Source organism: Panulirus ornatus, chromosome 37 (genome assembly GCF_036320965.1).
Source record: "Panulirus ornatus isolate Po-2019 chromosome 37, ASM3632096v1, whole genome shotgun sequence".
NCBI lineage: Eukaryota > Metazoa > Arthropoda > Malacostraca > Decapoda > Palinuridae > Panulirus > Panulirus ornatus.
The window spans coordinates 22,282,866-22,404,761 of record NC_092260.1 but is presented as its reverse complement, the minus strand read 5'-3'; the positions used below and the strand labels follow the sequence as shown (position 1 = coordinate 22,404,761).

Below are 121,896 nucleotides of genomic sequence, written 5' to 3'. Positions count from 1 at the left end.
TCAAACTGAACTAACGTCATTTTTGGAGGGGCCAGATAATGCATATAAAATGCTGGTGTGCACTGAACACCATACAACACAACTATAGAATCAAAAATGGACACCAAAGGACCCAAAATGGATTTTGTGACTTTTTAAAAGATTTTGATGCATATTGTATCCAGCATATGTGTTCCCAAAAACCCGCACTGAGACATCCATTCACCAGTGTCAAGTCGATTCTTTATTAAAATGAAGGTAATTAATACTACAGACATATTACTTTAGTTTATTTGGCCTTTTCCTGACAGCATTACAAAACTAGAAAGCTGGATGTTGTCTATCCAAATATGCATTTGAGTCATGAATAAAGGCTCGCCTCCTTTATGTACTGTATCAGCAATTCACTCCATCTTAATAAAAATGCAAAATTCAGACAGTAGGAAAATTCAAGACAGTCCAATAGGAAGTGCTGCCTTTGGACTCTGCAACATAAAAGAAGATGGTACTAAATAGTGTGTGTAACACTCACTTGTACAGACAATTACATGGAGAACATTGTGTAATACTACATAAGAATTTTTTTTAAGATTTTTTCAGTAATGCTTGTATCACAGAAAATTTTAACAAAACACTTTTGACAAACAACTTTCAAAGAGAGTGCCAGCAGGACCTATTTCAATCATGTGCACATCCAATTAGAGAGAGTCTGGAAGTGTCCTTTAAGTTTTATTCCTTTCTACAGTTAGATCTATACCATACAGCTTACTGATATCTTTTACACAACTGAGTGGCATACAATCCAGTGTCTTGGGAATGGATGCTGAATCAGATAGCCACATCATCACCTGAATGACAATCAGGTAAGAAAATGCAAATCCAGCAGGCAATTTATAATCTACAAATAATCATGATGTCCTAAACTGGATGAAGTCGCACTATCATTTGTGGGTCTGACATGTAGCCCAGACCATAACAGATTCATCTAAATGCTCTTGTATTTCCTATATATAGAAAGAATTAAGAGAATTGATAAAGAAGCTATTATAGCTTCCTATTACCTTATAAAATACAGTATAACAAAAACTGTCACAGAAAACCTGAAGATGCTTCTGCTTCTACCAAGTGGGTGTCACATGGTACTGATGTCACAGGTTTCACATGCCAGCCTTCCTCACATGTGACTAAGAGCCAAGACTTCTTGGTGAACCATTTAGTGTTTACCACGAAAAATGTGTTGAAACTGAGATTACTTTTCATACTGTCCATAATGTGTTTTTAAACACTACAAAAGATTATTTAACATATCCAAAGAATTGTATCATCTTACAACCACAGTACATCCATTATGATATGGACAACCAAGGAGCAAAGTCTGTGGCTCTCAGGCAGATATATCAAGAACATGGTGTGAGTTTGGCCAGACTACGTGAATAATGACCAATTATTAATGTGATGTCAAGCTCTACCTCTCCACATGACCTTTGACAAGCCAATGCAATAAATACAGAAGTTTGCTTCAGCCTAAGTTATATTCTGGACTGAGATATCAGCAGTACATTGGAAGGTTACAGTGTTTCAAGCATAAAACAATGGAAAATTTAAATAATGTATCCTGGAGGCATTCCAAGTCATAACATGCACTTCAAATTCATCATAACCAACCATATACCAAAAGCAGGCCTTGATGTTACTCAATTTCTTGACATTTGTAGCAAACATAGGAAAATTCTATAAATATTCACCTATTTGAAAAACATTGGAAAAAGAGTGGAATATCTAAAATATCCCAAAGTATTATGAATGGGATTCCTTTACTTTACGTACATGAACTAGTAATTAATGGCATGGGATGCTTGACCACACTATCTTGTGAATACAAGCCTCAACACAAAAATTTTAAGAAAAGCTATTAGTACAACTGTGCAGCCACTGGAGCAGATTTTCCTCACTTACTGTCATCATGTGACTAGATAACTGTCCAGCCTTACCAAATCTTTTTGTACAGTTTTTGCTGATGTGTTGTTTCCACACACTACATATACTGATCTCATTAGAGATCACAGCAATGGTATGTATAAAAAAAGTTTATGCATACAAACTATTTTGGACAGCTGGAGATAGTTAACAATGAAAGACAGACAAAGTTCTAGTAAGGAAAAATTCCTTGTAAAGTTGAATGACGCTCAACTTAACCATAACTGTTCCTTTATCGTTCCTATAAAACACAAACACTGGAATCAATATGCTTTTATACCTCTCAGGATCACTGATGTGTCTTTGTGAAAGGAAATACGAATCACATTATAAAATTTGATTGAAAACTCATAAAACAATCAGTCTTATTAATGTGTATATTATGTATTTACCTGCCACTACCAGACACTGAGTTTCTAAATTTATGAGTATGCTCGCCTAACCAGGCCGGGTCATTCTGGGTCAACCAGAGTAATGTTCAGTCATCTGAACAGAGGTTAACTGCAATTTCAAGAAAAAAGTTATTCAAAATTATGAGCCTTTATAACTCAACACATTACGAAAAAAAAGAAAAAAAATATTAAACTTCATAATTGCATATACTAAATAATATTCAAAGCCTCCCAGAGTGTGTTAAGTAATGTTGAATGAACAAATTCCAATGGTTCCCACAGAGCATCCGACGAGACGAGTTGTTGGTGGATACCAACAGGAATTAGTTGATGGATAAAGTAGTCACAACTTCGCTGCCTGAGCGTTTCGACAACCAGATCCTAGAAAAGAATGCTCAGATTAGTAGAACTACTAAGCACTGGCGGTAATGTTAGGTTCCATGACTGATATATCCTGGGATACAAAAAGATAGCACTTCTTTTTTTTGATGCATAATGTTTGGAGATAGGGTTAATGAAATCATGCATGACTGTACTTTCACATCAAAATAAAGTGTTCTCAAACTGGAACATCATCCCTTTAAGCTAATATGCCCATTAAGAACTCCTTATGCAAAGCTATCTTAAAGACTACTTATTGTTTTTACTTTTGTGTAAAGATTGCTGGGTATCAGGACTGACCCAAGGACCTGGAATGTCCTGCCCTGTGCCAGGATGTGTGCCTGAGACTAGAAACTCTAGTTCTGCAAACTTAATTCCAAAAACATTTTAATAGAGGGCCTGGGACATAAAAGGGATGCCTGCATCCCTCTAAAATATAAGTGGAGTGTTATAGTTGAAAGGAATGTGAGAGATATAAAAGAACAACCAAATGAAAATGATAGAGTTTTGGAATGGGCAGTACAGATAGGAGTTTGGAAAAAGATAAAAAGTGGGTGATTATGGAAGCTCTATGTTGTCCAATTCATAAATCATGATAAATTGAATAAGACAGTAAAAGCAGCTTTGAGATTTATGTCAAGGTTTAAAATAGGTTCCAAAAATTTTCTGGATAAAATTTCAAAGAGTACTTGAGGAATTTGAGCCCACGGGCAAAACTCATGACAGTTTCAAAAGCAATTTCCACAAAGTCAGTGTTCCCACAAAGGCATTCAAATAACACTATACTACTGAGTGTTTAATAATATATTCCCTGTGGTTTTCAACTTACCCAATGCCGGTGCCAATGAGGAGAGATAAAACATTAGTGATGAGGAGGGTGTACAGGACATCCCGAGAAAAGAGTGAAGAGTTGCCAACCATCACTCGGCGGATGCTGGCACCACGACTCACACCCTTCCGTGGATGACTAAATCGCCACTCCCTAAAAATGTAACGAACCAAATAAAACAAAACAGACAATCAATAAAGCAAATATAGTGATTTGCCACTCTACAAACTTTCATGTTACATGTATCTAAGCAATTGCTCAGCTTCATCATTTGTGTTTTCAAGGGGATCAATGTACACAACTGAACTGTACCTAATGACCCCATGCCTTTCCAGTAGTTACACATTTCAGACCAAAAATTAAATGAATAATGCTCCACTTGAATTACTTCTGTTACTGTATGGAAATTGTTGTATAATGTCACTGATGTGCAATCAATGTGCAGTTCATAGTGAGACAATGTAGAGTTCAATACAAACATATGTCTCTTCATCACTGAGGTGGTAAACTACTATCAGGTACCATTACATAGACTGATGAAAGACAAGGAATTCAAACCCTGGGTTCCTGTATTATTTTACTTTCTTGACCAAAAAACTATAAAAAACAACCTACGCTGTGGACCAGGTATGACGTACTAGACACACATGTATGAATACGACAAACAAAAAAGGGAAATTAACAATAATTTGAAGGGAACCTATTAGCAGAATAAAAAAGAATTTCAGGTAAATACTAACTTGGGTGGAGTCTGATCTGGCCGACTACTCCAGTCCCATATCCAATCTGTCTCTGTGTTCTTCTCAACCCTGATGAAATCTCCCTCCTGCAATATAAAATTTTTCTTTAATACATTCTAGGCTTGCATCATCAGCTATATGGAGTGGCACCCACATAAAGACCAAGACTGTGGGAGGCATGCTAGCACAGAGATTAGTGAAGACTCTTCTATTACTATGGCCATCCCTTTGATGGAAGTTCCCGGAGGGGAAAGGGCATCAGAGATATAGATAGACAGGTCTGTGAATGATATTCATGTATCTATCTTGTGATTACTTTAACATTTTCACTTGAGCTATGTAAGTTACTTCTGAAGAGAACTATAAAAATAATAAAATAATAAAATAAAATGTACCATATGTTGTCTTTATATTTCATATCTACTCATTTTCACCATTCAGAACATTATCTATTCATTCTCACCATTCAGAACATCTTATCACCTGTTAACAAGATGTAGGTTTACATGTGAACAAAACATTCCATCTCTAAAAATGCTTTGTGTTACTGGACTCCACTTGCTCATGGTTACACTGAGTGAAAAAGTTGCCTTTAACGAGACTGTATCATCATCACTTGATGAAAAAGGTTACAGTTTTGTTAAGGAAATTCTCTCTCCAAAGAAGTACATTCATTTCCCTGCTTCTTATAATAGTGCAGCCTCAGTACTGCAAAGGCCCTATAAAAGATGCCCTAGGTTAAATACAATAATAAAAATAAACAATATTTTGTGTCATGATTTTGTAAGCATCTTAATTAACATTTTCATACACTAAAACTACTGAAATCACCCCCATTATCTCAAGGACCATATGCAAGTCTCAAATTCATGTAGAATGTTGGGCGGATGCACTCAAATCTGGTGATTTCATCCTGAGGGAATTGAAAGCATTTGGGTACTACCAATCCAACATCAAGGCAGGTAGTAATGATAATATACCAAGGAGGTATATTACCTGAACTACCAGCCTCAGTCTTAGAAGAACTATGTTCTAGCGGAAAATCTAAACAAATGAAAAAATTAAAGCTCTCCAAATATAGCTACAGTAACAACAATAGCTCTATACAATATAGAGACTGTATCTACAAACCTTATTATAGTAATTAATATAAACGCCTTTTAAAACGGCCTCCTCTGGGTCTGTAGCCATCTCAGTGTTGGGGCTGTTTGGTGGGGACTTCGGCCTGAAAAAAGTATGGCATAAAAAAAGTACATAAAAATCTCCCCATTATGAGTATTTGCAACTGATAAGCTGAGAAATACCAGGATTAAAACATGTATATTGTAAACAACTTATAAATGAATACCATGTTTTCATATAAAATTCTTTGTAGTCTGATCTGTTAACCTGAACTTTTTTTGTAGTCTGGCTGTATCTGTCATCTTACAGCACTATGGCTAGGGACATAACCAATGTAAAAGTTCATTCCTATTAATGCAGTTTATAAAATATACTACTTAGAACAATATTTGCATGAATAAATGAAAAAATAACCATTTTCATATATATATATATATATATATATATATATATATATATATATATACATGCGACAGCAAAAAAAAAAAAAAAATATATATATATATATATATATATATATATATATATTTTTTTTGCTTTGTCGCTGTCTCCCGCGTTTGCGAGGTAGCGCAAGGAAACAGACGAAAGAAATGGCCCAACCCACCCAGATACACATGTATATACATACGTCCACACACGCAAATATACATACCAACACAGCTTTCCATGGTTTACCCCAGACGCTTCACATGCCCTGATTCAATCCACTGACAGCATGTCAACCTCGGTATACCACATCGATCCAATTCACTCTATTCCTTGCCCTCCTTTCACCCTCCTGCATGTTCAGGCCCCGATGACACAAAATCTTTTTCACTCCATCTTTCCACCTCCAATTTGGTCTCCCACTTCTCCTCGTTCCCTCCACCTCAGACACATATATCCTCTTGGTCAATCTTTCCTCACTCATTCTCTCCATGTGCCCAAACCATTTCAAAACACCCTCTTCTGCTCTCTCAACCACGCTCTTTTTATTTCCACACATCTCTCTTACCCTTACGTTACTTACTCGATCAAACCACCTCACACCACACATTGTCCTCAAACATCTCATTTCCAGCACATCCATCCTCCTGCGCACAACTCTATCCATAGCCCACGCCTCGCAACCATACAACATTGTTGGAACCACCATTCCCTCAAACATACCCATTTCTGCTGTCTGAGATAATGTTCTCGACTTCCACACATTCTTCAAGGCTCCCAGGATTTTCGCCCCCTCCCCCACCCTATGATCCACTTCCACTTCCATGGTTCCATCCGCTGCCAGATCCACTCCCAGATATCTAAAACACTTTACTTCCTCCAGTTTTTCTCCATTCAAACTTACCTCCCAATTGACTTGACCCTCAACCCTACTGTACCTAATAACCTTGCTCTAATTCACATTTACTCTTAACTTTCTTCCTTCACACACTTTACCAAACTCAGTCACCAGCTTCTGCAGTTTCTCACATGAATCAGCCACCAGCGCTGTATCATCAGAGAACAACAACTGACTCACTTCCCAAGCTCTCTCATCCCCAACAGACTTCATACTTGCCCCTCTTTCCAAAACTCTTGCATTTACCTCCCTAACAACCACATCCATAAACAAATTAAACACACATGGAGACATCACACACCCCTGCCGCAAACCTACATTCACTGAGAACCAATCACTTTCTTCCTACACGTACACATGCCTTACATCCTCGATAAAAACTTTTCACTGCTTCTAACAACTTGCCTCCCACACCATTTATTCTTACCACCATATATATATATATATATATATATATATATATATATATATATATATATATATATATATATATATACTCATTTTCACTTTAAAATAATTTACAAGAATTTCTGAGTAAATAGCCCTTCTCACAATGATGTGGTATATTAACATATATTCATTGGGAATTCAAAATGAGATGGGAAACATCAAAAACATGGTCGTAGCATAGAACACTGCAATATAGCACCACAATCATCGCTCAGAGCAGTAACAGGGTTAAATAAAACATCTGAAGAATAAATGGCCAAGTATTGGACAGAACTCACGAGTCATGTGGGGACTCTTTGGGAGTGTCACGGCGAGAGGAAGCGAGGGAAACCCTTGCTGAGGACTGATTACTCTCTCGCTGGGCCTCCCTCAGAAGCCGTAGGTACTCCTCACCGTTCCCAAAAGACAGTGGAGTAACTCGGTCTGGACTTCCTGGCTGGTTGGACAGGTCCACCCATGACTCTGATGGATAAAGCCAGTATTAGTATGGAAGAAAACATAAAATACAACATACAAGAGGAAAATAAGTATAGGCAGGAAATCAGACGAAAACAAATGCATAAAAAATCAACGCCATCACTGACGGTCCCACCACAACTTACTATGTACTTTAAGAGCAACACAAAATATCTTTGTAAACAAAATGTCTTCAAAAGTTCTAGTGACATATGTGAAACATGGACCTTGTGTAATGAAATACGTCATGAAGTGACCTAATGCTCATTCTTGAAAAGGGGCTAATGGTAAGCTCTAACAACTGAAGATTCAAGGGATCTAAAGTTCCTAAGACCAAAAAAATATCATGTAATGAACCCATTTAAATGTATGACACAATGCAGTAAACTGTCAGTTGGCATTTAATATTCGTAAAACTAAGATCCCAGCAGCAGCACATAACCTGGTGGAGACACCAAATTTGTAAAATAGTCTGTAAGGTGCATCCGTACAGGGAGCGTCGTGAAAGTCAGGTGGATTGCTCCATATCATAAAAGTCTAGTATCAAGTACCATTTGCACAACCTATCATTGTCATCCCTCCGCTGGAGCTGAAGTTGTTGAGCACACGTGTGAAACAAGACCCCGGCCGTGACCTTGGTGTTAAAGGTGTGCATCCTAGCATACTTGGGCTAAGGTGTGTGTGTCTGTGTGTGTGGGTAAAGACATGGTGTGTATGTATATCAAATCAATGCGTCATGCATACATACAGGCAATACATGCACAACAATACACCAACAATAATGCATATGAGCAAAAGAATACCTAACAAATAGATAACAATCAACAAATGCACACGCTCATTTTGTAAATCTATTCATTTTAACTGGTCTTTGGGCTAATTCACCAACTTCATGACATGGTTAAGAGACGGCCATCCAGCCATAAAAGTTGATCAGACCCCTTTACAAGACCAAGGCCACCCTAAGAGGTGTTATCGCAGTTAGTCCAACCCAATCCTGTAGAGATGAGTCCAAAGAGACTAAACCTTTACAAATCCTCACCAGTCCTAGAAAATATAACTTTAAAAGTCGAGTAACAAATGTCAATCCTAACCCAATGTAGTTAAAGCCATGCTAAAATATTCAACATGATTGACCCTGAAATCTCCTTCCTACGCTTATAAAACAAGAAATTCATCTATTTCCAACAACTGCACCTCTCCTTTATCATGTGTTTCGCTGTTACAGCCAATCATTGCTTGAAGAGTTCTTAGGCTGGTGTAAGCCGTGGTGAGAAATATGTTTATCACAGAGTGGCCAGTTAGCTGACTTAAATCATGTTTTAAGGCAACGATGAAGTACTTCCCGTCTTTTCTCTCGTTCTGTTCGTTATTCAATCTTGCCATCTCGTCCTCTGAAGTCTAGCAAGGCCCTATGACCAACATACAATCGGGAAAACTAAACCGTCAACAAACACAAAGGATAAGGGGGAAGCTTAAACATCAACGTCCCGCCCATCCTACATCAAGAAACTCCAACAATCGGAGACTAACAAAGCCTTCAACGACCTCTAATACAGCTGAGAGAAGGGCTTGGGCGCAAAATTCCAGCACGGGTCTTTAAAGGCTGGCTGTTTACATAAACTTGAGTCGTTGGTGGATGATATACAGTGGAATGAAACTCAAGCCGCAGCCAAGGTAGTGTTCAGCACTGGTGACGTCATTCTCCATTGATTGAGAAGGGGGAGGAAAGAGAAGGGGAGGGAGGGCAACCCTCTCCGTCCTTTCTATGCACACTATCATCTATCAAAACGACTCTACCCCTACTCATGCTGTACATGACTTTTCTAACCTTTGTGAACATCTGAAAATACCGCCAGTCTTACTGCACTGCTAAATAAGTCCCCTTATCGTAATTAGAGATTCGGAAATCAAAACTAAGGGCTACAAGTCATCTTTTATTACATGGTCAACAGCACTCGAGGTTGGTTTAATATCTAAAAATGAATTTCTAAAAGGAAATACTTTGGCATTACATGATTTTGGATCTACTAAGTTCAAAATATCTCAGTGACTTTAGCATTCTTGAGTACAACAGTCCAACCACTACGCATGATCTTTCCTGAAAGCGCACAGCAGGACCCTTGACCTTTGCATAACCCGACCAATAAGGGTCAGGTCAAAAGTTAGATCATCATGCCCAAGACCAAAAACTCTTTGCTCTGTCTGATAACCTACAGAAATTACCTCATGAATATTACGCTTAATTGTTGTCAAGATGCAATGCAATGGATCTTTTAATGGCAAAACGGAATCTATGGTCGCCATCAAAGGCTAATAACTCTGAAATCTGTGCAATGCATACGGTGTACATGTATGTGCATAGTGCGTAGTAAGACTGATATGACTCGATAATATCTTCTACAACAAAGGGTAACTGTTTGCAATGATGCCGCTGTGCCGCCACTGTGAGCCGCGACATGTGGCTGCTATCATCAACGCTGCCCGATATCGCAGCAGCCTAGCCTAGCCACACCCCCCCCCCCCCCTTAACCTCCCTCCACCCACCATATCCAAGCTACAACTTTATAGAGTTTTGTTCTTGCTAGGTACGCTGTATTGAGTGGTTCGTCAACTTGTGGGTATTCAAGATTCCCATTGCGACCGACAAGAAACTAGTCAACTACAAACATCCAACACAGCTACCCTCGATATCTACGACTTGGGTCTCACTTACCTTACTAGGCTTCCACTTCGACTATGCAGGCTCACGTCCACCCACAGATCAGAAGCACACATTTATGTTCTTATCCCCTTCTTCCCCCAGGCCCGACACACTCACCCACTCCCTCTACACCCCTTCTTTCCAGCCCAGGCCGGGATGACGCAGGTTGTGTTGGCCTACGCAGTTGGCAGCCTCTGACCTGTACCCTGACCCTAGTCGCAGAATATCGCCAGCAAGACGCAGGCCGATATCTCTTGCTTCAGGTGCTCACACTAAAACCTTCAGAAAAACAAAGAAAAAAAATAGGCCTAAAGAAACTCCGATGAAGTAGGCTGAAGGTCAAGGTCAATGTCTACTTGAGTCTTTCAATGGCTTCGAAGGCTGACTCTTTCTCACGTTAAACCGGGCGGGAAAGCAACAGATGTGTTCCGGCTTGGTATCTTCATATTCTATTTTCGTTTAACCACAAATAAAACGGCGCGTCGGATATACACCCGCTGAAGAAAATGGTGGTGAAGGAACGTGAGAACTGAAAACTAGACTGAACCAGATAACAGTAAAAAGACACACAAACATCTCTGTTCAAACGAGCGACACAAACATCATACGAGCGACGCGCTACCGGACATTTCCAGGAAAACTGATTATCATTTTCACTTAAATTCTCGTACGGTGAATTACGCTATCATCACTGAACGTCCCACCTCCCACTATCAACACTGGAGACACGATAAACACCACTACAAGTAAAATATATAACGATAATATCCACCACTCCCGAGTAAAAGTTAAACACTATGACTACCAAAATTATCCAAACTCGGAGCGGTGATGCAGTTTGACAGCTGAAACACAAGCCCCTCTCATCCCCTACACCCATGCTCCTCTCCCACACGTTAAGAACAGCTGACCTGTGACCTTCGCTTCCGTGTTTTAGCTATCTGACAACGACGTGATCCCAAGACAGAGAGCCCTTGCGTATGATAGCCCGTCATTTGACCTTAAAGATCATGTCAAATACCTTACGGTCGTAATGTTAAATACCCTAATGTTGGTCGCGATACTTGCAGTGCTGGTAATAAAAGGTGATAAATGACGAAAATGGTGGCGACAGCTACAGGTGATGATAATGACGTAAAAACAATGATCATTGCGTCAGAGTTGAGGGAAAAAATACAAGACTGGAATAAACTATAAGAAAAATTGTTTGTAATAACAGCGGCAAGAGTGGTGGTGGATGAGATGATAGATAATGACAAAATGTGGTGATGCAACCGAGAAAAAAGGAAGTCTTGAAACAACTAGAAAAAAAAAAAAAAAAACGATTAGAACGAGGCGTAAAACGTGACGAGAATTACAACCAAGCCTTTGGGAAATGGAGCTTCCTTCCCGGGGGAGGTTATTCCCACCTCCCATACTCCAGGGGGAAGGGGCGGCGAGGGAGGAGGGGGGGGGGGGTCCTGGGCGTCGCAGAGGTCAATAACCCCCACATGTTGCCACTGGCATCCACCTCCAGCCAACCTAATCACACCTCTCTATACCTGCACATTGGTCGATTATGCCGCTGGTGCCGGCCCCCAAAACCATAACACCCAGGGCTTGGATTCCAAGTCTATCGACGCTCACGTCAGGTTTAATAGCATTACGTAAGCTCTCTATAATGCTATTGGGCAGCGACGCGACCCCACTGTGAAGTTCCGGCCCGACATGGCAATGTCATACGTAAATATCTAATTCCCGGAGCACGAGGATATTTTCCTTTAAACACGAGGAGGGTACGACCCTTGAGTAAAACGGCACGACCCCTGGGTATGATGGCGCGATCACTGACTTGACATCTTAAGGTTAGGCTGAAGGCAACATTATCATATCCAAGGCTCATTCCACAGTGCTCAAAGGGGTTGACTTGAGTCTCTACAGTTTCCGCCACCACAAGCGATTGGCGCTCAGGACTAAGAAGGGGACCACAAGACCAAATGCCCTTACTTGAATCTTCCTCTATCGTCATCGCAACACACTGGACGATTTATTGTACATGAGGCGGAAGAATACTAACATCAGTCATGACGGTGGAAAGAGGAAGCAGAAAAATTGTGCCAATTGGTCCACCACTACTTGCCTAGGCCCGGCCTGGTTTAGATTACTTCCAGACTTTATCCTCCGAGCAACAACAGACATCACGGTTAAAAATTACTTTATAAAAAAACACTTATCTTATTTTCCTCTATTACATCTTAAGCCTTTTTTTCCCCGTATACTGAAGCTCCAAAGGGTGTTTCCCTTGTCTGTCTATTTCGAACATCCCATAACATATTACTTTTTACATCTCAATTATATCTCTAAGTTCACAAACATTTACTTTAACTTCCATCTACCATTATTTGCCTTCCTTATCAACCTACCGTCTACACCTTCCCGTCACCTCTACTCTTGATCTCAACATATTTCAGTCCTCCTGCCATGTCCTGTTACCACATGTACTGTGCTTAACTTGGTTTAGACACCAGGATGCTCACTCCTTAGTGTGGCTCCACACACCATCTTCACTCTCCTCTACCCGCATCCATACCCCCCTAACTCCTCCTCTGCCTTCCCAAGTACAATTACCATCCTTGTTACCCAAAGTCTGATGGGGGTGTTGGGTAAGAGCTAGAAACGAATTTCAAAAGGTTTGGTAAGTAAAGCAATTTCATATGAGAGGCACTAGGGAGAATAATACCCAGCGACAGACCCATAAGGGGAAACTGGTTAACGCATCCGAAAACCCGCAAATTCCAGTGCCACGAACAACGAACACTAGGCCTGATAGTGGCATATATTAACCAAAGACCCACACAAGGTATAGTAGCCCTGGCAAGCCTGTATAGACTCTGGCACCTTCCTTCCGGATTGACATGATAACATTTGATGAAGACAACGAGCCTCCCAATCCTCAACTACTCCCCAATGCCCACACACCTCGCTTCCAAATCAACACACGACAAAGCCAAAAAAGGTATAAGGCCCTACGATTCGCCACAAAGAAAAATACTCCTAATTCGAAAATAGTTAAAAACAGCAGCGACTTTAAAATAGAAGTAACTGGCATGTTCCTAAAAGAAGCAGAAAGTGAGGCAGAAACTAGAGGCTGGCGGAGACAGACTAAAGACACCCAGGGCCTAGAAACTCCACAGTAGGTGATGTATGAAACACAATTGGTTCCCAATGAGAATAACAGGTCCCAGACAAGCTCTCCCCTATCCATCGATGCACTAAATAAACAATCCTTGGCTTTACTAATTTTCCTCCAAATCCAAGAGGCAACATCATCATACTAGGGAAGTACTTATATAGCATAAGAAATGGGGATGAACGGCATAAAACTGTGAGTCATGCAGAGCAAACAAACGGTTAAGAAGTTTACGACAGGTGGGAGAGAGCGAGAGGCGAGCAGCGATGAAGCGGCCATTTCAAACCGTCAGGCAAAGAACAGGAAGCCCCAAGCTAGCCAGAGCAAAGCTCCTGTTATACAAGAACGATCCACCCAGTACCCAAACCCTCGAACAATAGCAACTGAGTGGATCAATCTGGCAAATAAGTGGATCATCCTCTACGCGGCTGAGTCAAGTGGTTCATCCTTTTCGGTGATACTTGGAGTGATCATCCATTAACCTCGTTGAACCCTACGGTATTAACCATTAGTATTGATGGCCTGCCCTTTCACTTCTTCATGAACTTTAGGGTCAGGTCAAAGGCTAGACTTGGCGTACCCAGTGATCGCGCTGTCGTGTTGGAGGGGGGGGGGGGGGTTACATCAACAGGAGCTCACAGCTGGGCTCTTCTGCCCAAACCAGTGCATCAGCACTAACCCAAGCGCTCTGCCCTTCAGCACTCATCAGACACGTCGGTAAATACCGCATAAATGTCAACAAAAGCAGTTTAAAAGTTTCTCGGAGAGCGAGATCAATGAACTCTGCAGAGAAGTTTAGTTCCTTGTAGATTAGATTGCTGTACACGGCTGACTATCGCTTAATTTACTTTCGCTTCTTTCAAAGATTCCCTATCTTAGATTAGTAAATACACACTAACCTAAACTGGTCCATTTTCATTTACACTGTGTACCGAAGCTTAGTTTAGGCAGAAACACGCAGTGCCTCGGTTGGGGGACGTGAGGCTACATAAGAGAGTAGGAGGTAGTGAGGACATCCTCTCACGTCCAACACCAGCAGTAAGTGTGATCAGGGACATCCTATCTCTCCCCCCACCCTCCATGCCTGACTGCCTGTCTGCCTGCTCCCCCCCCCCCCCTCTTCCCCCGTTGTGCTGCTGCCTCCAGCTTATCTAACCTCCTCCCTCACCACCAACTGTCCACCATCGGGACACCAAAGATCATAACTTATTCCAGCAAAAGTGATCCAGCGATGGATGGAAACTAGGCGCGGCCTGCATAGCTGGTCCAGTAACCGTCAAGATCATAGTCATCCAGAAAATATATATGGTACATTAACTGCCAAGTTCTGAGTCTCTCGTTCTGCATATATGGTCCATTAACAGCCAACATCAGAGCCATTCCTATGAATCAATAGGGTGACTGGGATCACCTCGTCTCACATGACCAAATGCTCATCACAAGGCTGAGCATCACAGGGCCTCAGTCCTATCTTGGCAACACTGCTTCGCTACCGCAGATACCTATCGACAACCCCAGAAGCTCACGATCTCCAGCTTCAGCCAAAAATAAGCTGCCCAAATAGCAGGGTGGCCCTTGGCTGAACATACGTTACCGGTCACGTCCTCCACTCTACATCCATGACAAAAATGTACAAGCAAATATTAGAAGTATCCAACACAGCACAGAGAATCCACCATACGTACAGCTATGTTCTGAATACATTGAGTCTTTGCCAATCTCCATGACCTTCATATATTTTCCCCGTGGACTCATATGAATATATATATATATATATATATATATATATATATATATATATATATATATATATATATTTTGTTTTTGTTTTGTCGCTGTCTCCCGCGTTTGCGAGGTAGCGCAAGGAAACAGACGAAAGAAATGGCCCAACCCACCCCCATACAACATGCATATACATACGTCCACACACGCAAATATACATACCTACACAGCTTTCCATGGTTTACCCCAGACGCTTCACATGCCCTGATTCAATCCACTGACAGCACGTCAACCCCGGTATACCACATCGATCCAATTCACTCTATTCCTTGCCCTCCTTTCACCCTCCTGCATGTTCAGGCCCCGATCACACAAAATCTTTTTCACTCCATCTTTCCACCTCCAATTTGGTCTCCCACTTCTCCTCGTTCCCTCCACCTCCGACACATATATCCTCTTGGTCAATCTTTCCTCACTCATTCTCTCCATGTGCCCAAACCATTTCAAAACACCCTCTTCTGCTCTCTCAACCACGCTCTTTTTATTTCCACACATCTCTCTTACCCTCACGTTACTTACTCGATCAAACCACCTCACACCACACATTGTCCTCAAGCATCTTATTTCCAGCACATCCATCCTCCTGCGCACACCTCTATCCATAGCCCAAGCCTCGCAACCATACAACATTGTTGGAACCACTATTCCTTCAAACATACCCATTTTTGCTTTCCGAGATAATGTTCTCGACTTCCACACATTCTTCAAGGCTCCCAGGATTTTCACCCCTTCCCCCACCCTATGATCCACTTCCGCTTCCATGGTTCCATCCGCTGCCAGATCCACTCCCAGATATCTAAAACACTTTACTTCCTCCAGTTTTTCTCCATTCAAACTTACCTCCCAATTGACTTGACCCTCAACCCTACTGTACCTAATTACCTTGCTCTTATTCACATTTACTCTTAACTTTCTTCTTTCACACACTTTACCAAACTCAGTCACCAGCTTCTGCAGTTTCTCACATGAATCAGCCACCAGCGCTGTATCATCAGCGAACAACAACTGACTCACTTCCCAAGCTCTCTCATCCCCAACAGACTTCATACTTGCCCCTCTTTCCAAAACTCTTGCATTCACCTCCCTAACAACTCCATCCATAAACAAATTAAACAACCATGGAGACATCACACACCCCTGCCGCAAACCTACATTCACTGAGAACCAATCACTTTCCTCTCTTCCTACACGTACACATGCCTTACATCCTCGATAAAAACTTTTCACTGCTTCTAACAACTTGCCTCCCACACCATATATTCTTAATACCTTCCACAGAGCATCTCTATCAACTCTATCATATGCCTTCTCCAGATCCATAAATGCTACATACAAATCCATTTGCTTTTCTAAGTATTTCTCACATACATTCTTCAAAGCAAACACCTGAGGGTTAGGGAAAATGATTTGGTAAACAGAGAAGAGGTAGTAAAAGCTTTGCGGAAGATGAAAGCCGGCAAGGCAGCAGGTTTGGATGGTACTGCAGTGGAATTTAGTAAAAAAAGGGGGTGACTGTATTATTGACTGGTTAGTAAGGTTATTTAATGTATGTATGACTCATGGCGAGGTGCCTGAGGATTGGCGGAATGCGTGCATAGTGCCATTGTACAAAGGCAAAGGGGATAAGAATGAGTGCTCAAATTACAGAGGTATAAGTCTGTTGAGTATTCCTGGTAAATTATATGGGAGGGTATTGATTGAGAGGGTGAAGGCATGTACAGAGCATCAGATTGGGGAAGAGCAGTGTGGTTTCAGAAGTGGTAGAGTACATATATATATATATATATATATATATAATCTTTTCTTTCTTTTAAACTATTCGCCATTTCCCGCGTTAGCGAGGTAGCGTTAAGAACAGAGAACTGGGCCTTCGTGGAATATTCTCACCTGGCCCCCCTCCGTTCCTTCTTTTGGAAAATTAAAAAAAAAAAAAAAAACGAGAGGGGAGGATTTCCAGCCTCCCGCTCCCTCCTCCTTTAGTCGCCTTCTACGACACGCAGGGAATACGTGGGAAGTATTCTAAATCCCCTATCCCCAGGGATATATATATATATATATATATATATATATATATATATATATATATATATATATATATATATATATATATATATATAAACGGGGCCCTCAGTCCATTTCTATAACTAATTTTTCAATCTATATCAACGAACTTTTAGCAATATTTCTGTCGAGTGTCTATAAATGTCTTGCCCACACTACACTGCATGAGGGCTGGCAAACAAAACGACTACACACTCATCGACCCGAGTCCTACAGGAAGCATCTTTTTTCCAAAACACGTAAACTAAAAACATCTCGTACGAAGTATGACGTCCAAACACGAACATTTAAAGATAAGCGGTTTGTCTTCCAGGTTTGAGCGGTGGCTACTTTTGACTTGCGTTCAAGTTAAGCCATATGAACCCTAAGGGTTTTACGTAAAAACAGCTTCAACAAACTCATGACAGCAAAATGGCAAATGCAAATATAAAATGTACAGCTATGTTGAAAGAAACTGACGCTCTTCCATCACGATGATGTTGCGGAGTTCAAGCCACGCCCGCGCTCAAGAATAACCGTTCTACTGTCCAGTTCCGAGAACCGATCAGCTCACTAAACCCTATTTAAATGTAAAATTAACCAGTACAGTTCGTGATAGACCACTAAAGTTCGCGACTTACTGACAGGTGTGTAGCACTTTATGCAACTCATCTGGACTACATGTTAATTCTGAACTTGTAATCTGAGACATCAAAAGCGCTTTCATGAGACTTAAGGAGAGGAGTATATCTTCTAAACAGCTCTGTGGATTACATGTTAACTTTCAGCTTGAGAGCTATTAAAGCGCATGTATATATATATATATATATATATATATATATATATATATATATATATATATATATATATATATAAATGGGTATGTTTGAAGGAATAGTGGTTCCAACAATGTTGTATGGTTGCGAGGCGTGGGCTATGGATAGAGTTGTGCGCAGGAGGATGGATGTGCTGGAAATGAGATGTTTGAGGACAATGTGTGGTGTGAGGTGGTTTGATCGAGTAAGTAACGTAAGGGTAAGAGAGATGTGTGGAAATAAAAAGAGCGTGGTTGAGAGAGCAGAAGAGGGTGTTTTGAAATGGTTTGGGCACATGGAGAGAATGAGTGAGGAAAGATTGACCAAGAGGATATATGTGTCGGAGGTGGAGGGAACGAGGAGAAGAGGGAGACCAAATTGGAGGTGGAAAGATGGAGTGAAAAAGATTTTGTGTGATCGGGGCCTGAACATGCAGGAGGGTGTAAGGAGGGCAAGGAATAGAGTGAATTGGAGCGATGTGGTATACAGGGGTTGACGTGCTGTCAGTGGAGTGAATCAAGGCATGTGAGGCGTCTGGGGTGGACCATGGAAAGCTGTGTAGGTATGTATACACGTGTGTGGACATGTGTATGTACATGTGTATGGGGGGGGGGGGGTTGGGCCATTTCTTTCGTCTGTTTCCTTGCGCTACCTCGCAGACGCGGGAGACAGCGACAAAGTATAAAAAAAAAAAAAAAAAAAAAAAAAAAAAAAAAAAAATATATATATAAAGGCTACAGAAGCATATTGGATGAGAACCTCATCTCCAATGACGTCCATAACCCTGCTGGTCAGTCGCATCGATGGCAGTCCCCCATACTCCCTGCCAAGATCGCAGGCCTCCCGGTATGTTCATGCTGCGTGGTGTACGTGGCGCCATCATCCACGTCACCACCTAAAGGAACCACGCTGCCACAACCTCCATTACGCTAAGATTATAACACTCCCGGCAGGCCTAGCTAGCATTACCGCACTCTGCAGGCCAAACAATACCACACCTTGCTGGCCAAACATTACTAGCACCCTACAGGCTTAACAAGGATCGGTTTGCTTCAGACAGCATGATGTGCAAACGCGTCGCGATTGCGTCACAAGCAGGAAGCTCATTTCTTCCCACCACTGGAGACACGCTGTGTTACTCACCCCTCCCCCTCTCCCTTCCCAAAATCCATACTCCCACTCGCGTTGCATTGGTCCCCTTCTGGTGACCTAGAGCTGGATTTCCAGCCATCTTGTATATATATTCGTTTACGTTTTCATGTCAAAAGAAATGAAGAAGAGCGACTTTAAGGTCAACGTGGCATTGCGGCCTTACCCGACTCGATGCGCTGGTATTTGCCGCATCTTCCGAGCACTGGCGACGAAAACTGGGGAGTGGGGGGTTCAGCCCCACATTATGAAAGAATCAACAGAGACGAATACTACCGTTGTTTCTTCTGAGAATGGAGAAATAGAGTAGCGACATCGCGGCGTATATATAAAAATGTTTGAAGACAAGAGATACACAGGGGATTCAAGAGACGGTAGTCTTTTGATCCCACTCATTAATGTAATGGAGCACTACACACAAACTAGGGCGGATACAACCCGTAGATATGCAATAGCTGCCCACGTGAAAAATAATTACGGAACCTCACCATCAACCCCAGCTTTTGAGAAGCAGAATTTGAAATAACTTCATTACGTGGGGTTTCCAAGATTATACAGGATTATATGGTTATAACGTTATCCTCCAGCATGTCTATTATCAAAGACTAGAACTGTGGTGTTTTGAAATTGAAATGAGAGAAACGCATGGCTGTATACGGATATATTGCGTTTTAGCGTTATCAAACTTTGGCACTGCTCCCCTTTTCTGATATGTTGCACAGGCCCGAAATGAGGGAGGAAATATGTTCAGCGCGGGAGAAAATGAGTATTTGGAGGAGGGAGGGAGATTGAGTTTCTTAAAAGCTAGATTAATCAGTAATCAGGAAGGGTGTTCGAACAGGGTTCTAAGTTGAGGAGGGGTCATCTATCGAAAAATGAAAGACAAGGCGATAGGATAGTCTTGAGGTATACTTCTTTTTTTTTTAGGTACATCAAGTCGATTTATCAACGATTTCTCACATGGAACGGTCAGAGAGAAAGTTGTGCTTAGGGAATTGTCATAATCAGAAAAACCACCAAATAGGAGTTCATAATGCAGAGATGTCGAGGGCAACAACTAAAGTGTCACCAATTTCCTTGCTACTGCTATCATAATACATCTTATCATAATTACTAACATATCTCCAAAGCTAGGAAGGGATTATATAACTTGTCAACCGCTTAATTTTAGATACCACCCAGTCAAAATGTTCTGCTCCCGCTGTGGCCGTGACCACGCCCGCTTCGTGGGGCTGACGTCAACTAGTGCGTGTATCCCTTGGAGTTGCCCTTATCAGTGTACTAAGTACAGTCTCCCATCGATCCTCTTTTGGCTCACCTGACTAGCACTCGTGTGCAATGTATCCTAGTTTTATCCTGGTAAAGCCAATGGAAACTATCACCGAAGCAACAAGACCACATCTTTATTCCCCTTTTTTACATAACCCCGAGCCGGATCTGGGCACAGCGGCCGAGGAGCGCGTTAAGGGAACGCCAGCTTTAAGTCCCGGGCGTCCTCGGTCGCTCACATGTGAATGGTCTGCCACGTGATCAACGAGACACGTGATCCAGACACCTGCCCAAAATGCTCAAACTCACACCTAACACGACATACAACATGAGCTGCGTATACCGCAGGGGAATAAAGGAAGTGTTGATGAGACAACCTAAGGTGGTCATCAATGTTGTATGAGCTGAGGAACGCTGGGGAGGCGGATGGGCGTGGGTCGCTGGGAGCTCGAGGTTGGCGGGCAACATGGCTGACTTCTAGGCGCTGTTGCCGGCAGCTCGCCAGTCACCAAATCTCTCCTCCGCCAACCTACACCGCAAACCCACATATAGCCTTCGAGGAGATACTATATTGGCGGCATGGGTCGCGTGTACTGCTCTCTCTCTCTCTCGTCTCAAAACAAATTATACCAAGACTTGGTTTCTAGCTCAGCAACAGGGACGTGACGTAATTTCCTTTTGTCTTCCTGCCGCGCGACGACCTACAGCCGCCACAACAGCCAAGATTATGGTGGCCCAACGTGCAGACACCAGGAAGGATCTTCACAAGTCCGCACGGAAGCAGAGGATAAACTACTGTGCATGGAGCGAGCACGATATGGTGACGCCCGATGTTTTCGTAAACTACAATCAATACATCGAGTTTCCACGATGATCTAACTCTCATGTCTAAACTGTAAACAGTAATTGTAATATCGCCCTTTTACCTTACCAGCAGCTACAGTGGCATAAGCTATTCTGGGGTTGGCAACAATGACGGTACCAGTAGCTAGGCAACAAGCTACCACTCTCCCCAGCGCCGTGCCGTCCCTACCAATGCAAATGCCAACCTCCATACGTGCTCACTTGACCAGACAACCTCATTGTTAATGTCAGGTGTTACCTACCAACAAAGCACGACCTTGCTACCTCGTCCTTGAGCTGGGACAAGGTCGAGGAACAGCGGACGAAGGAAATAAAGACAGCAGAGAAGTTAACGAAACGAGATATAAAAAACTGACAATGAGGGGAGGAGGAAGAAGCCTAACTATTCAAGCAGCACCTCCTAAATACAGGGGTTTCTTCACCAGCGTTTGACAGAAAAATCTATGAGGCACAGTTGTGGAGAGGGAGCTGCCATTTTTGTGCACTTCACTTGACAGCGAGAGAATATGAGTTAATGTGGTCTTTCTTCGTGTTTCTGGCGATACCTAATTACCGCGGGAAATGGCGATCTCGTGTGTGTATGTATGTATGTATGTATGTATATGCGTGTGTGTGTGTGTGTGTGTTCCTAGGTGCATTTTCGCGTAATGAACACATCGTCAGGGGAGACAGAGGACGTAGAACAGTCAGACGCACCCACGGGCAACCTAAATTCACTTGATATACTATAATCTAATCTCGAAGCCCATTTCGTCACAAGAAAGTACGTACTTTATAAACGTTAAATGCAGAGGTTTTGATAAGAAACTGAAATCATTGTAAGTACCGGAATAATAGATTTAATCTAGTGGCCCTGCTGCCAGTTAGACTACATCTCGCAGGTAGCCCAAGGCAATAAGATAAAAATGTAAAATAATTTCGTCAGTTCGAGTTGCCAAAATCGTCAAAACTAGTGATGGGTTGTCCGATCTAGCTCCAACTGCGCTGCCTCTCTTTTAAAGCTGCCATGGGGTAGTAAGGCGTGTGGAAGAACATACGAGCCAGCTATACTACGAGTTTCCATTAAAGTTATATGGGTGTATTTACATCCACATTGGTCACTTTAGAGGGAAACGTTTCAACAAGAAACACCAATAATGGCATCAGGTGTTGGGCTGGATAAAATGTTGTCAAATCTTAGCAATTCTTACAGTGGTCCGAAAGCTAAACACACGGGTGGAGAGAGTAATCACAGTCTTCATGAGGACTTCACAATAACAAGACATACATAGGAAAACGTCAGGTACACGAAAGCAAATATTTCCAACAAGGACAACCCAAGAAAACAATTAAGTCTTGCCCAACTGAAGTCCAGTAAATGTCGCGAATACAGAAGTTAACCCCTTGAGCACGACATCCTGAACGTATACACACAACAGTGCGACCCTTAACCACAAAGTTACGATTCTTGAGTGTAATATGCTGGTCTTGGGTCGGTCGTCATGCCCAGAGGTCGCAACGATACTCAAGGTTTGCAATGTTATGCACAAGAGGCTGAGAAAATACTAGAGCATATGATGAGCGGAGCGTAATCTGCAAGTACAGCAAAACAAGATAACAACCAGATTATATATATATATATATATATATATATATATATATATATATATATATATATATATATATATATATATATATATTGGAAAGGATCACAACTTCGCACGTGATCAAGTATATTCCTATGAGTCCACGGGGAAAATGAAACACGATAAGTTCCCCACTGCACTTTCGTGTAATAATCACATCATCAGGGGAGACACAAGAGAGGAATATAAGTCAGTTGATATACAAAGAAGAGACGTAGCAAGGTCGCCATTTGGTAAACATGTGATTGTCCAAGATAATCGCATGTTTACCAAATGGCGTTAGCGAGGAAGCGTTACGAACAGAGGACTGAGCCTTTGACGAAATATCCTCACTTGGCGCCCTTCTCTGTTCCTTCTTTTGGATAATCAAAAATGAGAGGGGACGATTTCCAGTTCCCCGCTCCCTCCCGATACGCAGGGAATACGTGGGAAGTATTCTTTCTCCCCAATCTCCTATCATTATATATATATACATATATATATATATATATATATATATATATATATATATATATATATATATATATATATTTGACTGAACAGTACGTACCAACTGCATAGGTTCGATATACGCTAGGAACAGCAGGCATCAGCATGCTCGTCCTCCTCAACGCGGGCAGCTTACTGTGAGACGCCAGAGGCCACACAGACTTAATAACAGGTGTCTAAACTCCCCCTACCCCTCCCCTCGTCTTAAATCCTGCTAGTGAACGTGTACGTACCCAGGTCTCAGGGATGGTGCATGGCACGCTAAAAGGGGTACAGGAAATAACCGCACAGAGGGCGGAGCGGGGTTGAAGGTGCTGCTGCAGTGGAGTGTGTGTGTGTGTGTGTGCGCGCGCGAGTGCTAGACTAAGCGGGGAGGGCGCGGCGCCTAAATTAGTATTTGGGTCGCGTTCCCGCATCGCTCCAAGTGAGGGTCTGCGTGTGGGTCTTTATCACATATCTTTCTCCCACACGCACCCACACTTACACAAAACAACGACATCCATCCACACACAGCAACACTTGGCCAAACTGAGACACACTGGTGATCTAAAATCAAACCTCAAAAGCACTATCACCAGTACAATTTCACACCACACACACATAAAGACACGCAAACGGATCCACTTACCCCCCCCCCCCCACACACACACACATATACAAGAACAAAATTGAAAATACCAAAACTCCCAGAACATGGCAGCACACTCCTTGCGCGAGTCTTGCAGTAGTACATAAAAACAGGTCCACGTGAGGCCGGGCAGCGGAACGAGCATGTGAGTGCAACACCAAGGATATATGTTCCTTATCATAAAAACCTGCTCAGCCGATATCAGCTTTATTCAAAAACTACTACAAAATGCTGGAGACCAGGCGCCACAGAATACAAAAAATTAGTTCTTTTGGTAATGATCACAAGACATATCAACTAAAAATTACCTAACACTTGACCTTGAAAGTCAGAGAAATACATTACACACATTAAAAAGTTATACAACAATAATAATAATTACTGTTATTTCTATAAAAAGTTTGGTACATAAGCATCACCGAGGCAGTAACGTTATTTTCACACAAGGCCACCGGATAATCTACACCCAGAAAGATATTATCTGCGAGCGAAATCTTAGGATGCCACTGTGAAGACTCCTCAAAACTATATTGCGTCGGTTTTGGAAAACTATACATCACACCGGCTGTGCCTTGACATCTGGATGAAAATCAAGTCATTAACCACAAGAGCAACATGGGAAGACAACGCTTGAGCATGATGGCCACAGTCACTGCATCATAACAAAGGGTTAGTTTCTCCTTCCAGTCTAAAAATCAAGAAATGTTCCGTTTTCTCCTTCCCCCACCCAAGATCAATTCGGGATATCCAAAGCTCATCAACACGATCCTGATCCAGTTACCTAACGCCTTTATCCGTCATGAATACCGGGCGAAAATACCGGTGCATGCAAAACAGCAGGTACAAATGTTGCAACAAATGGCACAAAACTTCAAATTTCAGTTCCCTGAGCTCATGTCTGTATATGCTGTAAAGTTAAAAAAAAAAACATAAGTTCGATATCTACGTTATATGGATATTGTGCCAAATTATACATACGTACATACACACACACACACACACACACACACACACACACATATATATATATATATATATATATATATATATATATATATATATATATATATATATTGACAGCACGTCAACCCCGGTATACCACATCGCTCCAATTCACTCTATTCCTTGCCCTCCTTTCACGTGAACCTCCTGCATGTTCAGGCCCCGATCACACAAAATCTTTTTCACTCCATCTTTCCACCTCCAATTTGGTCTCCCTCTTCTCCTCGTTCCCTCCACCTCCGACACATATATCCTCTTGGTCAATCTTTCCTCACTCATTCTCTCCATGTGCCCAAACCATTTCAAAACACCCTCTTCTGCTCTCTCAACCACGCTCTTTTTATTTCCACACATCTCTCTTACCCTTACGTTACTTACTCGATCAAACCACCTCACACCACACATTGTCCTCAAACATCTCATTTCCAGCACATCCATCCTCCTGCGCACAACTCTATCCATAGCCCACGCCTCGCAACCATACAACATTGTTGGAACCACTATTCCTTCAAACATACCCATTTTTGCTTTCCGAGATAATGTTCTCGACTTCCACACATTCTTCAAGGCTCCCAGAATTTTCGCCCCCTCTCCCACCCTATGATCCACTTCTGCTTCCATGGTTCCATCCGCTGCCAGATCCACTCCCAGATATCTAAAACACTTCACTTCCTCCAGTTTTTCTCCATTCAAACTCACCTCCCAATTGACTTGACCCTCAACCCTACTGTACCTAATAACCTTGCTCTTATTCACATTTACTCTTAACTTTCTTCTTTCACACACTTTACCAAACTCAGTCACCAGCTTCTGCAGTTTCTCACATGAATCAGCCACCAGCGCTGTATATATATATATATATATATATATATATATATATATATATATATATATATATATGAAGTCTGTTGGGGATGAGAGAGCTTGGGAAGTGAGTCAGTTGTTGTTCGCTGATGATACAGCGCTGGTGGCTGATTCATGTGAGAAACTGCAGAAGCTGGTGACTGAGTTTGGTAAAGTGTGTGGAAGAAGAAAGTTAAGAGTAAATGTGAATAAGAGCAAGGTTATTAGGTACAGTAGGGTTGAGGGTCAAGTCAATTGGGAGGTGAGTTTGAATGGAGAAAAACTGGAGGAAGTGAAGTGTTTTAGATATCTGGGAGTGGATCTGTCAGCGGATGGAACCATGGAAGCGGAAGTAGATCATAGGGTGGGGGAGGGGGCGAAAATTTTGGGAGCCTTGAAAAATGTGTGGAAGTCGAGAACATTATCTCGGAAAGCAAAAATGGGTATGTTTGAAGGAATAGTGGTTCCAACAATGTTGTATGGTTGCGAGGCGTGGGCTATGGATAGAGTTGTGCGCAGGAGGATGGATGTGCTGGAAATGAGATGTTTGAGGACAATGTGTGGTGTGAGGTGGTTTGATCGAGTAAGTAACGTAAGGGTAAGAGAGATGTGTGGAAATAAAAAGAGCGTGGTTGAGAGAGCAGAAGAGGGTGTTTTGAAATGGTTTGGGCACATGGAGAGAATGAGTGAGGAAAGATTGACCAAGAGGATATATGTGTCGGAGGTGGAGGGAACGAGGAGAAGAGGGAGACCAAATTGGAGGTGGAAAGATGGAGTGAAAAAGATTTTGTGTGATCGGGGCCTGAACATGCAGGAGGGTGAAAGGAGGGCAAGGAATAGAGTGAATTGGAGCGATGTGGTATACAGGGGTTGACGTGCTGTCAGTGGATTGAATCAAGGCATGTGAAGCGTCTGGGGTAAACCATGGAAAGCTGTGTAGGTACGTATATTTGCGTGTGTGGACGTGTGTATGTACATGTGTATGGGGGGGGGGGGTTGGGCCATTTCTTTCGTCTGTTTCCTTGCGCTACCTCGCAAACGCGGGAGACAGCGACAAAGTATAAAAAAAAAAAAAAAAAAAAAAATATATATATATATATATATATATATATATTTTTTTTTTCCAAAAGAAGGAACAGAGGGGGCCAGGTGAGGATATTCCAAAAAAGGCCCAGTCCTCTGTTCCTAACGCTACCTCGCTAACGCGGGAAATGGCGAATAGTTTAAAAAAAAAAAAAAAAATATATATATATATATATATATATATATATATGCACAGTCATGCAGTCCCCGGTGAAGCATATAAACACAGCACATGCTTCTCCATTTGTCCAGGAATTTATCTAGCACTGCAAACCTCCTCAACCGCAGGAAAAGCAGAATACGAAATACAGTTTAGTAGGGTGAAGGTCGTCACTCTGCTTGTTAGTAGAGTTAAAAATAATTGAACGATATTATCTCCCTTCTTGTTGGGCAAGAATGTAGTAACACCACATTTTGTTTATTCGCTAAGTACTGCGGTACCAGCTGCCCTTGGCTCACCGATATACCTACGCATACCATCGACGAAAATTCATCCGGTAATATAAAAGCGTTATGAGTGAGTTAACATAGCCAACTGCTGACAATGTATGTAAGAGTACTGACACTTGCATGTACACGTTCAAGCCCAATCTTGTCCACAGAATAGATACATGACGTCAAATACTTCCGCCACACCACGAACCATTACAGTATCCGGATACGACTACTACGAGGTGTTATGCAAGACGCCTAGCCTCCGTTATGGGGAATCCGACATGCTTGGTCATCCTTACGTCACTGCCTCAGTATGTAGATTGTAGAGTTTGACCATCTGGTCCAGATAACTAGACGGTTATTAGTACGTTATATGGGAGTTTTATGCAGTACAAGTAAATCTAGTTTATTTCCTCAAATATACAGCAAACCTGTGCTGCCGATGGATCTTATTATATAAGGCTTCCGCTCCGCCTCGCTCTCTGCTACCCTAGCAACCATTCACACTGCATTAAATCATCCAGATTGCCAAGGAAAGTTACCCCGGCTCCTTACATCACCAACAACCGCAGCAGCAACCCTCCGTCAGTGGAGGCACAGGGTTCGGGGTTGAAGAGGTGTGGTGGAGTCTGCCACCTATGGCTGTTATGACGTCAGCAATACAAGTTACCAACTGATATTTATTCATCTACAAGCAGCTGTGGTACAAGTGTGTTATCAGTGTTTATCAAGCACCGTCGTAATTCTACGAGCACGATTAACCAGTGGAAGGAAGGACATCATCCTAACCTGCGTCTTGTCAACGTGCTTATTTATTCCCTTGGACAAAGCGGCACCAGAGCTCTGATCTCACTATCAAGGGACTGCCATACCCAGGTGCCGTAAAGTCGTGCTTAAGGGTCGTATGACGTCGTTCGCAAGGGATAAAACACTCGACATAACTCAAGGCCTCAACAACAACAGCTTTAAAAGGAAAAGAGCATCAGCGGTACGTCAATAATGAAAATAACGTTAACTGAACACTCTTGACCAGAGAACGGGCGATCACTTTTCCAATATTTACAATCAATACTATATTTGTAAGTTTAGCTCTTCCGTTGTGAAACAAATGTAACCATTTCTGTGGTAGTGTTAAGGAATATGACGCAATGTAAACGTCAGTAAAAACAAATGACATGCATGGGTAAGCATAGCATAAAACACACTGCCCCAGTTGCTTAACAAAGCAAGGCAACATCCATGAAAATGCGGCCAGTTTCTGATTCACTGAACAATCGCACAACAGCTCTCTATCATCCGACTTTTCTAACCTGAGGTATACCATAAAAAAAACTGGTTTATCTTCCATGCACAAGATGCTGCAACTCTTTTAATTATCTGCACTACGCTGTACATTAAATGGAAGCTTCTAGGCAACTACTAGGGCCAATTAACTCGGAGACTCACAACGCGGCTCTAAAGATCCCCCCCCCCCCACATCATACAATGCATTGGGTGCAAAAATATTGTCATATAAAAAAAAACGAGAATCGGCGAGATAAAGGCCAAGGTCACACTGCAGACACCAACCGCTTTAATCAATAATCAAGACAAACGAATATAAATATTTGTGCAATGTGGAGTATTGTTGTGGTAAGGCCTTACGTAGGGTTTACTATACATCCCTAAAGTGTGTGGTTCTTATACGTCTATCTCTCTCTCTCTTCTCTCTCTCCCTTCAAACCCTAGTCAAACTACTCACAGGGAAGCAACAACATAGAAACCCAGCCGGTTTTAATTTAATAATTCAATAATCTGAATAATTTCTTCACTCACAGATTTAGTTCGTGCGAGTTTATTCCGTTATGGTTTTCCGTGGCAGCAAGGAACGAATGTAAACAGGGTGCGCGGAGGAAGAAGAGGTAGGTGGTGGCGGTGGCGGCTGCATGAGAGAGTAAGTTCATACGTAGGGCGGGGTGGGCGTGCTGTGACAGTGCGCCATAAGTGGCGCTGCTGCTCATGGCGGCGGGAGCAGCGGACGGCCTTGACGCACGTCGGGAGCCCGGCTCCTTCAAGGTCCTCCGGATGTCACCTCTCGCCACACACCTGCTCCTGCTTCGGCTGGTCTCACCTGCCGTTTCGGAGCCTAGATGTGGCACAGCCGGAAGTATTTCTGCTGTTACTGCTGTTATAATCCTTGTTAGTCTCAAGGAAAGAATCTCAGCATTTTACGGGATTTATGCTCATGCCTGCCACATTACAGCTTACCTGGCTTTCAAAGACTACGATCAGTGCTAAACTGACTGCTATGGTCAGTAATACCTTAGTCTGAAAGACTGCTACGAACGGAAATGCCAAACAATAACTGTTGATAGCTACTACGGACACAAATAGCCTACAGTCAATGTAACATAATGACTGTCAAGGACAGCACAGGTCTACAGTAAATATCAATGATTCCCCAGGACAGTACTAGCATACTCAAGGACTGTCAAGGACCGTGAGCAACACATTAGCATGAAGACCTACTGACCCTGACCACGCCGACTTGTGACCAACGTGCTGTAGATTATCACCAATACTTTTACGTATGTCCTCAACCAAGACCAGTGAATTAAGGGCACGGCAGCGACATCTATGTCCCTACGGGCATTGTTCCTCTAGTCGTTTCAAGACGCTCTTTGATGGACTTTAACCTTCGAGCTGGTTACTGATGCAAGAGAAGACGCTTAGTACTAAACGGAGACACGGCAGCAATAATGATTGGGTGCCGTGGCCACCTGGGCCACCACCTCAGCACCCACACGACGACAGCCGTATGTAGCGGACACTGGCGGACTGGGATATGGACGGACAAAGTCACATATAAAAATCATGGCACATAAATAATGACACATGCACATGAAAGGCACAAAAGGCTTGCGGACATATAGTGAAACATACATACATGCATGCATACATACATACATACAAGGGAAGGAAATAGAAGGCACCAGCCAAAAGTGCCTTTTCAAACTAGGCTAAATCCTTAGTGGTGTCCCACAGGGTTCAGTCTTGATGCCGCTGCCATATCTGGCGTAAATAAAGGCCGGGAATCACTTCCCAATGTGCCAATGAAAATACCAAACTTATGAGAGACGTGACGAATATTCAGGAATGCAACAACGTACCGAAAAAGGCACTAGCACATACCAGACATACTATGCGAAATTTAACATAAAACAAACTGGATGGGATACGATGAAACGGGGCCAGGCTCTGACTTCCAACACGCGAGAAACATGTTACAGGGGTTTACGTGTGAGAATCTGTCACTAGAAACTCAAACTACAAGATCTGCATTAAGAAGGCAAACAGTATACTGGTCCAGCGTAAGTCAACCAAACAAGCACATAGGATACGATGGTCAAAAATTTATTTACGCGTGTCCGACCTAAATCTCATCGTGCACCACATGAAGAAAGCTACATAAAGATTATTCAAGATTCGGTTTCAAGGGCATGCAAAAAATATCACACCTGAAGTAAAACAAAGCAGTAGGTGAGAGGGCAGCAACCATAGAGCTGCCCGCGTTGAAAGACAAAGGGAAGGGGGGATGGGTACACATGATACCCTCCAAGTTTCCGAGTCTATTTGACTGACGGAGACGATATTCTGTAGTTCTTTATAACCGATCAACTAGAGGTCACAAGAGCTTCAGATGAGATGGCAAGAACATCTACCATAAAAGCGTTAGAGACGAGTGATACAAATTAAGCGAAGCAAAGAAAAAAAAAAAAGAAAATGGACGACAATAAAGAGTGACAAAGATACTGCCCTACGGATGTAAATATCCCTTATCATATGAAAACCCAAATGTTCAGAATCACTGACAAGCATAAAAACAGAGAATCAAGCACAAGCAGCACATACGTAACTCTATCTACCACCACACTAGCTCACCGCAGCACACTAAACCAGTATGTGAGCCTCCCTCCCTCCTGCTCACGTTGGCCCCAACACATCCACCTCCGCCCACACCGTATGGCGTCCAACTACACACACACACACACACACACACACACACACACATATCCTGAGTGGGAAAAGCTGAATGGGGTCTATAGGTTCAGGGTAATGAGGTTTAAAATGTGTGGCAGCGTATGGGTGCTACTGCAGTGGTGGTGGAGTAAACCGATGGTGGAAGGGAGTGGAGGGCAGCTCTTGTAAATTGTAACAAGAAGGGAAGGAAGAGGACCGGGACGCAGGAGGAGGAGGAGGAGGAGGAGGAAGGGTATACAAGAGATGAGAGGACGATATGGAAAAAGGTTGGGGCATAGGGGAAACAATGAAAGTAAATGTAGTCCAGGAAACACGACAATGACGATGATGATTAGGGCTATCAACTATAAGTTCAAGGGCAATCCTTCCCAATGTCACTTGAGTCTGGGGGCGGGGAGTGGAATGTAATCCCCAGTCTCCCTTGGTTTGGCACGCTCCCCCTCCTCCCTACACCACACGCTGGTGGAAGCGGGTGGCCGGGGACAGGCAAGTGGTGCGGTGGGGAGGGCGGACTGTGTGGGAGAGGGAGGGTTATGGGAGGCATGGAACGAGTTGCGGCTCATGGTCAGGAAGATCCGCAAAAAAAAAAAAAAAAAAACAGGCTGAGGTTTTCATGTGATACAATCCAAGAAGTGGAATGTCTCGGTGTAAATGAATAGATGATGTAAATAAAAAATGATTTATTGAATTTCGTTTTCTTCTTTGAGTGTGTGTGTGTGTGTGTGTGTGTGTGTGTGTGTGTGTGTGTGTGTGTGTACGGAAGAGGGATGGAGCAGGTGGTGTGGAAAGGATGAGGTTCCTGTGGTTATGGCTACGACCACTAACCAGCGTCTTTTTTTCACCACCTAATCTCCCCACCACTGCCGCCACCATCGTCATCACCGCTTCCTGTCAGTCTAACTACCTGGGAGGATGTGGGCTCAAGCAACGGCTCACCCACTCTGCAGTATCACACTGGGAGAATATCAAAGTTACAGAGAAGTGTCCATAGACACGACCACTGGGTATGATGGCCTAGTCAAAAGCCATGTATGTCATCATACCCAAGGGTCGTACCGCCGTGCTCCTGGGTTTAAACTTCCTCCCACACACCCACGTTCTATTTTGGACTCGCCCACTAAGACGCACGCATACAATACAGTCCGTGGGTTCTCCGTCCTAAAGACCCTCCCACTCTCTCAGACTATTCTTCGCCACCACCATTCTCTCTCTCTCTCTCTCTCTCTCTCTCTCTCTCTCTCTCTCTCTCTCTCTCTCTACAACGTACCCAAGCGGCTCTGAGGCCAATGGTGCTGGTGCACACGCACACACAAAAAAGTGGCATTGAAGTACGACCGCCTGACAGCTCTGGACCCGAATAGCGCCTGGGGACACTGTCCACAGCTCTGAACCCCTGTCCCCCTTACAGGCAATCAGGGTCATTCCCCGTCCAGGATCGATGTTGGTAATAACTTAACTTCCTGTGAACTATAATCCAAACCCTGGAGACGGTGGCGTTGCCCATGTATAAGATTCCTAACTGGGTTTCCTGCCAGTGAGTTCCTGGGGTCTTCCCAAAACCAGTGCCAGTCCCTGTCTTTGTCCAACACTGTTCACGTTACTTGTAACATACCATATTTGCTAACTTTGTGAAAATACGACAGTCTCTTCAGCACGATGTGCCACCCTTGGGATCATCAAGGCCTGGCCTTTGACCTCTGCCTTAAAGGTTCAGTTCAGATAAGAGGCAACTATACCCACGGCTCGCACCGTTGTGTTTTACAAGGCTGATGTACACAACGGTTTCGGGTTTCATCTCTCTTCTAAATGATGCGGGAAAGAAGAGGAGACACCTGTTTACTCCAAACGGCTGCACTTGTACACAAAACAATCCCACAGCCTACCATCACGTTTACCCAGCCACACACACACACACACACACACACACACACACACATGCTGCAGGTCTTTACAAGCAGAATATACAACTATTTCCTGCATTCTAAACTCCTGCGGGGTGCAGGGCAAGTTTTGCTTCTATGTATAGCACAAGGTGAGTGCGTCAACACGAATCTGTGGCACCTGTCAAATCCATCACCCCTCCCTGTTTTCTTCCGACAAAATACCATCAACACCCACCGCTGTCAGCAATCACCAACTTCCATCAGCAATCCCACACCCTTCATCTTCTTAACGACCACCATTACGATCACCAATTTCTGTACCACTCTCGCCATTAAAGGTTTCACAGTCATCACCACAAGTACCGTCACCCATCAAACCACCACCACAAATATTACCTCCCGCAATTCTAATACAAATGCCCATCACCAACGGGGCTCTAACAGTGCTACCCCCTACCCGCCAACACCAGTGTCGTCACGACAGCAATACCTTCGCAACATCTGCGACGCTGTGCTCAATACAGGAGTCTTTCCCAGGGTGCTCAATGGGGCCAAAATAACGGTGATATCAAAATCAGGGATGTAAGATGCAGACCCAAAGACTTACCGACTCACTCCTTTCTTAAAAGTTCCAAGAAAAAGCTTTGAGAGAATAATCGAGATCCAAAAAGTACTTCACAAAACAAGAACCTCTATTATTAACATCATCACGGCTTCCGAAGGGGTAGCAGCAGCACATCTGTAACAGCAATCGCAATAGAAAAAAATCTATTTCCAGTGATTATGGAATACTGCACAGTCATACAAAGAGATTACAGCCCAGGCATTATAACCCCCCAGCGCGGTGCCTCCGATGCTGTGAACTCCAGACGTACCTTGACGCCATGGTTTGTACCAGCCAGCCAGTCGGGAGGACGCAACGCGTCACCACGCCAGCAGCACCAACCCGCCTGGAGAACCCCCGATCCCTCTCCCCTCCCCAACCATTCCACACTTGACCTATGTCACCCGCATCCACTAGACCAACCTATACTCTCCCAAAACACCCACTGTCGACCCATAAAAATTATTGCTGTCGTTCTCGTACAAAAGAAGACATTAATAGGTCGTATACATTCTTCGCCAGTGCCACTTGGCGAGTGTTGGAAGGTACCTTGGCAGGAAATGTTTCTAACCTAGCATTCACACAAAACAAAATAGAACTAAGCCCATAACCTAGCCTCACAAACCCTGACAAAGCTTAGGCTTCGGCACCAGGAAGCAAGGTGCTATGTATGCATATCGGAACTCAAATGCCAGAGAAGTAACTGACCAGAAACAAACACTAGTTAGAAAATCTGCAAAAGTAAAGACGAGGACTTATGTGCGAAAGTTTGGGACCCAACTTATGCGTTTGTACATTCAGGAACTTTAAGGATAATACCATCCTATTCATAAACTGGTGTAGCACTGGATGACCATGCTGACTGCACGGAAATGAAGAATATCATACCGATTAAACGAAAAACGAAACACAAGCATAGCAGCTACACTGGAGTGGAGCACGGCACAGCAAGCGGTGGGGGGTAAAACGGGAACCCGAGCAGCGAGTGTGGGGGAGGATGTAAGACTTCCCCTCGCCAGCAAACGCAGAGGATGAAAAAAAAATCCCAACAACAGCAACAGCTGAAACAACAATGGAAGAATAATGGTAACACTCCCAACACATTCGTAACAGAAACAGCATCGGGGAGATAACAGTAATCATGTCGTCGTCAAACTCCCATCAGGATACAGGAACTACGGTACACACTTCAGAAAAAAATAAAAACGCAGCCGAGCCAGCAATGTGCAAGACCACCCTGGCCCCCCCGCAGATCGTCACTAACGCTGGGGAGTTGACTGTATCAAGCACCGCCCCCTTCCCCTTCCTCTACTACGTCAACATTGTTTTACTCGCCACAAGATTTTTTTTTTCTCCATAATTACATACAACCATCATTCCAGCAAGAGGCTGCAAGCACTCCGCTAAATTTTCTTTTGTAGTTATGTCTGGCAAATGATACCTCAAACCAGCCTTATATAAAACCTTCATATCTGAGCTATGTTTAGCAAATATTGACCCGTCGCGGCTTGTCGTTATCCCAGGCCAAGAGTCAGACTCTGCGACCACGTCCGTAAATACACCGCATTCTTATCCCCCCCAACCCCAAAACATCCGCCGAACAATGTACAGCAGATTCCTGGCGAGCTGGGCTGGCCGCCGCACCTGGCCACTGGGAGAGCCAAAAATTCCTTCCATAATCCCAAACAGCGATAGGCACGCCCTTCCAACTTGCCCCCACCCCCTCTCCCAGTAAGAGACAAACCACCACAAACGCCCAACATGCAGAATGGCTGCCAGTAGGCCAGGAATTACCCTCCAAACATGCAAGTCAAACTACCACCATGGCAGGCATGACTATCCCTTTACGCAGTTAGGCCATCACCAAACATGCCTCCCAACCCATGGCAGTCAGGCCACCAATGAAAGAACAAAACCTCAGCCAACAGGTAGTCATCCTCTCAAACCAAGGCCAGAGCCAGGAAAGCAAGGCACTATGAAGTATTCTCCAAAACAAAAGGACAAGAACCATGTCGAAGGACGGAATGAACGCTATCTACCTATACAGTACATCTGTTTATATCGTGTCATCACTTTTTAGTTCCTACTATCATTAGTATAAAAGATACAATTATCAATTATAGTGGAACTTGTGCTATTTTACACAAACCCTGCATAACGTGGGGTGCGTGTTGGAGTAACTAACAAAATTTTTTTTGGCAACAATTGCTGCAAGACAAGGCAACATAAGTGTAAAACTCCCTCCCCGGAAACATACCGTATATACTCGTCAATAAATAAGCCTACCTAGTGTATTTTTGGCCAATAAAGACTATTCTATATGCCTCGTGTATAGGTCGACCCAAGCTTTTGATGGTAATGGACAACAAAGTTAATAAAGCACCATATTCTATGGCATGTAAAACTCATATCAGGAAAGCCTTACTAAAAAAAAAAAAAAAAGTCCTACAAACGGAGGTTCGCCGTGCCTGTTTACCATTTATCATCACGGTCCTTTACGCTAAAACGCGGGTAGTTTCAGCAAAAATAGTGTACATTTCCATTTAAGTATTCATTCAGGTCAATTAAGATAAAATATTATTGTAATACATGTTTTTTTTTAACTGAACATCAATAGAAAAGTGATTACGGTAACATCTTTTGAACAACGAAAGCGAAAGTCGACCGTTTTAGTCAAGATTCTATCTCAGTTTCCACGGTAATACTTACGTCATTTCAGCAAAAATATTACATTTCTTTGAGTGTATTATATCAAATACATTATGAACAGAATATCATATCAGTAATCTAACAGAAAACTTAAAAAACGAGTAACATATCTTGAGCATCGGAAGGTTAGTCTTTTTCTTTATGCATTTTATCCTATTTCACATAAAAATACATAGTTTCAGTAAAACTACTATTCGTTTCTGAGAATATATTTATTCAGGCACAGTTAAGGTAAATCATACTTGCGATGTAACAGTTTTTCTTTTAACTAAAAACGATTCGAAAAACACGTATCGTCCAGCTTTACGGAAGAGGCCTGGTCGCGGAGGCTTTGCCTTTGCATCGGCCCTTCCTAAGCAGCCTTTAATATTACGTTGAAACTGTGTTTTACACTTTTATTGTCTTGCTTCTCATTTTCCAGAAATAAGACAAGTTTTTATAAAATACAATACTTTAAATTACTAATTGGTACATACTTTACGATTCCAATGTTCACTAGTGACGTAACTATTTTCCATGTCTGAAGCAAAAAGTTGCTCCTAGCCCCCCTTATCATGCATGGATTTCAACCTAACGAAACTATTTCTCATGTATGGGTCGACTCCCTAATTTTTTGCCTAAAAATTTGGCTTCAAAAACTCGAATCTACATGACAATCCTCTCACATACGTACATGGATCGGGTCCTACAAGAGCAGAACTCCCTCCCCGTAATACAAATCTCTACCCCTGTCACGCAGACACAACCAATGTAGGCAAAACGTCCAGCAGAATCATAAAATAATGAACTGCAAAAATCTAAACATACATGCAAATACAGACCGCATAAAACATGTACACTGGTGCTTATAACTCTTTAAAACATGCATGCAAATAAACAGACATGCTTACGTGCTCGCTGTCAAAATGACATTATATAACCTAATGTTACTGAGCTATAGTACGTAGTATCATGGCAGTAAATAAATATCAGCTCCTAAGATGTACAGTTTTCCACATGCCTACTTCTCTTCCAACACATGACCATCCTTTAAACCTCAAACACAGGATGATGAGAAGCATCCCGTCCACATCCTGTGCAACCAAAGGACCAACAAAGAAAAGCAGCAGAAAATTCCACAAAACGTAGAAGGGCTGAGCTAAAAATACTATGCTAAAGCAAGGTACTACATACAAAGCGAGCTACGACAGCCACGAAGAAAGGGTAAACAAGCCTAACACGAAATCGACTGATGACACGAGGACCCCAGAGCGCTTGAGTCGCCACCTACGACGCACTAGTCACTGCTCGACCCTGGCACTGCCAGCTATACGACGTAATCACACCGTCTCGAGGTAGCCAGGTGGATCAATACTGCCGGCAGGCGAGGACAATTACTGTAAGCATAAAGTACGATCCCGACAGAACACTACCAATTACTGGTTGTCCAGCTTTTATCAAAGAACTTTTCCTTGCACTTCTTGGGTCAACTATTTACTCTGGGAAAGAGTTTTCCTTGTATATAATAATCTATCACCCATCCCCTAATGGCAGAGACAAGAGCGATCAAATAATTTGGCAGAGAAATAACAGCTACAAGCTTACCTTAGGTGGGCGTCTTCCAAGCGAGGGTGTGCTGATGTCACTTGATGTAGAGATCAGATGTAGGTAGTTACGTGATATAAATACCAAGTGGGTGTAGGATGGTGGCAAATGTCACCTAGTACAAAGTATAAGTGTAGGTTGAGTGGTGACAACTGCCTCGTAATCCTGAGACCAGGTGTAGGAACAGTGGTGAAAATTGTCACATGATATAGTAACCAGGTATGGCTGGTGCGACGAAAACTGTCACGTGACAAATATTAGGGGTGGGTGGCGTCGTGAATATGTCTCGTGATAAAAAAAAAAAATCAGGTGTGGGCGACATGGTGGCAACTGTAACGTGACATCAAATGCGAGTAGCGTAGTTACAACTGTCACGACAGAACAAATGCTGGGGGGTAGCAACTTGAGACGTGATTGAATAAGTTGACGGGCGCCTGGTAACAAAACCGCGATTGAACAAGTGAAGGGAGCGTGGTAACACCTGTCACGTGATAGAAGTGTAGGGATATGGCAACAACTGTTCCGTAATGGAAAGTATGTGTGTAGGAGGGGGGGGGGGGTAGTAACACCTGTCACGCGATAGAGACCAGAGTAGGAAGCGTGGTGCGATTAGCCCAGCTGTGTTGGGATATAAGTAATTTTCACATGTTACAAATACCTGTGGTGAGTGGCATGATGGCCTCCTGTTACTGATTGTAGGCGTGGTAACAGATCTCGCAGGATACAGCGGATATAGAAGGTAACTGGCGGTCCAGTATGATGTACCATTTGTCGATGGGTTCGACTTGATCTTCCAGCTCCATGGGACGGCACGCACCGATCACGTACGGAAATGAAGGCCGGGAAAACCACTTGCAGTGAAGCCATTTAGCTATTATCATAATACCTATGTCAACAAGTTAACGAGACGCATAAAAGTACAGATAGAACCGGTGCGTGAACAAATGATACAAAGAGGTACAGCAGAAAACCAAGGAATGGATAAATACTGGGAAAAGCTCTCATATGGAAGTTATTTGGCTATAGCAGCTACGTCCCCCGCTTTACTTAAAAAATAAAAATCAAAGCTGATGGTTATATCCAAACATTTCTAGGTGATCAAGAAATTGCACTGAGAAAAGACAATCTTCTACGCATACCAGCTACAGCCAGTGAGCTTGACACATGTAACATTGTGTCACAAACACAAAACTGCAATGACTGTTACTAGGCAGATACACATGTCCAGAGCCTAAAATATCATGACCTAAAATACACGATGTGGACTTTAAACAAACCAAGGCTACAGCGTCACTTCTAGACATAAAATACATATTTATGGTAAAAACAATCCATTACTGCAAGCTTTGTGCATATTTGAACAGTTGCTACTCCGGCTGAAGCATCAGGAAACTTTACTGTGCATAGGGCGAAAATACTACTAGAACTAGTAAATAATACAGAGAGAAACAAGATTACGAACTAACAATTTTGATTAGAAATGATAATGTAGAACAAACTACTACTACTGTTACAACAAAAATAATAATAATAATAATAATAATAATAATAATAATAATAATAACAATAATAATCCATGAGAAAATGGAAGCAGGCTATGGTGGGGTAACTTCCCTCTTCTGGGCATATTTAGTGGGTTATACACACTAAACATAGATGAAAGGTCTAGCTCTAGCTCTGCTGAACATGGATAAAATTATCCACGATGTAGTAGTAGTAGTAGTGGTAATAATAATAACAATAATAATAATAATAATAATAATAATAATAATAACGGACGTCGGTAATTTTCGGAGGGAGACAAGGGCATTAGGTTATAATACTTTACTTCAAAATTACTAAGATCTTTGCTTTTTAAAGATAATGGTAAAGACCTTCGTTTTCAATCAGGGTAAAACCATAGAGTATGCGCATATTTTCGTTTACGTGTTGGTTTACAAGAACGTAGGAAGAGTACATGCATTAAGTCGGAGGACCTATATATCCTTGATAAACTTTGTGTATACTGAGTTGCGGCAGAGGTCACAACCTACATAAAATAAAGCAAAAACATGGAGTATGATGGCCTGACCTCTGACAAAGTGTAAGGCTTGACCGACCAGACCATCGTGTTAATGGCCCTCGTTTTGATGAGGCTGTCTACACAAGCCTTCACGGAAGCGTGAACGCCCCATGAACCGCTATCAAACGTTCTACTAATCACCATTTTCATGTATATGGCAAGTGTAGCCATGTTTGTGCAGAGGGAAGGCTCTGATTATGTAACGGCACTCAGTATGCATCGTAGCTGTATATATGAGTGCGCACTGGCTGTATTTTCATGCTGGTGGTGTCTGAGGCTGATATAGTCAGATGTCATGTGCATATACAAATAGAGGTCCGATTAATTCTTCGTATGTATTTACGTAGCCCTGCTTTGGTAATGGCTGATACAAATCGGCGCGATCCTGTATAACCAACAGCCTAGTATTTTTTGCGACTGTTTCTCTAAGTTGTCTTCAGCCGAATCTGATCTCAAGTAGCACGACTCGGATTTTTTCTGGATTCGCTTAAATGCGCCATTTAAACCTCGCGGATATACTAAAGGTAATCTCACATGGTGATATGCAGTGCATACATATGTGTATCCAGGGACGAGGTCTCTGTAACTTATCATCAGTGAGCCCCTCTAGTGGACACTCACAGAACTATTCATTCCAAAAACCGTTATACTGTTGAGTTCAAAATGTACTACACCTAATTCCGTGACGATGTATTTACAGTCTGAGAAAACAAATTCATATATCAGTAGCAGATACGAACGGAGGTGGAAAATAGCCAGACACAACGTGACTTTCTATGGGAAAGTGATGGTTGTAATGAGGGAGTTAGTACAATGTGTCTGGTGAGAAGGCTCTCGAACACCATGTGATGTGAAAAGGGATGGGAGGAGTTTACGATTACAAAATGAAACCCGATCATCGAAGGGGCGGACGAGTCAATGCCTCTAACGTCTCTGGACTGACATCACCAGCAGGATAGCAGAAAAGTCGCAGATTTAGGCTGAGGGCCCCATTAATTCAATACAAGCTGAGAACAAGATGTGTCAATATCCACTAATATGGACAAAAAAAAAAAAAAAAAAAAGGGCAGCGGCAGGCTGTGGGTTCCATGTGTTCAGTACACAGACACCAGCAGAGGAGAAAATGGAACAAGACACTAGGCTGTGGGTTCCATGTGTTCATTACACAGACACCAGCAGAGGAGAAAATGGAACAAGACACTTGTTTATGAAGGCCGGCCTCTGACCTGACTCTTGATGGTTTGGTCAACAATCAGGTCTAGTCATCATACTCACTACTAACGTTTTGCTCAGAGTTCGTGACCTGAACCCGATGACCGTGGTTCGAAAAGCCATCCGGCGCCGTTGCCGTATATGTTTGATAGCTTTTCTTCTTTCATAGACATTCGCTACCGGCACTATTCTGAATAACTCTAAACTGCAAGGCTTTACGCTTAGTTTAACCTCTGAGGATTTTTCTTCGGATCACTATAAGATTGGTCCCCAACGTCCGATTATCAAGTTAGGTTTGTACCCTTGCCTTATCTAACCGTCTAACTTACAGTCTCGGAAAAACGTGGGGACAAACCATCTCTTGAACCTTCTTTAACGTCAATCTACCATAAAAACAACACAGTTCAAGAACAGTGGTTAGTCTGTAATGATGCATATAAGCATCAGGTATGATGGACAGTAAAACTATACAAGGGAGAATTTTCGGTGACATCGACAAAATTTGTCTGCTGATGTCTTCTTCCCAAAGTCTTCCCCTCATGGTGTTATTACACAGAGTAGTCTAGTCCATACGAAGTTACTCCGCCTTAGCTGTACAAAACACTTCCGGCATGCCTTAGTTTTCGTATAACTGACAGACTATGACTGTGCACTACTTACGAGGAAAAAACATCCATTCTTTCTCTATACTATGGCCTCACCAAGTGTGATAAAGTATCTAATCTGCGTAAACACCCAATCAAGAAAACGTGTATATGTAACTTCGAGGACCTGACCGGCAGTTTTCTTTGATGACGCGCGTGGATGGGTTTTTAAGGCGAACAAAACACAGGTCCCATATAGTCCGTAACAGGTGTCTCTGAAATATATGTACTTTTCTACTCTTTACCACACTAATATGAGTTTCTGACCTCTGCCGCAATCACATAAAAACTTGTCAGGACCCATTGGTTTGATGTTTCTTAAATACCTCATTTTTTGTATCATCACTAATGTCTTGTCGGGACTCAGAACCAAGTGGTACGTACGGTAAGAAGTCCGTCACAAATTGGGGCACCCTTACGTGGCAATGGTGGACCCAAGAGGTCGAAGAGCACAGCCCACACAAAGACTCCATAACAGTAGAACAATTGCTTTATACTGCTTTATAAGGTTTGGTCGCACCATGAAAGTGTCAATATTCAACTGGTAAGCAGCTGTCAGGGTTACAGCAAAACACAGTAAGATGTGACGTCTGCAATGATAATATAATCTAACTAGGATACCACTTCCATACCTGTTACCCCGCTAATCGACGCTCAGGTGCTTCTTCATCGCCGAATTTTCACGACGTATGTACTCTCTTCCTCTAGGGAAAAATAATTCAATATAAGTTGCTCACCATGTAGCATCATGTGTCAAACTACAGCCTGCCGCAGTAATTCCATGACCAAACATATCTCCATGATGGCTGCAGACAACACAGCTTAAGTGTGAAACTTAACCATGCTTGTCTCATCGGAACCCTACAACTATAATTTCAACTTCAAAACCACAATACAATCACAAGGCGCAATTATATTAAACAAATGGTTATCTTCCAACAGTTAATGAACTAGGTACAGCAGGATCCAGCAGGCCTTCGCTTCTGGGTGTCACTTGCTCATATGGCTGTTAAGGTAAATGGTACCAGGTGTGTTTCTTGATACATTAAGATACTGGAAGAAAAAAGCCTACAAAGCGCAACTTTTCAAAAACAAAAATTTGAATAAGAAATAGACATTACTACATTTCATTTTGTTCACCTATCTATATCCGATACCTTAGAACCAACAACCAAAAACGAACCTTATTTATTTTGTGGTTAAAGTCACGTTTATATTTCCTTACCTTGGAGAACATGTATAAAATTACGACAAAAATATTGCAAATTTTAATTTGAGGACGTCGAACAACCTACAGTTATTGTGGAAACAATAAAAACACCCACACAGTGTTGAAAGTCGCAGCCAAAACTAGGGAGGGCTTAGAAATACTGTGTAGACAAGGACCCGGAGCAGGAACCCACGAACCCTCGACTAACCAGGTTTAAGGGAAAAGCCCACCCACCTACTACCTTGGACTGCTATTATGGAGGAACCAAGGAAAAAAAAAAAGTCTACCTATTTTGGTGAAGTATCACTCACGCCAACCAATGCTTCTAAGAATTTTCTGCTTCACCTGCTTCACTATTTGAGACGGAAAATTCTGAGCAACGCTCTCGATAAGCTACCATTGAAGATAAAGCACGGTATGATTTTGTTAGGCGTTTTCTAAGAGTTAAAAGTTTGAAATTATCAAGTCAGCACGCGCAATGTAAAACTCGTCAGAGCATAAATCTTTGCACGCTTTTTTGCAAATCTTAATTTGAGGACGTCGAATAACCTACAATTATTGTGGAAACAATAACAAAATGATAAAAATTACTTAATTTAGAGAGATCTATCGTCTCATGTATAACTAAAACAAACCATGGAAATAGATAAGATATCCCCATGATTCAAGCTAGTCAATTTCTTTTATTTTCATCGAACTTAAAATTAAAAGTAAATAATGCTAAAAATCTTTTCTTCAACAAATAACGTGGCACTACCAACCACAAGGTACTCTGTACCAAAGTTGTAAAAAATCGTCTCACCAAATAATTTATGGTAAAATTGCCGTTTAGGACATCCACAAGTCTGCTTGAAAGTACCAAAATAAGTTTCCCGATGGGTTTTGATGTTTTGCACGATTCTGACCTTCACTTCTACCACAATTCACTATCTTTTCTGATATCCCTCCGTTAATCCAATAATAATGGGGAACCCCCAGCTGGAAGGAGTTTTGGGTTGGAGAATTCATAAAAAGTGGAGATCTGCGATAGAAATGAAGGTCTGCATCGCTCATAAGACATGAGAAGGCCCATTGGAAAAACATTATCAAATACATCAAACATATGCTAACCAAACCTGACCAGGCCAGGATGTCACAGGGGTTATAATAATATCTTATTTATACAAACAAACAAATGTCAACACCATCGATCACTCACGGCTTGCTAATGACAACGTAATGTTTCCCAGGTGTGCGCCAAGAGCTTGACGTCAACTGAATGGGAACTTCCTATCAGACCAGTACTCACTTATATTTGGCGGTGTATTCATTTCAGCGATGCTGGCTCCCTGCTACCTGAAGATCTTCCTGACTCCAACCACCAGATGATGGCGCGAACTGTCAAACAAAGGCACAGCCTGTACCAACACAGCGTATGTCCCTCTCGGCTTGTCCAGCTATCTCTCTCCCTCCTTCATATAGATACCACGGCAATCGTCCTCTGTCACAGACGCACTAACGATGACACAATAATAAACGCAATAACTACGAGAAGGGCGAACGGTATCTCCCTTCTGCGCGACCTGGTGAGACACTGACAGTTAAGCGAGCCGCGAGCGCCGTGGACCCATGGCCTCACTCCACTGCCACCTATCGTATCGCCATGGCAACTCCCACCTGCGTAAACATCAGGTTAATTGAGGCCTTGTCAGATGATAGTCTCCTCTCATTTATCATTAAAATCTAAATATAATAAATTCGTCAACATGTGAAAAATCGTTCAGTTATCTAACCTGGAATTAAGGGCGCTATATGTACTGAGAGTTGTTATTTTGCAACATCTAGCATCTCGTTCGTCCTGCTCAGCTGGCAGACACCCTGTGTCCGATTCCTTGCACGGGTATACTCAACATTTTGTTGACGTAGCATCCAGATTCCATGACTATCCTCACGTCCACCAATAAGAACAAAGAATGTATTTTCATACGCCCGTGATGTTTGTCAAAATCATGATGGTTACCAACATTAATTCGAAATACAGTGCAGCGACATTCTCACTTCTACCCACATAGTAATAATATGTAATGTTACCTCTAAACCCGATAAATATGCAAAGTTATCACCACAGTGATGAATGTATATGCATATAATAAACAGCTTAAAGATTAACTGAAATTAAATTAAGATTATTCTTTCATGTAAGGTACAGTCTTATTACAACAATTTCTGGTCCAGGATTGTGGAATGTCGATAAACATTTTGGTATTTTGAGAACGCTAAAGCGATATCTGAGACTCATGCTCAAAGGTCGTATCTTCGTGCTCATGAGGCTAATGCAGCACAGGACATAGAGGACGGTCGTCCCAGATTTCTATAACGTACACCTACAGTCTGACTGCAAGGTCGTCTGGGTAATAATGTGTCGTACTAAACAAATAGAAGAGAGGAAAAGACAGAGAAAAGTGTGAGACTTCTCCGCAGCCTTGTCCCTATCTTGAGCTCTTACATATTCTTTACACAAAGACACGGTCGATCAGTACATCAAGTCACAGTAGTGAATAAAGAAAGAATATAAAACCGCCTAGCAACCACATGCGAACCATAGCCCTCCGACACCTTTTGGACCCCACACTTGGCAACTTCCACCTATATCTAATCTGAGTCCTCGGTGCCCCATAGAAGACCACACTATTAAGGAGCAAGACCCAATGTCTCGTATCAGTAGAGGATCTGATAGCCTCACAGTTGTCTCTAAGGAAGTTTCGCACGTATATTGGGGACTTTGATACAGCGTACTTAACAAAGGTGATATTATCTACGTTTAAGACTTTTCCTACTGCATTAGCCTCAGCAGATAAGACAAGAATGGCCAGAACAAGGGATATAATACTCAGTGGCGTCGTAGATACAAGACACACTGGCTTTAAGTCTAGGTGGTGTTGCTGTCAGCCCCTGTGACAGGTTACACGTGCAGATTCTTTTGAGTTGATCAACCTTGTCATTCTGAACTGATTTTCTTTTTCATTTGTGGGGCCAACAAAGCTTGCGACGCCATCCTTCTTTGTGCCCGCTGTCGTTCTCATTGGGGGAAGGGGGAGCAATCCATTATTCATACCATATAACCTTGATGATCTGAAAATAACTAGAGACAAACCAACATGTTGCAAGACCATTGTTATCAACCTCCTTGACATTATTTGCTTCGGTCGTCCACAGTAATTCTCCAACCCTTTCACCAAGGTATTCTCGACCTAAGGACACCTAGTGGAGCTGCCATCTGCAAGGCGACGCAGGCTCGTCATATAACCAAATACTTTTCACCGGCATGAGCAACTAGTTAATTCAACCTGTTTAACCAGCGCCACAGACCGTGGCGTCGCCAGAACATGACCGGTACTCAGTAACCTAGAGAGTAGGGTTTACAAATATGGGTCAGTATGAAGCAAGCCACATACGTAGGCCTGACAGCCTCTTTGAATGCAGCAAATTACAAGGTAGGTCATTACTCATGTATATGGACAGTTGAATATTACAGTATATGTCACGTTACACAGGTGGAATCAGGGTCTTATGTCTAAGGCCATAGATATAAAAACAGTTCAAACAATACTTGTACCTCCCACTTCAACAACTCTATCAACTGTTCATCTCCTTAGAATCTTTTCATTCTTCACTTTACGATAACTTTCTTAGTAGTTACCTCCCGATTTTTACTTCAACCCACTAAATGTGTTTCGTACCGTTTCTCTCTCTCTCTCTCTCTCTCTCTCTCTCTCTCTCTCTCTCTCTCTCTCTCTCTCTCTCTCTCTCTCTCTACCCGTCTTCTCCCTAAGAAAGCCTCTTTGGAGCCTCCACTATCAGCAATACCACTCCCTCTCCTGGCCACGCCACCCTCCCACCTCCACCTTTAATTAGAGTTGATATCTGTGTAAAGTGGAGTTCTCTGCCCTCCGCACCAGCCTAACACTACTTAAATTAAGTCACGGTACATTATCACCTCAGTCGACGCTCAGACAGCATCAGTCACATAAAACTCTCATGGATGTTTGAGTTCCAACAACTACCTCCTACACCTCCTCAAGATCCATGGGTTACAAAATTCCCCTAAAACCTAAAAGATAAGATGGTTTCAGCAGCCAATCTCCAAAACCCTCTAAGATAACTGGGCTAAAAGAATATCCTTCTAGAAATATAACTAGGCTACAACAATCACTTTCTAAAGCTCTTCAAGATAACTGGGTAACAACAATCACTTAAAACTCCCCAAGGCAATTGGACAACAACAATCACCAAAGACTCTCCAAGGTAACTGGGCAATAACAATCACCTAAAACTCTCCGAGGTAACTGGGTGTACAATCCTCTTCCCCATAAGCAAAACTCAAGGTAAAGTTTATGGCCTCGCAAGCCTGTTGGAGTTAGTTCAACAACAGTGCACAGCTGAGTTCGTCGACCCCAGACACTATCATTTTACGAATATTTACGTCGCCTCCTTCGCGACACTAACACTAAACTCCTTTACATATGCTTTTAGTTCCACACAAAAACTGCATCATCTGCTTAGAATAATCTACCTTCTCCCTATTGACTTTGTCTCCTCGTGTGACCCCGACTGGACACCCATCCAAAACGATACGAAGAAGAATTACGACTGTACAGTGACAATATAACGTTCCTGCTTGAACTACCCTTAAAGGATTAACGAATGACGTAGTTGTCTGCCGTTAGTGTTAGCTTTGTGGCTTTCTGAACTGGACACGGAACCCACAAACATCCCCCAACATTCCTCAGTTTAACGTGTGACTTCACTTGGCCAGCACCCTACGAGAACCATGGGCAACACCTCTCCCAACCTGACAAGAGAAAACCATGGAGACCCCCCTCCCCATCATGGTAGGGGAACTATGAAGATCCTCCTACCATAGGAGGGAACCATGGAGACCCCTCCCAACATGGGAAGGAAACATGGAGCCTCTAATGCCCTAGGAGAAACACAAGGAGACCTTTCCACCCAAAGATAAATATACCCTGTATTATGGTAATCCTATGCTTCAAATGTGTTCAGTTCCCCTAATGCCAGTCCAGCCCCACCCACACCTTTCCTATTCGCAGATGTCCAAACACACCAACGTGAATATATCAAGTCTAAGAAAGAATCTACAAATGCATGTTGACTTTTGCAGCTTCAAGGATATTTCGTACATTCCTTCTCTGTGAAGAAGAATCTTTAAAATGTCCGGGGATTTACATACACACCCACTGAATGCACAGAATGTTTAAGGATTTGCATGCACACATGCCCAGGTCGGGGTTTGCAGTCACGTATGGAAAACAGTGAACTAAACCAGGTTAGTGTAAGTCAAGCTACTTTTAGGCACATAAATCTTGAACTACGAAATTCTTAACGTAATGTATACCATGGCCCCTGAGACCTATATGTGAATGAATGAGTCTCCTGAGTCGGTACATCAAGTCAGGTGTGAATCTGACAAGTGGAGCCAGCATAACAAACCTAGAGCAACCTATGAGTCAGGTGAGTAATTTGGGCGGGACAAGTTGGCCCAGAAGACTTTAACTACCTCGGGTCAAGCCATGAATCAGGAGTGACACACACACACAAACACACACACACACACAAAGGAGGTGGAGGGAGGAAGTGAGTCGAAGCTCTAGCCAGCCAGGTATAAATACAAGGTGGACTAAGTTGGGCCAGATCCTCCTACTGTGACGAATGTGTCAGGGCCTAAGTCAGGCCATCACCTTAAGAGAGGCGGACACCCTGACCCGACAGTACAATCCTTGACCATGACGGTACCACACTTAAGTGTGATGGCTTGGCCTTGAAACTAATCCTTTAGGATCAAGCCAAAGGGCAGGCCATATATACCCAGGAGTCGTACCGTCGTCCACCTCTGTGCTCTAGGGTCGCACCGCTGTGCCAACCCTTGAAGTCACGAAATAAACTACAAAAACAACAACAACACCGCCTGTCGAGAGACTAAGCTGGACGCGACGCTTACGTCGCTCCTCGCTAGGGACATGTCACTGGATATGTGGTAAACAATGATGGGGATGAAACACGAGACCCTTAGTAATTCGACTGGCATGCGCTCTTCGTCATCCAATCACAAAGGACTCTCCCAAACTTAGAAGCCGTTAAAAACAAAGCACCTTAGCTGAGCGCGAGGGCCCCTGTAAAGCTGTTTCCTTTCTTCTGGTTTCCTAATCTACACTTGACCACTCCACTCCAAAGAACCGGTTGTCAAGGAAACCCCTCCCAATTTCTCCAATTCCTAAAACCTTCGTCAACATCCTCAAGAACCCTCCATCATGCCCCACCCCAAAAATTCCCTAAAGCTAGTCCGCTACGAAAAGAAACCACCGAAGATATTCCTATCCTAGTCAAAATGGAAAACGCCATTAGATGGTTGATCTAGGTCTGAGGCACAAGAGGGGAACACCATGGATGGCTTCACCTCAAGGTTGGAGGTGTACAAGGGGATGGGACCAATATGAGTGGTACAAACATCCGGCTAGAGGGTGCGCTGTGAGACAAGCACGGTGCGACTGCATAGAGACGAGGTGGAGGTGGGGGGAAGCTTATTGTTCCCAGGTGGTGCTGCTGCGCCGCCGTCTGTCTCTCCCCAAGGGGCGGCGGGAGTAGGAGGAGGTAGGTCATTCACAGTCTAGTGACCTGGTTCAGTGCAAATGGAGGAAAAATAACTGTCTTTTGTGACTATTTATGGTAGTTGTGGGGACAGACTGATGGAACAATGACTGGTCAGAGGTGGAGAAGAGTCATGTTGGGGAAAGGAGTGATGATGGCTGGTTGTGTGTAGTAGGTGCAGACCAGTTACGAAACAGAAACTGTCATGGTTGATTTGGAGTGTCGTTCGGACTCTTGGGAGTAGATGCGAGAGAAGGGCTGATCATGGCCTGTGTTTCGGGGTGGGATGGGCGCTATGGAAGTAGGGCTGGTTATCGCTGATGTGTGGAAGGAGAATGCGAGTTGTAGTGGGGGGTAGGAATGGTCACAGCAGTGTGTGAGTAAAAAAGGTAGGGGAGTTGAAGTGGAAGTGGGACATAAGGTACACCTACCCCAACACCACCTTTGTAAGTACAGAAATAGAATAACAGAAAACACATAATTTCCTTCCTTCACGATTCTGATATTTCTTGGTTTAATTTGGACTCCTTTAAGGTGATGCTGTCTTAGATGTATGGCGTTCCTACCTCAACCGTGACCCCAAGAGGAGCCTGATCATCCTGATCCCCCGGTCACAGAAGGTTCCCCAAATATCCTGATTCCCCCGCGAAAATATATGTGCTCTTGATACACAAGCTCCAGTGATCGTCACTTAAACTCTGGCTTAGTTAAGTAGCAGCTCCGTCACGGGAATTCAACGTTAACTTTTAACACTTACGACCTAATTCGTTTAGATGAGGGAATCAGTGAATGTAAAGTCATGTTCTTGTTTGTCTGCAAAGTAAGCGTACGTGCCTAAATGTACGGAACAGCATGTGTATTTGATGAGTAAGCACTTATGGTTGCAGGTAGAGAGAAAGAAGCACAAATGTGGGTGTGGATGCAGTAAGCTGGGACAGAAATAGAAGCGGCAGGAAAACACTCAGCAGTGAGGGAATAAAATGATCATGGAAGGACAAGTGTAACGTCAGAATCTTCATACACATTATTCGATTTTATAACACGGACCTCACACTCCGGTCCCATTTACCAAGAAAATCTAGTCTTGTTTAACAACATTCTCAAAAGCCATTCATCTTAAATTCTTAAACTAAACTGTACACAGAAGAAAAATAAATACTAGAGATACAAAACGGTAAGGAAAATGAATACGGCAGAGGTAAGGAGCGTCGGTTGGCCTTAGACTACGGTACTAATATGCTCAACACAAAAATGGTGTATGTCATTCGTCTCATATATATATATATATATATATATATATATATATATATATATATATATATATATATATATATACACACAGACTTAACACACATTACACATGATTCCACAGATCCGGGACTTTTATTTCAATATAAGTACACCCAGAATATTCTGCCTACAGCCATAATCTGGTCGAGATTAACACGCACTTATCAAAAACAAAGAGGATTCCGGGACTTGGGGTTTGCACACGACGCGCTTGTTCATAAAATTCCACACAGACCCATGGACAGTGGGCGGCCTCCACCAATGTCGCTCCCAAAGCTCGTGCCAATATACATATATATATATATATATATATATATATATATATATATATATATATATATATATATATATATATATATGAAAATGTCGAGCTAAATATATTTGTAAACTGAAAACTAACAATGCATTATACTTAATACAATAATAAAGCGTGGTAGCGGTGAAGCAGTCGCAAAGAAAAGAAACAAACGAACACGTGGATATGTTTACATTCGTGACGTCATGGAGATGAGGTGGTACGATGCAGCGTTGCCACATCTTCATCATTATTCAGGGCAAAAGAATAAAACTTCCCTCCTTTCTAATACGCCTTAAGTTTCATTCAAATGCTTGGAAGCTGCGTGATAAAATGTCAAACACCCATACTATTAAGAACATAAACGATTACACCCATGTGTTACGTAAGTGTTGTTCTAGAGTCCCCCCCCCAACCAAACCTCTCCCTTCACCGCGTCTGAACGTGTGAAAAGCTGCTCACAGGAAACACCAAAAATTCATTGAAAGAAATTGCTGAAAACATGCTGCGCACACCAATTTTACTGTACAATATAGAACTACGAAAATCGTCATCAATTTATTCCAGGAATGGACAGAGGACATGATGAGTGTAATTACCTAATATCATGTAATATTGAATATAGACACGCTTCGCTTCTCCAGAGGTTCTCACTGTTCTTGGCACTTTTGGTATACCTTGAGTGTGCCTTTATAGCAATCAGTAAACAACGCCACAACTTGGAGCATTACCGTTCAGAATATATATATATATATATATATATATATATATATATATATATATATATATATATATATATATATATGGCGAATAGTATGAAATATATATATATATATATATATATATATATATATATATATATATATATATATATATATACATAGCGTTAATGGGATGGCCTTGATTAGGGCCTTAGTTGCCCATGCCGTCTCGGCTAACATAAAAAATCCAACTTACAGGCGTCATTTCACACTAAATATCGGATTTATGTATTCTATCTATAAGCAATATTCATGAGCACCCTGTAAAATATATGGTTTACCGTGGGTTTCGCATATTCATATTTTCTGCCAAATGCATAACACACACATACATACACACACACACACACACACACATCCAATATTTTCACTTCTGAGAGAACTCTTGATGGGCTCAATCCATCTCATTCTGAAGCGTCCTGATGGTCGTCCACCTTAAAAGGTCCAGTTCGCCATGACACACCTCGTGCCTTCCATTCTTTGCACATACCCAGAACACCTTCGCTTGCAAGTGTATATATGTATGTATGCATGTGTGTGTGTGTGTGTGTGTGTGTGTGTGTGTGTGTGTGTGTGTGTGTGACGGCTATTTGTACACTTTGTGTATTGCGGGGAGAGTTATGTTGCCCCGTCTCTTAACACACCTATGCCAGGTACCTGCGTGCGCGTGTGTGTACTTATATGCGTGTGACTGGGTAGAGTTCGCCAGGTGTGGGCTACTATAGCGGGGTCCCCCCACCCGTGCTGAGGACAAAGAGCCTCCAGCATATAGTACCGCTGACCCTCGCGAGGGGGCAGCACTCAAATTTCACCCAACTGACGCACCGCAAGTGCAGGGGTCACGCAGCATTTGTCCTGACAGTGTCGTGCTTCGAGCATGTCGTACTTCAAGCGGAAGTTGTGCTCCACGTACCTGTCTTGGTGCATATGAAACATGTCGTGCTTGTGACAGGTGAACATGCGTAGTATAGGTATGATGCATTATAAGAAAAAAAATTACCACGTGACTTGCTACATACGATTCACGCACCGTCCGTCACACACACACACACACACACGAACTGTGTCGCCCTGCACGTGTTCAAGCTAGAGACAAGAATCTGCTGAGCGCTGCAAGACTACACAATCCCCATAGAGACACCGGCACTCTGGGAGTCGGGTAGCTGACGAGGATAGTCGCACACCATCCTAGCAACTGCGGCTCTTAAAAGCCCTGGACGGGAGCCCACGGCAGCCACCGGGGACCTGACTTAACCTGATCCAACTGCACCTCATGCATTCGCGTAACCCAACCTGATCCAGCCACACCTGCATTCGTATGATCTAACCTGATCCAGCCCCACCTGCATTCGTATGGTCTAACCTTACCCACCCGCATTTGCTGCATTCGTTTAATCTAATCTGATCCAGCTATACCTGTTACATTCATACGGCAATGTGATCCAGCCACACCTAATGCATTCGTAAAAACCCAACCTGAATCTCTAACCTCACCTAATGCATTAGTTTGACAACCTGATCCAGCCGCACACATATGCACATATAACCTGCCCTGATCCATACTTACCTAATACATTAGTAAGAAGATCCGACCTAAACTGAGCCATCAGCTGTCTAAACTAAAAAAAAAAAAAAAGTGGGGGTTTGACAAATGTAAGGTACACAGCCTCTATAAGCAATATTCTACTTACTTCGGCTAATACTACGGGTGTTACCGAACTCAGCCTGCAAGAGGTTAAACCGTGAGTGCAAAGTCACCTTTGTCGAGGCAAAATCATTGTCAGTACAGTCTTGTCAAAGAACTTCGCACTCTAAAGGAGTCCACATTCCCTGATAATGGAAGTAGTCAGCCTTAGGCTACAAGAGCCTCTAGAATGAGATGCTGAATAACACCAGGACCTTTTGACCTTCCTTGTCCCAGTTCTCTCTTCAGGCTCCAAGATATACACTCTTAATTTACTCCATGTATCCTCCACATCGAAAACCAACATTAAATCCTTCACCTACACTACCAGGACCTTCCTCCTCCTACCACCACTGACGTAAACAAAGATAACATCAAAACTTACCGGATTGGATCAAGACTTCGATGTCGGAGTCCGTGTCGTCGCCGAAATCCTCAGGGACGACCGTGGAGGCCTCGTCGTCGTCTTCGTTTTCGTCACTCATCGTGTCGTCACTAGCCACGTCCTCCACCTCCTCCCTCTTCTCCCCTTCGCTTCTGGAGACGGAGGAGGCGGTGGTGGCGGCGGCAGAGGGAATGGGGCGAGTGCTCGCCTCGCCCATGTTGGAGGAGGAGGATGCTTGTGATACCGTTCTATTGGGTCTCACTGTGATGGTATTGAAGTTTTGGTGGAGTTCTATTGCTGAAGGAAGGAGCAGAGTGGTAGCTTCCAAGGCCATCATCACGTCTTCCTCCTCCTCTTCCTCTCTGTACCTTTTTCTTTCCCCAGCGTCTCGCCTTTCGACTTTCCTTCGTTTCCTTTTTCTAAGGCCTTTGTATCTATTCGCCTCCTCGTCTGTATCAGAGTCAGACTGTGCAGGAAGGGCGGGCAGACGCGGATACTGTCCCTCACCTACCGGTGGGGTTATCTTGTATATGTCGAAGTCTCGGATATCTTCTCTGTAGCCCACGATGTCCCTCAAACGCCCGCCTTCCATCATGCCCAGGCCAGAGCTCTCAGCGGGTGTCGCACCACAACTGTCAACGTCACGGACAGGAGGAGGAGGCTCGGGCGGAAGCGGACGGTCGTCTTGAGGCGCAAGTGAATCTGTCGCGCGCACGTCAGTTGTGCTGGTGTGCGCGTTGGAGTTCATAGTGTACGCAGACCGAGATGCTGCACAAGGACGGCGCAGGTTAGTGTAGCTGTCCTCAGAGCGGGAGCGGCGAACACACTGACGCCGCCACCTCTGTCCACCGGACCCGCTGCCCGAGCTGCCAGGCGTCGCTACTTCCCGGGACCCCAGAACCGACCTGCCACGGAGACTGGTAGATAAGTCGGGACAGGTCACCTGAGTTGTCTCCAGACCCGATAGCTTCTGGTCAAAATCTGATGTCATATTCTGAGTTATGTGCGGAAGATTTATCTTCTGATCCACGTGGGAACACTTATCTTGGTCTAGCTGAGCACAGGTCAACTCATGGTCCACTTGACATGTCAGTTCCTCGACGTCGCTATGACTGGTCAACTCCTGACCTGACTCCCTAGATACAGCCAGGCTGTCAACATCAGGACGGGCTGCTTCTTCAGCCACGTCAGCAGTGCAAGACTCATGGGGCACCTCAGGATACCTGCCAACCTGGCTCAACCCAGGAGAGCTCAGCCCCTGGTATGTGGAGGCACAGACATCAAGCAGTGAGGACGAGGATGACTGGGCAGCTACGTGACCTTGGTCGAGGGGCGCCTGGGGCGGCGGTAGACAGCCGTCCCACCACTCGCGGGCGGCTGGAGGCGTCTCTGACGGGGATGGGGCCGAGGGCAGTGTACCTCCCAAAGGAAAAGTGACAGAGCAGGTCCTAGCATTCCACGATGCAGTGCAGCTGGATGACATCAACGGTGATGACTGTGAGGACTTGGGGGTGTCGAGCACCATCCACACTCCATCGGCATCAGGCACGCCCGCGACAGCATCAACGGGGAACTGATGAACACGTGAGCGTCGGTCCTGTGTGTCCGCATCGCTCCCACGGTTTACCTTCCGCCCATCCTCCTCGTTAAGCCTCCAACAACTGGTCTGGTCACAGCGGCGGCCAGGGGGATCATGGGAGATGTTCCCTTCAGCGTGACGACAAACACTCCCTTCCTGGGCGTGGCTGAGGGCGCTGGTGCTGGCATGGGTAAGGTCCCTGTTGACCATCAGGTCGGAGTGGCTATGACGGTGATGGGGGTCAACGCCCACCGCCCGCCAAAGCGAATGGGACAGTAGGCTGCCCATCACGCTCACCATGTACACCTGACCTATCGCTACACGCGACGCTGCTTCAGCCACACCACATCAAGAAAACACACTTCTCTATACTTCTGGCCGTCTGTAAATATCTGAAGTCCTCCTTTGTGCAGGGAAAAAAAAAGTAGTTCGGGGAAATTCCCTTTCCACATCAGAGTCACGTTGTTATCAGATGTTCTCAATCGTAGCGAGTCACTTGTTGCTCACGACGAGGGAGACCTGGAGACTGTCTGGGGGGAATCATGCCACCACGTAAGGGAGAGACGACACCATACTTAATTATTCATATACATATACGTACAGTTTATTCAGTTTTCAGTAACAAATACCACCACCATAAAGCACAACACACATTCAATGTCTGTTGAGGCTTTATTGTGTAAAGTTCAATCATATGTGTCCTTGTGGAATTACCTATATGTACGGGGAAGGAGTTCTACACATCCGTATCCATAAACTGGGTACCTTGCTTAAGTTGGGATATATATATATATATATATATATATATATATATATATATATATATATATATATATATATATAGATAGATAGATAGATAGATACATAGATACATAGATACATAGATAGATAGAGAGATAGTTGAGAGAGAGAGAGAGAGAGAGAGAGAGAGAGAGAGAGAGAGAGAGAGAGAGAGAGAGAGAGAGAGAGAGAGAGCTGTGGTTTCGGTGCAACACACATAACAGAGAATGAGGTGAACGGCCTACATTCGTCTGTTCCTGACGCTACCTCACTAAAGCGGGAAACGGCTGCTTGTCGTTCCACTGCGAGTCACAAGTCATTTCCATGAGTCTCTCAAGGGGAGTCCATCAATTACCTCTAATCTTGCTAGGAGTTCAGCATCAAAGTCCCAGACGCCATATATATATATATATATATATATATATATATATATATATATATATATATATATATATATATATATGTATCCTTGGAACATATTACACGCGATTTCGTTTATAAGGATCAGTCGGAATTATAGCCTTAAATATTCCAAAACTACCATCCCAAACGGAGCGACCAGCCTCAACCAATCCGACATCACACGAGGGGAAGCCAGATGACCGACGCCAAGGTAAGACCACAGACAGAAGTCAGGCCCTCTAACGATCTTATCACTGGGCTCATTTTAGGTCGGCAAACAAGCCCCTCCAGTCAAGTTGGCCGCTTATGTGAAGGTAATGACGGGACACCGACGATTGGTAAAAAAAAAAAAAAAAAAAACCACTGTGGTCGCTGAGGTAAGGTTGACGATACAAGTGGTGAGGGATCAGGTATCGAACTCTCTCTCTCTCTCTCTCTCTCTCTCTCTCTCTCTCTCTCTCTCTCTCTCTCTCTCTCTCAAAAGTAAGGGTTCCTTGGGTAATTCAGATATGGAAGATGACGCTTGATAAGGAATGAGGCAGCAGAACTGTTGCTAGGCACGCTGTCTTCACAAGTGAGGCTGTGGAATCGTAGCTAGGAATGCTGTATAGACAAGTGAGACACAAGAGCGGATGTTTTCCTGACGAATGAGGCAGTGGAGTGGTTGCTAGGAATGTTGTACTGACCGAGACGAAAGAAAACGCAGCTAGGAATGTTGTATTGACGACAGAGGCTGTGGCACGGTTGCTAGGAACGCCGTAGCGACAAGTGAGGCAGCGGTACAGTTGCCTAGGAATGCTGTATTGACGAGTGAGACAGCAGAATGGTTCCTGGGATCGCCGCACCGAGTGAGGCAGCGGCACTGTTGCTAGGAATGCTATACTGACGAATGAGACAGAGGTAAGGCTGTTAGGCCGTATCGACCAGTGAGGCGGTAGTACGGCTACTAGGCTCGTTGCCTTAGCAAATGAGACAGCAGAACGGTTGCTTAGGAACACCGTGAAGACGAGAGACGAGACATCTATACAGTACAACGATTTGATTGGATCTTACTAAAGAATGAACTAGACAGCAAAACCGCTGCTAGGAACACCGTCTAGACCAGCTGAATGGAAGAAAAGGGGGCCAGGTCGAAGTACGCAAGATGCCGTACAAGTTGGGTGAGAAAAAAGATCGGCTAAAGTTGCCATTGTGAAGATCCGATGGTATATATATAAAAAAAAAATCGCATTACTAAGTCATTCAGGTAGAGCAGTTGGCAATGACACTGCAGCAGATGTTGCTCAATCAGCTGAACGGTTGCTAAGGACGCCATGTGGGTGATTTAAATAGCATGAACGGTTGCTAAGGAAGCCGTAGTAGAGTGATGGTAGAATACCACACCGGAGGGTCAGGCTAGTCCTTACTCAAGAGTAATTAAGGCGAGGTTCTGTCCAAAGGCAAGGCTAGCACGTAGCGCTCACGGAAGGAAAATCTAGTGTTACGAAGAACGAGTTGTTTGAATTACGTGTTGTCAAACGATAAGTAAAAGATGGAGAGACTGCATACTTGTGGATTGAAGGCCAACACCTCACGTGCTGAAACGAAAAAAAAAAAACAACAGATACCTGGACCAAAGGAGTGCTACATGACAGCCACTGAAGTGTTGGTTCACTGTGCAGCTGTCACTTACCCTCCCGATACACAGATGAATAGTTACAACAATATACTCATCTTCCCGGTCGGTGGCTGCCTTCCCCTTACTCCCTACCACGGGATGATTAACATGGGAGACGACCATAGGGGAACCCAACGTGGGAGCTCAATGATTAGTATTTGTAGTTATAAATGACACCTTGTGGTAACCACAATTTATAATCATTATGATTTCGGTTGTTGTGACTATTTGGTTGAGCCCTATGATCCTCCCCCTCCTCCTCCTCCTCCTCCTATTCTGTTCCACTCCTAATATTCTCTCGCTCACCGCACACAGAAGAATCCTCCAACAATCCCCTTCCCAAAGTCATCAATTTCCAAAACCAGTCCCACAGTCAACTCTCCGAGAAAGTTCTTCACAGCTTCATCCGGGCAGCTGGTGCGAACCTGCGGGCGGGTAGGCAGCAAAGGGAGACCCTGTAGCAGTGTGTGGGGGTACACCATCCCACACATGACTACCCAGGACTAGGTCAAGGTAACTCGGGATAAGTGCAAACACCTCACTAACGTCACCACGAGCCTTGTCGTGCCCACCCTACAAGCCAGGTGCCAAGGATCAGCTTCACCTACCCACACCGGCACACACCCTACCTACTGCTGGTTACGGTTACCACACCCCCATACATCGCTGTTACAGTGCATCTGATTCAAAGACGCTGACACACTTTAGAAAAAGGAATGACCGTGTTACGACACTGCTTCGGAAAGTCTTCCGATCGCGCCGAGAAATTCGATAAGACGTTACCTAGTTACCTATCGAACTGTGGCTTGAGGCCACAGTTGTGTACATGTGAGTGTATGTGTGTGTGGGGTGTAAAGAGATGTCAATAATTTACAAACCCCACAGTAAACTGGTAAGGTCCTGCCTGACAAGCGAAGAACACTGGACAAACTGTGAAGAGCATGAGCTTTGGAATGATGAGAACGTGAAGAGTACACAGGAGATGCGTATGGCATTAAGAATCAAAGGAAAGCAAAGCCTCAATACGATACAGCTGGGGGTTCTGAATGCCGCTTGCATGGGGAACGGATCTGGGGTGGAATGCTCGCTGGAGTATAAATAAACAACCACGGCAGGTGTGGTGTACAAGGGTTCAAGACGCTGAGGTGCTGACACTTAAATGTGAAATGCACATCACTTGAAATATGTGGAATACCTTTATGACCAAACATACTTCGTGAAAAATAGGATACGACAAAGGCAAATAAATGAAAACAATACCAATTTATACGACGAATCTGATGTGTGTGTGTGTGTGTGTGTGTGTGTGTGGGAGCCAACATCCATCACAGCGGGGATGTGAATGGCAGCTCGATCGCTCGACGAGTCCTCCTCTTACCCTTCCCGACCGACACCACGGGAACCCGTCCGCTGCCAGGAAGAAGCCGCTGGGCAACCCCACGCGAACCCTCCATGACCTGCCAGAAACGTGACGGTATGCTCGGTCTCGGGGGGGAAGGGGGGGGGGGCAACATGGCAGTATGCTCAGTCTGGCGCCAAACACTAGGGATGTGTGCTCGCTCTCGGGGCACGGCAACACAACCGAGTACAACAACGTGACTAGACTCGACCTAGAGGAAAAGCAACGTTGGAAGAAAAGGGACCACGTGGCAATAAAGCCTGGTAAGAAAAAAAAAAATAAAATAAAACGCGGTGGGGAAGAATTTGAGAGATTCCATTTTTCTGATTAAAAGGACAAAAAGTATAGGAGACAAGGACCAAACCTTGAGGAACATCGCTGTTGATGTTGACAAAGGGGGGGAAGACTGATCCGCCAACAAGGATAGATCGGCCAGAGAGGAAGCTAAATATGAGGGAGCGATGCGAGGGAGGGAAGCTAAAATAGGGGAGCTTAGAGATGAGATCCCGATGCCACACCCTGTCAAAAGCTTTGGATATATCGAGGGCACCTGGAGATGTCACAAAACGAGTCTACTGTCCAAAACGAGTCTACTTGGGTCAAAAACTAAGCTGACCCATGACATGAAAACAAACACTTTCACTGATTTCTTTGAACAGTACCTTTAGAGTTAGCCACCAACCTCACCGACAGTTGGTTGATTCTATGGGTCTATCGCCTGCCACGGTATCGCCTGCCACGGTCATTGTGACCGCCACCGTCAACTTATAACCACTACTTGAAAAAATCTTCTTCAACAGAATGACGTTGATAGCCTTCATGAACTGACCCAAGCATAAAACCCAAACTAACATAGAGGCGCTTACGACGGAATCGTGTACCAAGCGAGAGCATACACGGTCTTACGATCATACTGAAACATATGAAGGAAAGTCGAGTGTTCACGGTTATTCATAAGGTAGCCATCAATTGACTTCACGATCGTAATGACCTTGGCAGTCGACAGGCCTAAAGTCCGGACAACCTACCAACGAGGCACAGAATGTGTGATATATTACACTCAATCTGGGGTACACAATGGCGCTGATACGCTCAATACAGGGCACAACACTTTAACAGCTTACTCAATCCAGGACACATTAAACGGATGGAACGCTTCGTCAGCAGCGCACCAAAGAGATGAATTTAATGTTCAGTCACAGGCACATGAAAACAACCACACACACACACACACACACACACACACACACACACACACACACACACGATATTACGATGGTAAAAAGAAAAATACAGCAAACGTGCTTGTTTTTTGCTACTCAGCATTTCAAAAATATACATCTTTGGTTCTGAAGCAATGCGGAGCACATTCGTAAACTCCGAAATTCGAATTCATCATATCAAAATTTTACCATCAAAAGTGACCCATAAAGCGGTGCCCCGCCATATACGATTGAGAAATGGTGATGGATGGGACTGGCCACACTTCGTTATTACTCACACCGTACCCTTGCTATTAGGATGCGTCTGATGATCTCCCCCCCCCCCCCATCCTTTAATAAGGGTCCTATTTCATTAACGCCTAGAGTACGACGTTCTGACTCTTGGGTATGATGGACTGACCTCTGACCTCACGCTTACGGGCCAAGTCAAAGACCAGCTCAGGCCTTCCAGAAGCCAAGGGTAGTTAATGGTCTTTATCATGGGCTTGGGATGAACTGAAATTAATATCAATTTTGCGGGGGTGTTTGTTCCTGGATGAAGCCCAAGTTAGTCGTAATTCACAAAAAGTTCTTCCTAATACTTGATATGAATTATGTTTTTCACCTATCTTCAAGTGTTTGCTTGAAGCTATTTCCAAAAATATTACATATTTGAGCAATAATCCTCAAAGCATCACTGTGTTCGTACGTACATAAAGTATCCAATAACAAACCACATTCATAAGCAGGTTGTATTCACCCAAACTCCTCCACGGAACTAAAGGCTTAAAGCCAACAATTTCACAAGGCGAGAGAGAGAGAGAGAGAGAGAGAGAGAGAGAGAGAGAGAGAGAGAGAGAGAGAGAGAGAGAAGAGGACACACTGCACAAACTTCCGTCACGGCACGGGAGCATGATAGTTCCCTGAGGCCGAGGCTTCGCTATCAAGCTCGCTACGGGGCACGACCACCAAGCCAGAATACTCTCTCGGCTGAACCAGCGCAAATACCTATCGTGACATTGTGCTCCGGGGCGGGCCTCGCTAGGCGAGAGAGAACGCTCAGTAACGGGTACTCCATGATGACGTCATCTGTCGAAATAGCATCAAAGGGAAAGGAGAGGAATTAATCATACGTCAGGGACCATATATGTAATGATAGTATTTTTGGCCTTAAAATCAACATGAACACTTGAGGGTATTTAAGTTTCTTTGATTGTCAGTTATGAAGTTATGACTTGACGCTCGCTGACGAACCTCATGACCCTTGCAATGGATTAGGCTTAAAAGTCCCCAGCGAGCAACCAACCAATTTACACGTTTGAAATATACGCGAGACATGAAACCAAACCACGGGCTAAAGACGAGTCTATGTGTGTCTCTGTCTCAGTCAGTAAAAGTGTGTTTGTCTCGGCGTTGGTGACTGTCGTTGTCTGTCTCTTTGTTGACAAGTTGGGAGCAGGGGGGGGGGGGATAGCCTCGCCAGTGGCGGGAAAAAACCCAAAACACTAACCCCCTCCCTCACCACCACATTAAATCCCCCTCTCTCCCCTCCACACTAGCCCCTTCCCATCCCACCACAATAAGCCCCTCCCTCCCAACCACACCATCTATCGCAACTGGTCAATGCCGCCAGTCCACGCCACGCCCAGCGATTCTTGCCTCCTCCCCAGCACTTCCTCACACATCTCATATCAGCTACCTTGTCCTAATAAAAACACGACGTCAACTAAATTCCCTGCACATCCAGTCAGTTCCACCACTGTTACGCTCTGCGACACCTGCAACCGTGTATCTAAACCTGCACCCGTGCACCTACATCAGCGAAGCTTCATTTCAAACCTTAATCCCTATGCACTCTCACTCGTCTGACCTACCCTACACCCACACAGCCCCTCTCTCCCTAATCACGTAGCTCTAGAAAAGAAAAGAAACGAAAAAAAAAAAAACTTCCCCATCCCATGACGTCAAAGGCCTCAAGCCTTGACGAAAGATCGGTGATGTATGGCTGAGGGCCATACGTGGGCAGACAGGTGGTAAGCTTAGGGTAGGACGCAGGAGGGAAAGTATGCGAGGAAGGCGCAGAGGAACGGAGAAGTATATGGGAGGTGGGTAACCTGTGGGCGTGAGGAACATAAACGGGGATATTTCCCCGGCGAGTGTTCCCGCCACAGGAGCCAAAACCAGTCCCCTCCAACACCAGGAGAGCCTACATACCGACCCCTGAAGCGACTATACGACCCGGTCCAAGACGGTATAGTAGCACACACGTGCACGACTGTCTAGCTCAGAGCTCAAGATGCAGTAGGAGGTACAAGGTGTCTGTTCTGCCACTGCTCCACTCCTTTGCCCTCTCCCATCACCGGCACCGTGCACTGCTACTCGCTCCACCTCCACTAAATTCCCGTGCCTGTGGCCCACCATCTACCACACTCACCATCATCACCACCATAACTAGAGCGACGATCGATGCCGTATCATCACTACCAACCATCACTCCACCATAACTACCATCGCACTTTACCCCTACCCCTATAGACCCATGACAAACACATCCGCTATCACTCCTAGCAACCTTAATAAGTATGATTACCAATATATCTCATCACCAACACCAGGTCTGGACGTGGGGGGGAGGGGAAGGTGCTGGAGAACACGTTCTCCAGCAGCAACAGCAGCAGCAGCCCACCGCCGCCACCGCCACCTGCCTCACCCCACCACCTAGGCAACAAGGTAGCCCGGCCACCATCCTAGCAACAGTGACATCCGCACCCAGACCATAGTCCCAGACCCAGTTATCAGCACCACTCTCAACCCTACACATACAGACACAAAAACACACACACATATAAGCAGTCCCAGCGGTCTGACCGGCTGCTGCACAGCTGCACTAGTGCGACCACCCTCGGCTGAGCTAAACCAAGAAGCAGCAGGGGTAGATGTACGTGACAAGACTCAGGCACATCCTGGAAGGTATTCCCCAAACTTTACACCGTCATGTCACGTGTGTGGTTCCCAACATACGGGACTCGGGGACTGGAGGGAGGGAGGGAGACGCAGCCATGCTATCTTCACCATCATCATTACCACATCCTCATGCCCACCCACCACCACCGCCGCCATCACCCTCCGCACCACCACACTTCAGTCCATCCTCCCACACTGCCCGTCAACCGAGGCCTCTCACCTCCCCGTTCATGAGGTCACCACCACCACCACCACCTCCACCTCCACTGCCGTAAGCTGCATCATCAACACATCTGTCGTCTGCACACCTGTTCCCACTTGAAAAGACGTAGCCATTCCATAACCACACTGTGATGTGATTATCAATGACACCATAAACCAACGCCATAATTATCACCATCAGATCATCAGTCACCATCAATTCATCATCACCATCTCCATTTCACCACCACTATCATGGACAAAATCCCCAGCAGACACTCCCACTACACCATCCCATCACTACAATCATCCTCAGAGTCCCCCATCACCATCACCACCATCCCCAAAAATCCCAACCAAACACTCCTGCTGCACTGTACCATCACCATCCCGACTCGCTCCCACCATCACCATCGCATCATCAACGTATTCACCCACCGCTCCGGCTTCCTGCTACTTCTTGCCCTCTCGAGTATTTATACCTGCGGCACTTACGTCACAACACACACACACACACACACACACACTTCCCGTCTACCCACACACGTCTAACCCCCCCTCCCCCCACTTCCTCTGGCTGGGGTATCCCCACTCCCCCACTCTCTAGCCTGTGGACTTTCCTCCCTAACATACTCTCTCTCTCTCTCTCTCTCTCTCTCTCTCTCTCTCTCTCTCTCTCTCTCTCTCTCTTCCATCTTTGTCCTAACAAAGACCTCAAACTTCCCCGTCCGATTCTCATAAAGACGGAAGGTAAAAGTTATATCCAGATCCACACCTCAACTATCTTTCTATGAACGTCTCACGGACATACGCGAAGGCTGTTTTTACTCGACCAAGCTCTAACTCACACTCCTACAAACTACCACTCGACCGAGACACACACACACACACACACACACACACACACACACACACACACACCTGGCACGTTACAAGAGAATCTTACCACTTCAGCCCGTGCCAAACTTGAATCACTTCTCAAAACAATTTAACCTGCAGTATCAAGATGCCAAGATGCAGCAGACGTCTGATGTGGTACTATCGCATTACCTACTGCACGACACCACTGGCCACTTCACCGTGCTATTCGCCACCCGGCAGTCCTCGAAGGTCTACCAGACCTGAGCTTTCAGATCCCCTCCACAACACCGCCCACACTCCTAAAGATACAGGAGAGAAAGCGGACGGTCCTAATCCAGTCAGGTCCGTCTTATACCCATCTCTCTCACTACCCAGGATAAGGGATAGAGAAGCTCTGCTGGCTTCCAAGTCCTCCTAGGCCCTAAATCTTTAATATAGCAATACCCACCCCCAACCCGAGTTCCATGCTTCCCACTAAATGCATGGGGAGGGTCAGCCGATATACCCTTAAATGCCACATTCATTTCCGCTGTCTGTTCCCAATCATTGCACCGGCTTAAAACATTACAAAATTTCAATAAAGTTGCCGAAACTTAAATGTAATGAAATCCTACCCGAGGCTACGAATGAGTATGGTTCGCTTGGTCATGAATAATAAGATAGCCCTCTTAACCATTTTCTGTACTCCATGCTTTCCTTTACATTTATCTTCCGTTTTCTCTGACCTCACCCTCCATTGAAAACCAAGGAAAGACGTCTGTGCGACAGAGATAAGACTGAAGCTTGATGAAGACATCAGCAATACTCTGAGTTCGTTCACCAATAAATACAAGTTTGCTAAAAATTATCAGGACACATTTTACCTCCGTGTGGCAAGGCATCACCTCAGAGCCAGGTGTGTGTGGCGGTGTTGGTGGCAGCGGCGGTTAAGGAGCGGTGACTCATCAAGCGTTTGTGTGGTGGTCACGGTTCCTCGCTCGTTGCCCACCTGGCAATCGCTATATCTCAAGATTTGCCACTACGCGACGTACTCCACAGCGCCTGAAACTTTTTCACCATTTTATCGTCGAAAATGATTGTGAGCAGGTGTTTTATAGCTTTGAGAGCAAGAGCACAATCCTTGCGCACGACGGCACGATCCTTTGGGTACGATAGCTTAGTGCTGAAGCGTCAGGTCAAAAGTCAGACCGTTATACTCAAGAGTCGTATGGTCGTCGAACTGAAGGTTCGCGCCATTTGAACTCGAGAAGTTAATATTACTCAAGACTCGCAGCTGAACGTCGTTAACAGAAGAACCATATTTCAGAGAGCCAAACACCTCGCTTCACCTTGTTTGCTACAGACAAACAGCCATACGTTTATCTATGAGTCAACGAAATTACTGTCAACAGCAACGAACTCTTTTCTGCCATCTGGTGTTTTGCCTCACGTCCCCTAAACAGAACATCCTGGTTCGCCTGTGTCCTCTTCCTTCCTACCCCCCCCCCCCCCCCACCCCCTTGCAACAGGAACAACTCTCGCCCGTACCCTTAGCCTTCCCCCAGTCTCTCTCTCTCTCTCTCTCTCTCTCTCTCTCTCTCTCTCTCTCTCTCTCTCTCTCTCTCTCTCTCTCTCTCTCTCTCTCTCAAATGCACAACCGCAACATTTCTTCCTCGTCTTGGTGACTGACGTTCATATTAAGGTCACATTGACCTTCAGGTGACACACACACACACACACACACACACACATACACACACACACACACACACACACACACATACACACACACACGCACACACCTACGGATTAATTCACACTATTCATTTCACCCAAAATGGCATTTGACATGTGTTTCCCATGCCAAGTTGATCCTGATAAAAGGCTCAACATGAGTATACAACACCTCCCCGTAGCACACAAAATTGTAGGGGCACACACAAACACCCGCATTCTTCGCCTTACCTCAATTCTAACCTTCCCAACTAATCAGTCAGACAAACTACGCCGCTACAACTGATAACATTTTATTCATATTTTGTCTCGCTTATTATGGCACTCTAGGCAATGGGACACAGCGCGACGGTCCATCACGCCTGAATATCAAAACCCTTTCTCACGTGACCACATATACCAAGTTTGAATATATTTCTAATCAACACTTAGGATCATCTGTTCATACATCTACGAATACACTTATCTGAATTCTATAGCATCAATATAAATATATATATATATATATATATATATATATATATATATATATATATATATATATATATATATATATATATATATATAACTCTCCAAGTGACGAATCGCTGGTCGTTAGTAAGCGCCCAATTCCAACACCTGATAACGAAGACGTCACAGTACCACAGGTTCCCCAAGCACGCACCTATACCACCACACTCCCTCACAAGTAGGCGACGACTGAACTAGCCCAGCGAAAGCACAACCAAACTTATATAGCTGTGTGGATGGTGGTCACGTGCCCCATGACATACGTCAAGGGAAAGAGGGTTGGGTGGCAGGAGAGTTTACTGCTGCTGCTGCTGCTGCTGCGGTCTCATGATAATGTACACCACACTTCTGGAGAACTGTGCTGGACAGGAAAGACTAAAACCCGACTGGAACTCTCCTCCAAATGTTCAGCTCTCAAGCAGCTGCACCAGGAGCAAGAATAAATACCCAAAGCTCTGATTGGCTCCCGGATAGAGGATAGAAGGGTGCTTGGGATGGGGGGGGGGGATTGAGAGGAAATGGGGGAGGGGAAGGTGGGTGAAGAAATCGCCGACGCGCCACCAAACACGAATTGGTAATTTCCCCGGTTCCGAGAGCCTGACGTCTCCACACTAAAAAACTTGACCTTCATAACATACATACACACACGCAAAGGGGCAAAAAGTTAGATACTCGTGAATGACGTTAGACACGTACAAACATAATATCAATCTACCCTTGAAACAACTACAAAGATTTAGAAAGGAAAAAAAAAAGTATCTACAGAAAACGATAACCAAACACTTTCTTCTGTTAGCATATACTTCTAACTTGTTTCTTATAAATTCTGGATTAACGACCACTCGAACCTAACAACGTACGTACTAACATAGTCAACATATCTTGGACAATGTCTGTAAACATTTCTGTTGAAGCGAGGCAAGGGGGAGAAGAACAAAGCTACGTGGGCAGCAAACTCTGTGGAGGTGCTCCAGGAAGACCGGCAGTGCCAGTAACACGTGGCTGGCACATGGTAATAATGACATACCTACACCACCATCACCCTCTCTCTCTCTCTCTCTCTCTCTCTCTCTCTCTCTCTCTCTCTCTACTGGGTGAAAATAGCCTCCGCTAAAACTGGCAGGTTCAGCACGTCAGCTGTTTACCGTGGCACTACCACTATGTAGCGTGAGGAACTTAGCAACACTGCTAGGCTACTGCACCAGCTTGTTGAAACGATGAAAATCATATCTGAAAAACAACAGTTGTCTAAAGTTTGACCGAGAATTCAAAATTCAGAATATAATTTCAATGAAAATATCCCCGCAAGCCATCTTCCATATATATATATATATATATATATATATATATATATATATATATATATATATATATATATATATATATATATATACATATATGGCCTTTTATAATTATAAACAGAATGGTGTCCCATGCTTTTAACACGACACCAGTCGGTAAAAAAGGATATTCTTTGGCTGACAACACCTAACCTCACCTAAAATCAAACGTTTAAGGTAGAAAATCCCGATCGCGTTTTACGGTAAATTTATCATTTACCCCTTCGTCATCCATAACATTCATCTTTGTTGCCTGTTCCTGTGAAACTTGTAGTTTGCTTTCGTTTTACTTATACAATACAAACACGTAAAAGGTTTCAAGTATAATCCCACTTATATTTCTTTAACTCAATCCTAATACGGATGAAAGGAGCATGAATCACAAAAGTGAGAATAGCATAAAAATAAAATAATTAACATGTACGACAGATAAAGAAATGACAATACAAAAAAAAAATCGATTTAGGTATATACTGGTAACCGCGAGAAAAAAATGAACATGATATGATAACGCGTTTCCTTGTGGTTATCAGAAAATACATATATACATATATGGAAATACAAAAAATAATTGAAAAGATTCTTATAAAAAATCAATAAGTGCATATCTGCAAATACGTAAGTGAACCAGGCAAGGTTAAATGCAAACGAGATTATTCATTATTCTCAACCGCTAAGTTAATATACCCCAGGGCTAACTGGAGATAGGGTTATCAAATACATATGTCGAGGCTAAGTGGTTACTCATACACTGCATGAGGTTATCCAATACAGCACGACAACAGCAGCGAGAGTTCCCTAAACAACAAATACTAGTTCATACCACCATCCACATAATATTGCATCTGTCATGATACAAGTCCACATAAGAATACTGCATACCTTCCACATACGAATACTGCATCTGTCATGATTAGCAGCATGGATAAGTATAACTGTGCGATGAATTCGCAACATGAGTGGTCGGCTGACGAACCCTAAGATAAGCGGTGCTTATCAGAGTACTGTGAAAAAAAAAAAAAATCTGAAAGTGGTTTCTAGAATGCTTTGTTGCCCCTTATAGATCTGGCGGACTCCTCTTGGCGGTTCAAATGAGTTGTCCACGTACATCGCATCTTATATAATTACAAATCTGACTATTAGACTAATCTAAAACATAATCTTTCTCCTCAGTCAAGCACAGAGATATTGTCTGCACGCATAATTTGTTCCATCGCTGTTCCTTTCAGCATCCACTGTTTTTTTTTTTTTTTTCTTTTTGGAGGGGAAGAGTGCTTACCCAGGACGAGGAAAAAAATAGGGATCAGGTGTAACAGAAAGCGGGAAGGCTAAGAAGCAATCAACCAGAAGTACCTGATTCTGCCAAATTAATCATGCTGTTGCCCTAACCATGTAAACACTTTCCTCACTGTGTAACCTACAATGTATTTCAATCACTGAAGCCCAGTCCCTCGACCTTTTGTGCGCTCTGAATCTCCTTTTTTCGCCACTGCCCACAGGATGGATAGATAGGAAGTGCACCATAAAATGACCGCTCTTGCGGCAATAAGAAGCTGAGAACGAACGAGGGGGTGGGGGGGGGGGGTAAACGGGCTTATATCACCGTGATAAAATAAACTCAAACCTGCGCACCATCTGGAGGTCGACCACACCACCACCACAGGCCCCTCCCAAGGACCACTCCCCCACCCCACCCCTACCCCCACCCAAAGGGAACGGGGGGAGAGAGTAAGGGGCCCAGGGCTTGGCTGCCTAGGCGCACGTACACACCACCCACAAGCATACCTCAAAACTACGTCATCCCACGCCCGTTTACATACCCATAACACTCCTTACCACACTAAGCCTAAATATACTAACCTCGTCACACGACACGTAAATACATATATATTTTTTTCTTTAGCCCACACTACGCGCACACACGAGACAAACAAGTCACACATGCATGGCGTCTACATTTAGCTCAGGCATGCATTTTCACAAGCACTAGGCCAACGGCATTGTGCGCACGATGCAAGCATGCCACATGTAAATTCTTTTTTAATTCACATAGGCTACGCTACCTTCCTTTGTACCAGTCTACGTGACGCGGCGACGACGCAGACCCGTCAGAGGAACTCGTTGGCTCCACAAGATCTTGGTTGTGGTGTACCTCAAGGCGTCTCATTCCAAAGGGATTAGGTGTTGAGCCAAGACTGACTCTCTCTCTCTCTCTCCTCCACGATGCTGGGATGGTTCGTGAAAGCATTACTGTCTGCTCATGCGTGAATTCTATTCTCTGCAACATTCTTTTTTTGTAATCATCAGGGTCACGTCAACAGATAGACAAGAAAGTGCAGTACATTAAGGTAACTTTCAACAATTCAACGTCTCGTTTTCTAGATAAAACGAGTTATTTTCCCTTGTAAGACCTTAACAACTGGATGGGCATGGTCTGTGATGATCAACGTGTTGGAAGTTTGTCCTGCATTCAAATTGTGCATTGTAACAAAAACAATCAAAATGTTACGGATCGTAAAAGCAGAAACATCCATTACCTGCACCAGAATTAATAATACGCCTCTTTACACAAAACTCAGTCAATCACAGCAACTAATCAAACGTTGCTCTCCTGTATATCTACTTTTTCTCTTCTATGCAACATACAGCTTCCGCAATAAATACAAACAAAAGCCTTTTGCCTATTCAGCTGGATGACCCTTTCAGTTCGATGGTACAACCCTAAGGTATGATGGCATAAAAACACTGACCTGACCCTTGCGGGTCAGGTCAGAAGCCAGCCTATCATAACCTTGGAGTCGTACCGTAGTGCTTTACGGGTTTATATAATATGATTCTCTGTCTACCGACCTGCAGATAGCTGTCGGTCTCAGCTTCGCTATTCCTGGTATAAAACAACCAAACTCCGGCTGAACATTAATAATGACGCTCCCCGTCTCTTGCTACACACCAGCCCCACCTACTCCTCCACGTCACCAGCACCTCCCACTCCAAGCGGCCAGCACCGTTATCAGTGATTCTCACCGGGGATGGTGTACGTGGGCTACTTCGCGTCTCACCACACAATCTTGGCATGCCTCCTCCCACACCAGCTGTTCACACCGTCTGCTATTTTGTTTTACATAAGCCTCATGTACTTACGTCAGACTGCTAATTATAAACTACTTATTTCTCCTCTGTCACTGTCCTTTTGGCGAAGCTTTTTTTCTATCTTCTTATGTTCTATTCTAATAACATGTCGCCTCTTGTTCTATCCCTCTGATTTTACGTCATGTTTTATATATGTCCCTCTGTTCTTACACTGCTAATTCCCCTAAAACTATGCTTATCCTTCTAATCCTTCTAATCTCACCCGTTAATGCATTTTCAATTCTCATCCTTATTCCTTATGCAATTTCGTCTCTGACACAATCCATCTACCCTCTTATACCATTCTATGTTTACAAAAGCCTTTCTGAAAGATTCACTAAACGTTCTTCTGTTAAAATATCCTCCATAAGCCTTCCCCGTATGACTTGACACTATTCCTTCTTCACTCCATTCTCCCCTATATAAATGATATCTACTCTCGACCATTCAGGCATGCGTTACACCACCTCACTTGAATGAACTCTACCCACACCTGGAAAGCATTCCAATAATTCTTGGAATAATATAATATACCCGTTGGTTTCTCAAGTATTTAGCTTACGCCAGAGAAAAATTGATTCCCCCCTCTGTCGTATCTTCTAATGTTATAAAACGCTAAGAGCTTATCATGATATCGTCGCACTGGCGATCAAGCCACCTTCCCGAACCCACCGACCCGCCGCAAGCAAGCAGGTACCAGCGCAGTCACCGAGGCGCAAGGTCAACCCCCCATCCCCCCAGCCGCCACCGACGGCTGCCCCCGTTCACCAAGCGCCACCCGACCCCCGCGCTCTCTACCACGGCTCCACCTCCCACTCCCAAGGAGGGGCCAACGGGGACCCCAGCCAGACTGCCTGGCGCCTCCATTGGATGAACACCCGCACCCATCGCACAACTTTCCTCTTCAAGCACAGGAATGTAGCTTTAAAAGCACATATCAAATCATCTTCCACATATGTTCATGAAAACAGGTACATACACATCAACATTATTTATAACCAATCAGATTACAATGAAGATGTTCTCCAAGAAAAAAATGAAAGTGCATTGAGTCTAAGTTACTTAAAGAGACAATGAAACATCATTTTAGGCTAAAATGTTAAGAGCTGATTCGGTACATATCTTCAATAAGATATATATTCCATCTGACTTGATACTTATATGGCTACCAAAGCCAGTAATCATTTTCATTACAGGAAAAATCATCCTTCTAAAAAGGTTTAGTTTAACATTTTTCTAGGCTAGGTCAGTTGGTTTAGAATTGGCTTGTAGCCAAAGCTAAAGAATAAAAAGCGAATCGTAAGGTAATCCAATTCTTATTAACAAATAATGATACACCATGTTTATGAGATATGAGTCAGCTGGGACAAACTCACAGTCTTGCATCTAACAGTTAAGACCTATCTACCTCACTTTAGCCAATGACGGTGAACATCTGAACGTCTTTCTCACAACGTCATGCTCAATACCACAAGCAACTCTGACATAAACAGCGGGACATTTCGTTCTGATGCAACATTCAAGGCTCCGCAGAGGGCGCGCTATGTAATGAGCACCACCAAACACGCCTATAATGTCGACCTAATATCTTGATGATTAAACACATGTTGCACACAAGTGTAAAGCACGCCTCAGGAAATGGACTATTAACCTCTTTTAAGCACGACGTTACAACCCTTGAGGCACAACATAGCGAGCCCTTGGTGTGATGACCTGGGTCAGGCCAAAGGGAAGGTCATCATACCAATGGGTCTTACCGTTGTGCTCAAAAGGTTGACCTAGAAGCGTTCACTACAGGCTCATGGTACGTCATCCCTGCCACTACCCCAGCTAGTCTATCCCGGCCGCTGCACTAAGGTAGATAACTCGGCCGCAAGGAATGAGTCGGGGGACGCAACATCAGGGGCGGGCGGTGTGGTCCTGAGGCCTGGCACCTCACCCAGATGCAGAACTCATTTGTCTCCGTCGTCCTCCTCCTCCTCCTCCTCCTCCACCACGCGTCCGTCTTCCTCCAACATAAAAACCAGACTTCCTCCTCCACATATGTGCGCGAATCATGATAAAATCTTTTGTCATTTTGGTGAAAACAGTTCCGGCAGTTTCAATCTAACTGAAAAAAAAGCGTCCCCCACACTAACCAAAACTAATCAATAAAGGCGGATACGTAATCTAACAACGTGTGTTGCAGAATATATATATATATATATATATATATATATATATATATATATATATATATATATATATATATATATATATATACAGAATGATATCAAAAGAGTCAAAGATTACAACTAGAAAGGACTCTAAATTCCCATTTTCACGGTTGATTCAGGTACACGAAAAAGCCGGCCATGAGAGACTCGTTCTCTCTTACGATGCTGATCACTGTGCAACACGAACAAAGCATAGTAAGTGAAGCAATCCTTAATACGTTGCCAAATGTTGGTATGACCAGCTCAACGACCTACTTTCCAAGTACGATAAAACGATCAAAATTTATCGCGATTCACACTCTGTATACAATTGTTACGGCAGGATGTACTGTTACAAATACAGGGTAACACGTGGGTCGCTTTACCAAGAACAGAGTATTGTTATATATCTGTAACTGCATCTGTATTCACAGATGAAATCTTCATGAGTTTACTACCTCCGCTGCATTACTTACAAAGTATTTCTGCATCTTAATTGGTGTGATTTGCGGTAGTTTGTTTATACAATATTCTCAGTACTGCAACTTCTGCGCCACTCTGTATAACAAGCCATTTATCGAATCGACACGGAATTTCTCTTGCCATATCGAAAAAAGGTTTCGCAAATTAAGAATCTACGATAGTAAAAGTAACCGTGTCCCCGCACCCTCCTCCGGCAAGCGCCCCTCTCTAGTGGTGGGGTCGAGTAGTTGGTCACGTCAGCGCAGGATATAACAGTGTTAACCTTTCCCCACTCGTTCTCTCCATATGTACGTACCATTTCAACATACCCTCCAGCACTCTCAACCACATTTTAGTACCACATCTTTCTCTTCCCCTTCCATCACTTAATCAAACCACCTCATTACATACTGTTCTCAAACACTTCATTTGCAACTCTTACATCCTCCCCCGCACAGCCTTATCTATAGCCCATAACTCGCATCCATATAAGATTACTGGGACTACTATACCTTCCAACATACCCACTTTTTGCCCTTCAACATTCTTCAGCGCTTTCGGAACTTCCGTCCCCTCACCCACCCAATGACTAACTCCCAGGTACCTAAAACATTTAACTTTCTCCAATTTTTCTCCATATAAACACACCCCAACTGACCTGTCCCGCAACCCTACTCAACATAACAACCTTATTTTCTATTCACTTTTATTCGACTTCCTCCTTACACAAACTTCAAAATTCAGTTGCTAACTTCCGACGTTTCTTACTCAACTCTGCCACCAGAGCTGTATCATTATTAAACAACATCAGGGCTGTATCATTAACAAATAACGTCATCGGTGCTGTATCATCAGTGAACACTCACTTCCTAGGCCTTCATTCCCTACAGACTGCATAATCGTCCCTTCCTCTAAGACGCGCATTTACCTCCTTCTCCACCTCATCATAAACAAATTACACAATCATGGTGACAGCACACACACCTGCCATAGACAAACCTTCATTTGAAGCCACTGTAGCCTAGTTGATAACATTTGTTAGAACTCAGTTCCTACGATTTTTTAATTAAGATTACAGCCTAGTTCCTATTATTCGCTAAGATTATGGTCTAGTTACTTAGACTGTGGAGACATACCAAAGTCTGCCTGGACACAAAATTTATCACTATGTCATTATTCCAAATAAGTAAGTTATATATATATATATATATATATATATATATATATATATATATATATATATATATATATATTTTTTTTTTTTTTTATACTTTGTCGCTGTCTCCCGCGTTTGCGAGGTAGCGCAAGGAAACAGACGAAAGAAATGGCCCAACCCCCCCCCATACACATGTATATACATACGTCCACACACGCAAATATACATACCTACACAGCTTTCCATGGTTTACCCCATGGTTTACCCCATATATATATATATATATATATATATATATATATATATATATATATATATATATATATATATAGATGAATCCCTTTATAAGAATGCACAATCACTTCGATCCCCTACACTTAGCGAAGTTTCAACTGTCAACGAGAAACTGGTACAAAAAATTCCATAGCAACAAAAAAATAATTCGATGCAGATGTAATTCTTTTTTAATGGCTAATAATTTGAAAGTTGACATGTTTTAATACACGAATAAGTGGGTTTGAAGAGAATTACTACAGGAAAAAATGCTAAAGTAACTTGCATAATAACAGCAATACACAAAAGTTTTGATGACAAAACAATGTAAATCTTAAAAAAAAAAAATCATAACATTAGTGTGAACCATCCATATCGAGAAAAAGTCTGTTTTAATTACCAGTTTCCACATTTTGTAGATTATTTTCCAAATTCAATTAATCATCTGAACATCAGTCCATCCCTAAATGTACAGGATTGAGGACAAGTTGGCAGATGAGCCTTAAGTCAAATCACTTCATTCTACAAGTTAAAATGGAGCCTACAGGTTATACAAGTCGAACAAAGAAAAAACATACTGTTAAGTGAAAAGAAAAATATGGCACTAAGCTCTGCTGGGTGGAACATATACATGGCGCAATATGTTGAAAAAATATAAACATGCATGATCAATAGGTCACAATGAGACATAGGAAATGCAGCAGATGGATAAAATTCTCTCATTCTCATGCTGGATAAAATACTATATAACACAATAATGATCTGAGGTGGGTAAAATATATTTCTGCAACAGCTTACAGTTGGTGCTGCACAAATTCATGATGTTCCATGACCAAAACATACACAGGTACTAAAAAATCAAATGAGTCAGTAAATGATAAATATTCATAACTCGCTACAAACTAAGATGGATTCACGTTATAAATACCAATGTATCTGGCAAAACACATATGTCAAATTGCAAACAAAATGTGAGAGAAGTATGTCAATAAGAGAGGGAGTGTGCAGGTAGTCACGTTCCCTGGGTTAACTAAGGGCGATTACTTCACCTTTATTTCCCGTGTGCAGTTCAACGCACGAGAGGAGGGACTGTGGCGAAAGACTGCCAAACAAAGAAAGAAGACCAGGAAGGTAACTTTACTTAAGAGAAATTAAGAGCAAACTGTAAAAAATAAAAGATCTTGAACAATGGGAATCTACTTATAAGGGCATTCGAAAACTAGCTCATCAAATTAAACAATAATCTCAATGAAAAAATAAATAAGACAAAATCTACAGTGGAAGATAAGCCTGATGCAGAAACAGAAAAGAGAATCTGACACGACTTAGGGAAATAACAAAAAGAAAGATATGACTTCGAAAAGGACACGACTGACATTAAAAAGAATGATCCAAGGGCGATAGAAAAAAATCATGGTAACAGAATGATACAGCGGTTAACACAGAATTATATATATATATATATATATATATATATATATATATATATATATATATATATATACATACATATATATATGAAAAGGTACTAGGTGTCAGTGATAACAATACAAGCTTTTAGCATACTACGAAAAGATGTGAAAATAATATATATATATATATATATATATATATATATATATATATATATATATATATATATATATATATATATATATATATATATATACCTTACCAGAAGTTAAGCCTGCAACATGCACAGAAGCACGATAAAGGGGTTAATCCTCCTCTTCACCAGAGTTTGAATATTACGTTAAAATATAATAATTTTTTACTGTATCGCAGCATACAAAATATCCCCTGGTTCCATGTATCTAATTATAATAATTCATGATGAAGATTTTCACAATAATTTCCAAGCTTCATAAATATCCTACAGATAACCTATAAATGTGAGGAATATTCATACGTGGCACCTGAGATGAGTAACGCATAGCCTACGTGATGGTTGGACAGTCCGCGCAGACAGGTACTCCAGGGTTAGTTTTGAGAATAAAACTGCGTTTCCATGAGTAACAGCTGGATATCTTGTACTCACCTCCAAGGGACGTTTCCTCACTGCTACTTCGCGGAGTTTCCATATCAAACAATTCTTGTAAACGTGTGAAATATTATTTTTTTTCCGACAGTTGTCACTATATCTCAGTCCAACCAAGCTCCACGATGCTTTGTTTTGGTAGGAACGTCAATGGCGCGTGACGTCATATCAATCAAACGAGATCCTAAATTTATACATTATACATCTACTTACAAACTTTATCATCTTTGTTCTGTTAACCTGAAAATAGTCGATATGATGTTTGTGCTAGATAAGATAGATTAGTAACTTCAGGAATTTTGGCGCCAAATTTTGAAATAACTCTGTAGGAAGTTTTGCTTCGTTTTTTCTGTATTCTTTGTAGGCCACAAACCTTAGGATTTACTCTTATGATTTTCTTGAAGTAGGACAATGACATCATTGACATTAAGCATTCTTTAAGGCCCAATGATAACTTCCATACAGACCCTCATTATATATATATATATATATATATATATATATATATATATATATATATATATATATATATATATATAATATATATATATATATATATATATATATATATATATATATATATATATATATTATCCCTGGGGATAGGGGAGAAAGAATACTTCCCACGTATTCCCTGCGTGTCGTAGAAGGCGACTAAAAGGGGAGGGAGCGGGGGGCTGGAAATCCTCCCCTCTTTTTTTTAATTTTCCAAAAGAAGGAACAGAGAATTGGGCCAGGTGAGGGTATTCCCTCAAAGGCCCAGTCCTCTGTTCTTAACGCTACCTCGCTAATGCGGGAAATGGCGAATAGTTTGAAAGAAAAAAGAAAAAGATATATGTGTCGGAGGTGGAGGGAACGAGGAGAAGAGGGAGACCAAATTGGAGGTGGAAAGATGGAGTGAAAAAGATTTTGTGTGATCGGGGCCTGAACATGCAGGAGGGTGAAAGGAGGGCAAGAAATAGAGTGAATTGGAGTCATGTGGTATACAGGGGTTGACGTGCTGTCAGTGGATTGAAGCAAGGCATGTGAAGCGTCTGGGGTAAACCGTGGAAAGCTGTGTAGGTATGTATATTTGCGTGTGTGGACGTGTGTATGTACATGTGTATGGGGGGGGGGGGGTTGGGCCATTTCTTTCGTCTGTTTCCTTGCGCTACCTCGCAAACGCGGGAGACAGCGACAAAGTATAAAAAAAAAAAAAAAAAAAAAAATATATATATATATATATATATATATATATATATATATATATATTTTTTTCAAACTATTCGCCATTTCCCGCGTTAGCGAGGTAGCGTTAAGAACAGAGAACTGGGCCACTGAGGGAATATCCTCACCTGGCCCCCTTCTCTGTTCCTTCTTTTGGAAAATTAAAAAAAATTGAGAGGGGAGGATTTCCAGCCCCCCGCTCCCTCCCCTTTTAGTCGCCTTCTACGACACGCAGGGAATACGTGGGAAGTATTCTTTCTCCCCTATCCCCAGGGATATATATATATATATATATATATATATATATATATATATATATATATATATATATATATATATATTTATTTTTTTTTTCATTATACTTTGTCGCTGTCTCCCGCGTTTGCGAGGTAGCGCAAGGAAACAGACGAAAGAAATGGCCCAACCCCCCCCCCCATACACATGTATATACATACGTCCAAACACGCAAATATACATACCTACACAGCTTTCCATGGTTTACCCCAGACGCTTCACATGCCCTGATTCAATCCACTGACAGCACGTCAACCCCGGTATACCACATCGCTCCAATTCACTCTATTCCTTGCCCTCCTTTCACCCTCCTGCATGTTCAGGCCCCGATCACACAAAATCTTTTTCACTCCATCTTTCCACCTCCAATTTGGTCTCCCTCTTCTCCTCGTTCCCTCCACCTCCGACACATATATCCTCTTGGTCAATCTTTCCTCACTCATTCTCTCCATGTGCCCAAACCACTTCAAAACACCCTCTTCTGCTCTCTCAACCACGCTCTTTTTATTTCCACACATCTCTCTTACCCTTACGTTACTCACTCGATCAAACCACCTCACACCACACATTGTCCTCAAACATCTCATTTCCAGCACATCCATCCTCCTGCGCACAACTCTATCCATAGCCCACGCCTCGCAACCATACAACATTGTTGGAACCACTATTCCTTCAAACATACCCATTTTGCTTTCCGAGATAATGTTCTCGACTTCCACACATTCTTCAAGGCCCCCAGAATTTTCGCCCCCTCCCCCACCCTATGATCCACTTCCGCTTCCACGGTTCCATCCGCTGCCAGTTCCACTCCCAGATATCTAAAACACTTCACTTCCTCCAGTTTTTCTCCATTCAAACTCACCTCCCAATTTACTGACTTTTGTTGAAAGGCTATTTAGGATATTCAGTGTATGTTTGGCTCAAAGTGATATGCCTGAGGAGTATAAAGGCAGGGGAACAAGGTTAAATGCTCAAATTACAGTTATAAGGTTGTTAGTCATAATCCAGAGATGAATGAGGGAGTGGTGGCAAGTACGCATCATTAAATCAAGGACGTACAATGTGGCTTTAGTAATAGTGATAGAGGGTTGTGAGTTACGTGTTTGCTTTGAATAATTTATGATACAGTTATTTAAATGTGCTATTCAAGGATCCGGAGAAAGTGTATGATCAGGCTGACAGAGATGCTTTGTGGAAGGAATTACAAATGTATGGTGTGGGAGGAAAGCTACTAGAAGTAATGAGTTTCAATGAAGTGTGTAAGGCGTGTGTGCGAGTGAGAAGAGAGTTGGTTAAGTGGTTCATTGTGAAGGTGGGTCTGCGGGTGGGGTGTTTGATGTCACAATGGCCTTTTATTCTGTTTATATACTGGGTGGTATGGGAGGTGAAAGCAAGAGTCTTCGAGAGAGGAGCAGGTCTACAGTCTATTAGGGGTGGGGAAGGCCTGTGATATCATTCAGCTGATGTTTGCTGATGACATGGCTCTGGTGGCACATTTGAGTGAGAAACAGTGGAAGCCAGTTTCTGAGTTTGGAAGATGTTTGAAAAGAGAAAGTTGGAAGGTACGTTAATAAGATTAAGGTTATAACAGTCATCAGTGGAAAGAGACAGGTTCATTGAAGAATTAATTTAAATGGAGAACCTCAAAGAAGATGAATGTTTTAGATACTTGGAAATGGATATGGCAGGGGATGGAACAATGGGAGCTGAAGTAAGCCATAAGGTGAGTGAAGGAGTTAAAGTCCTGAGCGCTCTGAGGGTTGTACAAGGAAAAGGATACGTTTGATGGTAAAGCGGTACCAATAGTGTAGTAAGTATGCAAGGTATGGGCTCTCAATAAAAACAGTAAGGAGAAGGGTAAGGGTGTTGGAAATGAAATGAAATGTTTGCAGAGGGTTGATCAAAAGAAAAATGATTGAGTAAGAAAAGGAGATAAAGATGTGCTGAATTGGATATATTAGGGGGTGAGTGAGGAGAGGCTGACTAAGACAGTATACATGTCAGAAGTGGAATGGAAAGGATGGGTGAAACCACGGAGGTGGAATGGAATGAAAGACGCTCCGAGTGATCTAGGCCTAAACATGCAGGAGGGTGTGAAGCATACAAAATACATCCACAGTGTAAAGACTCAATAAACACCAAGCAACCAACCCTACAACTCAGCCTTGAACTCCATTTAACCAGATTTACCCCTATCTGAAAATGCACTCCCCTAACAAATACGAGTCACAAAACTTTCTTATCTGTGCTCCAATAACACTAATTTCTTTTGCATTACAAACATCAATTCAACAAATCACAGGATCCCTTATGTCCAAGATGCAACATCACTGGATGCCAAAAATCTACTCAAGTGCCTTGCATGCACCCTATGAAGACCAGCATCATCACACTTCTTGAACAGTGGTCCCAGTTGGAAGCATAGTTGACTTCCAAGGCAATGCAGGAGCTCCATTAAAGGGATCCTATAGCTGCATAGGTGCAGTATACAAAATCTTTTTAAGAACCTGTCTCATACTTTTATCTCGTTTTCATTTCCTGTTCTACATACAGAGTCAGAAGTTTCAACAGTTCAAGTGCAGGACCAAACATAATAAATCTCTGCTCTTTCAAGAGGATTTGAGATGTTTTGATTTGGGGAGGGAATGCTGAAATAGCAAAATCTTTTACCAATTACTCATTAAAAGATAACTAAAATGAACTGAAAATTATAATGTGCAAATCTTACTTTTAACTGAATTCTTAAAGTTATGTTTGCAAAGAAATTGTGGCGAGGGGCATTCAAAGACATCTCTGTTGTGGACATCTTTAAAACTTCTGCAGGACTGAGTTTTCAAGTTTTAAATTACTTTAAGCTCAGGGATAGTCACAACCATGACAAGCCCTAGGGTTCCTAAAAATTCTGCTTAAAAGTTGAAAACTAAATTTGTTAACTAGTGTAAACAATAAAAGTTTTCATTCAGTCATGAATCATACTAACATGTCTATCTGAAAAAAATCCAAGGGCAATAAAGAACTAGAACCGTTAGGCAAAGACAAAGTCCTTGCACATCTATGATAATGTGTATTAACAAAACATTGTTATTAAATGTTTTATTGATAGACAAAGTACATTAGTTGCATTACAAAAAGTTACCAGAGTAGTACAGTTACATATCTTTTCAGCAATAGCATTGTCATTACCGATAAATTATATATTTCATGCATATATAGAAAGCATATCAGTTTATCTCCTTTTGCTTGCTTGCATCAGTAAATCAAATAGAACTGTAAAATTTCCATATCATAATGCTATTAATAGTAATTATAATGAGTATATGGGAGTTAGAGCTATGGAAAACTAAAACTACAAGAAAATATCCATAAAAAATAAAAATAAAAATCTGATACACATTTTCTGAGAATAAAAACTCGATTTGAATAAAAAGATGGCAATAAATTCTCTAATGCCCAGCAAAGGCAGTAGTGGTAAAGCAAGAATATATTATTATGAAGTGTTAGATTTTATGGCGTGATGTTTTTGCATCTGGGTCGTTGCTGGTCAACCTTCCCAACACACTGACTTAAATAACTGAAAAAACTAACAGCTTTTAAAATTCCAAATAAAATCTTAAAATTTCTTCCTTAAAGGATCATGATGTAAAACCAAGAAACACTATTAGATATCTTTAGTTTGCAACTACATCATGCACAATCAAATTTAAAAGGTACTGCTGGTAATAATTATGGCAGGTTTATTATGACTACCTCTATCACAACCAAAATTCCTTACACTGCACTTCAGTGTACTTTAAAGAAGATGTTTTTTTATCTTCTTATGAATGCGATTCAATAATTTCTAATTCCTGATGTTTCAAACCAACGAAAAAAAAATTGTTACAATTATTTGGATCTTAAAAACTAGTTTTGTTTTCATATAACATGCAAACAAAATTGTTTAAATTAATATTATAAATACCTGGCTACTAGAAATGACATCTTCATTTCCCAATTTACAGAAATATAAACAATGAAAGGAGTATAAACATCAAAGTCTAATATCACGGATACAATGATGTCGATTAACCAGGCCTATATGAAATGAGACAGCACAAGTGATTAATAAGACAGCCCACCTGGGGCTTGCCTACTCACCTGCTGTACTCAGAAGGGCATATAAAATCTTTTGGTTACCAGCAACTCCCTCACACAACAAACTCACAAACATGTAAAACTGAACAGAAATTTGTACACATAATACAGTATTGCCAATTAGCTTTGGTAAACCTAAACCCTGCATAGATATAATGCTTCTATATCAAGAACTTTTTTTAAAGAAAATAAAGGACTACATGCAAAGCAAATATAATATATATAATAATCTCCTTCATAGAAATAACGCTATAAACTCTTAGTGACTTCATGAAACACTGACCACGGAAAGATAATGGGCCATGTGACAGTTGGAATCTTGACCGAGGCAACTCAAAGTCCATCATCACACTGTATAAAACCACCACAGGCTTAAGTGGTAATAAAGCCATCTTGTGCTTCAGAAAAGTGGCACATGCACACACCTTACTTTAGGTTTAATGTGGTTTTCTCTCAAATATCATACTGGAAGAATAAAATTACAAATTCTCTAGATTAAAATATCTAACTCTTTTTGATGCTTGGAGTTGGACCTGACTCGGACATGCCAACTATTAACACCACGGCTAAATGAATGTATCACAAGCTAAAGAGGTTACAAAAGAAAATATTGGCCGTAGCCTAACACAAGCAAAGACAACTCTGACTTATGGTCAAGACAACAGGAGCCCAGGTTCCCTCCAAGGCAGCTGCATCAACTCACAATATCACTAACCACAAGAGCACTTCACTTGATTTCTAATAAAAAGGAAAGTTCCTTTTATAACATGAACATCCATGAAAATCCAATTTAATTTCATACTGGAAGCTTTGAAGAATTGTAAGTGCAACAGTGCCTCAATTATCTAAAAACATAGAACCTTAACTGTTCATGATATCTGTTTTTTTATAACTGTTTCATTCATGTTCATTTCATAATTAGAAAAAGTATGAAACTTTCATAAAACACTTTTTAGCAGTAACTGACTTGAACAGTGAAGATAATGGATTACCATGTTGAAAATAATAGAGGCAGACATGTGATATATGTGTGGTTGATGTCACTATAAGGCTGAGGGATGATATGCCACAACCTACACATCTCAACCTTACTGGCTGGTGTGGGCAAACTACTCCCGTCTTGCCACCATCCAGAGAAAACTTTGACACTCAGGGAAGAACTCACCACAACGGTCTGGGTTACTCCCCGCCACAGCTCTGGTGGGGTCAAGGCCAACAGAACAAGCACCCAATTTATTACAGAATAATAGTGTAAGTTCTATAAGAAACTTCAACTGACTACAGCCAAAAATATTCTCATTTATCATTCAAATTATTGTACTTAGTATTCCTGCAGTAAATTTAAAGTCACGACACCTTTTAATTACTGTAGAAAGAGGAAATACATATTCTTGCAATATGGCAAATATAAATGGGGCACTTTTCCAAGTTGCCACAAATGACCCTGCAACTGCAGCGAGGATCATGTCCCACACACCGAACGGAGAGACAATATTGTGTTTACAATTTTCCTGAATTATCTGTGGGGCCTGAACAAAGCAATGAGACGTTGAGGAATAACTCAAATTTGTGCCTACACACCACATTTGGCACAAGATACATTTCACAAGGGGGATGTACCACCCTATAACCTAAGGCTGATTCACTTGTGAAGACAAGATCAAGGGGGCCCTCAATGCTGCACTTCTAGAGGTTGCTAATTTGATGGCTAACTACGCAAAGACCCGTACAGCAAATCTCTTATGATTATAACAGACTGCAAGAGTTTGAGTGTAAGTATGTGTGGGTATGAATGTGTGTGATGAAAAAAGTTAGAGCAAATGTCTGTGAATGACTATATATATATATATATATATATATATATATATATATATATATATATATATATATATATATATATAAGAATGTGTGGAGGTGGGCAAGTGCATAAACTCTTTAGTATGTGCGATCATTTGTGTGTTATGGGGGAGTTTCACACTTGTGTTGCCCAGTCTCTTAACCCTTTACTTATACCATGTCTTTACTCTTATATGTATACACATACAGAGACATCCTAGCCTAAGCCAGGTACCCATTTACTGACCAGCCTTGAGGGGAAGATGAACAGCTGGGTTAGTTGTGGAAAAATGCTGCACCCAGGATTAAAACCCAAGCAGGCCCATACATGAAACATGGTCAGCAATGCTAACCTCTATACCTTGGAAGCCTGTGTGTGTGTGTGTGTGTGTGTGTGTGTGTGTGTGTGTACTACTTTTGTTACACACCCATGAGTGGAATAAAGTTTGGGATACTATTCAACCCCACAAATACACACAAAATCCCTAATTCCTTCAGTTTAAGTGCAATGTTGAGAACCTCCTCACCCAGCTTCCATCACTTCTACTATCTGCTCTCTGTCCCTTCATAACCCTGCAGTAAATACCTGGAGGTTCCTAATTCACTTACTCTACTCATGTTTCCTTATAAGATCAAGGCAAAGTTAGCCCCCTTAATCCCAATTTTTTTTAGCATCTCACCAAGACATCCAAGATGCCTGGAACTTAAAATTTCAGCAAGCTTATGGTAGGACAGACTTTGTATGGCAACAGACTGATGCACCGTATACAATTTTCAGACTGTCAGATTCAGTCCTGAAAAATTTACTTAATGGTACTATATGACCTTAAAAATTTCGGCAAAAGTGCAGTACATGCCGAGAAAACATGTGGTAATACTAAAAACAGATCTTATTTCCACAGCTGAAAGCTAAGGACCACATTTAAGAGACACACAAGTCAAATAACATTACCTCTACAAAACCTTAACCAATGCTGTAGAATCATATCAATAATTCAGGTTTCTTTAAACTTGCTTGCTAATACATTCAAACAAAATACATTCAGCTTGTGCACTCAAGTGCAAATGAAACAGAACATACTTTCACTTTACGGTTGAAAGAAACATAGAGAAAATGTATAATGTTACTTTAGGTGTCTTTTAAATGTTGCCCTATAATTACATCAGGTAATTAGGTAAAATTGTCATGTATGGCAGAGCGGACCCCACAGTCAATCTGTCCCCTTAAAAGAAACTATCGCAATAAACACACACGGCAGACACACTCAAATAATCTCAGAGGCCATAATCCATCTCTACAAACACAGGCATGCAGAACTCCTCAAACAAGAAAACCTCCTCAGAGGCCACCACTATATAGGATTGAATAATATATATGAATACTATCAGTTCTACACACTATAATCTTACTAATTATATAAAGTAATAAAGAGGCATTGCATATGCAGTTTCATTTTAGTTCTTAAAAGTCTTACAGGTACTAGGGGTTCTAAATTTTTTGCACAGTAGAAGTCAAAAACCTTAAATTAGGAAAAATATGTCCAAGTTAAGACAGGAAAGACACTTAGAAGGTGAAACCAGCAAATTGCATCCAAAATGTGTCGCGGTCAGTTGTTCAGAGCCTTGGGGGACCCGTCTCATACATCAACAACTCGAACTTCGGGGCATCAATGCTGCTGGGTATTCAACACCATGGCAGCAGACAAGCATTAAGCTATTCGCTTCTGCAATTCCTGGATATGTTGACTGTGTATATTAAGGAACCATGAGGAAGCCAATAATGATGAAAGGCGCTGATCTATATTCTACTTCTGTCCTCAGAACAAAAGCACTAAATGTAAAATGGTATTTACTCTATGAACTACTCAATACGTTTGATTATGATGAGAAATGGAGCAAAAAATTTCTGTTTTGGATCTGGATGAATCATCTCCACTATGGGAATGAAAGTAGCAAACAGGCGTATTACACAGTATCAGAAAACCAAAGCCACAGTCAAAGCAGTCTCAAAAATTAGATTTGTTCAAGTTTTAAGAAATTTAATGCTGCGTTCTTTTATATAAATTAAAGTTTTCACTGTAGCTCTACTTCTCTAAATTCAATTATGTGTCACTACTGTGTTTTATTGACTGTTAGACGGAGTGTTGATGAGGATCAACTTTCCCTGAGTTGGAGTGGGTAGCTGAGCCCTACTGAGCCTCCCCTGTAAGGATGTACCGACCTTGTCACTAACCCAATGTGTTGAGTTGTGGAAGCACCAACCCAGTCAAATTCACAGGTCAACTCTTTATTTTACGGATAAAACAATTCAAATTTCATAATTTCATATAATTTTTCTTAAAATCTTAAATACATTTCTAAAATGTTTAGATATATAATTCCTTAAATTTAATCAAAGAAACATTGAAGAGTTTGCCTGGAAGTCTCTCTACCAACACTGCTGGCACACTCACCAAGCAGTGAAATGTGGGTAGTTGTGCAATCACAACAAAAACATATCAACTCTTAACCATTCATTCTAAAGCCATCAGATCAAATAACCCAATGCAATCATGAACCACAACCATGATCACTTGATAATGCAGCAAGCCTGATCCTTGTTAAATGGAAAAAAAACTTGTTATATCACTATCTTGTGTTCATGTGGCTGGTCATGGCAAAAGCTTGCAGGGTCTATTAAAGCTGTTTCCAGGAGCTATAAAAGCTGTCCTGTTCACTAACGCTGAAGTCTCTCTCACAACAAACTATTTACAGCCTAACCTCGCTTGTTCGACTGAATTCCTCAATGGAATAATTCTTACAGAAAAACAAAATGTAGGAGATTTTCGAGTAAGGCTCCTAACTTGTGTAAAGAATGTGGGCAAGAATATTGGCAACAATGTAAGGGAAACTTTAATGAAACCATCAAACCTCTTAGTCACTTGCAATGCACGTTTTACAAACTAATGCCAATAATTTGTTGAGTAGAAGTATCGCTATGGCTTCCTTCATAGTATGTGGATAACTTTTGGTACGACCACAAACTTAGATTATCTACTCTCAGCAAGAGAAAAATTTCAGAAGCACTGCAACTGGTAGTTAAGGGTCTGATAATAATGTTAGCATCAGCATTGCAAAGACTTTATGGTGTATATAAACTTTATGATGTATTTCAAGGAAACCCTTACTATGCAGTGGAATAATGGATGTGGAAGTCTTGCTGCATCATTACTACTATACCTTATGAATGATGACATGCTATTTCCAAGACCGGATTCTGTAAGTACAATATTTCTAGCTCATCCTATTAGTAATGTCAGGTATACCCAGACGAGTTGCTCTTAAAATTAAGACATCTTTTCTGTGGCATTTTGAAATTGCTTCTCTAGGATACTGTCGAACAAACGATGATTGACTTTTTGCCTTTAACATCTGCAGCACTCCACCACCTGAACGTCTGACCACCACAACCAGTAACTCCACAACACGATGCTGGTTCAATACTTATAGCACTGGTGGCGTGATTAGCTGATTCTGGGCCATGTGAAAATAGTGAAATCATAAAGCACCAACCCAGCTATCTCTGGCCTCTTTCTGGTATTCAGTAATAATTTCAATGAGTTTTGGGAGATACCAGGGGTGGGCTTTAAAAGGCTTCACTGTGCACTCAAGCTCATCACTTCACACTTAAACTTGCTTCTGGAGACTCTTGTGGAAGAGCTTTTGATTCTGCCTCATGGGGATACTCTGGCTCCCCCTCCTTCTTAACACCATCTTTGTCATCATCTCCTTCTCCTCCTACAGTTTCTGCAACTTCTACCCCTTCTGAACCTCCTCCTCGAGCCTTATTACCCTTGAACCCTTTTCTCTCCTCATCCTTGTGCCACTCACCCTCATTATAAGGAGATTCTGCATTGTTGGAATTAGGTGAACATGGCTCTTCCTTAGGCTCACATAGCTGAACTATGGGCTCAAGGTTTGGCTCTTCTGTTCCCTCCTCCCCATCTTCTGTTCCATCTTCACCCTCCTCCACATCTTCATCCTCACCCTCTGCTCCCTCCTCTCCTCTAGATTTCATTAAATACTTTGATTCTCTAAGGATCTTGATTTTAAGGCTCTTAATAGGGTGACGTTTCTTTTTATGAGTCTTCAAGCAACGTTTTAGTCTAAACATAGCTGGACACTCATCACATTTGATTCTTCGCCTTCCCTGACCTGGTCCCTTGCCATGCATCCTCTGTATGTGAGTTTTTAAATTGGATCTCTGTGCAAACCCAGCACCACAGTGATCACATTCAAAGGGCCTTTCTCCTGAATGCAATTTCATGTGGATTCGAAGGTTGCTCATCATTGTAAATTTTGCACTACACTCAAGACAAGTGTAAGGCTTAATTGCAGCTGGGTTTTTCTTACGACCTCTCCTAGCTGGAGTGCCAGCCTCTCCACTATGTACTCTATTTTTATGAGCCTTAAGGTTTGATTTCTGCGTGAATGCTTTGTCACACTGATCACATTTATGGGGTCTTTCACCAGTATGTGTCACAGCATGAGTTTTCAAATTGGCAATCTGTCTAAATGCTGCATCACATTGATCACATTTATATGGCCTTTCATCAGAATGAATTTTTTGATGTGTTTTGAGTGTGGACAATTGCGTAAAGCAAGATTTGCATTGTAGGCACTGATAAGGTCGTTCACCAGTGTGGATTCTTCTGTGAGCTCTAAGGTTGCCTTGCTGAGTAAACTTTGAACCACACTCTTCACATGTGAAAGGCTTCTCCCCTGTATGCCGCCACATGTGATTCTTAAGCTGTGTACTATTCTTAAATATCTTCTCACATTCAATACATTTGTGTACTACTGGAATACGAGGTGGCTTTGGTTCTTTAGGCTTTTTTGGTTTTGGTGGCTTGGGAGCTGAAGGCAGAGGGGGCTCATGTCCAACCACAGATGGGGGATAATCCTGATTGAAGGGTTTGATATCAAGAAATGGCTTCACCTCCACATCATCTTCCATTCCCATATCATCTCGGTGATCTATGTCTTGACCTTCATTCATGTATTGGTTAAACTGTGCATTAAAGGGGCTAGTGTAGAACTGGTGCTGTGGAAGTGCAGGGGTGCCAGATGGGTCAGACACTGAAGATACAGATGAAACAGGAGTTGGTGGACCAAGACTATTGTGACTCATTTCTCCACGGTACAAAGTATCAGAGTAACGAGGAGATTCAACTCGCATGGGTTCACGCATTGGGTGTGGAGACTCTGTCATCATCCTGTGGGTCAAGGGATCATAGTGAGAACGCATAGGAGGCATAGAGGGCTCTGGAGTGGGTAATGGGTTCATCCTCATTCCTCCAGTATTGTTAGGGTTTTCATGATTAATACGAAGATTCTCTGGCATGATCTGGTGGGAAGGCTCTGTCACACAAAGATTTTCTGGGACCATTCGTGATGCTTCAGACTTCACCCTGAGATTCTCTGGCATCACAGGATGGGTTTGAGGTGTCTCTGAGCCCAAACGAAGGTGATGTGGTGTGTCTGCTCCAAGACGCATATGCTCATTACTTTCAACTCCAAGGTGATGGTGCTGTGGGATATCAGAACTCATACGAAGATGCTGCTGAGAGGATTCTACCCCTAATCGAAGATGCTGGGAAGTTTCCACACCTATCCGTAAGTGGTGAGGTGTTTCAGCTCCTACTCGAAGGTGCTGAGGAGTTTCTGTCCCAAGTCGCATATGCTGGGGAGTTTCTGCGCCTATTCGTAGATGCTGAGGATTATCTGTCCCCACCCTTAGATGCTGAGGAGTTTCTGTTCCAATTCGTAGATGTTGAGGTGTTTCTGCTCCAACTCGTAGATGCTGAGGTGTTTCTGCCCCAACTCGTATGTGCTGAGGTGTTTCTGCTCCAACTCGTAGATGAAGAGGTGTATCTGTTGCTAATCTGATATGCTGAGAAGTTTCTGCCCCAATTCGCATATGCTGAGGAGTTTCTGCCCTTCCCTGGGGATGATGAGGAGTTTCTGCCCCTACTCGAAGATGCTGAGGAGTTTCTGCTCTAACCTGGAGATGTTGGGGAGTTTCTGCTCCTATTCGCATATGTTGTGGGGTTTCAGCCCCTACTCGAAGGTGCTGAGGGGTTTCAGCTCTTACTCGAAGGTGTTGAGGAGTTTCAGCCCCTACTCGGAGATGTTGGGGAGTTTCTGCACCAACTCTAAGATGCTGGGGAGTTTCTGCACCAACTCTAAGATGCTGGGGAGTTTCTGCTCTAACTTGGATATGTTGTGGAGTTTCTGCCCTTACTTGAATATGCTGAGGAGTGTCTGCTCCCACACATAAGTTTTCTGGCATACGTTGATTACTTAAATCTGTTCCATATCTTAATGCATCAGAGCGAAGTGAATCACTTGAAGTGTAGCGTAAGTTTTCAGACATCAACCTCTGGTCTGTTGGAGACCTTAAATTTTCTTGCACAGCTCTCTGAGAAGGGGTAAAGTAATCTCTGAGACTCTCCTGCACCATACGTTGTGCGTCTGCATGACTGCGAATGGACTCCTGCACACTACGTTGAGGAGGTTCTGAGGGAGGCCTCAGGGGATCAGACATTATACTGCGATATGAGGTTTCAGGACTACGTACTGACTCTGATACAGGAGGGCGTAGAGCCTCAGCAACTAGTCGCTGAGGATCTGACTGCAGCCGCTGAAGATCAGAAACAAGACGCTGTGCATTAGAAGCCAGTTGTTGTAAGTTGGATTCCTGGGCTCTCTGCAAATCTACTGGATTCCTATAGGGGTCACTGGGAGGCCGTTGATAAAGGTCAACATTTTGCTCTTCTGTTCTCTGCAGCTCTGATTTTATTCGCTGGAGATCTGCTGGTAAACGCTGTGGATCATTTGACTGTCTGTAAGGATCTGCTGACATCCTCTGACTATCAACCCCATACCGATTTTGGTCTAATGACTCTGCAGTCAGTCTATAGGTTTCTGGAAGATACCTGTGTGCCTCAGGAGGTGCCCCAGTCATGAATTTTGATCCCGAAAACATCATATTATGTCCTAAAGCCATGAGCTGAGCACTAGGAGACATTAAACTTGAACTGGGGCTAGATATGCTTGGATAGGAGGCTGGGATTTGTTGGCTAGGGACGGATGACGGGTGTGGAAACATTGCTCTTCCATCCAGTGCACCTGCAGGTGTGCTGCTGCGACTTCCACTCTGCATCTGTAGATGACAAAAAGAAATAATTTTGGCAAAGGACATAACATCATGCAATTCACAAAACAAAAGTACTTGAAAAACAAAACTATGGAGAAAGATTAATATTTGGAGAAAATCAAAAAGTTTATCCTTAACAGTAATTATGTCAAACATGACAATGGAAAGCATACAATGCATCTGTACTATAACTTTTAAGTTGAACAAGCCATCCATAAAGACCTGTGACCAATCCTTAATGAAATATAACACTTCTATTGGGTATCATCTATAATACCTCTTCTAACTCAATATGCAATGACCATTTGCAACTACCACTTTATCAACTGGTCTTCTTAATTTATACCGCCAGTTGCATCTTTAAAAAAGGCCACTAAGTGCAATAATCATATAAGCAAAGATAGGTTGGCAGTGAAAAAGGAAGGTCCCATTCCTAGCTGATGTGAAGGTCCCCTTTTTTGAGGGGAAAAAAATCTGTACAGTACAGCAGAGTAAAATGTGTGGAGGGGTGGCAACGGGAATGGATGAAGGCAGCAAGTATGGATATGTACATGTGTATATATGTATAAGTCTGAGTATGTATATGTGTAGGTATGTATATTTGCGTGTGTGGACGTATGTATATACATGTGTATGGGGGTGGGTTGGGCCATTTCTTTCGTCTGTTTCCTTGCGCTACCTCGCAAACGTGGGAGACAGCAAAAAAAAAAAAAAAAAAAAAAAAAAAAAAAAAAATGTATATGTATATATACGTTGAAATGTATAGGTATGATTATATGTTTATGTATATGCATGTGTAAGTGGGTGGGTTGGGCCATTCTTTCGTCTGTTTCCTTGCGCTACCTTGCTAACATGGGAGACAGCAAGTGAAAAAGATTTTGAGCGATCGGGGCCTTAACATACAGGAGGGTGAAAGGCATGCAAGGAATAGAGTGAATTGGAACAATGTGGTATACTGGGGTCGACATGCTGTCAATAGATTGAACCAGGGCATGTGAAGCATCTGGGATAAACCATGGAAAGTTTTGTGGGGCCTGGATATGGAAGGGAGCGGTGGTTTCAGTGTATTACACATGGGGTAAACCATGGAAAGTTCTGTGGGGCCTGGATGTGGAAAGGGAGCTGTGGTATCAGTGCATTATTACATGACAGCTAGAGACTGAGTGTGAACGAATGCGGCCTTTGTTGTCTTTTCCTAGCACTACCTCGCACACATGAGGGGGGGAAAGGGTTGGTATTTCATGTGCGGCAGGGTGGCGATGGGAATGAATAAAGGCAGACTATGAATTGTGTACATGTGTATATATGTATTTGTCTGTGTGTGTATATATATGTATACATTGAGATGTATAGGTATGTATACTTGCGTGTGCGGACATGTATGTATATACATGTGTATGTGGGTGGGATGGGCCATTCCTTCGTCTGTTTCCTTGCGATACCTCGCTAATGCAGGAGACAGCGACAAAGCAAAATAAATATAAATTATTTATTTATTCATATTTCCTTTCAATAAATGAACATTTCATACAAGTATACTGTAAATGCCAAAACAATCTATTGTTCTCCATATGAGGATAGGCTGATGTCAGATGAGTGTAGAGAATAACATGGTTGCACAAGGTGAGGGAGACATTTGTTAAACTTGGTGATGTTATGTACAGAACAAAGTAATGAGGCTCCACCATTCTCTAGTCTTTCTACCACCTCTAATTTCATTTCATGGGTTAACATCTATCTAGGCTTCTTCATTTGTTGGAACACTAGGTTGTTTTGTCGGTCCCATATCACTGACAAAGAGAACAAATCAAGCATTATACATTTAATACAAAACAGCAATTGGTGATAATATGCCTTGTTTCCCATGATTTACTGCTATATCCACAAGAAATCTTCCTTCAAGCATATCTTAGCATCCCTTTTACTATCTTTTTATCACTTTTGAACAAGTAAAGATTTTTCACTTTTTTTAAACATGTGTCAGTGTGTGCTGTTCATTATGTTTTCATTATTCTTTTAATTAGTGACTAGTCAAGGCTAGAAATTTCTATTTCATTCTTTTAGACAGTAATAATAAAACATTATTCACACAATACAAATAAGCACTATGCAGTAACGGTGTCACTGTGACACCCAGGAGTATATTTTTCTTACACAGCATCTTAATGCTTCCTATTGTTTACCTATCCTGGGCACTGGGGTGGAAGAATACTACCCATGACTATCCTGCATGTTGTAGGTGATTAAGATGGGCAGGGGTGGGAAGGTGGAAACCTCCCACTTCTGTATTGTTAGCTTTCAAATGAAAAAACAGGTAGGAGACAAGCAAAGATTTTTTCCTCTCAGTCTCTATCATCCCACAACAGTGGGAAATGGTAAAAAGGTATGAAAGATAGATTAGACATCAACAGGCTTTTACCTTTTCTTATCACTTTCAGAAAAGTGGAAAAAAAGAAGTCTTTCAAAATATCTTAAGTGCAACCACATATGTGCAAATCTTAACTTGGTATTAATGAAATCTAAACAGTAAAAGGGAAATCACATATATGCAAATTTATGTGAAGCTGGTTTACACAAGGGAGACCAGATTTTCTTTCTATACCCCCAGAGACACCATAGCTTACCCTGATTCCTATATTTCCACTAAAATCTTCACAGTCTACTTTCCATGTGAAATATGCATTCTCTGGATTATCTATTAATTCAGCATCCTCATCTTAACACATTCACTGTCACAATAGACGCCATATTTCTGATCTACTGCAATGAGACATTTCTCAATTAAAAAATAAAAACAGTAACAAAAAGGTAAATGTAATACAGGAGTAAGAGTGAAACAGTCAGAATTATGTCATACAGAACCCACATAATCATCATATAATCCGTTGTATATCAACATGCTCTCACTCACTCACACTGTTGCTAGCATTTAAATATTTACAATAATAAACAATTTGTGATGATATTTGGTCGGACGTGTATGAATATATATGTGTATGTGGGTGGGTTGGGCCATTCTTTCGTCTGTTTCCTTGCGCTACCTCGCTAACGCGGGAGACAGCGACAAAGTATAATAAATAAATAAAATAGAATAAATAAAAAATTTGGTTGGCTACACATTCATTCTTTTGCTTGCTTTCATTCATAAATAATTACTCAATATTACTATATACACAAAACAACAAATATCATAACTTCACAATTATCACATGAGATATTGAGATAAGTACTTATCCAAACACTTTTTTTACATGCATTTGTTCATACATGATTCCTTTAGAAGACTGTATACACCACACAAGAGACTTCACAATAAGTTCACAATCATATGATGATGTTAAAATAAAAGCTACTGCCAGTGTGAAAATCTTTACAATAATTATCAATGTGTGATACTTTTTTTTGGTCTTATATTTTTTCATATACATATGTTCAAAAACAATTGTTCTATAATGCTGTATACACCACAGAGTAATCAAAATAACATCTTCACAATTACAAAGAAGTTATGTTGAGGTAAGTACTAATGCTAGTGTGGACACCTTTATATTATTTATTAATCTGTGATGCTGTTTTTGGTCTTGCACTTTCTTGCATGCACTTGTTCATAAATGACAGTTCTGTAATACTGTATAAACTATATAGTAAATATTATTACAACTCCTCAATTAGAAACTGATTATTTTGAGATACATGCTTCCACTAGTGTAGCATCTATGTGATAACCATCAATCTGTGATGCTGTTTTTGGTTTTACACTGTTTTCCACAGGCATTCATTAATAAATGACTGCTCTAAAACACTATGTACATTAAACGGGATATATCATAACGACTTCAATGTCACGAAGTGATTATGGTAAGAGATACCAACAGTGTGGAAATCTTTACAGTAACTATTAATCTGCAATGTTGTTTTTGGTCTTAAATGGTCTTGTTCTACATGCTTCTTTTCATAAATAATAAATCTTTTACAGTACTGGTCTGTGGCAGGGATGTGTAATGTCCCCATGGTTGTTTAATTTGTTTATGGGTGGGGTGGTTAGGGAGGTAAATGCAAAAGTTTTGGAAAGAGGGGTGAGTATGCAGTTTGTTGGGGATGAGAGGGACTGGGAAGTAAGTCAGTTTTTGTTTGTCAATGATACAGCTCTGGTGGCTGATTCAAGAGAGAAACTGCAGAAATTGGTGAGTTTGGAAAAGTGTGGGAAAGGAGAAAGTTGAGAGTAAATGTGAATAAGAGCAAGGTTATTAGGTTCAGTAGGGTTAAGGGACAAGTTAATTGGGATGAAAGTTTGAATGGAGAAAAATAGGAGGAAGTGAAGTGTTTTAGATATCTGGAAGTGGCCTTCGCAGCAAATGGAACCATGGAAGTGGAAGTGAGTCACAGGGTGTGGGAGGGGGAGAAGGTTCTGGGAGCGTTGAAGAATGCATGGAAGGAGAGAACGTTTGCTCAGAGAGCAAAAATGGGTAAGTTTGAAGGAATGGTAGTTCCAACAACGATGTATGGTTGCAAGGCATGGGCTACAGATAGGGTTGTACGGAGGAGAGTGGATATGATGGAAATAAAATGCTTAAGGACAATATGTGATGTGAGGCAGTTTGACCGAGCAAGTAATGAAAGGGTAAGATAGATGTGTGGAGATAAAAAGAGTGTGGTTGAGAGAGCAGAAGAGGGTGTATTGAAATGGTTTGGCCATATGGAGAGAATGAGTGAGGAAAGATTGACAAAGAGGATATATGTGTCAGAGGTAGAAGGAGCAAGGAGAAGCGGGAAACCACACTGGAGGTGGAAGGATGGAGTGAAAAAGATTTTGAGCGATCAAGGCCTGAACATACAGGAGGGTGAGAGGTGTGCAATAGAGTAAATTGGAACAATGTGATATACCGGGGTCGATGTGCTGTCAATGGACTGAACCAGGGCATTTGAAACATTTGAGATAAACCATGGAAATGCCTGTGGGGCATAGATGTGGATAGGGAGCTGTGGCTTCAGTGCATTACACGACAGCTAGACTGAATGTGAACGAATGTGGCCTTTTTTCTCTGTTTTCCTGGCGCTACCTCACTGAAGCAGGGGGTAGCGATGCTATTTCCTGTGGGGCGGGGTTGCACCTGAATGGATGAAGGCAAGCAAGAATGCATATGTACATTCATCTATGTATGTGTATGTATGTGTATGTGTGTGTGTGTGTGTATATATATATATATATATATATATATATATATATATATATATATATATATATATATCTATCCCTGGGGATAGGGGAGAAAGAATACTTCCCACGTATTCCCTGCGTGTCGTAGAAGGCGACTAAAAGGGAAGGGAGCGGGGGGCTGGAAATCCTCCCCTCTCGTTTTTTTTTTTCCCCCAAAAGAAGGAACAGAGAAGGGGGCCAGGTGAGGGTATTCCCTCAAAGGCCCAGTCCTCTGTTCTTAACGCTACCTCGCTATCGCGGGAAATGGCGAATAGTATGAAAAAAAAAAAAAAAAAAAAAAAAAAAATATATATATATATATATATATATATATATATATATATATATATATATATAAGGAAAGGGAGCAAATGGAAACTTCAGTGAAGGGCGCAAATGGGGAGGTGATAACAAGTAGTGGTGATGTGAGAAGGATATGGAGTGAGTATTTTGAAGGTTTGTTGAATGTGTTTGATGATAGAGTGGCAGATATAGGGTGTTTTGGTCGAGGTGGTGTGCAAAGTGAGAGGGTTAGGGAAAATGATTTGGTAAACATAGAAGAGGTAGTAAAAGCTTTGCGGAAGATGAAAGCCGGCAAGGCAGCAGGTTTGGATGGTATTGCAGTGGAATTTATTAAAAAAGGGGGTGATTGTATTGTTGACTGGTTGGTAAGGTTATTTAATATATATATATATATATATATATATATATATATATATATATATATATATATATATCCCTGGGGATAGGGGAGAAAGAATACTTCCCACGTATTCCTTGCGTGTCGTAGAAGGCGACTAAAAGGGGAGGGAGCGGGTGGCTGGAAATCCTCCCCTTTCTTGTTTTTTTTTAATTTTCCAAAAGAAGCAACAGAGAAGGGGGTCAGGTGAGGATATTCCCTCAAAGGCCCAGTCCTCTGTTCTTAACGCTACCTCGCTATCGCGGGAAATGGCGAATAGTATGAAAAAAAAAAAAAAAAAAAAAAAATATATGTGTGTGTGTGTGTGTGTGTATGTATGAGTGTATGGGCCATTCCTCATCTGTTTCCTGGTGCTACCTTGCTGATGCAGGAAATGACGATCAAGTATGATAAATATAAATAAATCAAATACAGATGAAATACATAATCAAATTTAACTACTTTACCCTGGAGGGTGCTTGGTGCCCAGATCTATCACAGATAGCCCAGCATGAATGGCCCAGCTCAAAGAGTAATTTACTCAATGCATTATGATATTTATATTTTGACACAGCCACAATTTGTTTTTCTCATTTCTATTTTCTAAATTATTTGTTTCACACTTGATGCTTATGCTGGTTAACAGCCTTTTAAGCTTAAAAAAGAGTATATAAAGTTACAGCCAGTATAAAAATCTAAATTTTCTTTCATAACCACACAATATAATCATTTTCATTTGATGAGTAGGGCTGGTTGGCATCTGAAATTTCATCATTACCCTTGTATGTTGTATCCTTAGGTAATATTACTATGCAACCCTAGGATCCCTTCCACACAGATTTGGAGGGGATCCTCCCAATACACACACCTTGGTACCTGGCATAAGCTTGGGGTGTGCGTGTGTGTGTTAGTATGAATACATACACAGGAGTAAAGACAAAGTCTACACCTATAAGGTTAAGAAGCTGAGACAACATCAGTGTAAAACTATCTCCTTGTAAAAGACAAAATTTTCAAATTTCTAAACAAAAATGAAAACAGCAAAGAAGAAAAGTTCTATGAAATCAGCGAAATGAGAGGAATGTTTGGTCAAAGCAAGAAGAAATGTCAAGAGGTGTATTCACATTAGCAATTTCTTGCATGGATAGTGAGGCCTCAGTGATGTGCCTTTAAACAAGCCTACATTACTGGTGGACTGGGTAGCTCAGCCAGATATCAATTCATCTTACATTCTCCCAAACATTTCCACTGATTTCTTAATATCACTTTTGAGATTACACGCTGTTAGAAGTTTCTGTGTAAAAATCACAATAAAATAATAATTGTATTATATATTTTGGTGAGTGGATAATAAATGGTAAGCAAGAGGATCTAACATCTATAAGTGGTGTAATAAATGCAGGAGAATTACACATTATTTTGTGAATATTTCTCATATCAGTTTATAAGTTAGGTAAGAAATGTCTGAAGGGAAATGAAAATCATTGTAAAAAATACTACGTTTTGACATGTTACGAGATAAATAAAAGATAAGTATACAGGCTGTATAAAATTAATAAAAAGTGTCCTTATGAATGATAATTACACATCTATATTGTAATTATTTTCCACTTTATTAGTCAATGAATACATTTAGATGTTTCTTAAATGAAGTTTAAAAATCAAGTAAAATGTTTTAAAGTTAGTAGAAGATAGGAAGAGACTATGTGAAAACAACTGAAACAAGCGAAGAACTCCCTCCGGATGTTGCTTACCTGCAGAATTATACACACTAATTCTGCTTCTTAGTATTTCACTTTTTGCATTTCACTATCATTTCTATGGATCCTTCCTCTGCATAACAAGGGCAACTTAACTTACCACAGTTTTTAAAATGTGTGGATAATTCTTCCACTATGTTGGTAAGTTGATTATTTCTTTTATTCCAACCATGCATTTCCTCCTTTCTTTTATACTTGGCAGCACCAGGAACATATGAAGAAAAGACCTCATTCACTCACATCCATCCAACAAAGAGTTCCCATTGATCTTTACCCAGTTAAAGCACTTACTACTCTTAAAGGTATGATTGTCAAACTCCTCATTACAGTAGTATGTCCTGGGAGGCTGTTAAAATTCCTGTAAATTTTCATTTATCTTGTGTGCTGGAAACATATTTTTTCTTAGATCTTTATTGTTTAACAAGATTAACCTCTTTCTTCATTTGTCTGGTGAATTCATACAAACATGTCACATAGCCTGAAGAGTTATCAACTATGTAAATATTTCCTTGGATAATCTTGAAGCTGAATTTGCTAATTATCCTTTTCCATCTTTGGTGTAGTAAAGCCTCCTAGAAAAATTATTCAGAGAACAGGATTTCAAAGATCTTAATGGTTTTTTAACATCTCTTACCTGTTCTGCACTGATTAGTTTATAAGAGTAGAATAACTTCATTGAGATAAGCCCTGCTTTTACCGTGTGGGCAACATCTGCTTCACAAAAGCAAAAGACAAATATGAAGCCATTCCATCTCTGTCATGAGGTGCCTAGTATACAGTACTGGCCAAGTCAACAATTCTACAAAAAATACAAGTCAGTTTTGACAAGAGTATTTATTCCTAGGAAATTAAATCTAACACTAAAATTAATATTCTGTAGCTGACAAAGGGCATATACCTATGTTCTATGTGTCAGCGCCTCCAGTACCAGCTGCTTGACACTACTCAAAGACCTGTTTTTCAACTGGAAAAATCAGAACAGCTGTCTACAGAAGGTCAACGTAAAGCACAATCAAGAGGTATCATAGGGATTCATCTAGAGCGAATTAAAAACAATGAGACATTTCTCCCTTTTCACCACATGTGCTGATGAACTCTAGAACAGATGCCTGATCCATCCTATAATGAAGCAGAGCAGAATAATGTGGTGTTGTTGGCATCCAAAGGAGGGTTTCAAAAGCAAAGGAATTCTTATAATTACTGTGCAATTTTTTCAATATGCTAACAACTGGCGACTGGTCATTTTGGGTGATGAAGTTGTCACTACACACTCCCTTCCTGGGCTCACCATTTCATATACCCAATATATCAATGCAATAAGAAAGTTCTTTAGATCCAACTCACCTGAGGGTCAGCAAATGAACAAACAATGTCATAAAAAAAGGATAATGAAAATAATTTCATTTTGACAGCCACTTATCAACCCAAAAGGAAATCAAATAAGGAAAGATTTCAAATACCAAATCTTTATTCATAATTTCATATTTCTGATCTGCACACTCGAATTCTGGTTATAATAAATCATAGAAAGCTGTACAATTTACAGTGAAGATACCATCAAATAACTAAAATATTTGCATCACATCTTAAGACAAAAAGTGTTATCAAGATGCATTAGTTAAGCAGATAAGCTGTCTCTTATGAAGCAAAGTTTCTTGCACACTAGTGAGGGTGCTTGGAAACACTTTCAGCAACGTGAAATTTTGTTTCTGAGAGTTGAAAAAAAATTCCGCTCCAATGAAAAGGACATGGAGGACTCATGCTAAGCAATCATCTAAAAATCAAGGAAGCTGCATCCTTATTTGAATATCATTGTTGCTTAAAACATTATGCAACACCCCAAATAACCAACTTCCATGGTTCTACAACTGAGAGCCCCTTAACTCTTAAATGCCTGGAGTCATCATCAGATGATTTTCATAGCAGGGCCCCAGGAATCATCATATGAGCAGTAATGCTTGCAGGCTTTGTTTAAATCCCCCTTCAATATCTTCACATTAGTATGGCCACTAAGTTTTGCCTTGGTCACTAGAGGTGTTTTCCTCAGAGACTAAATATTAAAGTGCAAATAATACATAAATAATACAAATGTGTAAACATTTATGTAAATAACAGCCATAAAGAGTGATGGGTCATTAAAGAAATTGTATCAAGAGGCTTACCCCCGTTCTCCACTATCCCACCAATACCTCCACCTGAAGTATTCACACACTAAATTCAGCACTATTCTATGCCTATAGAAGTTATGTTAGTTCACTTGTTTGAACATATCCTTTAATTCTACATGTAATTCTTTCATATTAATGTGTCATTCTTTAAAGCATATCATGAGGCTTATCCCCACCATCCTTCCACCGCCTTCACTGTGGGTCAACACAATAACTTCATTGTCATACCTTGAAAATTATCAATCTACAAAACACACACTGATACATGCACATACATACAAACATAATTGGAAGCTGACATTGTCCCTAACTTGCCGACAGTCTATCTTAAGGGAATAGTTAAAGAGACTAACTGTATGCAGGCAAGTATCAAAACTGCTTATGTTCATGGATAAGGAAATATTCAGCTACCTGTTCACGCCATACATAAAGCTACAACTAGGATATGCTCCTCAAATATGGTCACCAAACTCAGAACAAAGGGCTACTACAGGAGTCAAGGGGGAAACAACGTAAATGGTACAAGAATTAAGAGTGCTGAGTTACTGGGAAAGGCCACAGGTTCTAAATTCAACCAATCTGGAAGAGAAAAAGAGTGAGAGGTGGACTGGCCACAACCCCTAAGATTCTAAAACAGACTGATGACCTTGACAGAACTTTGAGAGATAAAGGGACAGAAAAAACTGAGGATATAACATGAAATTAGAAAGAAACTTGTTACATAAGAAGTGAGGAAGTACTTTTATAGTATGGGAATGGTGGTTGAATGAATACAATAAAGTGACTAAAGACATGCAAAAATTTTTGAAACTGTGTGTTAGGAAATGTGCCAAAGATGTAGCCCCCATGTGTAAAACTCTCTTTCCATATTACATACATACAAACAAAAAAGGAATGCAAATTAAAACACTAATAAAGGCCATAAAAACTTTAAATGTAGTTTCTATGATAAAAGAACAAAAGAGAAGAAGTAGAAACTGCAGGTAAAACAACACAGAGAGAATGGAACATTCGAGCCGACATGGATGACTAAATAAACTCTGACTTAATATCCTTGAAAGAAGAAGAGAAAGTTGCTGAGGTCCCTTGTCTACTGCAATGTTATCAACTGTGGTTTTGAGTATCCAACATAAACATACCATTTCACCTATGGCAAGATAGAGTTTTGGGACCAGTTATGGTCATGTTCGATTTGGAGTCATCTAGCCAGGAGGTACTTGGACAGGCAAAGGGTATTTTTTTAGTGATAAAAAATGAATGACAAAGCTAAGAATAAATCAGAAGGCAAAAAATGAGAGACACCAAAAGAGACAAGAAGATGGAACAGCCCTACCACTACTAGAGTAAGGTCAGGAATGCAAAGAGATGAAAATGTCAGACCAAAAGTGACGTATCTCATTGCAAATGGACTACTAGTAAATGGTAAAGAACTGGAATTCAAGGATTGACTTTGGGGAAAAGGAACCTGATATTCTTGTTGTGGAGACAAAACCTACTAAAGAAACAAGAAAACACCTGTTCTGCCCGGGAGGATTCAAGATAGCAAGGAGGGAAAGAGAATTCAAGTAGAATGCTCATTCAAACAATACATAATTGGGAGAGTAGCTGTAAGAATGAAGTGCATACTGGTGCCAATAACTCTTCATCCTCCAAAGAATTCATATGAACTGAAACAAATATACAATGATGGCAAGGAAGGAACAATCAGGATTAAGAGATGATAAGTAATATATAATAGGGGGTTTCAATTATAAAGTGAATAAGTGGGGTAATTTGGATTCTCAAGGTGACAGCGATGCATGGAGAGAAGTTTTCAGCATGTATGCAGAAAAAAGTTTCTGATCACGCAAGTCACTAAGCCATGTCGCCAAGTTCAGATAGACTGATACATATCATTACTAAGAAGAGAAACTAAGGTGGAAGGACTGATCAATCAAGAGGGTGAGAAGCATGCATTGGACAGAATGAAGTGGATTGATGTAGTATATGAGTGAGTGTGTGTGTGTGTGTGTGTGTGTGTGGAATGCATTCTCAATAGGCTGCAAGGTAAACCACAGAACAGTTTGTGGGGCTTGGCTGTGGATGGCAGGTTCAGTACATCATACATGAGAGCCAGAGAGTCGATGTGTGCTAATGAGCCTGTTGTTCAATTTGTTTAGTTATATAAAGTTAGTCAATAAAAGATAAAAAAAAAATTTTTTTGATAGTTTTAAATCATATGCTAAATTCCTCCAGTTCATCAAAACTAAAGAGCATTGTTCCCCAGTGGCCCAAGCATATCTGAACCAATCGAAATAACAAAAGTACTGTGGCTCTAGGGCTTGGGAGTAAAATGTTTGTGAGTAGGGTGTATGAGGCCATTATTGTCACTGGGAGCATGCAGTGGGAACTTCTCTCCTAAACCTTGTACCACAGAAATGTTTATGGGTGCTACATTGTCCTCACTGGTAATTTTACTGCATCAAATCTACTGTTATTATCACCAGGCTTGGAGATGCTAGTTTAAAATCAAGTATGTGAAAATTCTGAAGATAACTGTGTTGGCAGCCTGAGGGTGTTACTGTACAGTAATTTCTTTACAAAGAAAGATATTGACGCCTTGCCACATCTATCAGAACAAAGCATGCATTGTTGAAGAAGAAAAGGTTGCGACAGGCCATAATAGTAGGAGTCTGGTGAGATTTGTTAAGCATTCAAGAGGTCTGTCCATACATGGGAAGCTGGCAGAGTTGTGCGAGACACAGTTTTGAAGAAAGGTTGTAGACTATTTTATGAAGTGAAAAGTGGAAGTATGTTGTCCCTGGCCTCAATGATGGAGGGACTGGTGGATGCTTTGTCGCTAAGCTAAGGACTTTTTGGAGAACAGGTGGGAAAAAGGTCACCCATGGGCCAGATTTGGCCCTTCCAATGATGGAGTAAGGGCTGCAGAAATTGAATATAAAAAAAAAATTAGTTCTGGGGCCAGATTTACAGAGGAAACAGAGCCCATGAAAAACTGAGCGAGAGATGAGAGAGTGGGATGAGAGAGAACAAGTGGGGTGTCTGGACTAACTTAATAACACTCTCCATCTCTTCATATCTCCAATCTCAACTCAAAACTTACAGTTCAGCCTCGTCCAAAGTGAAAAATTCCTTCTATCTACGTATTGTAATTACACATTCATCACACGGTATGCATATGGATTTGTTAGAAACAAATATGTATACATTCTATAATTGTGTATAGTAATAATATCAGTTAATCTGAGAAAAACATCCATGGGATGAATGTATATAAATCTGAGAAATTAAATGTGTGAGTGTTTTGTTTTAGGATGATTACTCTTATGATTTAAAACCACTTCTTTATCATAAATGCTACATGACCTGCTAACTGAAAGCCTTCCATTAGCCCTTAGATTGAAATTTTTGTCTAACATGTTCTAGAGTGAAATTAAGGTCAAGAGGTGAATGTGCTTGCAGATTAAGTCACTTGTGAAGTAAATGGTGTTATATATAACATATCTGCCTTTCCTGGAGTCATCACTCTGGCTACCCTGACTAGATAGATCCTAGCTAAAAGACAGTGCCTCTGCTATTAAAGTGACTACCCTGACTATACAGATCCTAGCTAAAAGAAAGTGCCTCTGCTATTAAAGTTTAACTGATGGACAAGCAAGAGGTATAATGGCTGTTAAGGCAAGAACACAGGTGATGGGAGACAGATAATGAGACAATTTCACATTCCTAAAGTCAGGCCTTTGTCAGGGTTGATCATGTAAAGAATCACTGTAAACTTGAGAGGTGTGGCAGTAAGCTGAGTATGACTAAGGGAATAGCACAGGTGTGCTGAAAAAGTATGGATGGAGAGAGGATGAATGAAGACTGGCTGACTGAGAAGATATGTGTTATAAGTGGAGGGGGGAGCAAAGAGGAAGGACAGACCACGAAAGAGCTGGATGTCTGAACTGAAAGAGGATAGTCCAAACTGGATTAGAGAGAGAGAGAGGGGGGGGGGGGTTGCTGTTATTCGGTTGAAACAGGGAATATGAAGTGGTCTCAGAAAACCAAGAAAATGTGTGGTGGTGCATAGGGGGATCTGGTTTTGGTGCATCATACACAACAGCTGGATAGTGGTGCTGAGCCAATGGGGCCATCTTTGTCAGACCTCAGCACTGCCTTACATTGTGAAATGGTGAACCATTGTGAAAAAATGATTCATAAAGATTTACAAATCCATTTGTCAAATAAGAATCACATCATTCCACCTTCCCTTGGATTTCCATATTCTACTCTGCAGGAGCTGACCTGGAAATGCAGTACACTAATATAGTAAGCATTCACTATGGCTTTAATCATCCAAATTAATCCCTTCCCTCATTATCCCATATATACTAGGGCTGAGCTTTTATGCATTTACTTATCTTGAATTAACTTGTTTCTTATATTCTGAAAATCATAATCCCGAGATAACTCAATGGGGTTCCAGATACTTATAATATCACTCCCAGCAGACGAGTGAATGGTAAATACCGTTTCTTTCAACTTTTTTTTCATATATATTCGCCATTTCCCGCATTAGTGAGGTAGCATTAGGAAGAGAACTGAGCCTAAGAGGGGAAAAATCTTCACTTGGCTCCCTTCTCTGTTCCTTCTTTTGGAAAAGTAAAAACTGGAGGGGTGGATTTCTAACCCCCCTCCCCTTTTAGTTGCCTTTTATGACACGCAGGAAATACATGGGAAATTTTCTTTCTCCCCTATCCCAAGGGATCAACTTATATCTACAAATAACAACAAGGGAAGGTGTGCATCAGAGAAGGGGCAAGCATCTGGCTTATTTCTGCTTACTTTTCCACTGTTTTTTCATCCTCAACATGATGAGTGATGATGAGTATAAGAAAGATGACTAAGCAGACATGAAAATGAAGACAATACTTCTTATGAGACAACCTCTGATTCATCCTGTCCTGCACTTTTACCCATCTTTGTCCTTAAAGATGGTGACCTTTCTCTCCACACTTTATTATCTTTATTATCAATTTTCTTATACCTGCTCACCATTTCCATGCTTGTAAAGTAGCCCCAAGAACAGACAAAGAAAGGCAGCATTTGCTCACAGCCATTCTCTAGCAGTCAGGTGTAATGCACTATTATCATTATTACTATTTTTTTCATAATTACTGCTGTTTTCCAAGTTAGAAGGGTAGCACCAGGAACAGTTGAAGAAACGCCACATATGTTCAGGTCCATTCTCTAGCTGTCGTGTATAAAGCACCAAAACTACAGCTCCCTACATTACAAAAGTTATTATCACTACTACTTTTCTTTTCTTTTAATACTTGTTTTTCCAGCCTTAATGAAGTAGCACCAAGAACAAATAAACAATAGTCTCATTTGCACGTATCTATTGCCTAAATGTCATGTCTACTACATGAAAAAGAGGGCTTAACAGCCATAATCAAGCCCCATACACTATTTCAAGGTTGAAGAAACAACAAAAATGTTCAACTCCAATCTCTAGCTGTACTGTGTAATGCAACAAAACCACACCTCCCTAACATTACGAAAGTTATCATTATCATTATTACTATTCTTTTCTTTTTAATACTTGTTTTTCCCACCTTAATGAAGTAGCACCAAGTACAAATAAATAATAGTCTCATTTGCACATATCTATTGCCTAAATGTCATGTCTACTACACGAAAAAAAGGGCTTAACAGCCATAATCAGGCTCCGTACACTATTCCAAGGTAAAGGTACACCACCAATTTTCCAGCACTCTTGGTTCCAAAGTCTTGCTGGATTAACCATTTTGTCAGACCAACTGTGGTCACGTAATAATTCAATCAACACACTTTAATTATACATTCTAACCCTTTAATTATACATCTCCCATGTGTCTAAAGTATACCATGGACTGCTAGAAATTTAAATTAAACAAACATTAAATGTTGGAGCACATTAAGATGGTAAGTCTGTCCTTAGGTTGTTGGAATCCTGTAAGGTCTTCTTTGTCCTCTGTTGTCAATGTTTTCCTGGGTGTGCATCACCACAATAATGCAGTTTTGTCTGCATTATACACCTGCTCACGACTGAGGTGCTCGTCAGCTAAGAGCTTTGCAAATTCGTCCACATACTTGGCAGCTCCTTCGTGGTTTGCAGACTGCTTTTCCCTGCACACTTTATTCATGGAAATTCCATGACGCTTCTTGAATCTTTGAAGCCATCCTTCACTACAGTCACGTTCATGTTGCAATTTAAGTTCTTTATGGAACACCTTAGCCTGGTCCATTATCATGCTACTTGACAAGTCCATTCCATCACTTTGAAGCTGTCGAAACCATTCCATCACCAGTACTCTTACTATCTTTCATACTTTTTCTAATCATCATTTGCTTCTTGGAATCGCTGTCTGCATAGAATTTCAACATTTTCTCCCTTTGCTTCTTTATATAATAAGCAACTGATGAACTAATACAGTAGATGTCACATAGCTTTTGCACCAAAACACCACGGTCCAATTTTTTCAACAGTTCTACTTTATCTTGGATTGATATTGACTGATGTTCATGTTTGGCACTATGACTGACACTCTCATATGTCTTAGAAGCCATAGCTAGGGTTAAATTTAAGCAAAATAAGCTAAGAATCTCACAGAATTGCAGTATCACCACCAAGTGCAGTGTAAAGAATGTAAATAGGTGCATCCTACATAAAACACCATCTGTGGCTGCCCAGTAAACTAGTCTGGTGGCCGCGGTAATTTCAAGTTCCCTTACGTAATTTTGTTTGGACTAAAGGTGCCGAACCATCAGTTGCCAAAAATTCAGTAGTGTACCCGTATATCATTATCATTCTTGTGAGACATAAAAAATGCCCCATAACATTTGCTGTTACAAACTGAGAGGGATATGAGGGAGTATAATGAAATGATAGTGGATGAGTACATCTGAATAACTATGACAGGATACAGAGCTCTCAACATATCACACTTGGTGTTCCATATATTTGTCTACCAGCATCTCCCAGCAGTATTCATAAATCTTTTGTTGACCCACAGCTACATTTTGAGTCAGATATCAAATTTTCATTAATAAATTCTTAATTGTTCACTCCATATAAACTTTGCATCTGATAGGGTAGAACAGTGAAAATCCTCTATTTTCCATGCAGAGACCTCAAGTATATTTGTTACATGTATTTTCTAAAATTTCTAAATATAATGAAATTGTCAATTACTCTGTTTCTTCCTATCTATTTGATTTTCAGCTTTAAAGTTTTCAAATTTCAGCCCCCTATTTGCTCTCTGGGAAATTATAAAGTGGTCTCTTGCCAATCATATTACATTCCTGGAAGACCCCACAGAAGGCAAAACTGCAATTGGTAATACTCATGGGAAATAGGGTGTTAGTAGAAGCATGTTTATTCTACACAAACATTAAGAAATAATGTACAAAACTGTGCAGAAAAGGAATTAAGAAATAACACTACAAAATGATGGCAAAATATCAACCCTGATGCTATATGCACTTGGCCTCTATACTCCACTCCCTCAACACAGCTGCCCAGCTCAGCTAGACAAAAAGCTGCTTCTCTTTCTCTATGGTTCATATTGTTGACTCTACCACCAAAATTCCTCCCAAAAGACACTGCACCTTTGCCACATGCAGAGCAATCCAATAATTTCACTTTATGCTCTACAGACATCAATTTCCTTGCCCTCCTTAGGGAAGCACAACTCACATCACTAGCTTTATGTTCAGAGTCCATATCTAAGGGCACCAAACAACAAACAAATCAAAAGTCATTGAAAGTCTGTGATGCATCAAGATAACTCAAGGAGCTCCTCACTTGGTGACAGTCATACTAAGGTAAGAACAACATAGTCAGATTGAAGGCACAGATGCTTGGGTGACATGGTTATCACAGTCTCACATTGCTGTGCACATCTTCACGCCAACAGCATACTGGATTCTTCCTGGCTTAGATAGCATTAATCCACAGCCACTGTGACTTTGTCGGACATGCAAAAAAAATACTGCAGATCCCAAAACTCAATCTTGTGGTTGGTGAAATAGTATGTATGTGTTGGATACTCGAGACCACAGTTGATAACAGTGCAGTAGACATGGAACCTCAGCAACTTTCTCTTCTTTCAAGGATATTAAGTCAGAGTTCACTCAGTCATTCATGTTGGCTCAAATGTTCCATTCCCTCTATGCTGTTTTACCTGCAGTGTTTCTTAGTTCCTTTGATTAATTCATTTCTTCTTGTTTGGTCAGATGACCATATAACTCAGCAATATCAAAAATTTGCATCTTATGTAAATGATAAAAAAATTTGAGTTAAAAGGAGTGATCCCTGCCAGTACACCCAGAAAGACCAAGGCATCTTCAGCTGCTTAAGCAATCAACCAAGCATATGTATTTAAGATAATTATTATTTTGTGATGATGTTTTTGATGATACATTTTCTTTATTACTTGAATCTGTTCATAAATTATTTCAATATAATATGTCAATCAAACAGGATATACCAACATCACTATTACAATGAGTTTTTATATGAGTAACATCACTGTAATGCTGTTTTTGGCCTCATATTTTTTTACTTGAATGTGTTCATATGGAATTGCTCTGTAGCATCATACACAGTAAATAATAACTCTTACACCAAAAAACCCGTTACAGCAAGTTTTTTGATGTGTATATTATCACCAAAGAGCAAAAGTTTATATTAGATACTGTTGTGCAGCAAAGCCGTATGGAAACCCCACTTACGTTGAGATGCATTATCACCAGATAATGTGCAGGAAGGGGTTAGCATACATTTCAGACCATGAAACATGTCTATAACCAAAAACTGGATTTCTAGTATATTCCTAAAGCTCTGGACACTTATCCAGTGTTCACTGCACCCAGTGTTCACCAGTGTAGATTTTCTCAGGGTATGTACTGAAACATCTATGCACAGAATTGTTAAACTTATCATCATCAGCTTTCTAATCTATCTCTCATAATGAATGTTCTCAGTATCACAACACTGTATTTGACTGAACAGTGCTATTCTTTTAATGTGCTCTTTAAATTCAAGTTCCTTTCATGTGTTTACTCATTGCTACTGGGTATTCATAAAGTGAGGATGCTGTAATCATAAACACTTTGGTTAGAAAAATTTAAAAACCTGCGGTTATCAGTTCTCACATGAGACCAAGTTCAAAACTTTCTGCAATGTTTTTGGTCATCTTTCAATCATAGCATTTTACTGATGTCATCTGCAAAACATCTAAAAATGTTTTCTTTGACTTCACTGGATTTGTGTTAAAGTTATTTCCTCCTCATAAACTATAAATACCTGTGCCTTATACTGTGACACTGAAGAATGCCACTGTCCCAGGCTGTGAGATGCTGAGTAAGATTCAGTAAAATTCTTTTAAACTCTACCAGCTCAACCAAGTTATGCCCTTAACCTGAGATAACATCATATCACATCTATAGCTGCTGATGGTTATATATGGTGAATGCTGGCATGCTGTGTCATTACTGCATTTTCTGGCACAGAACCCAATTTCTTCTTATATCTTTCTCTAAATCTCACTTCATTCCCAGATAAATAATAAAAAAAAAAAACATATATGCAATGAGCATACCATATCCTCCTCTGTACCCTGGAAATATCATACATCTCCTTCTTCAAAAATCTCATTCAGTCCACTATGATGTCCTCGCCTTGTTTTAGAGGTATCATTTTGGCCACAGTTCACTTGAACTGTCTGTGTATGTCTCTGTCACATAAATCTTGAATTCTGTTGGGAGACCAGCCACACGAGTATTGACCATCAAAATACCTCTTTTACTCAAACACCAATGCTGTGGAATTCTCTTCCTTCTTTTGTCTTTTCCTACTCTTAAAACCTTTCTACTTTTAAAGAGGAAGGTTTACAAACACCTTGTCTGTACTCTTATACTCTATTGTTCTTTCCTCCACAATGAACATGAACAAGGAATATTTGTGACCATCATGTCAGTCACCTTGAATAAGCGGGGAATATGTTGTGGCTGTGAGTGAGTGATGTTGCAGTTCCATGTGCCTGGTTTGTCCCATGAAATTGGGAAGAGAATAATGAAAAAAAATTCCCAACAATGCAACACCTATCTTATTGTAAAAACATATGACTAATCCATCACTTAACCAGCAGTGACAATTTATAGGACTTTTCGGTCAGCTGACTAGTGTTCAATCCATGAATTTTGATTGTTTCGTGCATTTCATTGTCAAGTTTAGCTGATCCAAAGAAGGTTAATGGATGGTGCTGGATAATTTGCTGGGGTAACGCCTTTCCATTGCAAGGTCCATTTGCCTTCACAACAAAAGACTGCTAATCATGAGTCCTTCAAGCTCTGCTAAGAGCAGAAAGTAAATTTCAAGACATCCAGTGATAAGTTCACTTAGTTAATAAAAACAGAATTCAGATGAGTGGTCATACTAATTAAAAAAAATTAGTGGGAACCTTAAATGTCAAGTGGTATAGGAATATACATAAAAAGAAATCCATTTAACCATATCACTGGTAAGCTAAGAAATATTGCTTTCCTACCTCACACTGCTAATTTGATAAGCATTAAACAGTCACTTTAAAGGGGATCTACGCCTTTAATACCAGCTACTATAAAACACTCAAAAGGGGGAAAAAAAGTCTCCATTTTAGTAGGCTACATACCTGTATCAAAATATGTTATTCATAGCATGAGATACTACTTCTGTACTCTGAATGCTGTATTGTTTTACAGAAAGGAGCATTTTACCTTGGTGAAATATATTAACTTAAAAAAAGCCAAGTTTAGCAATACTGCTGAGTATGATTTCTTGCATTTACAACAATAAAACCAGTTTTACTTACTCATTTACACAATTTTGGATATAAGAAAATATAAAAATGGCTTCACTAACAAAACATTTTACATAAAAAAGATCTGAATTACAGTTTAAGTATAAAACTGACACTTGCAAATCATTTGACTAAAAGTTTGGACTGTCATAAGGGTTTGCTTCATGTGGGCAAGGCTCAGAGACAACCATCCTTGCATTTTTCTGTGATAAGGTGCTCTCTCTGTTACTGCACACCTCTCTTTCTAGCTTTATGCATTCTTCCTCTTCTAAAGCACCTTCAGTGAGTATGTGAAGATGGTCACTCTTTCCTTCCCTAATCTGTACAATGGGCTCCTCTATAAGATGTGAAGAGCCCTCACCTTCATTACCTGCAACCTGTGAAAGATCTTGCATGATATATTGTGAATCTTGCAATATTTTTATTTTGAGACTTTTTACAGGATGCTTTTTCATTTTGTGAGTTTTTAAGTTTGTTTTCTGCCTGAAAGCTGCGGTACATTCCAGACACTTGAATGGCCGTTCATCAGAATGAGTCTGCTCATGGGCTTTGAGGTTTGACCGTTGGGCAAAGCTGGCACCACACAAAGTACAATGAAAAGGCTTTTCACCTGTGTGGAGTCGCATATGTATCTTAAGATTGGACATCATGGTGAACTTAGCACCACATTCTTCACATATAAACGGACGAATGGCTTCTAATTTCTTCTTACGTCCTCTTCTAGTTGGGGCTCCATCATTTGAGTGCAATTTCAACTTGTGAGACTTTAAGTTTGATTTCTGTGCAAATGCAGAACCACATTCTTCACATACATGTGGCCGTTCACCTGTATGAATCTTTTCATGTGTTTTTAAATTTGACAATTGACGAAATTTTGCACCACACTGATCACAGGCATAAGGTCTTTCATTTGTATGAATGCGTTTATGATTCCGCAAGTGTGTGGATTGTACAAATGATGCTCCACAAACTTCACACTTAAAAGGTCTCTCTCCTGAATGGATCAATTTGTGACTCTTAAGATTTGACTGCTGTGAGAATCTTGTCAGACATATATCACATTCATATGGCTTTTCACCTGTATGAATTTTCTGATGCGTACGCAGATTTGAAATTTGTGTAAATGTGGCATTACATTCCTCACATGTGTAAGGGCGCTCCCCAGTATGAATACGCATATGTGTTTTCAAGTTCGATTGTTGGGTAAAAGTAGCTTGACAAATAACACAAGAATAAGGCTTCTCCCCAGTATGACGCCAAGTGTGGTTCTTTAGCTGGGTCCCATTTTTAAATTCCTGTTCACATATCTGACATTTATAAGTCTTAGGCTGCCTTCCTTTAGGCATCTTGGATCGCACAATAATCTCAGAATTAGCTGACGTGGTGGCCTGAGACACAAGGTTAAGTTCAGAATTAACCACACCTGCAGGTCTATTTCCATTTCTTGATAGATCTTCATGACTATACACACCTTGACTACCACAGTCACTATTAAAGCGGCTGAAATTTGCTGTCAGTGATGAACTTCCATTGTCATTTCTCTCTCTACTTAACTGTGGTAATTCTCCCGCAGTACTGACACAATCTGACAGTGCCTCTCTTCTTGGAGTGGAAGCTTCATCAAAGTAGTGACGCTTATAATTAGTACCATTTTCTTCCGAATATTGTTGGTAAGATGGTGAGAAGGGCACAGGAAACATATGAGAGCTACCAACTGAAGAGATATTTTTGCTTTTGGACACCTGTGAAGGCAGCTGCGTTATATCACTTACAGCAGTGGAGTAAGCATTCTTACCATAAAGCACAGGTTCACTTTCAGCTTTAATGGTTGACTGTCTGTTTGCATTATGGGGCAACCTCTCTAAAGCACTAAGTACTCGTGATGAGTGACTCTCCAGCCTTGGGGACTCCACATTCATGTGTGTGGGTAAGCTTACTGGGGTATAATGAATTCGATCACCCTGTGCCTGCCGCTGAGCAGCATTCTGAGATCTATCACCAGTAACAGATGGTGCACTAATATCTACTGTAGATCTATGTGTCTCAGTTGTCAGTGATGGGGAACTGACTGCAGCAGCAGTATAAGGCATGCGATATGTTTCAGGTTCTCCAGTAGCCAGACGATAAGCTTCTGTCATATACCTATGAGCTTCATGAGCTGCACTTTGCATTAGTTTTCCTCCAGGAAACATGACGTTGTGTCCAAGTGCCATGAGTGATGCACTCTGTCCTACGAACCCAGGTCCTGGGCTTGAAGTGCTTGGGTACTGAGGAGTGGATCCAACTTGATGACCTGCACTGTTAAGGTCTTGTCTTAGCACTGAAGGAAAGACTGCTCGACCTTCTATGGGATCTGCAGGTGTGCTACTGCGGCTTCCTCCACTAATCTGAAATCAACAAATATTTGGTCAACACAACCCTCATAATTAAAGCTAAATTACTTAAGAAAAGATCAGCTAGTGCATAAAGAATACACTTAACAGTGATATAAATATATTATTTCTATTCTACGATCATTAATTCCACTTCAAATTCCATGGTGCATATAACCAGTCAGTTCACTCATACACACCAGTCTCCATTCACGCTAACTCCCCAACCACACAAGAAATACTTCCACTGCACCCTATAACCTCCCCCCCCCAAAAAAAAAAAAAAAAATCTAGACCTGAAAGGTAAAGGCTTAACATAATATTCATGAGGGAAGGCTTATGGAAAATGTGATAAACATACCACAATGACTGAAACTACTGGAACAGGGCAGGTACACTTATAGTATGTCGTGTCAAATGCATCAGTGAACTGAGCACATTGTTCAATGTTAACAGTGGTGTACTGCAAATGCTTTATGATGCCAAGGTCTTCTAATGTTTCCATTTCACATTAGCTATGAGGTCACCTTCAACACTGCTGCATCATCATCAGATAAGGGAAAAAAGCAAAAAACATTGTCAAGGGTCATTCCACCCTAAGGGAGCTAATCTTACCCTGATCTCATATGGAGCACAGCCTCAGAGCTGCAGGAGCCCAATGAAAGGGAACTGGTGGAGCATTATTAACTAATCTGATCGCTGAAGACATCAGGTTGGCACCGAAAGTAATCTGCCTGTATTCAAAATATTGTCTTCCATCATGTGGCACCTAACTGATGCATTCCCTATCCCTGAACAATTCCAAACACCTCTCTATACTTAAAGCCATCTAAATTACATACTCTAAGCTTGTCATTCATCTCAATTCTGTTTTGTTTTTTCCTTTCTCTCCTTAACATTTCACAGTCTTAAGTCATCAAGCCCACAACCATTCCTTTCATAAACCCAAACCATCTATGTCCTCTGTTCTTGATTTTCACTACTCTTTCAATCCTCTACCATGATAACACTCTCAGTTTCCTGTAAGCACTCTTCCTACTCCATTCTCGTCTTAGGATATCCATCCCAGCAGTTGTCCTAAATAATTGTGAGAGGATACCAGTTTTTACTTCACACACATACTACACCCGTATTCTAATATCTTTATCCTACATAAGCATCCTCACTACTCGAACACCACCATTTCAAAATTTTTTGAAACATTCCATACTCTACTCACATAAACTTTCCAATATACTTTCTCTACACCTGCAATTACAGCCTCTTACCAAAAAAAATCAGCCTTACACAGATCCTGCTTATTCAAGTCTCACCTCATTATATGAAATCCTTTTAATTATGAATTCTCTGCCATGAACATTTTCCCTGTTCTTAAACACCTCATTTCATTAAAGTTCTATTAATCATCATTTATTCCTATGCCCTTATACTGCACCCATCCAGACCTTTAGCATATCAAACTCACTCTATACCAGGGGTTGGCAACATTTTTGTCTCTGCAGACCAGATCATGTATTAATGAGCAGACCATGGGCCAGGTAAATGTCATAAAAAAGCTTGAAATATGGAAAGTATCCATTCAAATATATCTTGTTATATTTTGTCCCAAATCAATGAATAACACATGCTAGAAAATCATTTGTGTGCTTAACCAAGGTTGCCATTTAGTAATCAAAGAACTCAATTTAGTCGCAATTCATTTCAATCAAGACATCTTTTGAATCTATTAAAAAGACAAAAAGGAATCTTTACAATATAGAAAGTTTGAAAAAGATGCATTAATTGTTGGTAAATTAAGTATAATAAAAAAGAAAATCAACTAATTATTATGAAAACAGTCGATAAATCAATGTGAAACTTGAAGTTGTTTGTTGCTTGAAAGCTTCTCATTATTGGGTGTCAGACTTGATGCCAAGAGCAAGACATTATCCAGATGGGCATCAGTCAATCTTGCTCTCAAATGGTTCTTGGAGTGTTTCATTTCTGAAAATAATTGCTCACACCGATAAGTGCTCCCAAACAATGATGCCATCTTTTTTGCATGGTCCACTAAGTTAGGATACTTCCCACTTGGATGAACATATTTTCTACTGAAGTCAAGCACTGACACATCTTTAGAATGGAATTTTGATCTCAATATGTCCTCACACTGCATCTCAATCAATTCCATTTGAAAAATTTCTGAAAGATTCCACTTCCACACTAAATGGAGTAACAAACAGCTTGAACCCATTTGCATGCACGCAAAAATTAACAAAATGAGATGAAAACTCTTCTCAATTTTTAGACAATATTCACAAAATGCCTGGATCTTGTTTTTCTTTTTTTGGAAAAGTGGAAAAATGCGCAATATTTCCTTTTCAAAGCTCGTATTCCCACAATTGCTGTTTTCTTTCAAAGGCCAAAATATGTATCAGCTGATTTTTCCTTGAAGCTGTAAATTCAAGTTACTTAAATGAGACGTAATGTCCACAAGAAATGCCAAGGTTGCAAGCCAATCAGGATCAAGAAAATGTAAAGCATCCTCAATTTTGCTCTTAAGGAATAGTGCTACCTCTTCATGCTGACCCTCAGCCATGTCAGCGTACATTGTCGAAATAAGCCAGTTCCCCATATTCTGCCTATGTATCCAACAAAAACTGCCAAAACTAGCAATGATTTAATCTACAAGATAGGATCAGATTCACAGACTTAACAGCAATGTCCATAATATCCTTTAATTTCAAAGACTTGGCACATAATGCTTCTTGATGAATAATGCAATGAATTTTAACCAGTTTCTGCACGATTCCAAGGTTGATGCCTTTTCCCTCCATCATTGCTGATGCCCCATCAGTTGTGATGCCAATTATCCTCTACGCACCAAGTTTTATTTCTGCCATCAATTTCAACAAAGCTTCAAAAATGTGTACTATAGTAACCATGTCCACCAGGAATTAATTGAATAAACTCTTCAGAATTTCAAAAAGTTGAGGTCACTCCTCACACACACTGCAAGATGAGCAGTGCCTCTAAGTCTGTGCTCTCATCAGGCGCAATTGAAAAAAAATTGTAATTCACTGCAGACATCCTTTAAGCATCATCTGCTGGCATTTCTTCGACTTGTCGTGCGATCGTTCTTCCAAAGAGGCTGACAGATGCAAATAAAAATTTCTTTTCAGGAAAAACAATATCCATCACTGCCAGTAGACATTCTTTGACAAACTTTCCATCTGTAAAAGGCCTCATCTTTTCTGCAATAAGTTTTGCGACTTCGTAGCTGGCACAAGTATTTCCTTCATTCTCACCGCTTTTCTTGGCAAAAAAGACATTTGTTTTCCAAAACTAGCCTTCAATCACTCAACTTCATTTTCCTTGCTTGCCCAGTAAACCTTTTAAAATTTCCACAACAGCGAGTCTCATAATGTCTGATATTTGCCACCTTCTTCACAGCAACATTTTCTAGGCAAATGAGACAAATTGGTTTCCCAGCATGCTCGATGAGGAAATAATCTAGTAACCAAGTGTCTTGGAAATCTCAACACTCAGTGTTTACCTTCCTGCATTTAGCATTCATTACCAATAGAATTTCTTTCTTCAATTTTATTTCGAAATGCGAGTTATTCAACAAGTATCGTAACATTTGTAACATGTTTAGCATGAAGGATCCTATCCTAAAGAAACTCTATTTGCATTTTGCTTATAAGTTTTCCTGTGCAGGCTGTAGCGCCTGTTAAGTCAGTGAAACCTGCCAACATTCCAACACGTGTTCGAGAGCATTTGTTGATGGATAGAAGCTCTTACATTTTCAAACAGCTTCAGAGCTCAGAATTGTGTAAGAACGCTTGTTTGGAGGATTGTTTCACAATACCAGACTCTGCCCCATCTTCATATCAACTTATGATAAAAGAAGCTATTCATATCGACAAAGAAAAACCGTCTCTTAAAAAAATGTTTATGTAAATTTAACCCTTTCATTTTGATGTGTGGTGCTGTTTTTGTTCTTGAACTTTTTATCTGCCACCATTGTTTTCACTGATTGTGCAACGGTTTTATTCTAGCACTTCTTTTGTTTGAAACTTTGCTATGTTTTTTACCGCCAAGAGAAGCTGGGAGACATATGTGAACTGTCACCCTAGCATGCCTTTTAACCACCAAATCTAAGGGAGCATCACTCCACAGCGGACATAGAAAAGGGGTGATTAGTTCAAAATATTCCTTGCAAATCACTTGCCTATCCAATGCATTAAACCATAAAAGAGGTGTAAAATACATACCTTACTAGAATGATTAATACTTCTTCGAGCAGATATTTAGTGTGGATTTCCTGTTAAAGTGATGCTGTTTCTGTTTACAAATTTGAATGATCCCATCTGAAGACCTGTGCGCGCAAGGAGAGTATCTAATCCCTAATACATATCAAAAACGTAGTCCGCCTTCCTATCGTTTGAATACATGCCAGTGTTTCCGTCACTTTTGGTGTTTGGTTTGGAACAAAATGGAAGCTAGGGCCAGTGTAACAAGACTCTATGCATAATCCATCAGGGTGGTTGCATGAAACATTCAGAATAAGGAAAAATCATTCACAGGCCGGATATGCATCATATCCCAAGATTTGCTTGTGGGCTGGATCCAGCCCATGGGCCATAGGTTGTCTACTCCTGCTCTATATCATCATGTCCACTATATGAAATCATCTGTAAATCTCTTCATTCCCTACCTTCAGCATCTCTAGTTATTGGTCCACCTTATGTGCCTACTACACATAATCTCTCATCACTTTAAATACCTCACCACACTCAAATCCCCTTGAGCATTCATCCCTTTCAAAAAACACACCTCCTTAAAAACCAAATACATTTGTTGCAGCTTTACCCGTTGTTCTTTAACATCTAATGACTAGCTTTCTTTCAATCTTCTACAGATGTCCTCTGGTTTTCAAAGCAAGCCACCATACCCATTTCTTAACTTACTCTTGTTAAAACCGTTTAGAACTTTTCTAGTACGTCCATTTATCACTATACAATTAAGTGCCTAAATTTCTCCATCCTCTTTCCAGAATTCCTTCCAAACTATAGAGCAAAATTTGTTCGATGCTTTATATCTATCAACTGGCAGCCTTTCATTTTCAATATATATCCTCCCGTCCCATGCTGCAAAATCTTGCTTAAGTTGCCTTCTTTATTTCCCCACCCCATCAAGCAGGTATCCTTTCCCTTAAGCCCCTCTTCCTTTTCCAGGCAATTCTTTAATTTTATTCACAATAGTGTCCCTGACCTTATATCACATTCACTCTCAAATGATCCATATTCTTGAGAGTTATACAGCCTTGCATTTTGTACGAGTTCAATGGCATAGTTGTCCATGTCACTGAGGATGGAAGATGTGAAGAAGTGATTACATCAAAGATCAGGACAGCAAAGGAAGCATTCACAAAGTGAAAGACAGCGCAGATGAAGACCATTATCATTCAAGAAGACCATAAAGTAAGTGATGTGGAAAGCACCTCTATATGGATCCTTAATATGGAATCTGTAAAAACAAAGATATTAATTGATTAAAAATCTGAAAAGTCTGATATGCAGGTAATGGGTAAAGGTGATAGTGAGTTGGGAGGGCAAGAAAAACAATAAACATCTTAAAAGCTACAAGTGAATAGAATTGATGGAAATGATCATAGGAAGGAAAAAGAATTGTAATAGGTATCTTGGAAAAAGAATTGTAATAGGTATCTTCTATGTGGGTATACATATTTACTGAAGGATGTAACTATAGTAAGGATAGAAGTGAAGTGATCAAGCCAGACTGACAA

The 121,896-nt window shown here is 41.6% G+C and overlaps 3 protein-coding genes across 6 annotated transcripts in view; all 3 read right to left on the bottom strand.

Annotated features, from left to right (window-relative positions):
* Window positions 1-256: 256 nt before the first annotated feature.
* BNIP3 (BCL2 interacting protein 3) lies at window positions 257-68,207 on the bottom strand. 2 transcript variants are annotated; one of them, XM_071683951.1, is made up of 7 exons: window positions 67,958-68,207; window positions 54,536-56,644; window positions 7,473-7,656; window positions 5,430-5,523; window positions 4,299-4,384; window positions 3,559-3,711; window positions 257-2,729 (listed from the first exon to the last, which is right to left on the bottom strand). In XM_071683951.1, exons 2-7 carry the CDS (start codon window positions 56,412-56,414, stop codon window positions 2,672-2,674), a joined length of 2,454 nt encoding a protein of 817 aa, XP_071540052.1. In that variant the 5' UTR covers window positions 56,415-56,644; window positions 67,958-68,207; the 3' UTR covers window positions 257-2,671. The 2 variants fall into 2 exon arrangements, with proteins under 2 accessions (XP_071540052.1, XP_071540053.1); XM_071683952.1 differs by having other exon boundaries at window positions 54,536-56,640; window positions 67,958-68,000.
* A 14,767-nt stretch (window positions 68,208-82,974) lies between these two features.
* Window positions 82,975-121,896, bottom strand: part of LOC139760585 (uncharacterized) — a 54,544-nt gene continuing 15,622 nt past the window's right edge. For all 3 annotated transcript variants that reach the window (XM_071683948.1, XM_071683946.1, XM_071683947.1), the window contains exon 3: window positions 82,975-93,067. In XM_071683948.1, the coding sequence (XP_071540049.1) occupies window positions 89,519-93,067 (3,549 nt within the window). In that variant the 3' untranslated portion in view covers window positions 82,975-89,518. The remainder of the gene's footprint in view (window positions 93,068-121,896) is intronic.
* The window catches only part of LOC139760587 (uncharacterized), a 28,975-nt gene continuing 9,226 nt past the window's right edge, over window positions 102,148-121,896 (bottom strand). The window contains exon 2 of the mRNA XM_071683949.1: window positions 102,148-116,120. Coding sequence (XP_071540050.1) covers window positions 113,865-115,946 — 2,082 coding nt within the window. The 5' untranslated portion in view covers window positions 115,947-116,120 and the 3' untranslated portion in view covers window positions 102,148-113,864. The remainder of the gene's footprint in view (window positions 116,121-121,896) is intronic.

Bases quoted from the DNA above. Each gene is read 5' to 3' on its own strand.
- BNIP3 (XM_071683951.1), bottom strand. From the start codon at position 56,414: ATGGTGAGCGTGATGGGCAGCCTACTGTCCCATTCGCTTTGGCGGGCG. The intron at 7,657-54,535 runs GTAAGTTTTGAT...TTTATCCATCAG, and splicing joins CGAAGTCTTGATCCAATCCG to AGTCATGGGTGGACCTGTCC. The intron at 5,524-7,472 runs GTGAGTTCTGTC...TACTTTTTTCAG, and splicing joins AAAGAGTCCCCACATGACTC to GCCGAAGTCCCCACCAAACA.